This window comes from Jaculus jaculus, chromosome 1, assembly GCF_020740685.1.
Source record: "Jaculus jaculus isolate mJacJac1 chromosome 1, mJacJac1.mat.Y.cur, whole genome shotgun sequence".
In the NCBI taxonomy this organism is placed as follows: domain Eukaryota; kingdom Metazoa; phylum Chordata; class Mammalia; order Rodentia; family Dipodidae; genus Jaculus; species Jaculus jaculus.
In genome coordinates, this window is record NC_059102.1 from 182,604,965 (window position 1) to 182,746,395 (window position 141,431).

The 141,431-nt window shown below is 44.6% G+C and overlaps 6 protein-coding genes and 1 long non-coding RNA gene across 14 annotated transcripts; 5 read left to right on the plus strand and 2 right to left on the minus strand.

The window, feature by feature from the left end:
• Nucleotides 1–12,405: 12,405 nt before the first annotated feature.
• LOC123464128 lies at nt 12,406–79,429 on the minus strand. The gene is made up of 4 exons (XR_006639376.1): nt 79,272–79,429; nt 77,421–77,500; nt 13,738–13,984; nt 12,406–12,462 (listed from the first exon to the last, which is right to left on the minus strand). It is a non-coding gene; the product is annotated as an uncharacterized LOC123464128 (long non-coding RNA).
• Alox12 (arachidonate 12-lipoxygenase, 12S type) lies at nt 62,492–78,099 on the plus strand. The gene is made up of 14 exons (XM_004657173.2): nt 62,492–62,675; nt 63,111–63,312; nt 64,279–64,360; nt 64,452–64,574; nt 64,690–64,793; nt 65,017–65,177; nt 66,305–66,448; nt 67,452–67,661; nt 72,569–72,655; nt 72,884–73,053; nt 73,671–73,792; nt 77,095–77,195; nt 77,318–77,488; nt 77,599–78,099. Exons 1-14 carry the CDS (start codon nt 62,541–62,543, stop codon nt 77,776–77,778), a joined length of 1,992 nt encoding a protein of 663 aa, XP_004657230.2. The 5' UTR covers nt 62,492–62,540; the 3' UTR covers nt 77,779–78,099.
• A 277-nt stretch (nt 79,430–79,706) lies between the features above and the next one.
• Nucleotides 79,707–81,329, plus strand: Rnasek (ribonuclease K). The gene is made up of 3 exons (XM_004657172.2): nt 79,707–79,867; nt 80,430–80,506; nt 81,058–81,329. The coding sequence occupies exons 1-3, from the start codon at nt 79,790–79,792 to the stop codon at nt 81,197–81,199; spliced, it is 297 nt and encodes a 98-aa protein (XP_004657229.1). The 5' UTR covers nt 79,707–79,789; the 3' UTR covers nt 81,200–81,329.
• A 212-nt stretch (nt 81,330–81,541) lies between these two features.
• C1H17orf49 (chromosome 1 C17orf49 homolog) lies at nt 81,542–84,194 on the plus strand. Of its 5 annotated transcripts, none has more exons than XM_004657166.2 (6): nt 81,544–81,657; nt 81,835–81,929; nt 82,432–82,533; nt 83,213–83,403; nt 83,607–83,711; nt 83,945–84,194. In XM_004657166.2, the coding sequence occupies exons 1-6, from the start codon at nt 81,637–81,639 to the stop codon at nt 84,007–84,009; spliced, it is 579 nt and encodes a 192-aa protein (XP_004657223.2). In that variant the 5' UTR covers nt 81,544–81,636; the 3' UTR covers nt 84,010–84,194. The 5 variants fall into 5 exon arrangements, with proteins under 5 accessions (XP_044996972.1, XP_004657223.2, XP_004657224.2 ...); XM_004657167.2 differs by having other exon boundaries at nt 83,949–84,194; XM_045141037.1 differs by lacking the exon at nt 82,432–82,533 and having other exon boundaries at nt 81,542–81,657.
• A 4,584-nt stretch (nt 84,195–88,778) lies between these two features.
• Bcl6b (BCL6B transcription repressor) lies at nt 88,779–93,724 on the plus strand. 2 transcript variants are annotated; one of them, XM_004657080.3, is made up of 10 exons: nt 88,779–88,890; nt 89,404–89,637; nt 90,184–90,374; nt 90,689–90,910; nt 91,019–91,378; nt 91,683–91,807; nt 92,530–92,694; nt 92,783–92,913; nt 93,008–93,145; nt 93,471–93,724. In XM_004657080.3, the coding sequence occupies exons 3-10, from the start codon at nt 90,196–90,198 to the stop codon at nt 93,585–93,587; spliced, it is 1,437 nt and encodes a 478-aa protein (XP_004657137.2). In that variant the 5' UTR covers nt 88,779–88,890; nt 89,404–89,637; nt 90,184–90,195; the 3' UTR covers nt 93,588–93,724. The 2 variants fall into 2 exon arrangements, with proteins under 2 accessions (XP_004657137.2, XP_044997948.1); XM_045142013.1 differs by lacking the exons at nt 88,779–88,890; nt 89,404–89,637 and having other exon boundaries at nt 90,144–90,374.
• A 4,166-nt stretch (nt 93,725–97,890) lies between these two features.
• On the plus strand, nt 97,891–101,484 carry Slc16a13 (solute carrier family 16 member 13). Of its 3 annotated transcripts, none has more exons than XM_004657165.2 (4): nt 97,891–98,117; nt 98,246–98,389; nt 99,049–99,786; nt 100,771–101,484. In XM_004657165.2, the coding sequence occupies exons 1-4, from the start codon at nt 97,919–97,921 to the stop codon at nt 100,971–100,973; spliced, it is 1,284 nt and encodes a 427-aa protein (XP_004657222.1). In that variant the 5' UTR covers nt 97,891–97,918; the 3' UTR covers nt 100,974–101,484. The 3 variants fall into 3 exon arrangements, with proteins under 3 accessions (XP_004657222.1, XP_044998112.1, XP_044998113.1); XM_045142178.1 differs by having other exon boundaries at nt 98,057–98,167; XM_045142177.1 differs by lacking the exon at nt 98,246–98,389.
• Nucleotides 101,485–102,720: 1,236 nt separating this feature from the next.
• On the minus strand, nt 102,721–105,066 carry Slc16a11 (solute carrier family 16 member 11). The gene is made up of 5 exons (XM_004657079.2): nt 104,800–105,066; nt 104,344–104,554; nt 103,958–104,101; nt 103,071–103,838; nt 102,721–102,986 (listed from the first exon to the last, which is right to left on the minus strand). Exons 2-5 carry the CDS (start codon nt 104,543–104,545, stop codon nt 102,766–102,768), a joined length of 1,335 nt encoding a protein of 444 aa, XP_004657136.2. The 5' UTR covers nt 104,546–104,554; nt 104,800–105,066; the 3' UTR covers nt 102,721–102,765.
• Nucleotides 105,067–141,431: the final 36,365 nt, after the last annotated feature.

The window sequence follows — 141,431 nt, forward strand, 5'->3', positions numbered from 1 at the left end:
ATTAAGAGGCTCTGGGAAGACTTGGAGAGGAGGTGGTGGGACCTCCAGGACAACCCACTGTGGATGGGCTTACATGACTTCTTACCCTACCTTCTTCTCCCTCTACTTGGGTCCCTCCTTCTCTTTCTCCTTCTCACTGTCAGGCCTTGTGTAATTAATAAGATTACACAATTTATTCACCAATGGCTAGAGGCAATAAAACTCCATCAGGTCGAAATACGTTATCATAGGCTTGCTACTCAGGAGTCAAGCTCCTCATATGACTGGCTGTCCTCATATGAGCATCCCTCCTCCACCCTCCATCTGACCAATGATGGGTAAGATCTCAGACAGGCTGGGACAACCAAGACAGGTCATGGAGTGGATTCTCAACAAGCTGGATACATGGTACCCAGTGATGGGTAAGATCCCCAGAGGGGGACAACCTAAGACAGGGGCCATGTTTTCCACCGTCCTTACAAAAACACAAGGGAGAGATGTTGGGCCTTGAGAGGCCCGGACATGAGGCCTAGTGGAACTTCCTGAGCCTAGCTAAAGTTTGGCAACCTGTCTCTGGCCAGCTAGGACTCAGCAGGGTGCCAAATTGCCTCTGGCCTGCTACTTCTGCAAAAATGTTAGAGTTTCCATGCATGCTTAGAACCAATCATTTCAAAAGCCATGATATGCTATTGGCCCTTACACCTAGTCCTTTCTTGAGATCCCCACCTTCATTCTCAACATTATATAGGTAGCTGCCTGTAACAATAAAGTGAGTTCTGGCTGTGACAAGACTCCCAACTCAGTATGGTTTTTCTCCGGTGACTAGGAGAGGTTCTGAGCCATCGACACTCATCCTCCTCCTCAACCCCTTGGGAAGAACCAGCAGGCCTGGTCCTTCCTCAGCACTACCTGCCGTGGGAGCCAGGCACCATATATTATGAGAAATACTTTTTTTAAAATAGAGTAGTTTAGGTTGGAAGCCATAAGTTCTTAGAGTTTTCAGTGTCCCATTCCAGGTCCCTCTGGCTTTTAGGATTTCCATTTACAAGTCTGAAGTAATTCTGATGGGTTTTCCTTTATATGTAATGTCTCTCCCTAGCTGCTTTTAGGACTTTCTTTTTGCAATCAATGTTTAGAGTCTTAATGATCACATGTCTTGGAGAATTTTCATTTTGGTCCAGTCTGTTTGGAGTTCTTCTAGCTTCTTGTAACTTGATGGGACTTTCTTTTGAGAAAGTGGGAAAGTTTTCTTTTATAATTTTGTTGAATAAGTTTTCCATACCTTTGGTCTGTATTTCTTCCCCTACTGGTATTCCCATGATCCAAATGTTGGGATGCTTAGGAGTATCCCACAGCTCCCTCATGTTATGTTCACAGAAATTTTTGAACTTATTGAAACTTTTGAACTCTTGAACTGATTCTTCTGTTTTGTCTTCCAGGTCTGAGTTTCTATCCTCCACATGGCTGACTTTATTCTTGAGAGCTTCTATTGAATTTTGGGCTTGTTCAATTTGGTTTGTAGTGTCTACTGCATTTTTATGTATAGTTTCCAATCCTCTGTTGAGTTACCTTTTCATGTCATTTTCTGATTTTCTTAATGCTTCTTGGAGTGCATCCTTTATTATTAATTTTTAATGTCTTCATTGAGCCTAACAGCTGGTTATTGAGGTCCTCTTTTTTTCTCTCTCCTTCAGATCATTCAGCTGTCTTAGAAACCCTTTCTGGTTCTTTTCTAATAGGTATAATCTAGTGAGCATACCACTCATACAATTATTGGTCCTTTGTTGCGTTTGTGTCAATTCTGTTATTTCCTTCACCAGGGTGGCATACTTTGTTTCTTTGTTTTGGAGTTATGATCCTATTGTCTCTTCTATGTTTTGACTAGAGACATCCCTTGTGGGACTAGGCAATCTAGTTGGAATTACTTACATCTGATTTTTCATGCTTATTCTTTTTTTCCCTGTGGTCTTCTTGTCACAATGTTTCAGAAAGCCTAGGGTGTGGGACACTAGCCTACTGGCCAGAGGTGGGGGTGGTAGTGGTGAGGGATGGTAATTGCTCATGGAGTTCAGAAAGGCTAGGGTAGAGACCCTAGCATGGATCCCTGTTTGGGGATGGGAGGGGCAGCAGCAAGTGGGTTGGCAATAGCATGCATGGGGTCAGCAAGGCTGGATGGGAAAGGTGACTGGAACAGCTATTGTGCACGGGGGGGGGGGTCCACAAGGCTGTCTGGAAACAGCAATTGTGCAAGTGGGGTTCAGCAAGGCTGGATGGGAACAGTGACCATGTATGCAGGGGTCCACACGTTTGGGCAGGAATGGTGATTGCCTGTGCTGGGGTCCACAAGGCTGGGCAGGGATGGTAACTGGGATGATAATTGTGCCTGTGGAGCTCTGCCTGATGGTGGGAAAGCCTAGGGCGGATGACCTAGTCTGCTAGCTTTGGTCCACCTGGCCTGCAGTTAGTGAGAAGGGATCTCCTACTGGGACTGCAGCCAGGATGGCTGCTTGAAGGGAATGGGGGAGTAGTGGGCTACCACAGAGTGTGGGAATCAGCAGATTCCCTATTTTGTTTTTCTGTACCCTCCAATTGGAAGCCTACTAAAATCAGCAAACAGCTAAACAAACAAACAAAAATTCTGAACCTTAAGGGTCTTGCCTGTTGTTCCCCATGATGTGAGGTGAGGTTAGGTGGGCCCATCTTGACCAGAAGTCTACTAAGCTTTTGTGCCATCTTTAGCTGTGTTTCATTAATGAGATGTGCTATGTATCTATACTCTTCAAGGTCGGTTTAACTTCCTTTCTAAGTGTTTTATTAATCTAAGTAGAAGCCAAAGCCAACTGGAGTCATGGGAGCAAAAAAAGCCAATATTTTGGCCCCTCCTCCCAGGTCATGAGACCACAGGAGATGATGGGATATTGATAATGTGTTTTACCCTGGCCATATAGTAAGTTGCCTGTCTTCCTGACCAAGGAAGACACATAGACCCTGAAAAAAAAGAAAGGTGTATAATCTACAACAGGAGAGTCACAACAGGCTTACCAAAAGAGGGAATGCCACTTGGTCAGCATGGCCCTAACAGTATACACCAGTACTACAGAAGCCATAGTGCTCCTCCTTGGTCCCTGGAGCCTCCTTGGGAGAATCATTAGTGACCTCTAAAAGTACATCATTGTTAAATTTTGGATACATACTTGGCCTTAAACAGTTGTAGAGGAAAGTGTAACCAATTACAAAAGGGCACATCAAGGCCTAAAACAAGACATAGACAGATAAGTCTGCTTTCTCTCTCATCACAAAATATGCTTTATTTTCTATCCTTGCTACTGTTTAGTTTCTCCATTCTACCTGCCTATACTCAAGATATAAACCCATTTCTTGGATGGGCCCAAGAATATGCACAGGATAATAATCAGACTAAGTGATGGGTTTATGGGCTCCTGCCCACTTCCTACACCTCTGAACTTCTATCGTGGCTATCTCCTCTCCAAGGAGATGACTGGAACCAATTACAAGTATATATTAACCAAGAAAGAACTAGATTTTCTACTTTAATACAGGTTACTACATGGGATGTTTTTCATTGGCCTATCAACTCTACTAGGAATAAACAGGGACACAGAAAAAGCTTTCCAAAATGAGAGACTGACAAGGCCCTACTAAGGTATGCTGGACCTCCCTCCAGTAGTTCTACTTCCATGATAAGGGAGAACAATCATAGATATGAAGATGGCTGCTTCCAAATCTGGGATATGTATATGTGGATGACTCTGTTCAAAGGTCACTTAAGTCAAAGGGATCCCTTATGCTAGGAGTAAAGAACACATACCTGCCCAGAATATCCCAGTAATGTTCGTTACCTAGGATGGGTCTCTTCAGACATATGCCCAAACATCATTACCCTCAAACCATCAAAATAGTTTGCTACTGAATGTGTCATGAGGCCAAAATTATGCTGGGCAGCACCTAACAGCACCCAGTGGCTCTGTGGTGCAATCCTTTGGCCCTGGATACACCAGAACACATTGGAAGATGTACTTTGAGACTTCACTGAATACAAAGGGAACAAGTAAAAACCTTAGAGTGACCAGCCAATATACTAAAAACACTAAACACTAATGGGGTTGGAGAGATTGTTTAGTGGTTAAGTCACTTGTCTGCAGTGCCTTAGGACCCAGGTTCAATTGCCTAGTTCATAAGTCAGATACACAAGCTGGTGCATGTGTCTTTAGTTTGCTTGAAGTGGTTAGAGGCCCTGGTTCATCCATTTCCTCACCTCTCTCCCCCTCTCTGCTTGCAAATAAATAAATAAAAAATATAAAAACAGCAATGGCCAGGTTTGGTGGCACATGCCTTTAATCCCAGCACTCAGGGGAGAGGTAGGAGGATTGATCACAGTGAGTTCAAGGCCACCCTGAGATTACATAGTGAATTCCAGATCAGCCTGGGCTAGAGTGAGATCCTACCTTGAAAAAAGTAAAAAAAAAAAAAAAAGACTAGGAGTGCTTTTCATTAGTATAATCTTTATTGTCAGTTTTTATTCCATCTATTAGTTTAGAAGATGTTGTCTTGGAATCTCCCTTCTCAATTTTGAGGTTCTAATTATGGGAAAGAAAAGTATACAAGTTCACATGGCTTTAGACATCCTCTCAACAATCCAAGGTGGCTCATGTGCCATTATCAAGGTTAAATGTTGTGTGTGTATATATATTCCTGATAATTCAGCTAAGGTGTCATTTGCTTTATAAGAACTAAAAAGACAGATTTAGACCATGTCAGACACTACTGTGCCATTTGGTGAACAGTTCTGGTAGTTCATCCCAGGTTTTTCATGATGGAAAAAGATTATACCCATTAAAATCTTCATAGTTATTTGGCTGATGTTTGGACCATGTATACTCAATTGCTGTTTTAATTTTATCTCTATTTGTTTACAGTCAGCTCACACTCAGATGATTATACAACAGTCTATCTCCATATATTTGGGCCACCATGATCACCCATTAGGAACAGATCACTTGCGACTTCTAACAGGACTACCTATCTTCCCTATTCATGTTAAACTTCCCAGTCTCTGAGATAGGTTTCAATACTTATGTCATTAATATTTACAATCCTTTTTTTATGCCAGGTCAAAGAAATTATGTTCAGAGGGTGATGGGACATCTGACTAACTCCCAGGTTTCTCTCTTTGGCCTTTCAATAGTCCCCCCTCTTGGAGAGACTCTAACCGCCATATTTCTATGATTTCTATGATCCTATTCATATGGAAGTAGTTTAAGACTGAAATAATCACCCTCTTCCCTCTAACAGCAGTCTTCCCAAGAGAGATGGGAGCTGTACTTGGAATCTCCAGACCTGCTTGAATAGGATTTCCACCAGCCTGACCAGGCCTTGCCTCTATCAGCATCAGCAGATCTCTGAGGAAAAAGAGTTCCACACACAAAAAGAAAAGAAATCCAGAAGAAGGTTGAATGTAGAGAGAAATGGATACTCAGTGCCTCCAGAGATCAGAGGAGTCCCCTGAATGGATATCACCCCAAAGTTCCAGTATTGGCTACAGCCCATAGGATCTTGGGTAAATCCCACCCCCAGATTCCAGGCAAAGGCAGTGAAAATTGGGGAGAACCAAAATCTATCCACATGACATAAAAACATAGCTAACTCAATATCATGAGATAAGTCACTTCTTGCTCATCAACAATGAAACCACAGAGGAACTGATAAATTAAATATGAGATCTGCTCTCACAGCAAGCCTGAAAACCTGTGTCAGGGAGATGATACACACTGAGGACACTCAAAACATATCAAAGCATAATTCCATAAGTTGCTGAGAGCTTCATACTAAAGTAGACTTAAAACACACATCCCAAGGCTTGGGGAACATTGTAAAAGAATGGGTGGAAATATAAGAGCCATAAGCTTTGAAGGAGTATCCAGAGGCATTGCCCACTACAATGACTGACTGTTGCTCTCATGATTCATAATGCATGATCCACGGTGAATACCAGTAACCCCACTAAAGGGGGCCCTCAGTGGGGTGCGGATGAGGAGGAGGGAAATGGGATCAACACATGATTGTACATATAACAAGGCTATAAACAGATAAATGATTTTAAAAAGAGAAAAAGAGAAAGTAAAAAAAAGGAAAGGAACAAGGGAAAAGGAAGAGAAGAATGTCATTGTAGTAAATCATGAATAATAGTGCCTCCTCTTTTTGTATTCCTCTCTCCTCAACTATATTACAATTGGTTGATTTAAAAGGTAAGCACAAACCCACTAGATCAAAATAAAATGGTACAAGCATAGATAAGAGATTAGGACTATGTTACAAGCTGGAAGCAGACAAGCAAGGGTTAAGTAGCAAACATATAAGAACATGGCAGATAAGTAGAAAACCCAACCATCAAATCAATTCAGGATGCAAATGTTGCTACATTATAATACAAGAAACAAAATCAATTCAATACAATCCCACCAAAAATTATAAATCCATCAGAGTTGGTCCCCAAAGAGACTGTTTTAGATGAAATCCCTGATAAAGATTTCAAAACTGATTGTATCTATACTCCAAGAACTCAGAGAAGAAATGAAAGGAATCAAAGAAGAAAACAAAGGAATCAAAGAAGAAACAAACTCCTGAAAGAAAACACAGGAAACCAGCTTAATGAAATAAGGTCATTACAAGACATGAGCAAGGAAATAGAAATACTGAAGAAAAAACAGACTGAAATTATAGCTCTGAAGAACACAGACAGTCAAATAAAAAACTGTGGAAAGTCTCATGGGTAGAATGGATGAAGGAGAGAACAGAATATATAAACTAGAAGAAGCCACTAGAAGGTGGCAGACCTAATAGAGTCCAGCAAAGACAAGCTAATAAGAATGTATGAATAGGAATTTCAAGATATTCAGGATATTATGAAAAGATCACACATAAGAATTCAGGGTATAGTAGAAGGAGAAGAATTTCAATCCTGAGGCTTAGTAGCATTTTCAACAAAATCATAGAAGAAAACTTTCCCCGAATTGGGAAAGAAATGTCAATGCAGATACAAGAAGCTCTTACAACACCAAACAGACAAAACCTGGAAAGAACCTGTCCTCTATGTTATAATTAAACTACAAACACACAAACCAAAGAAAATGTATTAGAAGCAGTTAGAGAGAAAAAACAAATCACCAACAAAGGCAAGCCCATCAGGATCACAGCAGATTAGTCAACACTAACTTTAAAAGCCAGAAAGGCTTAGAATGATGTATTCTAAGTTCTGAAAGATAGCAACTGTCAACCAAGATTACTTTATCCTGCAAATCTATCTATCCAAATGATGGAGAAATAAGGACATTCTAGAACAAAACCAGGTTAAAGGAATTTATGACAACTATGCCAGCTTTTTAGAAAATACTTAAAGGAATTCTTCAGGCTGAAAAGAAAGCAAAACACACACAGAAGGAAATAGGAAAAAATAAACCATACTCAAATAGCAGTTATAACAAGCAAGTAAAAGGAAAACAGGAAGTGGGAGAATAAATACATACATTTCAATAATAACTCTTAATATCAATGGCCTCAATGGCCCAACCAAAAGACACAGACTTGCAGACTGGATTAAAAGACAGGATCCTGCTGTTTGTTGCCTCCAGAAAACTCATCTCTCAATAAAAGATAGACATTATCTTAGGGTAAAGGGATGGAAAATGGTCTTTCAAGCAAATGAGCCTAGGAAACAAGCAGGGGTCGCTATCCTAACATCTGACAGGATAGACTTCAAACCAACATTCATGAGGAAAGATAAAGAAGGTCATTTAATACTGATTAAAGGAACACTCCAGTAGGAGGCCATTACAATTCTAAATGTATATGTACCTAACATTGGGGCTCCAAATTTCTTCAAACAAACATTAGACTTAAGGTCACAGATAACATGAAACACAATTGTAGTAGGTAACTTCAATACCTCACTGTCATCAATTGACAGGTCATCCTGGCAAAAAATAAACAGACATCTGGAATAAATGATGTCATGGAACAATGGACCTAACAGATATCTACAGAAAATTCCATAGAAATGCTGCAGGATATACATTCTTTCGCAGCAGTACATGGAACATTCTGTAAAATAGACTACATATTAGGACACAAAGCAAATCTCAACAAATACAGGAAAATTGAAATAATCCCTTGTACTCTATGGGACAATGGGATTAAATTGTAACTCAGCAACAAGAAAAACTACATAGCATACAGAAATTCATGGAGACTAAACAGTAAACTATTGAATGATGAATGGGTCATTGAAGAAATCAAAAAGGAAATCAATAACTTCACATTATCAAATGATGATGAGAATACAACATACCAAAACCTTTGGGACACAAGGAAGGCAGTCCTAAAAGGGAAATTTATAGCTCTAAGTGTCTATATTAAGACATTAGAGCATTTGCAGGTAAATAAGAATATTCATTGTAGAAAAGACAGCCTCTTCAACAAGTAGTGCTGGGGAAACTGGATATCTGTATGTAAAAGAATGAAAATAGATTCTTGTCTTTATCCATGCACAAGAATCAAATCCAAGTGGATAGAGGACCTTAATATCAGACCTGAAACTCTGAAATTGCTAGAGGAAAAGGTAGGTGAAACCCTTCAACATATTGACATAGGTAATGACTTTCTGAATATAACCCCAGAAGCTCAGGAAATAAAACCACTACTCAACCACTGGGACCTCATAAAATTACAAAGCTTTTGTACAGCAAAGGACACATGAATAGAGCAAAGAGACAACCTACATAATGGGAGAAAATTTTTGCCAGCTACATATCTGACAGAGGATTAATATCCAGAATATACAAAGAACTCAAAAAATAGAATAAGAAATCATACAACTTAATTTTAAAAATAGGCTATGTAACTAAATAGAGAGTTCCCAAAAGAAGAAATACAAATGGCATAAAAAAATCTTAAAAAGTGTTCAATGAGCCGGGCGTGGTGGCGCATGCCTTTAATCTCAGCACTCAGGAGGCAGAGGTAGGAGGATTTCCATGAGTTTGAGGCCACCCTGAGACTCCATAGTGAATTCCAGGTCAGCCTGGGCTAGAGTGAGACCCTATCTCAAAAAAACAAACAAAAAAAAAAAAAGAAAAAAAAAAGAAAAGAAAACAAATTATCAACTGCAGCAAAGAAGTAGGAGACATTCAGAGTATCTATACCCAAGCAGATAGTAGTGCTCCAGCAGTGGCAGAACCAGGTCCAAGTGGCCACAGCCATAAGGCTCAGCCTGAGCCACAGGAGGAGCAAGGTGAGAGGATTCTCCACTCACACCAGCTTCCTCACAAACTCAAGAAATGTGAAGGGAGGATGACAGAGACCAACAGAGCATTTCATGAGGAAGAGGATCATAAGGACGAGCGGGATAACCTCAGCAGTCATCCACAGCCTCCCCTCCCCCACTGCCAGCACAAGTGCCAGAAAACACTAAAGATGAAGGGAAGAGACCCCACCTACACAACACCCGGAACAGGTGGTCAGAGTAGCAATCCAGTGATGAAGCAAGCCTACCTGAGTCCACAGAGCATCAAAGAGTGTCCCAAGCAGGATCGTAGCACAATTGAGATGAAAACCATCCCAAATGGTAACTAGGATTACACCAAGTCAGTACCCGCCAAATAAGCCTGGTATATAGGCTTGAATCAGAAATAGTAATAGCACCTTCCATGTCAGGATAAATTATATGTTAAATCTGATGGGTGGTTGGATTTGTCATTCTTTAAAAATACTACATTTTAGGCTTGTCATTTGTTGCTTCCTGATTTATAGTGACTTTGTTTCCTCTTTTGTCATTTGTTAGGGAAGTGTCTTACTTGGAATCCTCAGCAAACCAGAAATCTTAGCCTACTAGTTGACAGAATTAAGGGTGTGGGGCAACACACATTCTAAGGGACTGTGACTTAGAGGATCTTGTTGTCATACTATCTACTCTTGCATAAATACTCTGTGTGATTTTTCATTGAATGTGTCCTTTTTTAAGTTAAATTTTAGAATCTGCCTGTATTTTGTTCCACTCAGCCTACTTGAAGGCTTTCATAGGAAGCAAACCCAGTATCTACGGTCACTTTTGTAGTTACTCTGAGAGTCTTAAGAACAACACCTAGCACCTTAAGGTCCTACCTAGAAGATACATAACATCAGATTGACTGATACATCTAATAATACTGCAGCTAATTAAAAAACCAATTAATCCAAGATACAAAAATTGCTACCTTATAACACAAGAAACATAAAAAGTCAAGATGATATAAATCTGCCAAAAAGTATTAATGCAACAGAAATGACCTCAAGTGAGACTGGTTTAGAGTAAATGCCTGAGGAAGATTTCAAAAGAACAATTATAAACATGTTCAAAGAAATCAAAGAGGAAATCAAAGGAATGAAAGAGGAAATCAAAGTAATCAAAGAAGATATAGGAAACCAATGTAATGAAATAAGGAGATCAGTACAAGACATAAATAAGGAAACAGAAATAATAAATAAAAACAAGTCAGAATTAGTAACAACGAAGAATACAGTCAATGAAATAAAAATCTCTGTAGAAAATCTCACTCGTGGAATAGATGAACGAAAGGACAGAATATCTAAACTAGAAGACCAGGTGGCAGATCTAATACAGTCCAACAAAGAGAAAGACAAACTAGTAGGAAAGTGTGAATGGGAATTTCAAGATATTCAGGACACTATAAAAAGATCAAACATAAGAATTCAGGGCATAGTAGAAGGAGAAGAATTTTACTCCAAAGGCAGAGTAGGCATTTTCAACAACATCATAGAAGAAAACTTCCCCAAAACTGGGAAAGGGATGACAATGCAGATTCAGGAAGCCTTTAGCACACCAAAAAGACAAAATCTGGAAAGAACCTCTCCATGCCATATTATAATCAAACTACCAAACATACAAACCAAAGAAAATATATTGAAAGCAGTCAGAGAGAAAAATGAAATTACATGCAAAGGCAAGCCCATCAGATTACTCAACTCAAACTTTAAAAGCCAGAAGGGCTTGGAGTGATGTATCCCAAGTTCTGAAAGATAACAACTATCAACCAAGGATAATTTATCCTGCAAAGCTATCTATTCAAATAGATGAAGAAATAAGGACATTCATTCCACAATAAAAGCAGGCTAAAGGAATATTTGAAGACCAAACCAGCTCTATGAAAAATACTTGAAAGGGTCCTCCATGCTGAAGAGAAAGAAAAGCACACATATAATGAACCTGGAAAAAACAAACCATGCTCAAATACTAGTTAATACAAGAAAGCAAAGGTAAAACTGGAAGAGCTACAAAACAAGAAAAATGGCAAAGATAAACACATGCCTTTCAATAATAACTCTTAATATCAATGGCCTCAATGCCCCAATCAAAAGACATACGTTTGAAGACTTAGTTAAAAAGCAGGATCCTTCAATTTGTTGCCTCCAAGAAACCCACCTTTCTACAAAGGATGGACAGTATCATGCCCCGGCCAGAGGGGAGTTGAACAAGGACCCAAGGAGAAGTTAACCTGAGTGGGAAAAGACAAACAGACACAAGAAGGAGACCATGCTAGGTATTTGTCAAGGCCTAGAGATTTTATTTTTACATGTAGGTTTATATAGGGTTGTAGGGGGAAGGGGATGTGATTAAGGCAAAGATCAGAGTTACTGGTTAAACCACAATGACTTTGTTTCTTCATCAGCTACTGGCAGGATGGGGGAGTGTTCAGCCTCGTGTATGATCCCATTGTTTCTGGTAGTTGAATATTAGGTGAGGAAGTAGAAACTTAACTTGCTATATGGCGGTTTCTGTTAACATGGACGAGGTTTGGTTCATAGCTCCTAACATCTCCTCCTTTCTTTTATACAAGAAGAGGGGGAGGCCCACTTTGCAGTGGTGGGCATTAACAAACTGGGAGAGTAGGGGCCCAACTTCTCCCATGGGATGTCTTTTTCCCACAATATTTGGCCCTTGGTACCTTTAGGGTAGGGGAGGCAGGGCCTATGTGGCCAGAGAGTGAGGCACAGCCTTAGTGATAACAGTTATGGCACCAACCTCCATGCAAGCCAGGTATACCTCTCAGGGAATCCAGAAGTGGTCAGATAGGGACCTTCCCTTGCAGTGCTTTGCCTCACACCCATGTAGGTGCCCATATCTCACTCATTTCATTGTGAGCAGACATGCATATGTCTGGATCCTCATGCAGCTCCCATAGGAGGGGTAGCTATTTGGCCATGACAGGTAGACCACAGTGATAGCAAAGGTGTAGAGGACAGCAGTATAGTAAATGAGTACAGAATGTATGTAAGTATAGTAAATGAGTACAGAATGTAAGATCAAGGGAGAGTGACAGCTGTAGGTGGTAGGTCTTCAGTGACAACGCCTCAATCCGCCAGCTCCAGTCTGTGATAATGGACCTGTAAAGGCTGCATCTTAATGGCTTTAATCTGTTGACATACAAAAGACATGATTTTATTTATAATAATGGGTCATTACAATCTTTTAAAAAATATATGACAAATTATAAGTTACCTCTTTAGAAGAAGTTTTGTTGTTTTTAATAATCCTCTATGTGGGCTGGAGAGATGGTTTAGTGGTTAAGCGCTTGCCTGTGAAGCCTAAGGACCCCGGTTCGAGGCTCAGTTCCCCAGGTCCCACGTTAGCCAGATGCACAAGGGGGCGCACGCGTCTGGAGTTCGTTTGCAGAGGCTGGAAGCCCTGGCACGCCCATTCTCTCTCTATCCCTCTATCTGTCTTTCTCTCTGTGTCTGTCACTCTCAAATAAATTTAAAAAAAATTAATAAAAAAAATGTTAAAAAAAAATAATCCTCTATGTAAGGTGAACTTGACCTAGAACAAATATCTGGCAAATTCACTCCTGCAAAAGACATTTAACTTTTCCTTTTTAATTTCTATGCTTAGGTCTTTGATGTTTTTTGAAATCATACTCTAGAAGTGAAAGGGGTGTCACCTGCGTCCCTCTCATCTCCTTAGTCACAAACAATCACAAATATGACACGACTAGCAAGCACAATGAGCACACATAAACACATGCACACACACATATAAAAAGAACATATTCTTCTGATAAAATTACAAAATTTGCTTAAAGAACTTGAAGCAATCTCAATTCCATGTGCTTTGAAAATATCTTTTACTATGACAATTAGCTCCTTTTTTACTCTTTGCTACATCTTTTTTCTTAAACCATGTTCCTTGTGTCTTGAGAGAAGTTTTAAGCCCTTCAACAATTGTGCTTACTTAGGGTCTGTCCCATGATAGAAAAGGAAAGAGGAGAAACGGTAAGACTGGAGGGCAACATTCCTGGTCAGAGAACTGGCATGGGGATTCCCCAGTGGGATTGATGAAAGCCTGTCCACAAATTTAAGAATCTGTCAGCCACCCTAAGGGCATTTACTGGCTGTAGCATAACCAGGTTAATTGGTAGGAAGAGAAGCTAGATAGGAGGTCTTTTCCAACACCTGAATGGACTGTTGGGATTTGCACAGGGAGCTAGGGGCCTTCAGCCAATGCCAGAGGGTAGCCCTGTCCAAGAGGCTTCAGTTGCCCTGTCGCTATGTTGCAATTCCAGGCAATGGCGCAAACCAAAAGTTAAAGGAGGAAAAGACGTGCAAAAAGAAATCCCGCGGTTCTTGTGTCTTTCAAATCTGACCAAATAGTCTTTAAATGGTTTGCCTAGAAGTCTGCATCACTTGCCTTACCTTAGCAGATCTGTATCACAGGTGGGTTTTTCTGTGGTGATCACAGAGCAGATCTGTATTACAGGTGTATTGCCTGTAGTGATCTATGCCAACCTTCAATCACCCCTGTTGGGGTGGTGGTCCAATGGCTGGGACGGCAGTCCACTTGAGCAACAACCAGGTCACACTTCATACCTTGAGCCCCACGTTTGGGCGCCACTTGCCACGGCCAGTGGGGAGTTGAACAAGGACCTGAGGAAAAGTTAACCTGAGTGGGAAAAGATAAACAGACACAAGAAGGAGACCATGCTAGGTGTTTGTCAAGGCCTCAAGATTTTATTTTTACATGTAGGTTTATATAGGGTTTTAGGGGGAAGGGGGCATGGTCAGGACAAGGAGTTGTAGGGGGAAGGGGACGTGGTTAGGGCAAAGATCACAGAGTTACTGGTTAAACCACAATGACTTTGTTTCTTCATCAGCTACCGGCAGGATGGGGGAGTGTTCAGCCAGGTGTACGATCCCATTGTTTCTGGTAGTTGAATATTAGGTGAGGAAGTAGAAACTTAACCTGCTATATGGCAGTTTCTGTTAACATGGCTGAGGTTTAATTCATAGCTCCCAACAGTATCATAGGGTGAAAAGTTGGAAAAATGTATTTCAAGAAAATGGGCCTAGAAAGCAAGCAGGTGTTCCTATCCTAGTATCTGACAGGGTAGACTTCAGACTAACATTATTTAGGAAAGATAAGGAAGGTCACTTTACATTAATTAAAGGCATATTCTAACAGGAGGACTTTACAATCCTAAACATATATGCACCTAACATGGGGACTCCAATCTTCATCAAACAAACACTACTAGAACTAAGATAATACCAAACACAGTTGTAGTGGGTGACTTCAACAGCCCACCCTCATCAATTGACAGGTCATCCTGGGAAAAAACTAAACAGAGATGCATCTTGATTAAATGAGGTCATAGAACAAATGTACCTAACAGATATATACAGGAAATTTCATCCAAATGCTGCAGAATACACATTCTTTTCAGCAGCACATGAAACATTCTTTAAAATAGACCATATATTCAGACACAAAACAAATATTAACAAATAAAGGAAAATTGCCAATAATTCCTTACACTGTATCTGATCATATTGAGATCAAACTACAAATCAATAGCAAGAAAAGCTATAGAGCATACACAAAATCAAGGAAACTAAACAATACACTAATAAATGATGAATGGGCCAATGAAGAAATCAAGAAGAAAATCAAAAAATTCATAGAGTCAAATGATAATGAGAACACAACATACCAAAACCTTTGGGACACAATGAAGGCAGTTCTAAGAGGGAAATTTATAGCTTTAAGTGACTATATGAAGAAATTAGATAGGTCACAAGCAAACAAAAATCAAGACAATATAAGTTCATCAAAAAGTATTAATATATCATGAATGACCTACAGTGAGAACAAGTTAGAGGAAATGCCTGAGAAAGATTTCAAAAGAATGATTGTAAATATGTTCAAAGAAGTCAAAGAAGAAATCAAAGGAATGAAAGAGGAAATCAAAGGAATCAAAGAAGATACAGGACACCAATTTAATGAAATAAAGAAGGCAATACAAGACATAAATAAGGAAATAGAAATAATAAAGAAAAACCAGTCAGAATTACTAGCAATAAAAAACACAGTTAATGAAATAAAAAACTCTGTAGAAAGTCTCACCAGTAGAATGGATGAAGGAGAGGACATAATATCTAAGCTAGAAGGCCAGGTGTCAGATCTAATACAGTCCATCAAAGAGAAAGACAAAGTAATAGAAAAGTATGAATGGGAATTTCAAGATATTCGGCACACTATGAAAAGATCAAACATAAGAATTCAGGGTATAGTAGAAGGAGAAGAATTTCACTCCAAAGGCATAGTAGGCATCTTCAACAAAATCACAGAAGAATACTTCCCACAAATTGGGGAAGAGGTGCCAATGCAGATACAGGAATCCCTTAGAACACCAACCAGAAACATCTCCCAACTAAAAAAACATCCAGAAGCCGGGCGTGGTGGCGCACGCCTTTAATCCCAGCACTCGGGAGGCAGAGGTAGGAGGATCGCCGTGAGTTCAAGGCCACGCTGAGACTACAGAGTTTATTCCAGGTCAGCCTGGACCACAGTGAGACCCTACCTCGAAAAACCAAAAAAATAAAATAAAATAAAAAACATCCAGGAAAAAGGAGAAAAAAGCCAGGCATGGTGTTGCATGCATATAATCCCAGCTTTGGAGCAGAGGTGAGAGAATTGCCATGAGTTTAAGTCCAGCCTGAGACTACATAGTGAATTCCAGGTCTTCCAACCAAAAACAAAAGAAAAGAAAAATGTCAAGGCCTAGATGGATTCACTGGTGAATTTTATCAGACCTTCATGGAAAAACTAACACCAGTGCTTCTTAAACTTTTACATAAAATAGGAAAAAAAGGAATCCTACCAAACTCCTTCTATGAAGCCAGGATCATCCTGATATAAAAACCAGGTAAAGATAGAACAAGCTGTTCATGGTGGCACATGCCTTTAATCCCAGCACTGGGGAGGCAGAGGTGGGAGGATCGCTGTGAGTTCAAGGCCACCCTGAGACTATATAGTGAGTTCCATGTCAGCCTGAACTAATATGAGACCCTACCTCAAAAAAAAAAAAAAATGATAGAACAAAAAAAGAAAACTGCAGACAAATCTCCCTCATGAACAGAGATGCAAAAAAAAAAAAAAAAATTAGCAAACAGAATACAAGAGTATATCAGAAAGATCATTCACCTGACCAACTAGCTTTTATCCAAGAGATGCAGAGATGGTTCAACATATGCAAATTGATAAATGTGATACATTATAGAAATGAACTGAAGGACAAAAATCACATGATCATCTCATTAGATGCAGAAAAAGAATTTGATAAAATCCAACATCCCTTCATGATAAAAGTCCTACAGAGATTGGGAATAGAAGGAACATATCTCAACATAATAAATGCCGTTTATGGCAAGCCTACAGGCAACATAATACTAAATGAAGAAAAACATGAATCTTTTCCACTAAAATCAGGAACAAGACAAGGGTGTCTACTGTCCCCACTTTTATTTAATATAGTACTGGAAATCTTAGCCATAGCAAAAAGGCAAGACACACACATAAAAGGATATAAATTGGAAAGGAAGAGATCAAGTTATCATTATTTGCAGATGACATGATTCTATACATAAAGGACCCTAAGGACTCTACAAGCTAACTTAGAGCAGATAAACACCTATAGCCATGTAGCAGGATACAAAATAAATACACATAAATTAGTAGCCTTCCTATATGCTAACAACAAACACACAGAGGATGAAATCAGAGAATTGCTCCCACTCACAATTGCATCAAATAAATAAATAAATAAATAAATAAATAAATAAAGTACCCTGGAATAAACCTAACTAAGGAAGTGAAGGATCTCTACAATGAAAACTTTAAAAAACTCAAGCAAAAAATTGCAGAAGACACCAAGAAATGCAAAAATATCCTTGTTCTTGGATTGAAAGAATCAATATTGTCAAAATGGCAATGTTACCAAAAGCAATATACACATTTAATGCCATCTCCATCAAAGTTCCAATGGCATTCTTCATGGAAAAAGAAAAAACAATCCAAAAATTCATTTGGAAACACAAAAAACTTTGACTATATGAAACAATTTTGAGCAACAAAAATAAGGCTTGTGGTATCACCATACCTGATTTTAACCTATACTACAGAGCCATAGTAACAAAAACAGCATGGTACTAGCACAAACACAGACATGTAGACCAATGGAACACAATAGAGGAACAAGACGTACGTCTAGGTAGATATAGCCACCCTATATTCAACAAAAATGCTAAAAATACTTATTGGAGAAAAGATAGCCTCTTCAGCAAATGGTGCTGGGAAAACTGGATATGTATATGTAGAAGGATGAAAATAGATACTTATCTCTCTCTATGCACAAAAATTATGTCAAAATGGATCAAGCAACTTAATATTAGACCTGAAACACTGAAACTGTTTTAGGAAAAAGTAGGGGAAACTCTTCAACATATTGGTCATGGCAAAGACTTTCTGAATATAACCCCAATTACTCAGGCAATAAAACCACAGATGACCTGCTGGAGCTTCGTAACATTACAAAGCTTTTGTATGGCAAAACACACTGTGAGTAGAGCAAAGAAGCAACCTACAGAATGGGAAAAAATCTTTGTCAGCTATATATATGACAGAGGATTAATATCTAGGATATTCAAAGAATTCAAATAATAGGAAACCAAACAACTTAATTTTAAAATGGGCTAGAAGAAATACAGTTGGCATATAAACATCTAAAACAATGTTCTACATCCCTAGCCATCAGGGAAATGCAGATTAAAACTACACTGAGATTCCATTTCACTCTTATCACATTGGCTACCATCATGAAAACAAATGACTGTAAATACTGGTGAGGATATAGAAAAAGAGGAACCCCTCTTCACTGCTGGTGGGAATGCAATCTGGTCCAGCCATTGTGGAAATCAGTGTGGAGGTTCCTGAGACAGCTAAAAGTAGATCTACCATATGACCCAACTATACCACTCCTAGGCATAAATCCTAAGGACTCATCTCGTTATCTTAGAGATACTTGCTCAAGCATGTTTATTACTGCTCTATTCACAATAGCTAGGAAATGAAACCAGCCTAGACATCCCCCAACTGATGAGTGGATAATGAATATGTGGCACATTTACACAATGGAGTTCTACTCAGTGGTAAAGAAAAATGAAGTCATGAAATTTGCAGGAAAATGATGGATCTGGAAAGGATTATTCTAAGTGAGGTAACCCAGGCTCAGAAAGCCAAACATAGCATGTTCTCTATCATATGTGGATCCTAGCTACAAATGACTGAACTTCCATGTGAGTAGGAAGAAAACTCAGTAGCAGAGGCCAGTAAGTAGAAAGGAGATATAAAGGGAATAGGAAGGGGGGGGGCACTTAATAGGATGGTATTGTATATATGTAAGTAGAACAGATTAATGGGGGTGAAAAGGCCTAAGTGAGGTCAGGGGGAAAGATTTAGTAAAGAAAAGGTAGAGGGAGAGCTAATCAAAATCTAAGAGGATATAAATAATTCATATAGAATACTCCATTTTTGGACAATGGAACACGAAGGAGCCATACATTGTTACTAGAAAATTTTCAATGCCAGGGATGGGATACCTTCCAGTGAGTTGTTGGCTGGGGAGGTCACTGATGCCCCCAAAACATTACAGGCCATTACTTAGGCCCTTGGTTTCCCACCAAGAATAGATGGTAAGAACCTATTGCTGAAGACTCCACATACTTAGGGTGCAAACTCATTGAGAAATCCTACTGGAGCTGAGCTGAAAACCTCCTCCATGTAGACCAGCTGACAGAAAGCTGGATAAAGCCATGCTGCATGCAGTTCAATGGCAGAGAGAAATCACCAGTGAAGATACTCAGCAGTGGACACTGAAAGCCTTATGTTTTGCCAGCCAGGCCAAATGAGCCAATGGGTGCAATAGTGTCACATCTATTATAGGGGAAAGAACTGGCCCTTAATTGGACTGAAAGCCTGCTCCATGGGAGGGAATACATCCCTGACACTGAAAACCTACATTAGGCGTAGTCATGAGGCCTATGGGTGTAATGTCTGCTGCTGTCTGGCTAAATGTATATACAATGCTCACCAAATTGCCCAGTAAGCATTTCTCTTAATGTTCATACCCATATCTTAATGCTACTCTCATTTTTAGTTATAGAAGCTTCTCTTTTCAGATGGCAATCATCTTGGGATGACTCAAAAGGCACCAAGGTGCTGAGAAGTTACAGAGGAGTGCTCAACACTGCAATATCTCTATCATAACTTACAAGACTCAGGGTCCATTGTGGAAGAGGTGGGAGAAATAATGTAAGAGCCAAAGGAAGGGTAGGACTCCTTACAACCTGCCCGTCCAGACACAAAATGGCCTGGATATCCATGACCTCACAGTGCTTGACACTACCTACACAAGACAATCACAATAGGAAGAAAAGATCATGACATCAAAATAAAAGAGAGACTGATTGAGAGGGAAAGGGGACATGATGGAGAGTGGAGTTTCAAAGAAGAAAATGGTGGGAGGAAGTTAATTACCATGGGCCTTATTTACAATCAAGGAAGTTGTCAATTAAATAAATAAATAAATGAAAAGTGAAAAAAATTAGATTTACCATATGAGATAGCTATAGTACTTCTAGTCATGAATCCTAATGACTCTTCTCACTACCTTAGAGATACTTGCATAACCATGTTTATTGCTGCTCTATTCACAACAGCTAGGAGATGGAACCAGCCTAGATGTCCCTCCACAGATGAATGGATAATAAAGATGTGGTGCATTTACACAATGGAGTTCTATTCAGCAGTAAAGAAAAATGAAATTTTCAGGGAAATGGATGGATCTGGAAAGGATTATATTAGGTGAAGTAACACAGGACCAGAAAGCCAAACCTCACATGTTCCCTCTCATATGTGTATCCTAGCTACAAATGTATAGACTTGTGTGTAAGCTGGAACCAAAAATTGGTAGCAGAGGCCAGTAAGCTAGAAAAAGTCTATAAGGGAGGGAGGAGAGAGACGGACTTAAGGGGATGGTATTTTATATAAGTAGAAGAACAGAATACAGGGAGGGGAAAGGTCTAAGCAAGGTTAGGGGAAGAGATTAAGTAAAAGAAGTACCAGGTGTGGGGAGGGTCAATCGAAATTCAAGATATTCTGAATAAGACATATGAAAACTTACTTTTTAAAATAATTTTTTCTATTTATTTTTATTTATTTATTTGAGAGTGACAGAGAGAGAAAGAGGCAGATAGAGAAAGAATGGGTGTTCCAGGGCCTCTAGCCACTGCAAGTGAACTCCAAACACATGCACTACCATGTGCATCTGGCTTACGTGCAACCTGGAGAATCAAACCTGGGTCTGTAGGCTTCACAGGCCAGTGCTTGACCACTAAGCCATCTCTCTAGCCCCTGAAAACCTACTTTTTTGAATAATGGCATATCCAGAAGCCATAAATTGTTACTAGAAAACCTTTAGTGCCAAAAATCAGATACCATCCAGTGACTTGCTGGCCAGGGAGATCCCTGTTGCCTCTAAAACATTACAGACTATTGCTAAGGCTCTTGGTTTCCCTTGAGAAAGATATGTTAAGACTCCATTGCTGAATATAGTCATTGAGAAATCAAACTGGTGATGAGCAGATAATCTCCTCCGTGAAGACCAGCCAACTGAGAGCTGGAAAAAACTGTACTGCATGCAGCCTTATGGGAGACAGAAGTCATCAGTGGTGAAACCAGTGGACACTGGAAGCCCCAAGTTTGGCCAGACAGGCCAAATGACTGAATGTGTGCAATAGTGACATGTCTTCTCTAGGGGAAACCAGCTGCTCTCTAATTGAACTGAAGGCCCACACTATGGGAGGGAATACATGCCTGGTACTGAAAACCTAGTCAAAAGCCTATGGCAGGGAGGTTATGAGTCTTAGGGGTACAAATCCTCCTATTTTCTGGAGAAATACATATATTATTCACACCAAATTGCCCTGAAAGCACTACACTTAGTGTTCATATTCATATATTAATGCTAATCTCACTTCTGGCTAAAGAAGCTTCTCTTTTCAGATGGTGATGACCACTGGGATGACCCAAAAGGCAACACAGTGCTGAGAAGAAGGGATGGAGGAGTGTCCAACACTGAAACTTCTCACACCCTCCAAGGATCAGTGTGCATTGCAGAAAAGGTGGCAGAAAAAATGTAAGAGCCAAAGGAAGGGTACCACTCCTTACATACAACTGTCCAGACAGAAATTGGCCTTGATATCCAAAATCTCACAGTGCCTAGCAATACCTACACAAGACCCTCATAATAGGAGCAAAAGATGATGACATCAAATTAAAAGAGAGCCTAATGGAGAGAGGGAGGGTTATGATTGAGAGCAGGCTTATGAAGGGGATAGTGGGGGAGGGGAGGGAAATATCATGGGTCATTGTAAGTATAGTAGTTGTCAATAATTTTGTTTAAAAAGTAAATACCGAAAAAGCCTAAGGATAAGCTTAACCCCCCAAATAATAAATAGGAAGAGAATGAATGTTTCTTAGGTCTATATGCAGACATAGAGATTCCCAATTTCAGTGGGAAGATATTAGCAGAAATAAGCCTTAATATTTAAAATATCACATATTGTAAGAAATTACAATTTTTCTTCAAGGCAAAAACACTGGGCCAACAGAGCTCAGTGCTCAGGTTTTGGAGAGATTCCCCTGGGCCCATGTCGATGTGATAAAAACCATTCATCCTGATTCTTCACTCTATCTCTGGTGCCAGTCCTGTGTGCCTCAGTTTCCCATAATAGACTGTTACCCATAACTATGAAAGTTTCCACATATGCATTTATTTTCTTAATGTTTATTTTGTTAAATTTTAACTTTAAAAAAAATTTTGGCATTTTATTTTTATTTATTTATTTGAGAGAGAGAAAGAAAGAAGGAGAGAGAGAGAATGGGCATGCCAGGGCCTCCAACCATTGCAAACCAACTCCAAACTCCAGATGCATGTGCCACCTTGGGCATCTGGCTTATGTGGGTCCTGGGGAATTGATCCTCGAACCGGGGTCCTTAGGCTTCACAGGCACGTGCTTAACCACTAAGCCATCTCTCCAGCCCAAATTTTAACTTTTTTTTTTAAAATTAATTAATTTATTTATTTGAGAGCGACAGACACAGAGAGAAAGACAGAGGGAGAGAGAGAGAATGGGCGCGCCAGGGCTTCCAGCCTCTGCAAACGAACTCCAGACACGTGCGCCCCCTTGTGCATCTGGCTAACGTGGGACCTGGGGAACCGAGCCTCGAACTGGGGTCCTTAGGCTTCACAGGCAAGCGCTTAACCGCTAAGCCATCTCTCCAGCCCCCAAATTTTAACTTTTTAAGGACAACTTCCATACATATATGCAATGACCCTGATGATAATCCTGTCCCACTACCCTCTTTTGTTCCCACCTCCTCTGCCCACACTCAGCAAAATTCATTCTTCTTTACAACTTGTCCCTCACCTATTTTTGAAAAAGTATTTTTAAATATTTCATTTATTTATTTGAGAGAGAGAGAGAGAATGGGCACAACACATCCTCTAGTCACTGCAAATAAACTCCGAATGCATGTGCTATCTTGTGCATCTAGCTTTATGTGGGTACTAGGGATTCAAACCTGGGTCCTTTGGCTTTGCAGGCAAGTGCCTTAATTGATAAGCCATATCTCCAGTCCCCTCTCTTCTGTTTTGATGCCATAAATTTTTTTTCCCTCATATTAGGCAGGTTTCATGTAGGTAGCATCAGAAGTCATGAATGTGATGGTTACTTTGTGTCTAGAAGACAGTATTTCAAAACACTACACCCCTTCTCCTTTGGCTCTTACATTCTTTCTGCCATCTCTTCCACAATGGTCTCTGAGCCTTGGAAGATATGCTAGTGATGTCTCAGTTAATGCTGAACATTCAACTGTGACTTCTTGGCATATTGATGAGTTGTAAGTCTCCCCATTAGTCATTGATATCTGAAAAGAGATTCTCTAACCAAAATTGAGAGCAGCATAAATCTATGGGCATAAACACAAATATTTAGTGGGTAATTTGGTGGGCATAATATATCTGCTTATTCAGAGTACTGTAGGAGCTTCCCCAGGACTTATGGCCCCCAGCCATAGGCTTTTGACTAGGCTTTAGAACCAGTCTTGAATTGCCTCCCTGGAGCTAGTTTCAAATCCAGTCACAGCAGTTGGTTTCTTCCATAACATACATGCCACTATTGCACCAGTTGCTACATGTTTCCTGGCTGGCCAACCATGTAGCTTATAGGGTCCACTGCTTGTTAAGACCATTGATGATTTTTCTCCCTGAGCAGGCTGCATAGCACTTTCCACCACTATGACAGCTAGTCAACAGACTTCTAGCAAAATTCTAGTTTGATTTAGTGTCCTGCAGCCTGAGCAAATGGTAACTTCAGCAACCAAGTCTTACCATCTAGTTCTGGTGGGCAACAAACAGCATTGGCAGTAGAATGTATGGTTTTGAGGCAACAGGAGGCTCCCTGACCAACAACTCATTGGAAAGTAACCTACCTCTCCCTCACACTGAAATTCTCCTGTAACAGTATATGGCTTTGGGCATAGCATTGTCCACTCCCAAAGGATACTTCTATCTAAACTCTCTCTTTGTTTAACATATATTCTTATATGTAATTTATTTTATGCATATATATATACATGTATATTGTCTATAATATATGCATATATAAGCTAGTAAAGAAGTAGGTTTCCATATGGCATATTCACAGTATCTTTTTAAAAATTTATTTATCTGAGAGAAAGAGGCAGAGAGAGAGAGAGAGAGAGAGAGAGAGAGAGAGGGAGAGAAGGGGAGAGAAAGAGAGAGAATGGCCACACCAGGGCATCCAGCCACTAAAAATGATGAACTCCAGACACATGCACCCCCTTGTACATCTAGTTTATGTGGGTCCTGGGGAATTGAACCTGGGTCCTTTGTCTTTGCAGGCAAGCACCTTAACCACTAAGCCATTACCTTTCTTCCCACCTCCTCTTCTCCTCTACATCATCCCTGAGCCTACCTTTATGCCCTGCTAACTCCTCCCTCCCTTGTGACCATTTCTAGCTTCCTGGCCTGTTTTACTGACTGTTACTCAATTCACATACAAATGTAAAAATCTGAAGTTAGCCTACTCATATGAGACAAAACATACGGCATATTACTTTCTGAGCCTGGTTTACCTCACTTACTATAACCTTTTCAGATCTATCCATTTTCCTGTGAATTTTATGATTTCATTTTTACAGATGAATAAAACTCATTATGTATGTGTACCACTTCTTCATTATCCATCCATCAGTTGGCAGGCATTTAGGCTAATTCCACTTCCTAGCTATTGAGAGTAGAAGTACAATAAACATAGATTACCAAGTATCTCTTCAGTAAAGTATAGAGTCCTTAGTGAATATGCCAAGGAGCAATATAGCTGGGTCATAGGGTAGACCTATTTTTAGCTGCCTCAGGAACCTCCATACTGATTTCCATAATGGGTGCATCCTACCACCAGTGTAGAGGGAAGGGTTCCTCTTTCCACACATACTTGCCAACCTTTACTGTTATTTGATATTTTTTTTGATTATAGAATTCTAACCAGAATGAGAAGGACTCTCAAAAAAGTTTTGATTTGCATTTACCTGATGACTAAGGATATAGAATGTTTGTAGAAGTTTATTGGCCATTTATCTTTCTTCATTTAAGAACTTTCTACCCAATTCTATAGCACACTTATATTTTTGTTTTGGTTATTTCTTACTATTTAGTTTTTGAGATCTTTGTATATTTTAGATATTAATCTTGTCAGGTACATAGCTGAAAAAGATTTCTGCCCATTCTATATGCTTCCTCTTTGCTCAGCTAACTGTCCTTTGCTATACAAAGGCTTTTTAGTTTCATGAGGTCCCGTTGTTTGATTAGTGGTCTTCTTTCCTGAACAAGTGGAGTCCTATTCAGAAAGTCCTTGCCTGAGCCTATATGTTCCGCCATTTCTCTTATTGTTTCAGAGTCTCAGGTCTATGGTAAGGTCTTTGGTCCATTTGGAGTTGACTCTTGTGAATGGAGAGAGATAAGAATATAGTTTCACTCTTTTCCAGATAGATATCTATTTTGCCCAGCACCATTTATTAAAGAAGCTGTATTTTCTACATTGAGTATTTTTTTCATATTTTCTTTTGTCAAAACTCAGGTGGCTATGACTGGTTTTTTTATTTTTTTTTTTTGGTTTTTCGAGGTAGGGTCTCACTCTGGTCCAGGCTGACCTGGAATTAACTCTGTCATCTCAGGGTGGCCATGAATTCATGGCAATCCTCCTACCTCTGCCTCCTGAGTGCTGTGATTAAAGGCGTGTGCTGGGCTGGAGAGATGGCTTAGCGGTTAAGCGCTCGCCTGTGAAGCCTAAAGATCCCGGTTCGAGGCTCGGTTCCCCAGGTCCCACTTTAGCCAGATGCACAAGGGGGCGCACGCGTCTGGAGTTCGTTTGCAGAGGCTGGAGGCCCTGGCGTGCCCATTCTCTCTCTCTCCCTCAATCTGTCTTTCTCTCTGTGTCTGTCGCTCTCAAATAAATAAAAATTAAAAAAAAAAAAAAAAGGCGTGTGCTGCCACGCTCAGCTTATGTCTTGTTTTATATGTGAATCCTCTATTCTGTTCCATTTGATTTGCAGGTATGTTTTTGTGCCAGCACCATTCTGGTTTTGTTGTTGTGGCTTTGTAATATACCTTAAAATCAGGAATTATGATGCCTCTGGCTTTATTTTTGTTGCACAAGATTGCTTTGGCTATTTTTGTGTGCATGTGTGTTTCCAAATGAATTTCGATTTTTTTTTTATTTCAGTGAAGAATGATATAGGACTTTTATGGGGATTGCATGAAAGCTATAGATTGCTTTTCATAAGATAGACATTTTTACAATAATGTTTCTTCCAATACATGAACATGAGATATCTTTTTTATTTTCTGGTGTCTCCTTCAATCTCTCCCTTGAGTGTTGTAAAGTTTTCATTGTAGCATTGTAGAGGTCTTTCATTTTCCTGCTTAGGTTTATTCCAAGGCATTTTTTGAGCTAATTGTGAATGGGTGTCTACCTGGTTTCATCTTTAGCACTTTTGTTGTTGGTATATAGGAAGACTACTAAAATTTGGTGTTAATTTTATACCCTTCTACTTTGCTGAAAGTATTTATCAGCTAACACTTTTGGTAGAGTCTTTTGTGGCCCCTTATATATAAGAGTCACATTATCTGAAAATGGAGAAAGTGGACACTCACACCTTATTACTGATTTTAGTGGAAATGCTTCAAGTTTTTCCTTATTTAGTATAGTGCTGACTATACATTTGGTTTTTTGTTTGTTTTTTTTGGTTTTTAGTTATTTTTCTTTTTTATTAATTAGTTTTGTATTCAGCAAATACAGTCAGTTTGGTGCCATTATTAGGCTCATCTGTGACTTACACCCTCCCCTTAGCCCCTCCTTGTTGAGGTATATGGGTCATGCATTGTGGCGTTAGCCTTCAGCTATGGGTAGCATAAATGTCTCTGCATATCACGACCCAACATGTGGCTCTGACATACTTTCCGCCCCCTCTTCCACAAAATTTCCCTGAGCCATGTTGGGTTCATTTTTGGTCTGGTTCAGTGAAGAGGTGTTGGGGGCCTCTGGCTCTCTGATTTGGTAGGAGTTGATATTTCTCTGTGTTGATCTCCTTCACCCTTGTGCTGGTATCCGGTTCACCAGGAAAACAGCACCCCTGCTTGTTTTGCCAATTTTTCTTAGTTTCAGCCAGGGCCCTTTTGAAGTATGCTGGGGTGGCTCTCTCCTTAGGATTTACATCTATCTGAAAAAAAGAAGCAGATTCTCCAAGGGAGAGTAAGTTAGCACCAGACAAATGAGATAACTCTTACATTTTTGTAGAGAAGTTAATAGGTGTAGACCCTCCTGTAGCCCACTATTGATGGTAGCTTGATAATGGAGAGCAGGCTTATGTTTGGATATGTTTCTGACTTGTTTCCCAGCTCAGCTATGGGTCTCGTACCAGTGAGGGGATCACTTAGCCAAATCAAGAGCAGTTTGTTCCCCGCCATGGTTGTGTGCCACTTGCACTTGTGTGGGCATCACAACAGGTTATTTTCTGTTAAGTAGGTTAGATGCTTGAAGAGATATTGGTCATTTTCCCCCAGTCACCCATGTAGCACCTTCTGACACTAGACGTGCTAACTGTCTGGGGACTGACTCTCTTCTAGATTCCAGCCATGCATTCCATTTTACGTGTTGACCACATAAGGTGTCTTCAGCAGTTACCACTAACCTTTGGTGGGTCATCAAGTACTGTGAAAGAAATCTGTCTTTCTTTTAGGAAACCTTGATCTCTCTGATCAAAAGCTCATTGTTGATGATAGCCACATGCTGGTACTGGGAGTTACAGGTCAGTGCCCACTAAGAAAAAGATAACTAATATACAAGAATTAGAGAGGAGAGAGGGAGAAAGAGAGGAGAGGGAGGGAGGGAATATGTAGAAGATTAAGGTTAGTCTTCATCATACCCTCTCCAGTGTCTTTGGCTCAGGTGTTCCCTGTAAGAGCCTGGTGAAGGATCAGCCATTTGGTCTGCCTTTTAGGATGTAGAAATTTATGATACCATTGCTGTTTGGTCTAGATTTGTGTTTACCACCCCTCCATTGCCCTCCCTTCCCTCCTAACCCATCCTATTGTCTAGTCCATGAGATGCTTCCTGAGTATGTAAGGCATCTTGGGTAGATTCAGGTTAGGTGCTGTAGATGAGTAAGACTATGTGGCAATTATTTTTATGTGATTGGGTAAGTTCACTCAGAATGATCTGTTCCAGGTTCAACAATTTTTCCTTCAAATTTCATTGTGTCATTTTTTTCTTACCACTGTATAGAATTTCATTGTGTAGATATACTATATCTTTGTTATCCATTCTTCTAGTGATGGACATCTGGGTTGATTCCAGCTCTTAGCTATTACGAATTGAGCTGCTACAAACATGGTTGAGCAAATCTCTCTGGCTTGTGGTTTGAAGGTTTTAGGGTAGATGCCCAGTAAGGAAATAACTGGGTCTGTTGTTATCTCTATAGTCAGCTTTTTCAGGAGTCTCCATATTGCTTTCCAAAGTGGTTGTACCATCCTACATTCCCACCAACAGTGGATGAGTGTTCCTACTTCTCCACATCCTCACCAGCATTTATTTTCATTGGATTTTGATGCTTGCTAACCTTATTGGGATAAGGTGGAACCTCATAGTTGTTTTAATTTGCATTACCCTGATGATTAGGAATGATGAACATTTTCTTAAGTGTGTGTTTGCCATTTGTATTTCTTTCTTTGTGAACTGCCTGTTCAGATCTTTGCCCCATTTAGTGAGTGGGGTGTTTGACTTCTTACTGTTTAGCTTTTTGAGTTCTTTGTAGATTCTAGAGATTAGGCCTCTATCAGGTGGATAACCCACAAATATTTTCTCCCATTCTGTGGGTAATCTATTGACTTTGCTTATTGTATGTTTGCTGTAAAGAAACGCTTCAGCTTCATGTGATCCCATTGGTTGAGTGACTGTTTAAGATCGTGAGTTACTGGGGTTTTGTTCAGGAAGTTTTTTTCCATTCCTATATCATGGAAGGTACTTCCTAAATTTTCTTCCAGTACTGGTCGAGTTTCTGGTCTTATATTGAGGTCTTTGATCCATTTGGACTTGAGTGTAGTACATGGCGAAATGTGTGAATCAAGTTTCAGTTTTCTGCATATGGTTATCCAGTTTATCCAGCACCATTTGGTGAAGATGCTGTCTTTTTTCCAACCTATTGTTCAGGCCTTTGTCAAATATCAAGTAGCTATACTTGCTTGACCCAAAGTCCAGGTCCTCAAGTCTATTCCATTGTTCTATACTCCTGTTTTTATGCCAGCACTATGCTGTTTTTATTACTATGGCTTTGTAATATAGCTTTAGATCAGGTATGGTGATGCCTCCAGAGGTATTTCTTTTGCTGAGAATATGTTTGGATATGTGAGGCCTTCTGCCTTTCCATATGAAATTTGAGATCATTTTTTTCTATCTCTGTGAAGAACACTGTAGGAATTTTAATTGGAATTGCATTAAATCTATATATTGCCTTTGGTAGGATTGCCATCTTCACAATGTTAATTCTGCCTATCCAGGAGCATGGGAGGTCTTTCCATTTTCTCAAGTCTTCCTCAAATTCTTTTTTGAGTTTTATTATATTTTCATTGTATTAGAACTTTCACTTCCTTGGTTAATGTAATTCCAAGGTATTTTATTTTATTTTTATTTTTTGTTGCTATTGAAAATGGGACCATGTCCCTTATTTTTTTCTCTGTATCTTTGTCATTTGCATATAGAAAGGCTTCTGATTTTTGTGCACTGATTTTGTATCCTGCTACTTTGCTATAGGAGTTAATCACCTTCAGGACGTTGGGATGGAGTCTCTCGGGTCTCTTACATATACAATCATGTCATCGGCGAATAGAGCTGACTTAATTTCTTCCTTTCCAAATTGTATCCCTTTTATTTCCTTCTTCTGTCTTATTGCTTGAGCTAGGACTTCCAGTACTATCTTGAAAAGCAGAGGTGAGAGTGGACAACCCTGTCTTGTTCCTGATCTTAATGGGAGTTCCTCCAGTCTCTCTCCATTAAGTATTACTTGGGCCTTAGGATCTTTGTATATTGCCTTTATTATGTTAAGATATGAACCAACCTGCCAATTCTCTCCAATGTTTTGATCATGAAGTGATGTTGTATCTTGTCAAAGGCCTTTTCTGCATCTATCAAAATGATCATGTGGTTTTTGTGTTTAACCTTGTTTGTGTGGTGTATTACATTGGCAGATTTCCATATGTTGAACCACCCTGTGTTCCTGGGATGAATCCCACTTGGTCAAGGTGGATAGTGCTTTTGATGTGTTGTTGGATTTGGTTTGCGAGGATTTTGTTCAGGATCTTTGCATCTAAGTTCATCAGGGAAGTAGGCCAGTAGTTTTCTTTTCTTGTGACATCTCTGCCTGGTTTTGGAATTAGGTTGATACTAGCTTCATAAAAGGAGTTGTGTAGCTTTCCCTGTTCTCCAATTCTGTGGCACAGTTTGAGGAAGACTAGTTTGCATTCTTCCATGAAGGTTTAATAGAATTCAGCTGAGAAGCCATCTGGTCCTGGACTCTTCTTTTTAGGGAGGTTTTTTTATTTTATTTTATTTTACTTTATTTTATTTTTTTCAATCTCCATGAGTGTGATGGGTTCATTGAGGAGATTAATCTGCTCTGAGTTTAGCTTTGATAGATAGTATGTGTCCAGTAATTTATCCATCTCCTCCACATTATCCAGTTTTGTGGAGTAGAGGTTTTTGAAATAAGTCCTGATGATTCTCCCAATTTCACTTAAGTCTGTTGTTATCTCTCCTTTTTCACTTTGAATTTTGTTAATTTGAAGCTTCTCCTTTTTTTGCTTGATCAAATTGGCCAGGGATTTGTCAATCTTGTTTATTTTTTCAAAGAAACAGCTCTTTGTTTTGTCAATTGTCTAAATTGTTTCCTTGGTTTCCAATTCTTTAACTTTTGCTCTGATTTTAATTATTTCTTTCCTTCTGGAGCTCTTTGGGTTGGATATTTCTTGCTTTTCCAGTGCCTTTAGGTGGATGGTTAGGTTATTGATTTGGGATCTCCCTGTCTTTTTAAAGAAGGCATTGAGTAGTATGAATTTTCCCCAGAGGACTGCCTTCATTGTGTCCCATAAGTTTTGGTATGATGTGTTCTCATTGTCATTCAATTCTAGAAATTTTGCAATATTCTTTTTTATTTCATCCACTATCCATTTATTGTTTAAAAGTGTGCTGTTCAGTTTCCAGGTGCCGTTGGGATTCTTGGTGGGTCTTTTGTTGTTGATTTCTAGCAACATAGCATTGTGACCTGATATCATGCAGGGAATTATGTCGATTTTCCTAAATATGTGGAGGCAGTGTTTGTGACCCAGTATATGGTCTAATTTAGAGAATGTTCCATGGGCTGCTGAAAAGAATGTGTAGTCTATGGATTTGGGATGGAAAGTTCTGTAGATGTCCATTTGGTCTAATTGATCTATGGTTTTGTTGAGGTCTCTTACTTCCCTGTTGAGTTTCTGTTCAGATGATCTGTCTATTACTGATAATGGTATATTGAAGTCCCCAATTATGATGGTGTTGGTGGTTATTTCTGTTTTTTTGTTAAGTAGGTTTTGTTTAATGAACTGTGGTGCCCCTGTGTTTGATGCATACAGACTTATGATTGTAATATCCTCTTGATGGATCATTCCCTTAATAAGTAGGAAGTGGCCTTCTTTGTCTTTTTTGATTATTTTTGGTTTGCACTCTATTTTATCTGATATTAATATAGCTATGCCTGCTTGTTTCTTTTGTTTTCCACCCTTTCACCCTGAGGAAGTGTCTGTCTTTAGTGGTGAGGTGGGTTTCCTGAAGACAACAGATTGAGGGGTCTAATTTTTTGATCCATCCTGTTAGCTTGTGTCTCTTGATGGGGGAAGTAAGGCCATTAATATTTAGGGTAATGACTGTGAGATTTGATTTGATCCCTGCCATATTGTGATGGTATATGTGGTTTGGTGTTTTCATGGACTTTGAAGTTTTTTGTGCCTAGTCTGTGTTTGGTTGTTGTGATCTGCTTCTTGTTGGCATTTGAGATTGATTATTTGTTTCTTCCCTGTGGAAAATTTCCTGAAACACTCTCTGTAGGTTTGGTTTTGTGTACATATAATTGTAAAGCTGAGTTTTGTCATGGAAAGTTTTTCTTTCCCCATCTATTATGAGGGATACTTTTTCTGGGTAGAGTAGTTTGGGTTGTAAGCCCTAGGTTCTTAGACTTTGCAGTGTTTCATTCCGGGCCCTTCTAGCTTTCAGGGTTTCCATTGAGAAGTCTGAAGTAATTCTGATGGGGTTACCTTTGAAAGTGGTGTGCTGTTTTTCCCTAGCTGCTTTTAGGATTTTCTCTTTGGTGTCAATGTTTAGAACCTTAATGACAATATGTCTTGGAGAGTTTCTCCTTTGGTCCAGTTTGTTTGGCATTCTGTTGGCTTCTTGTTTTTTGTTTTTTTTTTTTTAATGTTTTGTTTATTTATTTATGAGAGAGAAAGAAACAGACAGAGAGAAAGAGAAAATGGGCACACCAGGGCCTCTAGTCACTACATACAAATTCCAGACACATGTGCCCCCTTGTGCATCTGGCTTATGTGGGTCCTGAGGAATTGAACCCAGGTCCTTAAGCTTCACAGGCTAATGCCGTAACCACTAAGCCATTTCCCCTGTCCTATACATTTGTTTTATATAGCCTTTATTGTGTTGAGAGATGTTCCTTGTATTCCAAGTTTCTTCAATACTTTTACCATGAAGGATGTTGGATTTTGTCAAATGCTTTTTCCACATCCATTGTGTTGATCATGACCTTTTTGTTCTGGAGTCCAATTAATGTGGTGGATTACACCTATTGTTTTGCATATGTTGAGGTGTCCATGGATCTCTGGAATAAAATCCACTCGATCAGGATGAATGTTCATTTTGATGTGTACCTGTATTCTGTTTGCCAGTATTTTGTTGAGAATCTTTGCATCTAAGTTTGTTAGGTAGACTGATCTATTGTATTTTTATTTGTTTGTTTGTTTGTTTGTTTTTGAGGTAGGGTCTTACTCTAGTCTAGGCTGACCTAGAACCCACTATGTCATATCAGGGTGGCCTTGAACTCATGATCCTCCAACCTCTGCCTCCCAAATGCTGGGATTAATGATGTGCACCACCATGCCTGGCCATGGAGTTCTCTTTTATGTTGTATCTTTATCTTGTTTTAGTATGGGGCTTCATAATACTAGTTTCATAAAAGGAGTTTGGTAGTTTTCTTTCATTTTCTATTTTATGGAATATTTTATTTATTTATGTGTGTATGACAGAGAGAGAGAAAGAGAGAAATGGAGACAGGGCATGCCAGGGCCTCCAGCCATTGCAAACAAACTCTAGATGCATGGGCTACCTTGTATATCTGGCTTACACGGGTACTAGGGAAACAAACCTGGTTCCTTAGGTCTTACAGGCAACTACCTTAATTGATAAGTCATCACTTAAGTTCTGGAATTGTTTGAGAGACATTACTGTTAGTTCTTCTGTGAAAGTTCTGGTAGAATTCATGAGTGAATCCATCTGGGTCTGGACATTTTTAACTAGAAGTTTTTTTATATAACTAGTTTGATCTCATTACATGTTGTATTTTTTTTAATTGGTTGATCTCACCTTATTTGACTTTTTTAGGTCATATACATCTAGGAATTCATTCATTTCTTTTATATTTTCTTTTTATATATTTTTATATTTATTTATTTATTTTAGAGAGGGAAAGTGACAAAGAAAGAGAGAGAGAGAGAGAATGGGCATGCCAGGGCTTCCAGCCACTGCACATGAACTCCAGACACATGTACCACCTTGTTCATCTGGCTTACATGGGTCCTGGGGAATTGAACCAAGGTCCTTTAGCTTTGCAAGCAAGCAGCTTAACTGCTAAGCCATCTCTCCAGCCCTCTTTTAGATTTTCTAATTTAGTGAAGTTTTAAAAGTATATTCTTATGATTTTCTGAAGTTCATTGGTAGTTGTTGTAATGTTGCCCTTTTCATCTCTAACATTATTGATTTGGGTCCTGTCTTTTCTTTAGTCTGCTAAGGATTTATTGATTTTGCTTATCCTTTCAATGAACCAATTCTTTGTTACATTGATTCTTTGTATTGTTGGGGTTGTTTCTATTATTGTATATTTTTATTTATTTATTTGACAGAGAAAGAGGAAGGAAGGGATGAATGGGCATACCAGGGTCTCCAGCCACTGCAAATGAACTCCAGATGCATGCACCACCTTATGCACCTGGCTTACATGGGTGCTGGGGAATCAAGCCTGGGTTCTTTGGCTTTGCAGGCAAGTGCCTTAACCGCTAAGCTGTCTCTCCAGCCCTTGTTTCTAATTTTAATTTCTATCCTGATCTTCATTATAATTCTTTCCATCTACTGATTTTTGATTTAGCTTATTCTTCATTTTTCAAGGCCTTAAGGTGTATTATTACATTGTTTGCAGGTGACCTCTCCGATTTCTTAATATAGGCACTTACAGCTATAAATTTCCTTTATAGTACTCCCATCATTGTATCCCCTAGGCTTGGTATGTTGTGTTTTCATTATCATTTGATTCAAGAAAGTTTTTATTTCCATCATGACTTCTTTAATGACCCATTCAATAGAGTATTATTTATTTTCCATGAGTTTGTGAATGTCTATAGTTTTTCTTGTTGTTGATTTGTGGTTTTATCCTGTTAAGATAATATAGAGTACAAGGAATTATTTCAATTTTCCAGTATTGATGTGTTGCTTTGTGATCTACTTTAGAGAAAGTTCTATTTGATGCTTAAAAAATGTGTATTCTGGCTGGGCATAGTGGCACATACCTTTAATCTCAACACTTGACAGGCAGAGGTAGGAGGACTGGTGTAAGTACAAGGCCAGCCTGAGACTACATAGTGAATTTCAGCTAAAGTGAGACACTCAAAAAACCAAAAACAGAAAAAAAAATGTATATTCTGTAGCATTTGGAATTTGGATGGAATGTTTTATAGATGCTTGTTAGCTCCATTTGTTCTATGACTTCATTTAATCCAGATGATTTCTGTTTATTTTTCGACAGAATGACCTGTCAAGTGGTCAGAGTAGGCCATTGAAGTCACATACTACTATTATGCTTGGGGCTATCTGTGATTTTACATCTAGTAGTCTTTGTTGAATGAAATTGGGTGCACTTATGCTCAGTGCATATATGTTTAGGATTTTAATGTAATGTCATCTTTCTGGATTGTTCCCTTAATCAGTATTAAATGACCTTTATCTGTTCTGACTGATAGTTTTGAAGTTTAGCCTATCAGATGTAAGGACAGAAACACCTGCTAGTTTCTTAGGCCCATTTTTTATCCTTTTACCCTAAAGTAATGTCTGTCTCTTATAGAAAGGCAAGTTTCTTGGAGGCAGTAAACAGGAGGATCCTGCCTTTTAATCCATTCTGCTTTTCTGTGTCTTTTGCTTGGGTCATTGAGATCACTGATACTCAGAGTTAATTGAGAGTTGTGTATTAATTCCTGTCATCTTCTTGACTTAGTAACAATTGCTATTTTTCTACTACTCTCCTGCATTAACTATTATTCAAGCATGGTTTATTCTTTCCTGCAGTCTCGTGTACTGTTTTTCTTTCTCTTCAGCCCAATGAATCCCTTCCAGTATTTTCTGTGTCTTGGGGGGTATTCTATGAGTCTTCTTTAGTGTTGGGCTCTCAGCCACCTCTGGTTTTCTGTTTTGAAGAATTTGGTGATTTCTTGGTGTCTGTTGGCATCTCCCTAGAGGAAGTTCTCAAGCTAGCAATGAGAGCAGCATTCATATTTATACTTCCTAAGTAATGTCTCCTGGGCCTTGGCAGATGTGACAGAGATTTCTTATCTTACACTAGGCAGTTGGCTTTTTTTTTATTGTACTGATGGATTTTGGCATTCACCACCATCTGTAAGAAGCAGATTCTCTAGCCAGCAGAGAGTAGCATGGATTAAAGAGTATAAACATATGCATTTAGAAAATGTTTTGATAGGCATGCTGCCCTGAGCTGTGACAGCCAATGTGTTAATGCTTCACCTTTTCACCTTCCCTTTTGCCCCTTCTTAAAACACTCCCCTATGAGCCATTAATAAATCTCATTTCCAAAATCTGCAGAGATTCTTTAAAGGGGTAGGGAAGACCTTAAACTAGGTGTGGTGGTGCACACCCTCGATCCTGTCACTCAGAAGGCTGAAGTAGGAAGATCACTGGCAGTTCAAGTAGGGCCGGGCCTGCAGTGAGCTCCAGGTCAGTGTGGGATAGAGTAAGACATTGCTTTCAAACAATAAGGAACTAAAAATTAAATAAGAACTAAAAATTGGATTAGTGAGAACTAATCTAAAGAACTAAAAATGACAAAAAGCTAACCCTAACACAAATTATTTTAAAATGGCAAAGTAGACTAAATGTAGATCAGCTCTGACAAATCAATACTTTTGCCTTAGGGGGTTAGGCTTTGAATTCTTTCCCTCCCTGGAATTTTCTTTTTCTTTATCAACCTGTCCTGGTATGGAAAATGCAATTAGCACTTCCAGTTCATACTTACATACCCAATTTGGGATATGCATTGCTCCAATGGAAACCAGCCCAGTTACCTTTTGAGGTGCCTTTCTGTCTCCCCTAAGTTCATTTGTGAAGCTGGTTCCCTCTTTGGTGCATTTTGGGTTCATCTCAGCTGGTTTGGTTGCTCATCCCTTCAGATCAGCTGTTCAGAATACTGTGTGGACAAGGAGTGGCTGGGATTCTCTGGTGTGCTGCGGTCTCCAGTAGTGATTGCAAATGGGGAGGGGAGCTGGTGGGATGCTGACTGGAGGTGCTCTGGAGCTGCCCAGATGGTCCATTGTTTTCTCCTTCGGGTTCTCTTGATGTTGCAGGGCTGCTGTGAGTGGGGAGAAGCCATTCCCAGTAGTTGCCTATCCTCTGGCTGACTCCAGCAGAGCTGGGTGAGGAGAAGCACTTCCCAGGGGCTGTCTGCTAGGACCTGATTCTCTCAGACTGCAGCAGCTCTTCCCTGCTTCTCTGCAGGGTCTCACATGGCTCAATGAGTTCCTTGTACACACTTCTATTTAATTTTAAGTTTATTTGTTTATGACATAGAGAGAGAATGGGCATGCCAAGACCTCTAGCCACTGCAAATACTCTCCAGATGCATGTGCCACCATGAACATCTGGCTTACCTGGGTAGTAGGGAATCAAACCTGGGTCCTTAGGCTTCACAGGCAAGTGCCTTAAATGCTAAGCCATCTCTCCAGCCCAACACACTGACACTTTTTGAAGAAGAATGCATTTTGCATTATCTTGCCTCTTTCCCCTCAGATTTCCTTTGGTTGAACGTTTAGTTTTTGTACACGTGTAGACTGAACATCAAGCATGCTTCCCCCATGTACTTTACCCTCCTGTTTTTGCCCCTCCCTCATAGTTCCCTCTTTCCCCTAGACAGTTGCACTTTTCCTCTCATGATAGACAGATGATTTTGTGTAGCTACAGAAAACCTAGGAACCAAAAAGGAAAGAAAACATGATATTTTTCTGAAACTACCTTAATTCACTTCATGATTACCTACAACTGAAAAAACTGAACAATAATCAATGAAAAAAATCAACAAATATATGGGTCCCTGGGTCCTCCCTCTGGGGCCAGCTGTGGTCCCCCAGAAGGCACCCAGGCAACCGGGGTGGTGTGTGAAAGTAAAGACTTTTGGGAGATAGTTTCGGTGAACAGCTCTCGCTTTATTGTCAGGGAAATGGATTTATAAGCAGTTGAAGGCAGGAAGAGAACCCTAAGGTTTAAAGGTTGCTAGCCTATGCCTAATATGGGGACATTCATTCCAACATGTAAAGGGAAGGTATGCAAAGGTGCTGGCTGATACCATATAAGGAGTTTCCTAGGCAGCTGCCCAAGGGCCACAGGGTTATGGGAGAAGCCTAAGTCTTACCTGAATGTCCAGGTATTCTGTGCTTGGAGAGGGAGTGGCCTTACTTCCTGCCAATTTCAGGGTCCAAGATTTTGTCCAGGGGTCCAGGCTTACTGTGAACCCAAAAATGGGGGGAGGATTCTGGCTCACTGTAACCCCAGAGAATGGGAGGAGGAGCTCCCCTGCTGGTCGGGTCCTGAAATATGACCAGCGGCAGTTCAGGCTCCTGCAACCTTTCCATAGCCTGGGGTCTTCATGTCAGACAGCTTAGATTTGCTTTAACCCAGGGCCCTGCCTATGTCTGACATAAACAGGCCATAAAATGGACAAACATTTCTCAAATAATGAAATACCAATAAACTTCACTAGTCATCAGAGAAATACAAATCAAAATGATATTGAGATTCCTTCTTTCCCCAATCAGAATGGCCTTCATTAAGAAACACACAACAGCCGGGCGTGGTGGTGCATGCCCTTAATCCCAGCACCCAGGAGGCAGGATTGCCATGAGTTTGAGGCCACCCTGAGACTCCATAGTGAATTCCAGGTCAGCCTGGGCTAGAGTGAGACCCTACCTCAAAAAACCAAAAGATAAAAGAAAGAAAACACACAACAAATGTTGGCCAAGATGTGGACAAAATGGAACCCTTATACAATCCTGGTGGAAATGTAAACTGGCCCAGCTTCTGTGGAAAGTAATATGGAAAATTCTCAAAAATTTTTTTAAAAGGGGCTAGAGAGATTGCTTACTGGTTATGGAACTTGCCTGTGAAGCCTAAGAACTCATGTTCAAATCTCCAGCTGGTAGCAACTTGGGATGTAGAGCCTTGCTAAAGGAGGTGTGTTGTTTTGGGCAGGCTTTGCGTTGTTATAGCCACCTCCACCTTGCCAGAGCTGAGTTCATTCTTTTACCGCTGCTTTCCACCTGCTGTGGCAAGAAGTGATGTCTAGCCTCTGCTCTAAGACCATCCTTTTTTTCCCCTACCATCATGAAGACGGTAAGCCAAAACAAACCTGTTCCTTTCATCAGCTGCTTTTGGTAGGGTGTTCTGTCCCAGCAATGTGAAGGTAACTAGAACACTACTCTTAGATGTTTATCTAAAGGATTCCAAGCCAACAACTACTTTTTTTTTTTTTTTTTTTGAGGTAGGATCTCATTCTAGCCTAGGCAGACCTGGATTTCACTTTGTAGTCTCAGGTTGGCCTTGAACTTATGGTGATCCTTCTACCTCTGCCTCTCAAGTGCTGGGATTAAAGGCATGTGCAACCATGCCTGGTAAACAACTACTTTTCTTAGTGCCTCGCTCTTATATACAAAGACAAAGTCAAAAATCATCAGGCAGCTAGAGAGAAGAGAGAGGGAACCAGGTGTGATGGTGCACTCCTTTAATCCTAGAACCCAGGAGGCAGAGGGAGGATTGCCATGAATTCAAAGCCAGTCTGGACTACAGAGTGAGTTTCAGTAAGACTTGGCTACTGTGAGACCCTGATTCAAAAACTAAGAAGAAAAGTTGGGCATGGTGGCACACACCTTTAATCCCAGTACTCTAGAGGCAGATGTAGGAGCATAGCCATGAGTTCAAGGACACCCTGATACTACACAGTGAATTCCAGCCTGAGCTAGAGTGAGACCCTGCCTCAAAAAAACCTAAAAAGGGGCTGGAGAGATGGCTTAGCGGTTAAGCGCTTGCCTGTGAAGCCTAAGGACCCCAGTTCGAGGCTCGGTTCCCCAGGTCCCACGTTAGCCAGATGCACAAGGGGGCGCACGCGTCTGGAGTTCGTTTGCAGAGGCTGGAGGCCCTGGCGCGCCCATTCTCTCTCTCTCCCTCTATCTGTCTTTCTCTCTGTGTCTGTCGCTCTCAAATAAATAAATAAATAAATAATTAAAAAAAAAAAACCTAAAAAGAAAGTGAGGGAGACAAAGCAGCACAGCACAGAAACAGATATTTTTGGGGTTTTCTGTTGTTGTTTCTTTGGTTTTTCGAGTTAGGGCTTCACTCTAGCTCAGGCTGACCTGGAATTCACTATGTAGTCTCAGGGTGCCCTTGAACTCATGGTGATCAACCTACCTGTGCCTTCCAAATGCTGGAATTAAAGGCATGTGCCACCATGCCCAGCTGAAACAGATTTTTTAATATTTTATTTATTCATTTATTTGAGAGAGAGGGAAAGAGGCAGGTAGAGAGTGGGAACTCCAGGGCTTCCAGCTACTGCAAAGGAACTCCAGGCACATGTGCTACCTTGTGCATCTGGCTTATGTGAGTACTGGGGAATTGAACCTAGGTCCTTAGGCTTTGTAAGCAAGTGCCTTAACCACTAAGCCATTTCTCCATCCCAGAAAAAGATTATTATTATTTTTTAAAAAAATTTTTTATTTATTTATTTGAGAGCGACAGACACAGAGAGAAAGACAGATAGAGGGAGAGAGAGAGAATGGGTGCGCCAGGGATTCCAGCCTCTGCAAATGAACTCCAGACACGTGCGCCCCCTTGTGCATCTGGCTAACGTGGGACCTGGGGAACTGAGCCTCGAACCGGGGTCCTTAGGCTTCACAGGCAAGCGCTTAACCGCTAAGCCATCTCTCCAGCCCAAAAGATTATTTTTAATATACCTACTGTATTTAGAAATATTAGACAAGACTTAGCAACCTTAAAAGAAGAGTATGATGCCTCTCATAGTAACAAAATACAAAAATATAAAATACAAAAATAGACAGGGAGGTTTCCATAACAGAAAAAAATTAATTCAATAGGAAGAATGGACATTTTCCAAGAAAATAGTGGAAAAGACAGAGACATGAAGATTAAAAGAAATATGATAATATAGGAACTATTAAGCAGGTATTTAAGTTGTTATATATTAAGGTTTCATTGTTGAAAACTTTACTTATACTTTCATTAACAAAAATACTTTCAAATCTCAGAGGGAAGTTCACTTGTTCTATTCTTAGACAGAATTACCGACAAACTGTGAGTCCAAATATGCTAGATCTCAAAAAGGTACTGTGGTGCTTTGAACTAGGTCTCCCCCATAAACTAGCGTTCTGAATGCTAGATCCCCAGCTGATGGCGGTTTTGGAATTGGAGTCACCTGGTGGAGGTGTGTTGTTTGGGGTGGGTTTACGGGTGTTAGAGACAGCTTCCTCTGGCTGGTGCTTGGCACAGTCTCCAGCTGCTATTGGCCTCCTGATGTTGGCCAGAAGGTGATGTCCAGCCTCTGCTGATACCATATTTTCTCCTGCCATCATGGAGCTTCTCCTGGAGTCTGTAAGCCAAAATAAGCCCTTTCCTCCCACAAGCTGTTTTTGGCTGGGTGCTTTGTGCCAGCAATTCAAAACTGACTGCAAAGGGTACTTTTTAAGCAACTTACCTCAGAAAAGTCATAGAGCTGCTTTTTTTTTTTTAAAGCAACACTATCTTTTTTTAAAAAATTTTTATTTATTTTATTTATTTGAGAGCGACAGACACAGAGAGAAAGACAGATAGAGGGAGAGAGAGAGAATGGGCATGCCAGGGCTTCCAGTCTCTGCAAACGAACTCCAGACACGTGCGCCCCCTTGTGCATCTGGCTAACGTGGGACCTGGGGAACTGAGCCTCGAACCGGGGTCCTTAGGCTTCGCAGGCAAGCACTTAACCGCTAAGCCATCTCTCCAGCCCATAGAGCTGCTTTTGCTGCCAATCAAAACCAAGCTGGAGCTGAGCTGAAAGTCACCTCCCTGTTGGCTAGTTGTCATGAAGATGGAAAGAGCTATGCAGCCTGTTGGGGGAGAAAAGTCACCAATCGTGTTAACCAGCAATGGGCCCTGCATGCTTATGGCTGGTCAGCCAGGCCAAATGTACCAACTGATGCAATGGTGACATGTCTGTTATGGGGAAAACCAGTTGCTCTGTGATTGCATTTGAGGCCTATTCCATGGGAGGAAATTCCAACCTGTTACTGAAAACCTAATCAAATTCCTATTGTTGTCTGGCTAAATGCATACTTTATACCCACAAACTGCCCTCTAAATAATTATGATTATGTCCATACATTATTCTACCCTCACTTTTGGTTAGAGAAGCTTCTATTTTCAGAGAGTGGTGACCACTAGGGAGAATCAAAACTCATGAAAGTGCTAAGAAGTGACAGTAGAATGTTCATCACTAAGTGGGACATCTTTATCACACCCTCCAAGGCTCCGGAACCATTTTGGAAGAGGTAGCAGAAAGAATGTAAGAGCCAAAGGAAGGGGAGGAATGCTTGGCAATACTGTCTTCCAGATACAAACTGGCCATGGTATTCATGACCTCACAGTAGCTGACACTATCTACACAAGACCTGCACAGTAGGAGGGGAAAATATAATGACATCAAAATAGAAGAGAGACTAGTTAGAAATAAGGAATGCAGCCAGGCATGGTGGTGCACACCTTTAATCCCAGCACTCGGGAGGCAGAGGTAGGAGGATTGCCGTGAGTTCGAGGCCACCCTGAGACTCCATAGTGAATTCCAGGTCAGCCTGGGCTGGAGTAAGACCCTACCTTGAAAAACAAAACAAAACAAAAAAGAGAAAAAAAAAAAAAGAAATAAGGAATGCATGGAGGAGCGACTTGGGAAGGGGGACGGGGAGGGCAGTGGAAGGGGATTATGATCATGGTGTATTGTCTATATGTGCAGAAGTTGCTAAAGTTTTTTTGAAAAAATAAAAAGCTTGGTGTGGTAGAGCACACCTTTAACCACAATACTCAGGAGGTCAGGTAGGAGGACTGCTGTGAGTTCAAGGCCAGCCAGACTACATAATAAATTCCAGGCCAGCCTGGGCTAGAGCAAGACCCTACCTTGGGAAAAAAAAGAAAGAAAAGTTGTGGAGCAAATGTTTATGGGAAGGTCCAGGTGCAGTGGGTACCCACTGAACAAACATGTAAGCACTACTTCATAGCACATTGTTCTGTGGACTTGGTGGTAAGTCACCATACTCCTCATGAGTCAATGAATTTTGTCATACATTTTGAACAAATTATTTACATAAATAGAAGTATATTTGTTTGAGGGGTCGTTAAGGTACTTGTCTGTGAAGTCAAAGGACCCAGGTTTGAATCTTCACTACCCACATAAAGCCAGATACACAAAGTAGCACATCCATCTGGAGTTCCTTTGCAGTAGCTGGAAGCCCTGGCATGTCTATTCTCTCTCTCTCTCTCTCTCTTTATCTGCATCTCTCTCTCTCTCTCTCTCTCTCTCAAGTAAATAAATTTAAAAGTAAAAAGTAAGTTTGTTCAAAATTCCACACATTCTTGGGGCAGTACTAGGCAAAGTCATAGAGAGTTTTGCAAGATCACTTGGGGATTAAAAGATAAGCAGGGACTTCCAGTTAAGATGGCAGCATAGGAACCATGCAAAAGCCTAGGGGGGAAAAAGCCCCCCCCCAAAAAAAGTCCCAGCAAAATATACACTTTTACTAAAAAGTGAGGTTTATAGGAAATTGAAATGGCAGCAGAGAAGTAGGAGAGATCCAGAGCATCCAGAGCCCACATAGGCCAGCAGAAGCAGCTCCAGCAGTGGAAAACTCAAGAAATGTGAAGGGAAAATGGCAGTGAAAAATGGAGGAGCAGATCACAAGGTAGAAGAACACGTGAACCAGTGAGAGAACTAGAGCCAGCATCAACAGCCTCCCCTCCCCCACCACCAGTGCCCAGCTCCAGCGAACAGACCAGTGATCCAGCGACTCAGCCAGAATACTTGAACCCACAGTGCACCAAAGAGAAGCACAGCATAACTGAGGACAAAATCATCCCAAAAGGTAACTGGGATTACACCAGGTCAGTACCCACCTAATAAACCTGGTATATAGGACTGAACAAGAAGTGCTAAATGCACCTTCCATATCAGGATAAATTATATGTCAAATCTGATGGATGGTCAGATTTGCCATTCTTAAATAAGCTATGTTTTAGGATTGTTATTTATTGCTTCTTGTTTTATAGTGGCTTTGTTTCTTCTTCTGTTATACACTAGGAAAGGGTCTGACCTGGTCACAAGCTGAATTACAACCCTCAACAGACCAGAAATCTTAAGCTCCTTGTCAGGGTTAAGGGAGTGAGTGGGGCACCACAGACCCTGAGGGACAGAGGATCTGATTATCATAATACCCACTCCTGGATAAACATTTGTGCTGTTTTTCATTGAAAGTATACACTGTTTAGTTAAATTTAAGTAACTATCTGTATTTGGTTCCACTAAGCCTACATGAATAGTCTCATAGCAGGCAAATCCAACACCTAGGGACACTTTTGTAGATAGTGTGACAGTCTTGAGAGCCACACCTAGCAACTTAAGCTCCTACCCTGAAGATATATAACATCAGATTGACTGATACATCTAATAATACCCAGCTAACAAGAAAATCCAACCATTAAATAATCCAGGATGCAAAAATATATACATTATAACACAAGAAACACCAAAAATCAAGATAATATAAATCCACCAAAAAGTATTAATGCATTAATGCTAGTGAGAATGAGTTAGAGGAAATGCCTGAGAAAGATTTCAAAAGAATGATTATAAATATGTTCAAAGAATTCAAAGAAGAAATCCAAGGAATAAAAGAGGAAATGAAAGGAATCAAAGATACAGGACACCAATTTAATGAAATAAAGAGGTCAATATAAGACATAGATAAGGAAATAGAAATAATGAAGAAAAACCAGTCAGAATTACTAGCAATAAAGAACATGGTTAATGAAATAAAAAAAACTCTATAGAAAATCTCACCAGTAGAATGGATGGAGAGGACAGAATATCTAAGCTAGAAGACCAGGTGGCAGATCTAAAACAGTCCAACAAAGAGAAAGACAAACCAATAGAAAAGTATGAGTGGGAATTCAAGATATATGGGACACTGAAAAGATCAAACATAAGAATTCAGGGTATAGTAGAAGGAGAAGAATTTCACTCATAAAAGGTATCTTCAACAAAATCATAGAAGAAAACTTCCCCAAAATTGGGAAAGGGGTGCCAATGCAGATGAAGGAAGCCTTTAGAACACGAGCCTGACAAAACCTGGAAAGAACATCTCCTTGCCATATTATAATCAAACTACCAAACACACAAACCAAAGAAAAAATATTGAAAGCTGTTAGAGAGAAAAATCAAGTTACTTACAAAGGCAAACCTATCAGGATTACAGCAGATTACTCAACACAAACTTTAAAAGCCAGAAGGGCATAGAGTATTGTACTCCAAGTTCTGAAAGATAAGAACGGTCAACCAAGGTTACTTTATCCTGCAAAGCTATCCATTCAAATAGACAGAGAAATAAGGACATTCCATGACAAAAGCATGCTAAAGGAGTATTTGAAGATAAAACCAGATCCACAGAAAATACTTGAAAGAATCCTCCATGCTGAAGAGAAAGAAAAGCACACATATAAAGAACCGGGGAAAAACAAACAATACTCAAATACTACTTACCACAAAAGAGCAAAGGTAAAACCAGAAGAACTACAAAAAAATTGCAAAAATAAATACACACCTTTCAATAATATCTCTTAATAACAATGACCTCAAGGCCCCAACCAAAAGACATGGGTTTGTGGACTGAGTTAAAAAGCAAGATACTTCAACTTGTTGCCACCAACAAACACACCTTTCTACAAAGGATGGAAACTATCTTAGGGTAAAATGTTGGAAAACGCTGTTTTAAGCAAATGGACCAAGAAAACGAGCAGTGGTTGCTATCCTAATATCTAACAAGGTAGGCTTCAGTCCAACATGAGTTAAGAAAGATAAGGAAGGTCACTTTATATTGTTTAAAGACACACTCCAACAGGAGGACATTACAATCCTAAACATATATGCACCTAACATGGGGGCTCCCAAATTCATCAAACAAATGCTATTAGAACTAAGGTCACAGATAACACCAAACACAGTGGTGGTGGGTGACTTCAACACCCCACTCTCATCAATTGACAGGTCATCCCAGGAAAAAATAAACAGAGAGGCATCTGGACTAAATGAAGTTATAGAATGAATGGACCTAACAGATATCTACAGGACATTTCATCCAAATGATGCAGAATATACATTCTTTTCAGCAGCACATGGACCATTCTCTAAAATACACCATATATTAGGACACAAAGCAAATCTTAACAAGTACTGGAAAATCGAAATAATTCATTGAATTCTATCTGACCACAATGGAATCAAACTACAAATCAATAGCAAGAAAAGCTGTACAGCATACACAAAATCATGGGAACTAAACAACACACTACTAAATGATGAATGGGTCAATGAAGAAATCAAGAAGGAAATAAAAAGTTTATAGAGTCAAATGATAATGAGAACATAACATACCAAGATCTCTGGGACACAATCAAGGCAGTCCTAAGAGGTAAATTTATAGCATTAAGTGCCTATATTAAGAAATTAGAAAGGTCGCAAGTAAATGAACTAATGCTTCACCTTAAAGCCTTGGAAAAAGAAGAACAAGGCAAACCAAAAATCAGTACATGGGAAGAAATAATAAAGATTGGGGCAGAAATTAATGAAATACAAGCAAAAAAAGTCCAAAGAATCAATGAAAAAAGTGGTGGTTCTTTGACAGGATAAAAAAGATTGACAAACCCTTACCAAATCTGACCAAAAGAAAGAGAGAAGAGACACAAATTAATAAAATTAGAGATGAAAAAGGCAAAATCACAACAGATTCCAGAGAAATACAAAAAATCATAGGTACATACTATAAAAAATTATACTCCACTAACTATGAAAATCTGAAAGAAGCGGATGATTTCCTTGATGTATATGACCTACCTAAATTAAATCAAGATGAGATAAAAACTTAAATAGACTTATAACAAGCATGGAGATCCAAGCAGTTATCAAAAATCTCCCAAATAAAAAAAGTCCAGGTCCAGATGGATTTACTGCTGAATTTTACCAGACCTTCAGGGAAGAACTAACAACGTTTCTTAAGCTTTTCCATAAAATAGAAAAAAAAAAAAAAAAGGAATCCTACCAAACTCCTTGTACAAAGCCAGCATCACCCTGATACCAAAACAAGGCAAAGATAGAACCAAAAAAGAAAATTACAGACCAATCTCCCTCATGAACATAGATGCAAAAATTCTCAACAAAATATTGGCAAACATAATACAAGAATATATCAGAAAGATCCTTCACCCTGACCAAGTAGGCTTCATCCCAGAGATGCAGGGATGGTTCAACATACGCAAATCGATAAATGTAATACGTTATATAAATGGACTGAAGGACAAAAATCATATGATCATCTCATTAGATGCAGAAGAAGCATTTGACAAAGTCCAACACCCCTTCATGATAAAAGTCCTACAGAGACTAGGAATAGAAGGATCATATCTCAATATAATAAAGACTATGACAAGCCTACAACCAACATATTACTAAATGGGGAAAAACTGGAAGCTTTTTCTACTAAAATCAGGAACAAGACCAGGGTGTAAACTGTCTCCATCTTTATTTAATATAGTACTGGAAGTCTTAGCCATAGCAATAAGGCAAGAGATGCACATAAAAGGGGTACAAATTGGAAAGGAAGAGATCAAGTTATCATTATTTGCAGATGACATGATTCTATATATAAAGGACCCTAAAGAATCTACCAGCAAACTGTTAGAGCTGATAAACACCTAGAGCCATGTAGCAGGATCCAAAATAAATACACAGAAATCAGTGGCATTCCAATATGCTAACAACAAACACACAGAGGATGAAATCAGAGAATCACTCCCATTCACAATTGCATCAAAGAAAATAAAGTACCTTGGAATAAACCTAACCAAGGAAGTAAAGGATCTCTACAATGAAAACTATAAAACACTCAAGCGAGAAATTGCAGAAGACACTAGGAGATGGAAAAACATCCCTTGTTCCTGGATCGGAAGAATATTGTGAAATGGCAATCTTTCCAAAACCAATCTTCACATTTAATGTAATCCCCATCAAAATTCCAATGGCATTCTTCACAGAAATAGAAAAAAACAATCCAAAAATTCATTTGCAATCACAAAAAAAAACTCGAATATCTAAAATAATACTGAGCAACAAAAGTAAGTCTGGTGGTATCACCATACCTGATTTTAACCTATACTACAGAGCCACAGTAACAAAAACAGAATGGTACTGGCACAAAAGCAGACATGTAGATCAAGGGAACAGAATAGAGGACCCAAGTACAAGTCCAGGTAGCCATAGCCACCTGATATTTGACAAAAATGCCAAAAATGCTCATTGGAGAAAAGACGGCCTCTTTAGTAAATGGTGCTTGGAAAACTGGATATGTATCTGTAGAAGGATGAAAATAGATTCTTCTCTCTCTCCATGCACAAGAATTAAGTCCAAATGGATTAAAGACCTTAACATCAGACCTGAAACTCTGAAACTGCTAGAGGAAAAATGGAGGGGAAATCCTTCAACATATTGGTCTTGACAAAGAGTTTCTGAATATAACCCCAATTGCTCAGGCAATAAAGCCACAGATTGACTGCTGGGACCTCATGAAATTACAAAGATTTTGTACAGCAAAGGACACTGTGAATAAAGCAAAGAGGCAACCTACAGAATGGGATAAAAATCTTTGCCAGCCTGATGTGTAATCTGATAGAGAATTACTATCTAGGATATACAAAGAACTCAAAAACTTAAATAACAAGAAATCAAACAAGCCCATTAAAAAATGGGCTATGGTACTAAATACAGAGTTCTAAAAAGAAGAAACATGAATGGTTTATAAGCATCTAAAAAAATGTTGTACATCCCTAGTCATCAGGGAAATGCAGATGAAAAATTATGTTGAGATTCCATCTCACTACTGTCAGATTGGCTACCACCATGAAAACAAATGACCATAAATGCTAGCGAGGATGAAGAAAAAGAGGAACCCTCTTCACTGATGGTGGGAATTCAATCTGGTCCAGGCATTGTGGAAATCAGTATGGAGGTTCCTAAGACAGCTTAAAATTGATCTAACATATGACCCAGCTATAGCACTCCTAGGCATATATCTGAAGGACTCATCTCATTTCCTTAGAAGTACATGAACTACCATGTTTATTGCTACTCAATTCACAACAGCTGGGAAATGGAACCAGCCTAGATGTCCCTCAACTGATGAATGGATAATGAAGATATGGCACATTTATACAATGGAGTTCTACTTAGCGGTTTAAAAAAAAAATGAAGTGATGAAATTTGCAGGAAAATGGATGGATCTAGAAAGTATTATATTAAGTGAGGTAACACAGGCCCAGAAAGTCAAGCATCGCATGTTGTCTCTCATATGTGGATCCTAGCTACAGATTTCCGGGCTTCTGTGTGAGAAGGAAAAAACTCAGTAGCAGAGGCCAGTAAGCTGGAAAAGAGATAGAAAGGGAAGAGGAAGGAAGGGAGGGAGTACTTAATAGGATGGTATTGTATATGTGTAAGCAGAACAGATTAATGGGGGTTAAAAGGCCCAAAATGAGGTCTGGGCAAGAGATTGAGTAAAAGAAAGGTGGAGGGACAGCTAATCAAAATCTAAGAGGATATAAATAAAACCCATGTAATCCTACTTTTTTGGACAATGGCACACCCAGGAGCCGTAGATTGTTGCTAGAAAATTTTCAGTGTCAGGGATGGGATATCTTCCAGCAAATTGTTGGCCAGGGAGATCCCTGATACCTCCAAAACATTATAGGCCATTGCCGAGGCCCTTGGTTTCCCACCAGGATTAGATGGCAAGACCCTATTGCTGAAGACTCCACATACTTAGGCTGCAAGGCCACTGAGAAATCCTGCTGGAAGTGAGCTGATAACCTCCTCCAGGTAGACCTGCTGACAGAAAGCTGGAAGAAGCCATTCTACATGCAGTTCAATGGGAGAAAGTGATATCACCAGTGAAGATACTCAACAGTGGACACTGCAAGCCTTATATTAAGCCAGACAGGTCAAATGAGGCAATGGGTGCAATAGTGACACATCTGTTATGGTGGAAACCAAGTGACCTCTAATTGGATTGGAGGCCAATTCCATGGGAGGGAATACATCCCTGATACTGAAAACTTAAAACAGGAGTAGTCATGAGCCCTAGGGGCTAACATCTGCTGATGTCTGGCTAAATGTATATACTATGTTCATCAAACTGCCCAGTAAGCACTTCTCTTAATATTCATACTCTTATATTAATGCTACTCTAACTTTTTGTAGAGAATCTTCTCTTTTCAGATGGCAGTGACTTTGGGATGACTCAGAAGGTATCATGGTACTGGAAAGAAGTGACTGGAGTACTGAGTAATATCTCTATCACACCTTCCAAGGCTCAGGGTCTAATGCAGAAGAGGTGGCAAAAAGAATGTAAGAGCCAAAGGAAGGATAGGATGCCTTAAAACGTGCTCCCTCCAGACATAAAATGGCCTGGATATCCATGACCTATAATGCCTGACACTACCTACACAAGACCATCATAAGAGGAGGAAAAGATCACAACACCAAAATAAAAGAGAGACTGAGATTGGGCAGGGATATGATGGAGAATGGAATTTCAAAGGGGAAAGTGGGGGGGGGGAGGGAGGGTATTATCATGGAATTTTTTTTTACAACCATGGAAGATGTTAATAAAAATTGAGATAAAAAAGATAAGCAGTTTTTCCCATGTAACCCTGGGCTACAGTGAAATGCAAAAACCCCAAAAGAAAATGGACAGATTATAAATAAGCTTGGGGTGGATTTGTTATGATAAGGACAGATAATAACATTGAAGATTCAATGACAGAATGAATAATAAAACTATGAATGAAGCCATAACAGTGTCTAAGGTATCCTTGCCTGTTATAAAAATTTTAATTTATATATATATATATATATATAAATTATTAAATTTTTTTTACTTGCAAGGGGAGAGAGAGAATGTATGGGTACTCCAGGGTCTCTTGCCATTCCAAATGAACTCCAGACACATGTGCTACTTTGTACACCTGGCTTTATGTGGGTACTGGAAAATTGAACCTAGGCCATCAAGCTGTGTAAGCAAGCACCTTTAAGTGCTGGGCCTTCTCTCCAGCCCTATTTTACCTTTCAGATGTGTGACTTTGGCAGAATTTCTTCTTCTTTGGGCTTTTGTGCCTTTGCTTATAAAACTAAAATAATAATATTTATTCAGAAACTTTTAGGAGTAAATTACACATATCAACTTTAATTTTTGAAAACTTTTTTATTGACAATTGTCATACATGTATATATTTTGACCTGCATCCCCTCCCACTACCTTCTCCCACCTTCTTATTCCCTCCCTCTCCCCTCCCCACCTTCCTTCACTGAATCCCTTTTCCAACTAGTCCCTCATCTATTCTTTTTTTTTTTTTTTTTTGGCCCTCTTCCCTCAGCCACGATTGATCAAATGTTGATGGGCTCAGTGCTGTTCAGGCCTTGTGCAGGTAACAGCAGTGCCTGTGAGGTAGGGACTGCAAGGGGTATTTCATGTCTGGACAATAACATTCAGAAGCACTCTCCACTACATATGGCTCTTACATTCTTTCCTCCCTTTCTTTCACAATAGCCACATTAATTTTCTTAGTTTTGTCAACACATACAACTGTAGATGGTTATTCTTTGAGAATAGAGAGAGCAGCTTATGCATTCTTTGTTTGTTTTTTTGAGACAGAGTCTCACATAGCCCAGGCTGGCCTTGAACTTTCTATGTAGATGAGGATGACTTTAGTCTCTCAACCCTCTTCATTCACCAGTCGATTGCTCAGATTACAGGCACATGCCACCACACTTGTGTCCAGTTATGGATTTTAAGAGTCAATCTGAGGCCAGGCATGGTGGCAAACACCTTTAATCCCAGCACTTGGGGCAGAGGCAGGAGGATCATCATGGGTCTGAAGCATGTGGACTACAGGGTGAACATGAGAATGAGAATGAAGACAAGTAGAGGAGGCACTGCATGAAGACGCCAGAGAAGATGGACTTCGTGCGCTGCTAGACTTCACAGTTCACTTATCCTTTAACTTCGGCAAATACTCCAGGCCTGGCATTAATTTATTTCTTTATTTATGAAAGGGGGGCAGACAGAGAAAGAGAATGGGCATGTCAGAACCTCCAGCCATTGCAAACAAACTCCAGACACATGTGCCACTTTGTGCATCTGGCTTACGTGGGTTCTGGGGAATTGAACCTGGGTCCTTCAGCTTTGCAGGCAAGCACCTTAACCAGTAAACAATCTCTCCAGTCCTTCTTTTCTCTTTCTGAAAAGAGCATTTGGGGGTTGGATGTTGGGTTCCTGGAAACTAAAGACTTAATGAGGATGCTAAAGGGAAGACCAGGACAAATCACCCAATCTCTTTATATAAGTGTTGAGTACAGCCAACTCCAAACAGGTAAACAGAGTGGCTTAGAAATCAGGTGTGGTGGCGCATACTTGGAGTTCCAGCACTGGGAGGTGGAGGCAGGAGGATCAGGAATTCAAGGTCATCCTTGGCTACATAGCAAGTTCAAGGCCAGATTGGACTACATGAGACCCTATTTCAAAAAAAAAAAAAAGTTGCTTAGGCAGTCTTACTTTCAAATGCTCTAGTAAATAGTTGATGAAAGACAAACAGTTCACCACATAGTTCCACGTGGGGTAGGTATGTGTATATGTAATCAGCTGCTACCATATATAAGCAATCTTTAATAATATTATCACATTATTACTTGCCAATCTATTTTTTCATCCCTTGAGGTGGGGTATGTGACGACAAGCAGAGCATTTAAAAAACATGATGACAATTTCAAAAGTACTTCTTCCAGGTGTGTGGGGGAATCTCAACTGAAAACTTTTAGTGCCAAGGTGCCAGAGGAGGAAACACTGGCCTGTCCATCAGGGGAAAGAACGTGGAGTTGCCAGCACAAAGAAGGGAAGGGAGAGTGGAGAGTGGAGCCCGCTGGGGAGAGGAGTGACAGCGAGGTGGGGAGAAGCCAGGGCTGGCGACTCTGGCCATGTCACTCCATGACAGTCATAGGTGACATAAATGTCTGGAAATAACACCCAAGCTCCCTGACTATCTGCCATCACAGCCCACGTGTATAGAGCGGGCACTCTTGTGATGTCTGCCCCTCATCTGTCTTATGTACTCCCTTCTGTAAGGTTCATTAAGCTCATAAGAGTGTATAAAAAAAATTAAATGTGAAAAGGAAAGCAGCTTAGGGATGACGCTAGATTGGGATTGTGCCCAGAAGGGCCACCTTAACACCATGGTTGCTTAAGGCAAACGAATAACAAGAATGGAACCTGCTCCACCACTGCTGCACGGGGAGGTAAAAAGGAAGGGGGGCTCTTCTCAGCCTCAGCATCCCTGTTCCTCCTTTGATGCTCTCATGAGACCTGCCTTCGAGTTTTCCTGTGGTAGTAGTCAACAATAGAACCTACTGAGGAAACAGGTAAACTCATGCTTACTAACTTCCTCTAGGGTCTCAACCATGCCCATATGCTTATCACACAATTCCCCAACTGGCCCTCTCCTTTCTTCTCTTCCAGGGCCATATTATTTATTCTCTCTCTCTCTCCCTCCCTCCTTCCCTTCCTTCTCCCTTTTTCTTCTTCTTCCTCCTCTTCTTCTCTGTTTCTCTCTCTCTTTTTCTCTCTCTGAAACAGGGTCTCAAGCAGCCCAGTTGGCCTGGTATTCTTTGGCTCTGGACTCAAGTGATCCTTCTATCTCAGTATCCTAGTTAGCTGGGACTGTAGGCCCAAGGCCATTCCTGGCTTCTCTCTTATTTTCCTCAGAGTCTAGTAAGAAATCCCTCCACTCTCCTTGAATCTCTAAAATGCCATACAGCTTCCTCAGTCCTCAGAAGCCTGCTCCTCACTGACTGCCACACAGTAAAAATACAAGTGATCAGATGGGATTCAAGTCCCCGCACTGAATTTCCTATTTTTCTTGCCTCTACTCTCATTTATTCTCTTTTGTTTCTGATTGCAAAGGAAGAGGTCTCCCCCTGCAAGTTGTGGCCATATTCCTCTACATCTTTTCCATTATTGCTCCCCCCCCCCACCATGGAGCCTTTAAGACATTTCTTCTGCTTAGTCTCTGTCCACACCTCATAAAATTTTAATACCTTAATATCTGGTTACACACCGTGGCTCTTTGGACGGCCACCAGCCACTGAAATATCTAGTATATCTTTGCCTGCTCCTTTGAGAATGCATCACTGAAAGCCAATTGCTCCACACATTCTCAGAAGTTTTGCTCCTCTCATGGGTCCTTCCCTGGTGACTTATACCCAATTCCACCATCCCACGCTTTCCCTCTCTCTTCGGTCTTCTCTTTTCCTCAGCTTTGGTCTCCTCTTTTCCTATTATAACCTTACTGCTCAAAAGGCATGCTATGTTCAGGTCTGCATTCTTCCTCTGTTTCTACTAACCTGTCCTCCATTATGGGAAAACTCCTTCTGTCCCATACAGGCTTTTTCGCCAGCAATCCCTTGTGGAAGACACAAGCAGTGCTTACAAGGAGCGAGAAAACCCGAATGCTGTTTTACCTCAAGGTTATGAACACCTGGAGCTCTTCTCTCAGCTCTACTGAGGCATGACTGACAAAAATTGTTTATTTTAGGGTATATAGATGATGCTTATGTTTACATTGGGGAATGTTTGCTGCAATCAAGCTAGTAACATGTTTATCATCTCATCTGGTTACCTTTTTGTTGTAATGAATTCTTTCATTTAGCAAATGTCAAATATATATTATATGAGCTATAGTTATATGCTGTGCAACACGTCTCCATTCCATATTAATCTTATAACTGAAGTCTTGTACCCTTTGATCCATATTTCCAGTTGTCTCCCAGCTCATTCCCGTAACCACCATTTCACTGTTACTATGAGTTCAATTTTTCTTTAGACGCCAAATGTGAGAACATGCATATTTGTCTTCTATGATTGGCTCATTTAACTTGGTTGTCAAAAATGGTAGGATTGGGGCTGGAGAGATGGCTTAGCAGTTAATACAATTGCCTGTGAAGCCTAAGGACCCAGGTTTGATTCCCCCATATCCACACAAGCCAGATGCATATGGGGGTGCCTGCATCTGAAGTTTGTTTGCAGGGGCTGGAGGCCCTGGTGTGCCCATTCTATCTGCCTGTTCTTCTCTTTCTCTCCCTCTCTCTCTCAAATAAATAAATAAATAAATATTTTTTTAAGGGTAGGGTTTCCTATTTTTCAAGGTTGAATAGTATTCCACTATGTAAACATACCACATTTTCTTTATTATCTTTGTTGTAATTTTAGGTTACTTCCATAGCTTGACTGTTATGAATGATAAGGTAATTAACATGAAAATTTCTGAAGCTTTTAGGTAAATGTCATCTTGGAATCCTGGCAGGCTAAGTTCTTAGTGGAACTAACATAAGACTCCCTAAACTCAAGAACAGCATGGCTAGCTCCAACCAACCATGTAAAAGCTCAGAATATAATTTGACTTTAAATGTCTTCCAAAGGCAGATACACTAAAGGCATAGTTGCAGCCTGAGGCATTAGGAGATGTGTAACCTTTAGAAGTTGAGGCCTACAGTAAGCACTTCTCTTAATATTTATACCCTTATATTAATGCTACTCTCACGTTGTGTAGAGAATCTTCTCTTTTCAGATGGCAGTGACCTTGGGATGACTCAGAAGGTATCATAGTGCTGGAAAGAAGTGACTGGAGTACTGAGTAACATCTCGATCACACTTTTCACAGCTCAGGGTCTAATGTGGAAGAGGTGGCAGAAAGAATGTAAGAGCCAAAGGAAGGGTAGGACTCCTTACAATGTGCTCCCTCCAGACACAAAATGGCCTGCATATCCATGATCTCATAGTGCCTGACACTACCTACACAAGACCATCATAAGAGGAGGAAAAGATCATGACATCAAAATAAAAGAGAGACTGATTGAGATTGGGCAGGGATATGATGGAGAATGGAATTTCAAAGTGGAAAGTGGGGGGGAGGGTATTACCATGGGATATTTTTTATAATCATGGAAAATGTTAATAAAAATTGAGAACAAAGCCGGGCGTGGTGGCGCATGCCTTTAATCCCAGCACTCGGGAGGCAGAGGTAGGAAGGTCGCTGAGAGTTCGAGGCCACCCTGAGACTACATAGTGAATTCCAGGTCAGCCTGAGCCAGAGTGAGACCCTACCTCGAAAAAAAAAAAAAAAATGGGAACAAAAAAAGAAGGTGGGGCCTAAAGGAAGAAAATGAAGTCATAGGGCATGCTCTTACAGGGGATTTTTGGGACCTTAGGCCATTCCTCTTGATTTCCGTCTCACTTCCTGGATGCCAAAGTTGAGCAGATTTATTCCACCACATGCTCCTTACCATGATATCAGCCTCATCACAGGACCAAAAGCAATGGAGCCAACCACCCATGGACAGAAACCTCTAAAAGCAAAACAAACCTCTCTTCCTTCTAAGCTGATTTATCTCACATATTTTGCCACAATGATAGATGGCTGACTAACACACCTCCAGAGTGGTTTTAAATAGCATTAGCAGGGCTGGAGAGATGGCTTAGAAGTTAAGGTGCATGCCTGTGAAGCCTAAGGACCCAGGTTTGATTTCCCAGGACCTATATAACACAGATGCAAAAGGTGGCACATGCATCTGGAGTTTGTTTGCGGTGGATGGAGGTGTGGCCATTGTCTTTTTCTCTCTGTGTCTATCTCTCCCTCTCTCAAATAAATAAATAAATAAAATATTTTTTGAAATAGCATTAACATTCCTTTCTAGCAGTTAAGAAATCCCTGACTTACGCCCTGACTCCAAGAACTACTGTGTTCTCTGGGTGCATTCCTATGTCTCACAAACACAGAAACTTAGATTTGTTCTCTGTTCTTCGTTTGTTGCCTTTTTACCTCTGGTGGTCCTTTATTCTTTGTGCTATTTTTTTTTGGGGGGGGGGCTATAATCCATAGAAATAAAACCATCCTACATAAGGATATAGACACAGACATGTCCTTTTTTAGTATTAATGCCAAAACCTGAATGTCTGATGCAGGCAAGGCTGCAAAGCAGTCATGCAGGAGGACAGTAGGCAGCTCCTAAAGGAATGAGTCACACGTGTAAATATTGAACGTCAGAGACTTGAGAGGTGAACCTCTTAAGAAAACAAAGCTGCAGAAAAAATATACAGATTTTCTTCAAAGTTTTTATTTATTTAGTTGTCTGGGGAGGGATGTGGTAGGTATACCAGGGCCTCTTGACACTGCAAACAAAAGGTAGATGCTTGCACCACTTTTTGCTTCTGGCTTATGTGAGTGGCTTTGGAATTGAACGTGGCCTGCAGGCCTTACAGGCAAGTGCCTTTAGCCGCTGAGAAATCTTCCTAGCCCCACCCCAGTGTTTTTTAACAACCAAAACCAATTATCCCAAAGCCACCTTTCTGGTGTCTTCCCTGAGACTTGAGTGTCCCTTCTTGGGCACCTTTCTGAGGCACCTTTCTGAGGCACAAAAGGGTCTTCCATTTCTTATTCCTCCTTCTCCATCCTTACTCCCCACTCCAACTCTCATCTGGTATGCAGAGTTAATAGAGGGGGAAAAAGGAAAGAGATAGAGCTAATGATGATTTTTGACACTATTCAGCAGTAAGTCCTCTCTGAAAGACTGAGGTGTCAGTAGAGGTCCCCAACATGAAAGACCACTCAGGATCTCAAAAGAGAACCCTCTGTGACCAACTTCAACTTCAAGCCCAAAGGCTCAGAAGACCAAGGATGGACAGAGACCTGGCACACCCCCCCCCAGCACCACAGCCGTGCTTGAGTACTTTATTCAAATTTGCAGCACTCAAAAAGACTGTGGAACCACAAGTCTATATCATTGCTGTGGCCCATGCAAGACGTCCTGAGGCACTAGAAAATTTTGAAGCCATTAGATTTCAAAGGACAAAGTTTCTCCAGCTACACCCCAACATACCAGAAAATGACTACACTCACTAGGGGAGGAGCTGACCTTCTTGCAAATAGGGACCAGTGAATAAATTACTTGTTGGGAAAGTAGATGTCACAATGCATGCCCTAAAATCATATCCTATGATCACACCATTTAAAAGTACATGGTTTGTAATGACACACCATGTGTAAGTGCCTCGAGAAACAAATATGAATTTGTATAGGCCTGTGCCATACATAGCTCTAAACAATAATGTAAAGACAGCGGGAGGCAACATCAAAACTGACTGGAGTTTGAGATATACCATCATAGGAGAAAGATAAAGGATGAAATTGCTGTGTTTAGAAAAAGTGTCAAAAGCCTTCTGAGCTGTGAAATGCAAGGTTCACCCTGCTCTCCCACATCCCCTGGGCATAACTAGTGGAAGAAGCTTTGATCAAGAAGTTAAATTATTCTACAAAGACAAGTAATGGGGATGTGGGAGTTAACTACTGGCACAGACAGCAGGCACTGGAAGCCTGGACAAAGAGAGTTTAGCTTTGAAGTGTGCCCTTGTGCCAGTGTGGGCTGCCCCACTGCACGGAGCCAGACAAAACCAAGGTTCTGGCCTTTCTTGTGGCAAATGTATAAATACAGTGGTACTTGTAATGACAAATAAAAATTTAAGAATAAGATGCTTAATTCTATCTGTTGGAAAATGAGGGAAGTAGCCTTCGAAGTTGTTTTAGGAACCTTGTAAGTTCTTTTCTGTCCTGTGGAAAGTATGAGTCTTTTTTCAAAGCTACAAAAGCCTATTTCTGGCTTTATTATCCTAGAACGTCTTTTTCAAAGACACACACACACACACACACACACACATACACACACAGGGTAGGGGGAGAGTGGCAGGCAATGAGATTACGATTCCACATCAAAACTTCTGTGAGCCAGGCATGGTGACACACACCTTTAATCCCAGCACTTGGGAGGCAGTAGGAGGATCACTGAGAGTTTGAGGCCACCCTAAGATTACATAGTGAATTCCAGGTCAGCTTGGGCTAGAGTGAAACCCTATCTCAAAAAAGGAAAGAGGGGGCTGGAGAGATGGCTTAGCGGTTAAGCACTTGCCTGTGAAGCCTAAGGACCCCAGTTCGAGGTTTGATTCCACAGGTCCCACATTTGCCAGATGCATAGGGGGGTGTACGTGTCTGGAGTAAGTTGGCAGTGGCTGGAGGCCCTGGCGTGCCTTTTCTCTCTCTCTCTCTCTCTCTCTCTCTCTCTCTCTCTCTCTCTCTCTCTGCCTCTTTCTCTCTATGCCTGTCAAATAAAAATAAACAAAAGGAAAACTGTGATCAGATAACAGTCTTAGATGAGCACTTGTTAACTTGCAAATATATCTCCTACCAGAAATAAATGAGAAGTTTGCTTTTTCCTCTAATTATGTCAATTAAATAAACAAAGATTGGTCATTCCAATTACCAGGTGAGGCTAGGATGCACTGTGTATGGCAAAAGGCACTTCAAAGTCCCCTTATCTGAGGATTCATGTTTTATTTATTTATTTGAGTTTTGTTTGTTTGTTGTTGAGACAAGGTCTCACTTAGTAGTCCAGGCTGGCCTAGGGCTCACTGTATAGGCCAGGATGACTTTAAAATTTTGGCAATCCTCCTGCCTCAGCCTTCAAGCTTTGAGATTACAAGTATGATCAGCGCTCCTGGCTTGAGAATTAAGTTGTTATTTACCTTGAGAACAAAGCAATGGGCTGTACCTGTCTGCCTATATAAAGGAGTGAGATTTCTTTATGTCTTCATTTTCTCTGAGCACTTGCCTGTGATTAACATCACATTCTGGCCTATTTGATAGCAAAGGGGTTCTTCCTCTGCTACCTTTGTGAAAAGTTTTTTTGGGGGTTGGGAGGAGATTTTATTTTTAAATATATTTTCCCCAGGCTGGAGGTATAACTTAGTGGTAAAGTACTTGCCTGGCATACACGAGATCCTCCAAAAAAAGAAGAAAGAAAGAAAGAAAGAAAGAAAGAAAGAAAGAAAGAAAGAAAGAAAGAAAGAAAGAAAGAAAGATAGAAAGAAACCTACAGTGAAACTTCAAATGGCTCATTAAATCAGTTGTGGTTATTTTGGCTGCTGGCTAAAAAAACAAATAAATAAAAATTTAAAAAGCTGGGTGTGGTGGTGCACACCTTTAGTCCCAGCACTTGGGAGGCAGAAGTAGGAGGATCTCCGTGAGTTTGAGGCCACCCCGAGACTACATACTTAATTCCAGGTCATCCTGGGCAAAAGTGAGACCCTACCCCAATCAAAGAAAGAAAGAAGTATTCTCCTAATCTATAGCATGTGCTTAAAAATCAAAAAGAGGGGAAAAGAAGTAGGTGGAGGCAGGGTCTTGAGAAATATGCATCCTAGTGGGAAGTGGGACCTTTAGAGAAAGCTGAATGTGGTGAGGAATGGTGGAGGAATTTCTAAGAGTGATGCTGACATTCAATTGCAAGCAATAAGTTATTCCGTGCAGAGCTATATGTCAGACATTGTTCTAAGTGACTGAATATGCTAACTCATTTGGCTTATGTAGCAGCTTGCATTATTTTTGTCAATTGTTTGTTCTCTCACTCCACATGTGACCTCATAACATACTAAAATGGGCAAGAAAGTCATCATAGGGTTGGAGAGATGACTCAGCAGTTAAGGCACTTGCCCACAAAGCCTAACGACCCAGGTTTGAGTTCCTAGTACCCGCAAAAAGCCATATGCATAAAGTGGGGCATGTGTCTGGAATTTGTTTGCAGTGGCTAGAGGCCCTGGCATGCCCATTCTCTCTTCTCTGTCTCTCTTTCTCTCCCCTTTCCTCCCTCTCTCCTTGCAAATAATTTTTTAAAAAGAAAGTCATCATAAAACACCAATGCAGCAATTGGAAGTATGGAGTCACTTTGGAAAGAGATGTGAAAAAAACTCTTCTCAAAGCCAAAAATAATCCTTGGTCTTGTTATTATAAACAATAGGAAATTTACCATTAACTAGAAGAAAGGAGGAGTGTCAAATGACAGATACGCAGTCCTGAGTACAGATGATATAGGTAGAAGTGGGCTGAGGAGACAGGGAATGGTAGCCACTAACAACCAGACACTGCTGGGAGGTTTGGAGGATGGAAGATAGGACTAGACTGACCTCCTTAGGCTTATCCTCACCACCAGCCAGCACACTGAGTCATTTTTGAGGTCTGAGTCCTGGTCTAGCCCAAGCCACAGACACATCCACTGTGAGCCACATACTAATAACGACTTAACTCACAAAAACCTACACAGGAATCTGTGCTGATGACAAAGCCTGAGTCCTGAACCATCTTCCTCCTCCTGTTTACAGAGTCCCTAGCCAGCACTGGTGTAACTGCTGTCCCAAACTAGTCTAACTGTTGTCCTTGCTGTTCTTGTGACCCATGAAGGATCAGGAGATATATTGGGGATAAAATTTAACCTGGAATCTACTGAAGAAGGACTATCCTCATTTGAGAATGACAAAGTTCATAGGAACTGCCAATCTCTGCTAAGTTCTATGTAGTTTTAATTTAGTTTATTTATTTAAGAGAGAGAGAGAGAAAGAGAGAGAGAGAGAGAGCACACATACCAGGGCCTCTTGCCACTGCAAATGAACTCCAGACACATACCTCACTTTGTGCATCTGGCTTACATGGGTCCTAGGAAATCAAACCTGGGTCCTTTGGCTTTGCAGGCAAGCTCCTTAACAGTGAAGCCATCTTTCCAGCCCAACAGTTCTATACTATAATGTTCCCTCTACCTAGACTAGTACTCCTGAGTGACAGACACTTTCTACATCCACTGTGGTGGTTGGAAAGTGAGACAGGCCCTGCTCTGCCTTGAGCCTCCCTCAAGATGCCTGGCCCATGGTATTTGGAATGCTTGGGATCCTAAAGGGAAGATGGCCTTCAGGTGGGTAGGAGAGAGGAAGCTGGTCAGGGAAGGGGCATGAGCAGGGTAGCAAACCTTGAAATTCTGCTTTTTCAGATTCTAGGTAGTCTGGGAACCTCTGGCAATCATATTGAAGGGTAGAGCTCAAGTGGAGATGGGAGGAGGGGCTGGAGGACTTGCTAGGCTACACCAGTCCAGCAGCAGGGCATGCCCCAGACCCCAGTGCAGCCTTCCAGGCCCATCTTCCAGAAGCATTCCCGGAGTCTCAGCCCAGAAAGGCAGAGTTGGTTGAAAAGTTGCACTCAGTCCTCCTCCCCTTCACCCCGCCACACACACTTCCTCCAAGTTTCCCCCACACCTGGAGACTTAAGTGACTTAAATCCTCTTTAGTTTCAACCCAGCAGCTCCTGCCCTCAGGACGCCCCTGGAAGTCAGAGTCCGGGTCTGATCTACAAACGTGCTCTTGGCCTCACCCTGGCCAAGGGTCCCTTCATCTCCCTGCACGCAAGCAGCCACCCAAAGGCACAGCCCTTCCCCACAGCTGGCTCAGCTAGCAGGTTCGGGCTAGCCCGGGGCGGGACGTGGGAGGGCCTGGAAATTGTGAGGGCGGTGCACAGGTCCATATTTTAAAGGCTTGGCACTGGCCCCGAGGCGACAGTGGCCCTGGGCGGTCCCGGAGCGGAGCAGGCCCGGGCTCTCCTGCCTGAGAGAGGGCACCATGGGCCGCTACCGCGTCCGCGTGGCCACCGGGGCCTGGCTCTACTCGGGATCGCACAACCGAGTGGGGCTGTGGCTGGTTGGGACGCGCGGGGAGGCGGCCCTGGAGCTGCAGCTGCGGCCGGCGCGGGGCGAGGTCAGCGGGGACCCCAGCCCCGGGGACCGCCGGCGGGCGCGGGGGGAGGGCGAGGGACGGGAGCCTGGGTCTTGATGCCCTTCCCCGGCCCTGGTCCTGGCAGCCTCCGACTCTTCCGAATCGATCGCCCCCGAGCCGGTGTAAATGCAGCCGGGAAGCTCCTGCAAGCGCGGGCGTGGCGGGAGCTCAGTTCACGGAATTTTATGGATGCCAAGGCTCGTCAGCAGTTCAAATCACTGGGGTCACCGCGCTGCGGGCCCGGGGTCGTCCCACAGAAAGGGTGGGGGCACGTGAGATCTACCAGGCAGGTTGTGCGGAGCAGGAGAAGAGATGCTGTAGCTGGCAGCCAGCATAATCTGACGCGGCTCCTCGCTCCAAACGACTGACCCGACTCGCCGGCCCTGGCTGCTCAGTCTGACTGTCGATCCCCCACAGGAAGAGGAGTTTGACTTCGATGTTCCGGAGGACTTGGGGACGCTGCAGTTCGTGAAGCTGCGCAAACAGCACTCACTGGTGGACGATGCCTGGTTCTGCGACCGCATCACGGTTCAGGGCCCTGGAGCCTGCACAAAGGTGGCCTTCCCCTGCTACCGCTGGGTGCAGGGCGAGGGCATCCTCACGGTGCCGGAGGGTACAGGTGAGCGAGAGAGCTTCTTGGGGAAGTCCCACGGGTGGGGGAGGGGACGCGGGGATAAGCTTGCAGAGCTGCAAGGCAGGAAACAGGAAGAAGTCGTGAATTTCTGTAATGTAAATTAGCTGGAGGGACAAATAGGTGGGCTGGAAATCCTCGCCTTCAGTCTGGAAGGTAGGACGCAGCCATGAAGAAAAACCAAGAAGCAAGGAAAAAGCCAAGTCTCCGTAACTGAGCACAAGTTTAGAGCAGGACCAGTGAGGGGCCCATTCTGTGAGAGGTGACCTATGATCACCATAGAAATAAATGATACGATGCTGGAGAGCTGGTTTCGTTGGAATAAAATGGAAGACATCTTGAAAGATAAGAGGCATCTGGCAGGAATTGGGGATGTATAAGAGCAGCAATATCCCAGGAAATTTTTAATATGCGAAATGAGAGAGAGAGAGAGAGAGACTGACTAAGGACGGAAACACAGAACACAGGAGTTTGGGACATAGGTGAAAGCAGGAACAAATCAATAAATAGAGTGATGGTGTGAAGTCAGATCATGAAAGTATACAGCATAGACCCTTTCGAGGACAGGTGAAGGTGTGGCAGGTGAAGGTTTGGCATCAAATTAGCCAAAGCAATATGTAGCAAGAGACAGGCGTGGACCTATTGGTGACTAAAATGTTCTCGCCTTAATTACAGTGATTTTTGCCAACTTTGGATACTGATGAAATAAAGTCAGGTAGGGAAAGGTGAGAGAAGGCAACAGGAAGAAGTGGCAAACATGAGGTTTTGGACTCCAGGCAAGAGGCAGGCTACTAAGATTGGGAGTGTGAGATGTGTAAGAAGGGGGTGCAGACCAGAGGTAAACGCAACTGAGCAGAGCTGAAAACACGGACTTTGGCTCCAGGAAGGGGGCTGAGGAAAGCAAAAGAGCCCCAGAACAGACCAGATAGATAGCTAACTTTCCTGTCTCCCCAGCCCGGCTGGCTGAAGACAATGCCTTGGATGCCTTCCAGAAGCATCGAGAGAAGGAACTGAAGGAAAGACAACAGACATACTGGTGACCACCCACCTGCAGGCCTCCCAACTGTCCTGTCCTCTCCCTAACTGTCCCCGCACACTCCCCCTAAAGCTTTGTTCCCAACTTCTAGCTGGGCCACCTGGAAGGAAGGTTTGCCTCAGACAATAGCTGCAGACTCTAAGGATGACCTACCGCCAAATATGAGATTCCATGAGGAGAAGAGGCTGGACTTTGAGTGGACACTGAAGGCTGGGTAAAAATGGAGCTGAGGAGCAGGGTGGCTTCAGAGCTGGGAGATCCCAGCATAGTGGTATACGGTGAAGAGCTGAGGGTCAGACAATGGGCTCATGCTTCAATACTTGTTCTAGGGCTCTGGAGATGGTTCTCAAACGTGTTTACACCCTTCTGAGAAGCTGGGACCACTTAGAAGACTTTGATCAGATCTTCTGGGGACAGAAGAGTACCCTGGCTGGTCAGTGGTTCTTCCAGTTTTCCATAATTGTTTGGTAGTACCTTTTCATCACAATTCACGATCTCCCTAACTTCTTGCCAAATTCAAACACATTATGCCTTATGATCTCAGAAAGGCCTCAGGAATGAAGAGGGAGGCTGGGCACAGAATAGGCTGAATCCCTGAGGTAGAACCAGGCTGTGATAAATCTCTTCCACCCCACACCTCATCCTCTACATCACAGAGATGGTTCACCAATCCTGGCAGTCTGATGAGCTTTTTGGCTACCAGTTCCTCAATGGCGCCAACCCCATGCTGTTGAGACGTTCTACCTCTCTGCCCTCCAGGCTGGTGCTGCCCTCGGGGACAGAGGAGCTTGAAGCCCAGTTGGAGAAAGAACTCCAGGTACCCACCCCCTGCCATGTTATCTCTAGACTAGTGTAATGAGAATTGGTGACAATGAGAAAGTAAAAATCAGGGAGAGGAAAGGAGGTGCCCCTTGGTGCAGACTTTTCTGATGCGAAATACCTAAAAATGGCAATGTAGTATTAAAAATTACAAGGAATTCCTAGCATAGATGGGGAATCAGGATAGAACACAGACTGGGTCCAGAGATGTCAGGAGGAACAATGACATTTCTGTTGCTCTCAGTGTTCACAGCAGGGGAAAAGGCAAAGCCTATGCCATGAGGTGGAGAGATTCAGGGAGGTTTCCTGGAAATTTTTAGAGAGCGGAGTTTGGGAAAGCTGAACTGCCCCTCAGGAGCATGAGTTTGGCAGGACGTCTGTGTGTACACATGTACTTTCAAACTGCATTCAATGGCAAAGGTGGCTTTGGGTGGGGTGTGGGGGGGGGGGTTGCTGGAGAGATGGCTTAAGAGTTAAGGTGCTTGGCTGCAAAGCTTAAGCACCCATTCCCCAGGACTCATGTAAGCCAGATGCACAAGGTGGAGCATGTCTCTGGAGTTTGTTTGCAGTGGATAGAGGTCCTGGCACACCTATTCATTCATTCATTTTCTCTCTTTCTCTCTATCTCTATCTCTCTCAAATAAATAAAATGTCCTAAAGAAAAGGTTTTTTTTTTTTTTTTTTAAAGGAAAAGGTAGCTAGGGAAAGCTTTATGGAATATTTTCCAGAGTATATAAGTTTTGTATAGTGAGGAGGGATTTTTGAGGTGTTGGAAGTAAAAGCAGAGGACAGACCATTCGAGGGTGACACTGGCCAACTGGACTCGGAATCAGATTGATCATACCTCTGGCACAAACTGGACTGAGCAGGCCTGGTTCTGGACCTACATCTGCTACATGCATATTCCTTGCACAGGACACTTACCTTCTTCAGGCTGTTTTTTCACTTTAAGTTTAAAGAAATTGGACCAACTGGGTACTCTCATTCTGCCAATTGGATTCTGGAACTGATGTAAGGCAGTGACAAGAAGCTGGAGCCACTATTTTCAAATGTCTTGCCCTTTGCTCCGATTCTCTGTGAGCAGACTCTGAACTCTAAAAATGGATACATTCCTCCTTTCTCCAGAATGGTTCCCTATTTGAGGCCGACTTTATCCTGCTGGATGGAATTCCAGCCAATGTGATCAGAGGAGAGAAGCAGTACCTGGCTGCCCCCCTTGTCATGCTGAAGATGGACTGCAAAGGGAAGCTGCTACCCATGGTCATCCAGGTGAGATGCCTGATACTCTTCTCTGTTCCTTGCACCTCTGCTCCTAAGAACCCAATTTCTTGGCCCAAGGCTCCCAAACTCCATCCTCACTGAGAAATGTACTCCTGTCACTGCTCTCAGCTTAGTTTCCTCCAACTAACCCACATGGAAGCACCTGTTCAGTCATTATGTGGCACTGGAGAGATGGCTCAGGAGTTAAGGCACTGGTTTCCAAAGCCCGATGGCCTGAGTTTGATTCCACAGTACTCACAGATTTGAACAGTGGTGCAGGCTTCTGGAGATTTTTGTAGTGGCAAGAGGTCCTAGTGCACCCATTCTCCTCTTTCCCTCCCTCTCTCAATCCATCCTTGCAAATAAATAAAAAAGTCATAATGGCTGCCAGGTATGGCAGTGTGTACCTGTAGTTCCAGCACTTTGGAGGCAGAAAGAGCATGAGTTCAAGGCCACCTAATGCTACATAAGAAGCTCCAGGCCACCTTAGGCTACACAGTAAGATCTTATCTAAAAAGAAAAGTCAAGTCATGATGGCTTCCTGAGTTCTTAGTATATAGCCAGCAGATCTCAAACAATAGTGTGGTTTTGAATCACAAGATCTTGGGTTCCAGTCCTAGCACCAAATAGAGGGAAAAAATAAATAAATAAAAGTTTGCCCTCAGTGTCCCCTGACTCTGAACACCTGCTGTCTCTAGTATCTGTTCTCTCACTAGTTCCATCGAGCATTGATGAGCACTGTCAATAAACCTACACATATATCTTCTGCTTGACATTCCACCACTGGGGCCCCTGATTTCTCCACATCACTGCTAGGACCTCCTTCCTGGACCCACTGTTCCCTATCTCTCCTGCATTTAATTTGTCCAACATCGCACCACAGTGAAGCAGAGTGATAGCTTTCCCATTCCTTCTACTAGACACTACCACCGAAACCTCTAGATGGCAACAGCATGGAAGCCACACATTTTTCCAGGAGTTCCATAAACCACTCAATTTCTGTTTCTTCCAGATTCAGCCTCCCGATTCCAGATCGCCACCTCCAACGCTGTTCCTGCCTTCAGATCCTCCACTTGCCTGGCTCCTGGCCAAGATATGGGTCCGGAATTCAGATTTCCAACTGCAAGAACTCCAATTTCATTTGTTGAACACTCATCTAGTGGCTGAGGTCATCGCGGTTGCCACCATGAGGTGCCTCTCAGAACTGCACCCTATCTTCAAGGTACAGACTAAGGTGTCCCATGTCCCTCAGACTGCAAAGTATACTGCAACAACATGGTGATTTGTAAATGAAAGGGGGATAAGAGAAGATGGTATCAATACCCTGAAGCTTTAATTTTTATCAAATGAATCATTTAACATTTCTTCAGGGCACATTATAAGAGGAGCCCTTTGAAATTTGCAAACATCCTACAGTCTAGCAGTGGGCTTATAGTGTAGCTGAAATATTGTTAGTAGGGAAAAAAAGACAAAAAAACCTATTTCTATCTTAGCATATTAAATAGTTTGCCAGGAATTCAAGTGAATAAGAAACAACTAGAGGCTGAGGGCTGGAGAGATGGCTTAGCAGTTAAGCGCTTGCCTGTGAAGCCTAAGGACCCCTGTTCGGGGCTCAATTCCCCAGGACCCACCTTAGCCAGATGCACAAGGGGGCGCATGCGTCTGGAGTTCATTAGCAGTGGCTGGAAGCCCTGGTGCACCCATTCTCTCTCTCCCTGTCTGTGTCTCTTTCTCTCTCTGTCACACTCAAATAAATAAAGAAAAATGAACAAAAAAAAATTAAAAAAAGAAAAGAAACAACTAGAGGCTGAGTATGGTGGTGCACACCTTTGATTCCAGTACTTGGGAGGCAGAGGTAGGAGGATCACTGTGAGTTTGAGGCCATCCTGAGACTACACATTGAATTCAGAGTTATCCTGGGCTAGAGCAAGACCCTTCCTCAAAAAACAAACGAACAAAACAGCCAAGCCAACAAAATAAACCAACTAGAGAGCAAGATCTAGCATTGGAGTTTGACATGACAAGAGCCAGCTCTAAAGAGTACAGTACTGGTGGAGAATGTTCAAGCCCAACTGAGGAGCCAGTCGAGTAGGCACAGTGCTCATCAGTGCTTGATGGGAATTGTGAGAGAGAAACAATATCTAACAGAAGGCAAGGAGAGAGCCCAGCAGGCTACTTAGCTCTGCTGGTGACAGGGATTACAAGGAAAAAAATAAATCCAAAGATGAGGTGAAGGGAGGAAACAAAAACTTTATCACACCTAGGTTCAAGATCGGACAGAGAAAAGCTGGAGGACCAGACAAGCTTCTGTAAGACCACAAAGCCCACAGCATGGGTATGAAGCAGTAAGTTGGGGATCTACTGTGAAGCCGAGGGCAGCCAAGACTTAAGATTGTTTTAAAACAGTTCTCAAAGTTGTAATGATACTTCACATACAGAGAACTCAAAAAAAAAAAAAAATGTACAAGCTTATAAAACAATAATGGTCAGAAATAGTAAAGTTAGGTCTGGCTCAATTTCCCAGTATCCACATAAAGCCAGATGCACAAAGTGGTGTTATGCATCCAGAGTTCATTTGCAGTGGCTAGAGGCCCTAGTGCACCCATTCTCTCCCTTTTCCCCTCCTGTCAAATAAATAATTTTTAAAAAGAAATAGTCATGTTAGGCACTAGTTTGGAGACAAAATGAGGTGTTTGGTTTTTAACTACCTGGTGGTTGAAGTGTTGGCAAGGTATGTAAGGAAGTACTCAGTAAAGACAACTGAATTGTTTCAGCGGGGTGCCTCTATCTGGATGCTCGCTCACACCTGGCCAGAATAACTGTACTGGTAACATATAGCTGTTTTGATAACATAGTTTAACTAATAGAATCTTGGATTTTAGCTCAGGATGCCCCTGCATCACCATGCTCTACTCAGTGTGATGGCAAAATCTCTATTTCTCCTTCTGGCTCAGCCCCACCTTATCTCTGCTCACTACAACAACTGTATTCGGTGGCCACCTGCTGCACATGCGAGTGTCTCAAGAACCACCTACCTGTGCTCTGGTTGCCGGGGTCTAAATCCTCACCTTGATATTTATCATCTTCGTGTGTATGATGTGACATACCCATTGCATGTGTGTGAGGCTACTGGAGAATATCAGTTGCTCTCCTTTTTTTTGTTCATTCATGTGTTTTCTTGAGACACAGTCTCTCACTGTACCTGGAGCTACTAAAGATTTTGGTCAGATTGGCTGAGCAGTGAGCCCCAGAACTCTCCAGTCTCCACTCCTCACAAGACTAGGGTAACAGGTGTGTGTGGTCATGTCCAAGTGTTTATATAGGTGCCAGAAAATCAAACTCATGGCAAGCCAGGCATGCTCTTACCTGCTGAGCCATTGCCTCAGCTCCCATATTCATTTGTTTGTTTTTGTTGTTGTTCTGGTTTTCACTATTTAGGCAAGAATGACCTTGAATTTCTGATCCTCTTCCCTCTGTATATTCATAGTGGGATTTATAAAAGAAAATAGTGACATAAAACTATAATGTGACACACATTAAATGCTTAAAAAATAGTTCTTGCAATTATTTTTATTAGGGAGTTTTTTTAGGGGGGAGGGGTTTGAGGTAGGGTTTCACTCTAGCCCAGACTGACCTGGAATGCACTCTGTATTCTCAGGGTGGCCTTGAACTCACAGGATCTCCTTACCTGTGCCTCCTGAGTGCTGGGATTAAAGTCGTGTGCCACCACACCCGGCTTGAGGTTTTTTTTTTGTTGTTTGTTTGTTTTAATCTTCAGGCATCTTATCTCCACATGTGGTCTTTGGGTTTTCTGTGATATCCAGCATCTTTCATAAATTTTCTGAAAATTTTCAGACTGAGAGGGACTTTTATTTCTTTATAAAACAATATTTATTTATTTTCAATGATAAAGAATGGGTACACCAGGGCTCTTGCCTCTCAATACAAACTCCAAATCCATGTGCTGCTTTGTGTATCTGGGTTTACATGGGTACTAGGGAATTGAATCCAGGCCAGCAGGCTTGGCAACCAAGTACCTTTAACTGCTGAGGATCTCCCCAGCCCTGCTTTGATATATTAAAACTAAAGGTATCACTTGGGTCACTCATGTGCCTGGAATTAACAACTCAAATAAATACTAATTGGATGAAATCTACATATTAATTTGGTTAAAAAGAAATAAAAAAGGCTGGAGAGATGGCTTAGTGCTTGCCAATGAAGCCGAAGGACCCATGTTCAACTCTCCAGATCTCACGTAAGCCAGTCGCACAAGGTGACGCCAGCTCAAGGCAGCACATGCACACAAGATGGCACACATGGAGTTTGACTGCAGTGGCTGGAGGCCCAGGGATGCTAATTCTCTCTCTTGATCTCATAAAAAGAAATTTTTAAAAATTAAAAAAGAAGACAAAAAGAAATGTTTGGGGGCTGGAGAGATGGCTTAGCGGTTAAGCGCTTGCCTGTGAAGCCTACGGACCCCGGTTCAAGGCTGGATTCCCCAGGACCCATGTTAGCCAGGTGCACAAGAGGGTGCATGCGTCTGGAGTTTGTTTGTAGTGGCTGGAAGCCCTAGTGTGCCCATTCTCTCTCTCTCTCTCTGCCTCTTTCTCTCACTGTGTGTCACTCTCAAATAAATAAATAAAAATGCCAAGAAAAAAATTAAAAAACAAAAAAAGAAATGTTTGGGAATGAAGTGACCTGTTTTAATAGCCAAAGAAAATGAGAAAAGAGAAAGCCTAACAGACAGGGCTGGGAACAAATTTGATGCCAGCTCTTCTGTCTTTTAAGCAGGGGCTTAAAATAGCTCCTCTAATTATGAATGAAAGAGTCCTCCCAAACCACCCAGTGAAATAACCAAAGAATTGGGTTTTTGTTTTAATTAATTTGAAAGAGGAAAGCATACACACACACACACACACACACACACACACACACACACGAGTGAGAGAGAGAGAGGGTGTGTGAGTATGGGCATGCCAGGATCTCCTGCCACTGTGAACAAACACTAAATGCATGTGCCACTTTGTGCATCTGGCTTTACATGAATACTGGGGAATTGAACCCAGCAGTCAGGCTTTGCAGCTGCTGAGCCATCATCTCTCCAGCGCCCAGGTGTATGGGTTTTTTGTTTATTTATTTTTTTGACAGAGAAAAAGGGGGGCCAGACAGAGAGAGAAAATGGGCACACCAGGGCCTCCAGCCACTGCAAACAAACTCCAGACGCATGTGCCTCCTTGTCCATCTGGCTAATGTGTGTCCTGGGGAATCAAACCTGGGTCCCTTGGCTTTGCAGGCAAATGCCTTAGCCACTAAGCCATCCCTCCAACCTGTTTTTTTTTTTTTTTTTTTTTTGAGGTAGGATGACCTGGAATTCACTATGTAGTTTCAGAATGGTCCTGAAGTCATGGCAATCCTCCTATCTCTGAGTGCTGGGATTTAAGGTGTGCATACAACCACTCCTGGCTTAGGAGAGGTGTTTTTTGTTGTTGTTGTTTTGTTTTTGTTTTTTGAGGTAGGATCTCACTCTAGCCCAGGCTGACCTGGAATTCACTATGTAGTCTCAGGGTGGCCTCAAATTCACAGTGATCCTCCTACCTCTGCCTCGAGTGCTGGGATTAAAGGCCTGCACCACCATGCCCAGATAGGAGTGTGGTTTTGATAAGGAATGTAAAGGCTAATTTAAGCTATGATGATGTGAATCAGAGAAGAATTATATGAGAGTATCAAAAGTAGATTCCCAAGACATCTAAACTCATCAGAAATAAATAAAGAGAATGATAATAGCACTATTAGGGAACTTTCATGTACAAAAACACCAGACATCACCAGGGCACTTTAAGATCCCAGTATTGCCCCCTGTTGACAGATGAGGGGATTTCAGGTTAGATGGTTTTAACTGCCAAGAATCAGAGCAGTAAAGTATGGGTTGAAATCCCAGAGACAGGTGGTTCCACAGCACAATTCAACTTAGAAGAATTTAGAGACCAGTGAATGAGACCAGCCGGACCAGGCAGCAGCAGGGACAAAGCATCAAGAGGACAATAGGACAGTATACTGGGTGCCAGACCCCACAAGGAAGGACCCAAATAAGGACTCCATGAAGCATTCCTCCAATCTCCACCACTCTAGCTCCTGGTCCCTCATATCCGCTATACGTTGGAAATCAACACCCGGAGCCGGACCCAGCTCATCTCAGACGGAGGAATATTTGATCAGGTAAGGAAGGAATGGGGTGAGGAGCCAGCCATCTGGCCACCACATCACTGAGCCTATGAAACCCTCAGGATCCCAGACCAATGTGAATGTCCCCAGCCTTAACCTAGGAGCCCCAAGCCTTTACAAACACGACTTTCAATCTGAACACCCCACCTCTGAACTTTATAGACCATGATTTTCTGGTCCCACTTTCGTCCCTCAAGACCTGTCAACTAACTATTGCACCAGGTAGTGAGCACAGGTGGAGGGGGCCATGTGCAGTTGCTCCGACGAGCCATGACTCAGCTGACCTACCGCTCCCTCTGTCCTCCTGATGACCTGGCTGACCGCGGCCTGCTGGGAATCCCAAGTGCTCTGTATGCTCAGGATGCTTTACGGCTGTGGATAGCCATTGCGCGGTGAGTGAGAGGGAGCTGAGGTGTGGAGTGGAGTTGCAGAGGAAAGGCAGAAATCCTGCTTGATGTAGCCATAGCGTATGGCATCTCCCCAGAGAAAAGACAAGGAATAGTGAGGAGGGAATGGGTGATGTCTATAAACAAAGACTAGGATAGGACACAGACTAAGAGAGCTGTGGGTGCAGAGGCTGGGGAGGAGAATCAGTTTTGTTAGGAACCAACTGTGTGTTCCTACAAGCACTGATCTGTATCTCCTGTCTTTATAGAGTATGCCAAGAGTCTGGGGAGGACCCAGGGTATAGCTCAGTGGCAAAATGTTTGCTTAGCATGTCTACTTTAGGTTTGATCCCCAGTGTTGTAAATAATGAATAAACACATAGGCATATAGGTGGAATAAAATTAAAACAAATGAAAATTCATTTCAACGGGTCAGCTTGAGCTAGAGTGAGACCCTACCTCGAAAAACCAAAAATTAAAAAAATCATCTCAAAAGGCTAGTCTACTAGGATCTGATCCAAGTACAGTGAAAGCCAGCCATGCAGAGGTCACAGGAACAAGGGAGCAAGTGTCAGAGGATGGGGGCTTCTGCTCTCAGAGGCCTCAGCTGCCTTCTCTGGCAGGTACGTGGAGGGAATTGTTCACATCTTCTACCAGAGCGATGATGTTGTGAAGGGGGACCCTGAGCTGCAGGCCTGGTGTCGAGAAATCACGGAGGTGGGGCTGTGCCAGGCCCAGGACCGAGGTAAGATGCATCCCAGAGACGAGCTCATCAGAGGCCCTGCTGGACACCCATCCTCTGGGGACAGAACTCCAGCCCCTCATCGAACCCCTCCCTTGGTGGCTGAAAGCATGTGACTCCCCCATCCACACCTCCTGAGATTTGATTATTCAGGATATCCAGTTTGTCTTCCTCAGAGGCCCTGACTGTCAACTCCTGCCACGGGCCTCAGTTACATCCATTACTTGCCATAGTACAGGGTCCACCCAAGCCAGAACCATAGCCAGTGGGTTCTACTAGGGCTCATGGTCTGCCTTCATGGTTTCCTGTTTTCCTAGCTGAACAGATAAATGTAAAAAATTTCCCACCAAATCCCCAATGACCCACCATGGCTTTTCCTCCCTCTTCCTCTTGCCACACACAGGGTCCAGACATGTTCCAAACTTGCAGTAATATATATACATTGGCTCACATCTGAACTCAGTGGTCTTATCTTTGAAGGGCAGGCATCTTTAGCTAATTCAACCCTCACTCCCCATCTTTCCAACCACTAGCCAGGATGCAGCCACTACCTTTCAGTAACTTCTAATCAATCAGCTCCTTTTTCTCTCCATGGGAGAAATACCCTCTTATAGCTAGTTCTAGCTTTATCCTTCCTTTTCAAAACCCAGGGTCTATTCTGGAATGCCCTGAAGCACTCTTCAGGCCCTGCCCCTCTATACTTGAGACCAACCTCTTGAATCCCATCTGCTGCCTCTGTGAGACAATTACAAGCCATTATAGGAGAGGAGCAGTATGGCCATGCCATACAATGCAGCAAACACCTGTGCCCCGGAGAGTGGGGAGAGTTTCTCCTTGAGATATCAGCAGAGTACATCCTCCACCTTTGTCCTTGGGACATCAATGGTCTAGCACCTCCACCCTTCCAGAACCAATTTTTCCCTAGTGCTTCTCAGTCCTCACTCCACATGTTCCAAAAGACCCCCTCGTCCTTCATGGCCTTCTTCCCAAATGGGATATACACCTGGAAATTTACAATCAACATTAGTAATCTTGGTCAGTTCTGATTGCAGTAACAAAGGATTATAGAGTGGTTGACTTAAACAAAGTTTATTTCTTTTTTTAAAAAATATTTTTATATATTTATTTGAGAGAGAGATAGAGAGAAAGAGGTAGATAAAGAGAAAGAGGTAGACAGAGAGAGAGAGAGTAAGGGCCGGAGAAATGGCTTAGAGGTGAAGGTACTTACCTGCAAAGCTAAAGTACCCAGGTTTGATTCCCCAGGACCCACGCAAGCCAAATGCACAAGGTGGCCCACGTGTTTGAAGTTCTTTTACAGTAGCTAAAGGCCCTGGTGTGCCCATTCTCTCTCTATCTGCCTCTTTTCTCTCTCTCTAATAAATAAAATAAAAAGATTTAAAAAAAGAAAAAGTAAAGTTACAGGTATGCCAGGGCTTCCTGCCACTACAACTGAACTCTAAATGCATGTACCACTTTATGCATCTGGTTTTATGTGGGCACTGGGAATTGAATCCTGGCTGTCATAAATCTTTGCAAGCAAGCATTTTTAACCACCGAACCATCTCTCCAGCCTCAGAAGTTTACTTCTTACAGTTCTGGAGGATGGAAGTCTGAGATCAAGCTGCCAGGATGTGCAGGTTCTAGCAAGGGCACTCTTCCAGGTTGCAGACAGCTGGCTTCTTATAGCCTCATGTGGCAGGAGAACAAGTCAGCTCTCTGGTTTCCTCTCATAAGCATTATTCCTTAGGAGTTCTACCTTCATGACCTAATTGCCTCCCCAAGGCTCCACATGGCCAAGTACCACCACACTGGGGATCAGAATGCAAAATGTGAGTTTGTGGGGAGGGCACACACACAGTCCATAACACACATATTAATTTAACCTCCACTAAGGGCGTCAGCTTCTCCATAAGCTCACTTTTGCCAAGTTTTCCTGACAGACCTTTTAGAAAAAAGTATGCTAAAGTTAAAACCCTCAAAGAATTAGCAGTCAGGAACCTGAGTCCACGGTCAGGCCCTGCTCTCCTTTCCTCTCTTGAAGGAATCCTGATAAACTATCTAATCTCACTGATCTTTGGTTTTCTTATGTGTAAAACAGAGTAAATATATGTATACCAACTTAACTGAGGAGCTACCACATCTACTGTAAAATGACTGGCTTGAGACACATTTTGTGGGAAGTTCCTCCTACCAATCAATATTGAAAATCTGATATCTTTCCTTCTCTCCCTTCTTCCCACTCTCCCTCCCTCCCTCCTTTCCTCTCTCATTTGTTTTGAGGCAAGGGTATCATGAAGTCTAGGCTGGTGTTAAACTATTATGTAGCTGAGGCTGATGGTCTCCTGCTTTAGCTTTTAATCCCAAATACTGGACTAAAGGCATATACAAACTGAGTGTGGTGGTGCATGCCTTTAATCCCAGTATTTAAGAGACCAAGGTAAGAGGATGGGTATGAATTCAAGGCCAGCCCAAGACTATATAGTGAATTCCAGGTCAGCCTGGGCTAGGGTGAGCTCCTACCTCAAATAAACAAACAAACAAACAAACAAACAAAAAGGTATTTGCCACCAAGCTCAGCTTGGGACTTCTCTTATTCCTCCCAATCTTATACCTCAAGAGACTGTAATTCCATGTCTGGACATAGGAATAAATGTTACTAAATTCTTAACAACTTTTTAAATTTAAGGATAACTGATCACCCAGATCTTCTCAACCCCTAATCCTTATATAATAACAATATCTAACCAATTTAAAGTTTATTTATATATTATAGTTCCCAGTTAAGTCTACCATTTGTTGAGCACTGATTATAGACCAAGTGTGTGTGTGTGTGTGTGTGTGTGTATGTATGTATGTATGTATGTATGCATGTGTATATATATATATATATATCCTATCATCTATATAGACAGAGCAAGTGATTATAATCTATGTCTATCTATCTACCTCCCTCTTTCTCACTACATATATTAAATTATATATGAGAAACTCACTGTATATATAGCCCAGATAATGGCATAGGCAGTCCTGAAGTGCACAAGCCTCCTTTCTCTGTTTCCTTACAGCTGGGATTATAGGCATGTGCCACCTGCCCATTTTACAGATGAAAAAAACAAATGGAAGTACAGAGTGATTAAGTAATTGGAATAAAAACAGCCAGGATTAAAACTCATGTCTGATACACATATATCTAAATAATTGAACAAGTACCCACCTATTGTAAAATATGGGACCTATCCAAGCATCAGCCTTCATTTCTTTTCTCTTATGCTATAGCCTCTAAATCCTGTTCCTTTCCTGGCCAGGTTTCCCTATCTTCTTCCAGTCCCAGGCTCAGCTCTGCCATTTCCTTACCATGTGTATCTTCACATGCACTGCCCAGCACGCTGCCATCAACCAGGGCCAGGTATGGACAGCTGAAAGCCCAGGTCCCTGAAAGCAAGTGTCTGGACCTTGGGAAACCCAAGGGAGTGATGGGTATTGACACCCTAAGTGCTAGAGTTCTAGGGTCACAGTTTCTTCCCCCAGCTGGACTGGTATGCATGGGTCCCTAATGCCCCATGCACAATGCGGATGCCCCCACCCACCAACAAGGAGGATGTGACAATGGCCATGGTGATGGGGTCACTACCTGATGTCCAGAAGTCCTGTCTTCAAATGACCATCTCATGGCATCTGGGTCGCCGACAACCAGACATGGTGAGGAGGGGTCTGAGGAGAGGGAAATGAGAGTTGGAAACATTGAGGTTTGGGCCCTGGGAGCTTCTGTCTTCACACTGGAAACTGAATAAACCTTTGTTCTGTCTCAGGTACCTCTAGGGCATCATAAAGAAAAATATTTTTCAGACCCCAAGGTCACAGCTATGCTAAGCCAATTCCAAACAGATCTGGAAAACCTGGAAAATGAGATTTCAGCCCGGAATGAGCAACTTGACTTACCTTATGAATACCTCAAGCCCAGCCGCATAGAAAACAGTATCACGATCTGAGGCCTAAGTTGCCACCTCGTGGAAGAGTTCCTATCACCTTTAGGACTGACCTTTCCACCTTGACTTGATGCCCTCCTAAGGCTCTGCTGAATAAGGCTCTAACTCCTTCCTCAGTTAAGCACTCCACATCAGTATCCTAATAGCCCAGAACGCATTCAATTTTCTTGCTCTAATGAGCCAGGTAATATTTCAGGCTTTGCAGACCACACAGTGATTCAGTTCTCACACTGTAGCATTAATGCCGCCTCAGACATTATGTCTGTAAATGCATGTAACTATGTTCCAATAAAACTTTATCTGTGGGCACAGATATGAACTTCACATGTCACAAATATTCTTCTGGACTATTCTACCATTTAAAATGGGGGAGGGAGTGTTTTGCTGGAGACCTTACACAAGGCTGGGGCCCTAACCTCACTTCCAAAACACCTAAAAGTTATGGCTGAGAGGAGGGAAAAGATAAGTTGGGTGAAATTACAGCTACTTCAGTGAATTTTCTTTTCCCAGGCACCAGACCTCATGCTTGATATCTAACTTGTGAATCTTGATGCTGTTCCCTGAGTTGCCCTTGACTCTCACTTCCTACTAAAACACGAACCCTAAAAGATGGGAATAAGCATGGCATTCCTAGCTCAGAATAAACTTTGAACAAAAATGGCTTCTTTCCCCAACAGTCCCAAACAAAAGAAATAGGAAAGTCTTGATTCAAGGCCACTCTGCCAGCCCCTTTAATACCCAGTGATATTTTTCATAACTTTTTCAGGAACAGTATGCACAAAATAAATGGAAAAAATGCCACAAATTTATTGTAGTCCATCTCAGGGTTTCTTTATTTGGTTCGGGGTCTTGGGTTCAAAATTATCTCCCTGTTATTCAGTGGTCATTGTGCTTATTAGCATGAGTGCAACAAGCTCGGTACAAAATTGTGTTCTTCATTTATCGTCCTGGGTTCAAATCCCAGCATCTGGAAAAGTGCATTTAGCAAGGCCTCTTGCCTTCATATACAGTCTTTCAAATGATGTTACCTACGAGAAACATCTCCAGCGCAACGAACCCTAAACTATTTAAGTTTTTATTTATTTATTACAGAGAGAGGGAGAGAAAGTTGGGTGGGGGGATGAATGAGAATGAGCCCTCCAGGGCCTCTACCCACGGCAAAGGAACTCCAGACACATGCGCCACCCCATGCATCTGGCTTAAGTGGTACCTGGAGAATCGAACTTGAGTCCTTAGGCTTCGCAGGTAAGTTTGCCTTAATAGCTAAGCCATGTTTCTAGCCCTCCCAAACTATTTTTGTTAGGTTTTAAATTTTATTTTTGTGCATGTGTGTGTACGGGTGCACCAAGGCCCCTTGCCCATCCTCAACTGTTTTAAAGCGTTCCCGGCACCGCCGCACGCAGGGCACAGGAGGGGCTCGGGCGTCCGGTCAGGGTCGGGAAGGCTGGCCAGGGAAGCTGCGGACGCGCGCTCCGAGCCATCTCTCCTTCGCTTACCCCCGTCTCCATCATCACCGAGCAGCGCCCGAGACCCAGGCACGCGAGGCAAACATCCCAGGCAGCGGGCCTCGGGTCTCAGGTCCTCTTCCCCGGGTTCCCGAAGCCCCCGCAGGGTTTGACAGCTGCCCCCGCCCGGCCAGCCCCCGCCGGCTCGCAGCTAGTTCCGGGGGCATGTGACGGGCCACGTGACGCGGCAGGCCCTTCCATTCCAACCGGAGGGAGCAGGAGGATCCGGAGCGCTCGCGGGCCCTCGCTCGGGCCGACTCGGGGCCCCGGTAGACGCCGAGAAGGCCTTCAGGCGGAGCTCCTGGGGTTCCCGCGTCGCCGGCCCCGCCGCAGGCCGCGGACGAGCGCGAGGAGCCGGGCCACCTCTCCCAGCGCCCCCGGCGGGGTGGTTCCGGCCCCGGCGCTGCTGGGCGGCGCAGGTCCCCGGCCCAGCTCCCTCGGCCCGGCGGATCCCGGCTGCTTGCGACCTCCTGTTCCCTCCTGAGCCCCGCTGCCCGCACTCCCCGCTCATGGCCTCGCTGCTGTGCTGCGGGCCCAAGCTGGCTGCCTGCGGCATCGTCCTCAGTGCCTGGGGCGTGATCATGTTGGTGAGGGGACATGGCAGAGGGCCGGGGGGCTCCCGGGGTGGAAGGGCTGGGGACTCCGAGCCTTAGAAAGCGGCAGACAGGTTAATGGGCTGGTTGGCTAGCCCGCGGCAGGACGACAGACGGAACTCACTGGGAATTGGGGCGAGAGGGTGCTGGGGCAGGACCCCGGGAAAAGAGCCCAAGGCCGGTGCATTGGCGAGCCCCCCCACAGTAAGAGAATTAAGAGCTAGGGTCCTGGGAGATGCTTGAGCTGAATGGAGGCTGGGGGGGGGAAGGGTATCTAGGGCCTCGTTTCTCCAGGACTCCACCCGCCACCTCTTCCGTCTTGACCCGTGACAGTGACACCTCGGGGAAGGGGAGTCTCGGAGAGTTTGCTTATTACTCTGCTCGCTTTTGCCCAACCAACCATTCGTCGCAATGTCCTTCTTGGAGCCCCGTTCCAGGTGGCTGCTTCCAAATCCAGCCACAACCACCCGGGCTCATTCTGGTCCAGCCCAGGTGCAGGTGCTGGCCGGTATTGGAAGGGGAGGGGTTTGACAACCTGTCCCCCCTTTTCCCCCAGATAATGCTTGGAATATTTTTCAATGTCCATTCTGCCGTGTTAATTGAGGACGTTCCCTTCACGGAGAAAGACTTTGAGTAAGTGGTCGGTTGCGGAGTAAATATGGGAAGTGATGGGTCCTGTGGTCAGAAAGATGGGGGTGAGGTGGGGGGACACTACTGGAGGCTGAGTAAGAGGTCGGGTGCGGAGTCAAGACAGGAAGTGGCGGGGCCTGTGGTCAGAACGATGGGGGGGGTCACTGATGGAGGTCGAGTATTTGGGGCCCAGAGTTAGTGGGGTTGGGAGTGTAGTTCAGTGGCAAACGTGTGCCTGACATGCAAAGCCTTAGTTTCAACCCTCACCCCCCCCCCCCAAGACAAGAACACACAAGAACGACGAAATAGAATGTACTTAGGACCATCTTGGAAATCAGGCTTTCGTGGCCCATCAGTTTAGGTGTGGCCTGTAGGTATTTCACTACTCTGTGCCTTAGTCCATGTTTGCAAAGTACTCTGTAAGCCACCCCATACGCTTGCCGATAAAACCAAGAGAAACAAAAGCGTTTAGAAGGGTGTCTGGTGCACAGTGAATGAATGGCCCGTCGGATGCTCTCCATATCTGATTTCCTTGCCTACTTCCCTCCCTCCAGGAACGGCCCTCAGAAAATATACGACCTTTACGAGCAAGTCAGCTACAACTGTTTCATCGCCGCGGGTCTTTACCTCCTCCTGGGAGGCTTCTCCTTCTGCCAGGTTCGCCTCAATAAACGCAAGGAATACATGGTTCGCTAGAGCTCGCCCCGCTCTCCCTCCCCACCCCTCTCTCTGGCAGTCCCTCCCATTCTGGGGACCGGCTGTCTGTCCGTCTGTGCCGGCGCCCTGCCCTTGGCCGGAAGTACAATAAAGATGCTGGTCTCTTAAACGTCGTGTCGGTGCCTTTCGTGAGGGGCCGGGCCGGGCCGGCGCGAGCCGCAGCTAGGCCTCGAAATGCCGAGTCCCGGACCCTCGTCGGAGGCGGACTGAGGCGTGCCGGAAGTGGGGCGGTGCCTTCCGCCGCTCCTTCCCCGGGAGCGCCCGAGCGACGGCGGGAGAGGCCAGGCCTGAGCCAATCGGCTGCGGGGAAGGCGGGACTTCCTGCGCGGGGGCCAGAGCGGCCGGTGGCCGGGCTCGCCGTGGTCCCAGCTCGCGTGGCGGCGGCGGCGCGTCTCCGTGAGGACGTGCGCGGGGCCATGACGTCAGCGTCCACCAAGGTTCGACCTCCGCCGCGGACTGCGCTCCCTGGCGGCCACGGGAGGGCGGTGGGGCCCCTGCCTGGTTCCGGGCTGCTCCGCGCTCGGCTGGCGGCGGGCGGGAGGGAAGGAGCCCGGGGTGGGGCCAGGGGCTCCTCGGGGCGCCGCCGGCCCCCCGTCATGCTGCTCCGCCCCCAGGTCGGAGAGATCTTCTCCGCGGCCGGCGCCGCCTTCACGAAGCTGGGAGAGCTGACGATGCAGCTGCATCCCGTGGCCGACTCTTCCCCCGCGGGGTACGTGAGTGCAACCTGGGACGTGGACGCCTGGACTCACACACTCGACCCTCGCTCTAGGCCGGGGACATAGGTTGTTCATTCCTCTGCCTGGCGACCGCGCCGGGGCAGAGAAGGTGTGTTCGGGACTGATCGTTGGAGCAGTGAGTGGACAGGTGAAAATACACTTAGGTCCACAATCCGGTCTCATTAAATGATCGTCTCCTGCTGCCAACGGACATGACACCTCAGGCCCTGACCTCCACCACTCATTTCAGGTCACACAGAATTCCCTCAGACTGTTGCTGACCGTTCGGGGGTTCTGTTTGTGAGCCCCCTGGCTTGTTGAGTTGGTTTCAGTGGGTTGTTCACAGCATCTGTTGCATGTTGATGAGGAAGAGAGATGTTCTAGAGTGGCCTGGGTGGGGGGTTAGAGGCAGCTTAGCTGTGGAATGCATAGCCTGTGGGCTAGCTCCACCCCCCACCCCCCGATTTTTGCTATCCCCTTCTCCCCTTCCGACAGTGCCAAGTGGACCGAGACGGAGATAGAGATGCTGAGGGCTGCTGTGAAGCGATTTGGGGACGATCTTAATCACATCAGCTGTGTCATCAAGGAACGGACAGTGTGAGGGAGGGTGGTTGGCAGAGAAACGGGGGGGTGGGCAGATTTCCTCCCCCTTACCCGTCGTTCCATCTTCCTCCGGATGCCCAGCTCATCATCTTCCCTACTTGGTTGCTAGTGTTGTTAGCATTCCCCTGAGGACTGAAAGATTATGGGAGCTGTACACTTTGGTCAGAAGTTCAGAAAAATGCACGGGTAATATAAGAGCTTCAGAGACTTTGATTCAGAAGGTGCCTAGCATGATTGTATTTGCTAATGAGGCATGCCCTGGTTACTTAAACAGCTCTTCTGACACACTTTAGTGTTTCCAGGGATATTGTGATTCTGAACTAGACGCTCATACTCTTAACAAGTTTCAATCTACCTGCTACCTGTATATCACTAAGCCTTAGCTGGTGGCTGTACATATCCATACATCTCTCCCAGAGGAGGATTAGGGGACAGGCTTTTCTGGATACTCAGCTCAGGGAATCTACTCTTCACATCCCATCAGCCCTGAGTGAGTCCTGAGTTTCCAGGAGGGGGAACCCCTCTGCCCATGGATTGGGGCCTTGACCTAGATTTTTATGAAGAGACTCCAAGAATTCCTTCAGAGTGGCCCACTAACCTCTCCCTGCCCCTCCCCTCTTCCCTCGGGCTTTCTGGTGAACTGTTTCCCTAACCTGCTGTCTCTTCTCTTCAGGGCTCAGATAAAGGCCACTGTGAAACGAAAGGTATATGAAGACTCTGGCACCCCCCTTCCAGCTGAATCTCCGAAGAAAGGACCCAAGAAGGTGGCATCTGGTGTCCTGTCGCCTCCTCCAGTCACCCCTCCATCCAGCAGTTCCAGTATCCCTGAGGCTGGGGCTCCTCCCCTAAAGAAACAGAAGGCTGGTGAGGGCTATGGAGTTGCTGCCTAGGGTAGGGGTTGAAGGTGCCACCTGAGGTTCAGTGAAAGAACTGGGCCTGGGTTAAAAGGCAGACCTCTGCCGTTCCCTATGGTGGTCTGGGGATGGGGACATAGAGTGTGAAGCTTTGGAAAGATGGGAGGAGGGGAGACAGACAGGAACCTAGAACGTAGCCTATGCCCCTCCCAGATGTAACCCTCAGTGCTCTGAATGACTCCGATGCCAACAGTGACGTGGTGGATATTGAAGGGCTGGGAGAAACTCCTCCAGCCAAGAAACTCAACTTTGACCAGGGTAGGAGTCCTCCTCCTCCTCCCACACCTGCTGGGGTAGGGGAAGAGGTGCTCACCTGGATGGCTGGGGAGGGTCCCAGCAGAAGTCCCTCCCTTGTGAAAGGGTTTCAGAAGGGAAGGCATTCTCAGCGAAGGGGACTGGGTCAGTAAGTAGAATCGTTTGAGAAGGTGGGAGTTATCTGGGAAACATCCTTGGGTCTTGCCCGTCTTGATCCATTTCACTTCCTGTTCCAGACAGCCTGACCCTGGACTCTGGCCTTCTGTCAACCTCTGCTGAAGCTCCGCTACTCTCCTGCTAAGCCTTCTACGTCTGACCCTCTCGTTGTTCACCCCGAACCTGTGGATCACCTGGCAAGGCCTGCGCGACAGGGTCAGAACGCTGTTGGAGCTGTCCACCTAGCTGTTCCTAATGACCATGTGCCCTCACCCCTGACTTCTACCTGATGGACATTTTTATACAGAAAACAATAAAAATTTACCTCAGCTGGTGCTGTCAGCTGCTATTGCCTCTGCTCTCCACAGCCCTCAAGCGCCCACCCTCCTCCGTAGCTCTCACCACCCTGCCCGGAGCAACACAGCCAATACTGGCAGACTTGCTTCTCAGTGCCAATATTTCTGTGCTGCTAGAGCCAGGGGGGCTGGGTGTGGGCAACAAAGACTGTATTTTGCTCCCTGGCGTCAAAACTTACTCCCAGAGTTGCTGGCAGCCAGTATTCCTAAGACTACCTGGAGGTTTGAAAGGGTCTTTTCCCAGTGATCCGTTCGTATGCTCTTCTGCCCCACCTCACAACTTCACAAGGCCCCAGATGGTTTTTTGGAGTGCTGTTTCTCCAGGGTGGCCCCCCAGAGACGGGCCTCAGCGGTGCTTCCCCTACCCTCGCTCTAACACCACAGTGTGGTTTGGACGTGGCCACAGTGCCGTACAAACCACAGTGTGCTGCTGGGGCGAGAGCAGGACTTGTGTGGGTTAAGAGGAAGGGCGCACAAGAGCCAGTGCTAGGAAGTCCCTCAACCAAGAGTGGGGAAATGGAAAAGGTGTGAAAGGCAAGCATGGACCCCCAAAAGGTAGGAGAACATGAGGGGCAGTAGTTGGGCAGGATCGGGGAGGAGAGGAGCTAGGAGTTGAGCGCAGTGTGATAAACTTGGAACAGTCTTACCCTCTGTAGGCACTCAACTCAGAATTCCTAGGATGGGGACACAGGAAACAGGGAAAGACCAACAAGCAGCATCCCGACTGAGCAAGGGCAGGGGCCCGAGGCTTCCTGTGTCTGCTCCTCCCCTCCCTAGGTCAGAACCCAAGAGAAACGCTTAGGAGAGACTGGGCCAAGGACAGCAGAGTTGAGAGTTGGCAGTCTAGAGGTGATGGGGCCGGAACATGGTTGGGAGAGGGGGGCCGGAAGTCGCCTTGGGCCGTGGGCCTGCCACAAGATGGAGGCCAAAGGCAGGAAATGGAGGCCAGGGCGAAAGGGGAGCAGGAGAGCCCAGGAAAAGGGCCATCTGGACTTGGGGGTCAGATATTCAACCCCCAGTGGTGTTCCCATTTCCCACAGGCCCCCAAGATTCATGCCCCACCCCCACAACAATACCCATCAGCCCATTCACCAGGCCCAAGCAAGCAGGCCCACCCCTGAGAGCCACGTTTAAGCACAAACATGCCTCTCCCCACCCCCCACCTTAGGCCTTCCCTTAGCCCTTTCCAACTGCCCAAGACTTGATTTCTTAAAAAGCACCTCCCAGGAAGCAAAATCTAAGGACCAAAATTCCTTCTGGATATCAAAATAATGCCCTGTAAAACCTAAATGTTATCCTTCCATAGCCCAGCCAATCTTTTACCACCACCCCCATTCCGACACACCCCCCCAAAGTCTTAGCTATCAATCTTCTTGACCCCTCTGAAAGTGCCAGACCCTCTCCAAGATTCCATCCATTCTACATCCATCCCTATCAAGACCTCCTACTCCTCATTGCACTCTCTAGGATCCCCCCAAAACAACTGTTGCCCCCAAATCTCACCACAGCAGAGCTTTTGTGGTGGTGAAAAATCAAACACTATTCTAACAGCTGGAGATATTAGGGGACTCTCTAGTCTCGGGCTCTGGTTTCCACCTAGGGGGCTACAGCTTAGGGGTACAGGAGAAAGTCTCTCCGGTCATCCCCCCAATTCCAAGACTGACAAAGCCCAACCCCACCCTGGCACGCACCTCCAAACCTCCCCCCCAACCGCCACGTCTCTCCTGAAAACAGGGGACACTTTCCTCCCCACTTACCTCAGCTACTCTCCCCTGAGATCCTGGTCCCCTATTTTGAAAGGAGCAAATTTGGGGTGCATCCCTCACATTTGGGGTGCAGGAGAAAGGAGTGGCCCCAGTCGCATCGCTGGCCTCCTTCCTCTCGGCTGGCTCAAGGACTGGGGAGTGCCTTGGGGAGGGGGGACCCCCACAAGAGTGCTCTGGAGGGGGTTCCTCCACTCCCAGTAAAAATTGGGGACACCCCCCCAAACCCGTCCCAGCCCATCCGTCTCCAACTCGGCGGGAGAGGCAGCTGCAAGGCTCCAGTCAGATTCCCCCAACACTACATTCCTCACCCCATCTAGAGGGGTCCTGGGGCCCTCAAAAAATCCCCAAAAAATCTAGGATGTTGGGAAGACAGTCCTGGACTAGCTCTCCAAATTTGGGGTCCTTAGATACCCCCGTTTTTTCAGGAAAATTCTGTCTTTCTCCTGCCTCCCGCCAGCCCTGCTCTGTCCCGATGCCAATTTTGGAAGTCACTCCCTCCTTCCTCCTCCCCGTTTCTCCAGGCCCCCCCGCTCGGGGGCTAGGGTCCAGGACACCTGGCTTCCAGACCGGGGGGCACTCCTCAGAGGGGTAGGGGCCAGAAGGTCAAGCTCATTGCCCCAGTCTTAAGGAAACAGGAAAGCTCGATCCTCCCCTCCCCTCCCCTCCCCCCTGGCTGGTCTCGGTGGTGGTTTAGGGAAGCCTGAAGGATTGGAATCTGCCATTGCTGTTGCACAGGCAGCTTTTTTTTCCCTTGGGTTGGGGGGGTGGGCGGTGGGAGGGAGAGAGGGAGGAGAGCCGAAGAGAGCAGGGACCCAGGCGGGTATATCTGGCCTGGCTTACCCTCTAGCCCCTGCTGCCGTTGGGAACCCCTCCCCCTCAGTTAACCCACGCTCCCAGTCCTCTGTCTGCTTTCTGTTTGGGCCTCTTAGCCTGAAAAACAGGGTGCAAGGAACATCTCCTTGTAACCCCTCACGACCCCTCCCTGGCACAGCTTTCATAGAACTGCCCTGGTCAGGAATGTCCACTTTAACCAAGAGACACCCCATTTCCCTCTGCCTGCCCCAAACAGATGTTTCCTCTCTCTTAAGAAGACAAGGGTTCAGAGACTGAAACCACCTTCCCCCCCTCAGATCTAAGCCATATAACAGTAAAGTCCTCAAGGAAATATCATGCTCTTTTCAGACTTCTCTCTTCAAATCCTGGGCTTATTTGGGGATTCACTAAATAAATAAATAAATAATTATAGAATATGGGGTACATGAGGGCTATGTAAGCAAAAGACATCCCCTCACCAGAAAGGTGATCCAAATTACATGACCGTCCAAATAAGTCTCAATTTTGTGATCCGTATCTCAGCTTCACCAAATGTGGCCAGTGGCAAACACCCCCAAAACAAGGGCACCCCAAGACTTAAAGGTCTTCTCCATGGAGGGCCCTCTTCCTGTATCTCTCCTGGAGAAGTTTCATACCTATGTAGGCAATGCACTGGAATTTCTTTACAAAGTAAATAATTTCCACAGGATTCAAAAATAAAACGTTGCTCTCCCCCCCCCCCCCCCACCGCTGCCAGGTCCCCAATTCAGAAAGCCCTCAAACTCTCAGCTTCCTGTTAGGCTCCAACTCAATTTTAACTCCAATTTAATATTGTGTCCCCAACCTAATCTGAACCTAGAACCCTAGGGAACAGATTGACCTCCCCCACCCCCCAAAAAAAAACCCAGCATCAGTTATCTGGCTGTCTTGATAGACCAAGATGAGGAGAGACAAGTCTCCAAACAGAGAGCACCAGAACCACAGAACTAATGTAGCTCTGAAATCAGTGCCATGTTCCAAGCTTACCATAAGCTCTCCAGTCTAAATTCAGGTTCCACTGACCATACATCATCCTAAAACAGATAGCACCCCGCAGCTGACAAGATATCACTCTATCCTGATATAAGGGGAACCCCAAATGTAGTTGCAAACTGTGCAGACACTAAAGTAACCCTCATATGCCAAAGCCATCTCACCATTTGAATCCTTAATTGTCCCCAACTCCCAGTTGCTCCGCTGTTCTTTTGTATACTTAAATAAAGACTCAGTTGAACTGAAGGACAGGGCCTTGGGCCTGGATATAAAGCTTTGAGGCCATGTTCGGACATTCTTGGTCAACTGAGCCCAAACCCAAAGAGCTCCTCTTTGCAGCTAACCGGCTCTGCTGCTGCTCCTCCAAATGAAACTTACCAGCCCTCCACCCCCTCCCCCATACAAAATATTAAGGGTCCATGTCTAGCTCCTGGACCACAGATTTAAGATTAGGGTTGACAGGCCCCTCCTGTCCCCTTTCCTTCTTATGTCTGTCTGTCCTCTCTGTTTACACTACCCAACCTATAAATTAATGCTCACTAATAATCCAGCTCCATAGACATCCGGGTAACAGTGCCTACTTTAATTAGGAAAGAAAAGCCTGTGCACCCAGGGAGACTCATTTCTTGTCCCAACCACCGACGCCCTCTCTCCCAAAGCCAGTGGGTTCCTTCATAGAGAGCCCATCCTGAGAGAATGACTCCAGCAAAGTACTTTCCTCTACCTAGTCTCTCCTCCCCAGGACAGAGGTGCAAAATTAACCACCGCAAAGGGGAGGCACCCGCAGGTTCCAGCAGCTCCGGGGTCTGAGCACACCCCCAAACGGGGGTGGAGACCGCGGGGCGCAGCGAGGCTGGAGCTCGTCCGCCCCCTCGTGGACTGAGTCAGACATTGCCGCGTTTTGCCTACTTGCGGCGCTGGACCCCAGCGTCCCGCCAGACTCCAAGCGAAGCCGACGGGCGTGTGCTCGAGGTCCTGGGGAGTTGGGACCGGGGGAGAGCGAGCGGACTTTGGGCGGTAATCCGTCTCTCCGGATCCCTACAAGGACTCAGAAGAGGGGTAGGCACCGAGCAGCCGAAACGCCTAGGTCTCCCGAGCGTCTCTCGGTCCCCACCCGGGGCTTTCCCCACCTCCTCGAGGGGAAGCAGCTGGCGGAGCCGTCCGGTCGCTGGACAATGGAAGGAAACGAACTAGAAATCATATCCGCTCTCCCCACCCCGCCCGGTCATAGCTCACCCCCCATCTTTGGTGCACCCTTGCTGGAGGAGCCTGTCGCACCACATCCCCCACTGTCTGCGACCCCACGGGAGCCCACTAGCGATTCCCCAAGCCTGGTGCCTAGCTCGGCACCCCAATTCCTCCCTTCACCCAGTACTTGGGAAGGGGCAGTTTTGCTCTATTCATTTTCTTCCACAATGGGCCACAGGCACTCCCTTACAAAAGCCACCGACGCCCATTATTGCTGTCCCAGGTCCCTCCGACGACACTGGGCCCCATTTTTCCAACCTCCACATCACTAACCTCTTCCCTAGTTCTAATGCCCTCGTCCTCTGATGCTCTTTTTTTTCAAAGCCCCCTGTGGGAGACGACCACCCCACGTTTCGGAGCTCCCGCCTTTGAGACGGAGACCCCGCCCCGGGCTCACCATCTGGAGAGCAAGAGGAAGGAAGAAGTATACCGACCCAGGCGTTCACCCCACCTCCACCCCCGCCCCCGACATCCCGGAGGGATAAAGGAGCCGAGGCCCAGACAGGAGAGAGACCCCGCCCCCTGGAGAAGACAAGCCGCAGCCCCTGCAGGACAGGGGTAAGAACGAGACCCTGGGGCGTCAAAGAGGGTTGGGGGATTCGGTTTGTCGGTGTGTCTGGGATTTGAGTCCCAAGGATTGCGCCAAACTAGAGATGGGGGCTCCATCGGAGCAGCAGAAGTCTGCGGGTTGGGGTGGATCTGGCGGGGTGTGGAGTTCGGATCCTAAGTGATCCCCAGGCAGGGTCAGACACCTGTACCCCAGGAGGGCGTCGAAACCGGGGGAAGGAAGGTGGGCGGTGGAGCTGCTAAGGAGAGAACCGCGGGCTCTGCGCGTGGATTCCGCAGGCTCGCCACCCAGCCAGCGGCGTGAGAACCTTCCAGAGCACCAAGTGCCCCGAGTCTAGCCAAGGAACACCATGGCTGTTTAGGGCGCAGTGAACAAGATGAATTGAGTGGGGTTGCTTGGGCAGGGGTCGGGTTCTGGGGGCGCTGGCTCTAGCGGCACCTCGGGAGGAAAGGGCAAGCAGAGACACAGAGACATCCTCCCCCCACCCCCCTCTTAGAACTGCCTGGGTCCCCTGGCATCCTCTGTGGCTCGCGCAGGTCTGCGTCGCTATGGGTTCCACTGCTGCCCCAGAGCGAGCGCTGGGCTACGTCCGGGAGTTCACGCGCCACTCCTCCGACGTGCTGGGCAATCTCAATGAGCTGCGCCTGCGCGGGATCCTCACTGACGTCACGCTGCTGGTTGGCGGGCAACCCCTGAGAGCTCACAAGGCGGTTCTTATCGCCTGCAGGTGCGAGGGGTTGGGGACCAGATGGTAATGAAGAGAGCTGTAAGGCCATTGAGAATGATTCCAAAGTCCAGGCTCCGGGCCTGGTGGTGCACACCTGTAATCGCAGCACTCCAGAATCGGAGGCAGGAGGATCAAGAATTTGATGCCCACCCTGGCCTACATTGCAAGATCCTGTCTCAGAGAAAGCATGAGCTGAGCATTCCAAAACTGGGGGGGAGGGATGGAGGGGGGAGGCAGAAATTTCTAGAACAGTAGCGTGTCTCCTTTGCCCTCTTGGTGGTGCTGACATGGCGGCCCACCTGTCCTCTCTGCAGTGGCTTCTTCTATTCAGTCTTCCGGGGACGTGCAGGAGTTGGGGTGGATGTGCTCTCTCTGCCTGGGGGCCCCGAAGCCAAAGGCTTCGCTCCTCTCCTCGACTTCATGTACACGTCAAGGCTTCGCCTCTCGCCAGCCACCGCACCAGCTGTCCTGGCAGCTGCCACCTACTTGCAGATGGAACACGTAGTTCAGGCATGCCACCGCTTCATCCAGGCCAGGTGAGGGAACCCTGGCTCAGTGTCCTTCACGGGAGAGGCGGTATCCCAGTTGTTATGGGTACGGGCAAAGATTGGGAAATTGCCCTGATGTCATCACACCTTTCCTAGCTACGAACCTCTAGGCATCTCCCTTCGATCCTTGGAAGCGGAACCGCCAGCCCCTCCACCAGCCCCTCCACCAGGAAGTCCCAGGCGCTCGGAAGGACACCCAGACCCACCTACTGAATCTCGAAGCTGCAGTCAAGGACCCCCAAGTCCAGCCAGCCCAGGCCCCAAGGCCTGCAACTGGAAGAAGTACAAGTTTATTGTGTTAAATTCTCAGGCCTCCCAAGGAGGGAGCCTAGTGGGGGAGAGTTCTGGACAGCCTTGCCCCCAGACCACGCTCCCCAGTGGAGATGAAGCTTCCAGCAGCAGCAGCAGCCTCAGCAGCAGCAGCGAAGACGGACCCATGTCTGGTCCCCAGAGCAGGTATGGAATATGAAACTCCATGAATGTGTAGACGCTGGCCTATGATAGGAAACGGCCGCTGAGTGTGCCATTAAGGGAGGTAGACAGGGTGCTGGCTTCAGAGACACTAGGCCACCTTAGGGAATTGGTCGGAGACCAAGACAACTCAGTGGCTTGGGAGATTGACAGTGGTTGGGCAGTGAATATTGTTATTAGCTCACTTCCAGAGGGCAGTCCTTGGGCTTCAAGATGTCCAGGAAAGAACTCCTTGCACCCTCAAAGCACGTTCTCTGACCTTTTCTCTGGGTCTTACCATCTTGCCTAGACTCTCTCCTACCACTACCACTGGACAATTTAAATGTGGAGCTCCAGCCAGTACCTCCTACCTCCTCACACCCTGGGCTCAAGAGAGCTCTGGATCATCTTCTGAGCGGGTTTGTCCACCACCAGGTAAGAGCCCTTCTCTTCTGGGTTTCCTCTTGTAGCTGCCCTTGGCACCAGTTCTGGACAAAACACGTGTTCCAGTGGTTTCTGAATCTTGTTGCAAATTAGACTAAACTGCAAAACTTTCATGCCATAGATAAAGGATTCTGAAAGTGGAGATCAAGCATCAGTTTTTTTTTTTTTTTTTAAACTCTTTATCTGTTTCCAAAGAGCAATACAGTTTGAGGATTTCTGGCCTAGCCCTAGCCAGCGCTGAGTAATCTGCCAGGGTTTGGCAGGGCCTCTCTTGGCGGGCTGTCGCTCAGAGTGGTACAAGGAAGAGGATAAAGGCATGTGGTTCTGCTGTTACCTCCATGCCCACTGTTCTCTTTGCAGACTGAATCAACTTGTGTTCTTTCTACTTGGTCTAAATGTCCAAGATCCCTCACCACATGAAAGAAAAAAGAGAGAGACAGAGACTTCTTTGCACCTCTAACAAAGGCTTCCATTTACAACCACCTCTATTGAAAACCTAGAGCAAACTACCCTGGAATCCTAACAGATGTACAGTCAAATTTTGCTAACCCTGTGGCCGTAGACAAGTCGAATGAGTTCCCAAAGACTTCACAGTACACTGGGGAGTGGAGGGGGCGCGAGCACTCGCTTCTACTGGGCTGTCCAGGATTCACCAGCACCCAGGAAAGCCTCGGTAAATAACTACAGTTGTCGCTTCTCCTCATCCTTCCCAGGAAGTGAGTTTTTCAGTTGCCAGGACTGTGAGGCGGTAGCTGGGTGCTCATCGGGGCTGGACCCCTTGGTTCCCAGGGACGAGGACAAGCCCTACAAGTGCCAACTCTGCAGGTCTGCGTTCCGCTACAAGGGCAACCTGGCCAGTCACCGCACGGTGCACACAGGTAGGGGGAGGAGAAGGCCTGGACCTTCGCGCGCCCCGGTGCAGTCCTAGGGCAGAAAGCCCTGACCTCGCTTCCTTCCTGCTTGCAGGGGAGAAGCCCTACCACTGCTCCGTCTGCGGGGCGCGCTTCAACCGACCAGCCAACCTGAAAACGCACAGCCGCATCCACTCCGGGGAGAAGCCTTACAAATGCGAGACGTGCGGCTCGCGTTTTGTTCAGGTGCGGGGGGGCATCTCGGGGAGGACCCCAGGGCGGGGTCACGGGAGGGGTTCGGTCCCTCCCCGAGGCTGGCTGACGCTCCTCCCCACCGCAGGTCGCGCATTTGCGCGCGCACGTGCTCATTCACACCGGAGAGAAGCCCTATCCGTGCCCCACCTGCGGAACCCGCTTCCGCCACCTCCAGACCCTCAAGAGCCACGTTCGCATCCACACCGGAGAGAAGCCTTACCACGTGGGTACCCACCCCGGCTGGACCTTAGAATTACCCAGGGGCAGGGCTGTCAGAGGAACCGGCCTCGCTCCCCATCAGGGGTTTGGGACAGAGAGTGGGGTGGACGTCTTTCTGCTTCTCAACCAGGCGCGGCTTTCTTGGAGAGAAAACCGGTGGGGAAACTGGTTAAATAAGACAGGGCCTGTTTCCCTGGTGCCTCTGAAGATTAGTGAGGATGGGATAGCCCGAGGGCCAAATTTGGGCCCAGAGCTGGATAGTTTCCCTCTCCTGCACCCAGAAGGTGTTGGTGGAGTGGGAGGGACCTGACCTGGCTGTCCTCCTGCAGTGCGACCCCTGCGGTTTGCATTTCCGGCACAAGAGTCAACTGCGGCTGCATCTGCGCCAGAAACACGGAGCTGCCACCAACACCAAAGTGCACTACCACATCGTGGGGAGACCGTAGCTGAGCTCCTACCGAGCCCCGCGGCTGCGTGGGCTGGGGAAGCTGCAGGCCTGGACTGGCTTCTCCGTCAGTCTTCGTGTAGGGATATGCAAGGCCACTCTGACATCAGAAACTGCTGCCACCTTTTAATTTTTTATTTTTTTTATTTTTTTGCTGGGAAGAGCAGGAGTGGCAGATCCTAGTTAGACCTGCCTCTGTTTTGCTGGTCAAATCCTCTTCTCTGCTTGTAGCTAGGGCCAGGGGGAAAGTCTTGCTTTCCTTAAAGGAACAGTCCCCTTGTTCACCCTCTCATCTGGCTTATTCTCTGTAAATATAATTTATTGAGGCCCGTGGGTGGCACCAAGGCCTTCATTTTGTCGTGTTTCCCACTGCCCTCCTCCACAAGTGTGATTAGAAGTGACCTGAAACAAAAGGAGGTCACTGCTCTGCTGGCAGAGATCACTAGCACTTGGCTCCCCCCTTTGGCTTCAGTACTTCATATTGTCATTTATCCTAACTTTGTTCTTGGGAATTGGTCTTTCTCTTGTTTGTTTGCTTGTTGGTTTGTCTTTACAGTTCTAACTCTGGAAACTTTATTTGTTCTGGGGCAAGCCCTGGGAACATGTGGGATTGGATCAGGAATCCTCTCTAGTGTTCTGAATGTTGTAGGTTCTCTAGCAGGCTAGAAGTGGGAAAAAAACAAAAACAAAAACAAAACTTCTCTCTGTTTTTCAAGGGTGATAGGAACCCTAATAATGCACTCAAAGTGGAGATAATAGATGCCTCCTGGACGTTGGGAGTGTGGGGGACGGGATCCTATATCATTCTAAGTGGAGGCCTGTAGTCCAGCATTTAAAACCGTGGGGTGAATCTGATCACAAGGTTTTGACTGCACTAGTAGACCCCACCAAAGGGCTGGAGGCTGTTCTCAGTGTTGTTGTTATTTCCATGGAGGAGAGATCTGGAGATCTTTATCAGAGGTTTTACTTTTACAAATCTGCCCATCCTTTCTGTGATGTGGCACTCTTTTCTAGAGAGTCATGTCCCATTCTTTACTGCGTAGGCATCTTTCTTTGAATGTTTTTTGGGGTTCTTTCTAGCTGAGGTGAGCTCTTTCCTTGATGTGTTTTTTGGACAGCTTCTGGCAAGTGTCCAAATTTCAGAAACTTTTTTGCCTCTATAAATGGTAATTTTTTTTTACCCTAGAAAAGTTGGGTCTGTGACCCATTTTTCCCATCACTACATTCCTGTCTGGAACCAGTGAATGTACTAGAACCTTCTACAGCAAGAAAAAAGGAGGCTGAATTCCAATCTGGGGTTGTTGTCGTTTGGAATTGTAAGTGGAATTATTGTCGGGACTACAGATGTAAAAGACTGGTTGACTGATGGGTCAAAGACATTTTCTGTTGGAATAAGCTGGAATGTAGTATTAAGAGGTTGGTTGGTCCAGGAATTTTTGTGCACACCTTTAATCCTAGTACTAGGGAGGCTGAGGTAGAAGGATCACTTGAGTTTGAGCTAACCAGAGGTACAGAGTGAGTTCTAGGTCAGCCTGGGCTAGAGTGAGACCCTGCTTCAAAAAATAAAAGAGGGCTGAAGAGATATCTCAGTGGTTAAAGGCACTTGCTTCCAAAAAAAGATTTGTTGAGCACTGCAGTTTCTAGTATAGGCTATGTAGTTTTAAAGTCAGGAATGGAGTTGCCTCTTAGCTAGATAGGGTGTCTGGAGTGTCAGAGAATACTCTTAAACCTTATTTGTAGTCTGGACTGTAGTTGCCTGGGGGCTGGAATTACAGGACGTGGGTGGAGAAGCACTTCTGAATTTGTGTGGTGGAGCTTCCTCCAGGCCACAGGCCTCACTGCTGCCACTTGGGGAGTGGGGAGTAACTGTTCTCCCTCTTTCCATCTTATTCCTCCATCACTGGCTGCAGACTTGAACAAGAGAGCAGAGGAGAGATGTGAGAAGGAACCATGCCTTCTGCTTGGCTGACTGGATGGGCGGGTGGAAAGTGCTGACATGAGGTGTTAGATCTTGCAAGATCAGATCCTTGGAATAAAGAAGCCTCTCTGTGTCATCTGTGTTGTCCTGGGCTCTTTTCTGCAAGGGGGAGGACGGACGGGGGGGGGGGGGAGGATGAGGCTTTGTAAAATAACAACGTTGATTCTGTGCTCCTTTCAATGTCCCATCCCACTAGACTTCTTGTTCTTGTTCTCCCTCCTTGCCCTCGCCTTCCTGCTCATTGTGCAGGAACCAGTGATTTCATGAACTTTATCCGGAGCCACCTGCATCCTGCTGGTCTGAAGTCACTTCCTGGCTGAGGTGTGGAGGCTGCTCAGAGAATGTAGAAAGCCACTAGTCGCTGCTACTAAGCAGGGGAATGCATCTTTTTTGGGGATACCCTGACCCCAAGGAAAATGAATAGGGCTTGGGTCCCACAAGGACAGCAGGATGGAGGTGACAGTGAGAAAGCCACGGAGTTATGAGCCAACTTCTCCCAGCACTACAGCCTTGGCATTGATCTAGTATCTGGCACATGTGCCTCTTCCTCCTGTGCCCTGTCATCCAGGAGATGCTGACCTGTTCTGGCCCACTGGGCAAAAGTTACTAGTTTTAATGTTACCTTCCATTGGGTTTTAAGTTCCTGGTGTGTGACAAAGATGAATTAGTGTAGTCGACAGTACCTCACAGCACCTCGAACCCTAGGGTTTTGTACAGGTTATGGTGGTTTCTTCAGTCTCAAGTTTTCACTCATTATTTCAGCAGCTGCTGTTTTTCTTTTTCTTTCTTTTTTTTTTTTTTTTTAAACCTGTTACCTGACTGGTTAAAAATTTCCAGCCAGATGTGGAGGCACATGTCTTTAATCCCAGAACTTGGGAGCCAAAGGTAGGTGGATTGCTGTGAGTTCAAGGCCAGTCTGAGACTACAGAGTGAATGCCATGTCAGCCTCGGCTAAAGTGAGATCCTACCTCACAAAAACAAAACAAACAAAAAAACTAGCCTAAAACCTCAACTCTTTAACTACTGATCTTCAACAACGACATTTACTGTTATATTTGGCATATTCCTCATAGCAAATCCTAGGGAATCCTCTTGTCTCTACCTCCCCAGCACTGGGATTTCAGGCATGTGCTTAGCTTTTATGTGGGTGTTGGGAATCTGAATTCAGTTCCTCATTCTTGAGTAACAAGTTTGTCATCCACTAAATGCTCTCTCCAGTTCAATTTTTTTTTTCCACTTTGGGGGCTATAGAGATTGCTCACTGGTTAAGGTGCTTGCCTGCAAAGCCTAAAGACCAGTGTTCAATTCCCCAGTACCCACGTAAAGCCAACAGCACAAAGGGGCACATGCGTCTGGAGTTCATTTGCAGTGGCTGGAGGCCGCCCCCCCCCCACACCTACTTAGAAATTGTTTTTTAAAACAGGGTCTTGCCCACGCCTTTAATCCCAGCACTTGGGAGGCAGAGGTAGGACAATCGCTGTGAGTCTGAGGCCACCCTGAGACTAACATAGTTCCAGGTCAGCCTGGGCTAGAGTGAGACCCTACCTCAAAAGAACAAACAATCCAAACCCCCACACAAAACAAAACAAAACAGGGTCTTGCTAAAGTCCCAGGCCTTAGCCACTAGGCCCTGCTCCCTCTTTCTCTTCCCTTGGCCTCTGGACCTCCCAAGAACCTAGCTAGCAGATTTTTAGGGCTGCACCAGCCGCCTCAGGTGTTCACCAAGTTATCTTACTCTTCTTCCAACCTCTCCCCTTGGCAAAACACCGCCCAGCCATTGCTGGGAATGAATCCTTCATTAAGCAAGCGAGGTGTTTGGCTTGCCACGACCTGTTTATCCAGCCACAACCGTTACCGCCGCGAGAACCAGGCGCACAGCACCCTCGCGGCAGGTCCCCCATCACGTGGGGTCTAGCCAATGCGCCACCCCGGGCCCCTCCTCACGCATGCGCTCCCGAACGTGGCTGGTCCAGAACAAAGCTCCAGGCCCCGCCCAGCCCTTTTCATCCGCCCCCTGCTCGGGAGACCTGCTTCCTCATTGGCAAGTGAGGGACTGGCTTAGCCAGGTGCAGCTATCTCCCAGATAAACCGAGCAATCCCCGCCGAGCTGCCTCCAGGTGCAATGTTGGGTGAACGCTAAGGCGGCCCAGGCCTGGACGCTCGGCCGCCGGCCACAGGACCCACGCCTCCCCTGCGGCGGGTCCCAGCCCGGCCTGGCCCCGCGCCTGCCGCCCCTTGGGGAAGGCGCAGGCGCCTGCCAGTAACTTCCTTTCTAGCAGCCTTTCCTGTGGGTGGGTGGGTGGGTGGGTGAGGAGGGGGGGTGGTGTTAGAGCCCCGCCGGGACTCCTTTCCCCATGGTGCAGAGGGCTGAGCCCCCCGATGGGGGCTGGGGATGGATGGTGGTGCTCTCAGCGTTCTTCCAGTCGGCTCTGGTGTTTGGGGTGCTCCGCTCCTTCGGCGTCTTCTTCGTGGAGTTGGTGGCGGTGTTTGAAGAGCAGGCGGCCCGAGTCTCCTGGATCGCATCCATAGGGATCGCGGTGCAACAATTTGGGAGTGAGTGCTGCCCCTGGATCCGCTGTCCGGTGACCCCTGGAAGAGAGAGGGGGATTCAAGGGACAGGAAGGGAGAAGGGTCGGGAGGACACCCGAGACCTCTTCGCAGAACCCTTTCCACTTCCCCAGGCCCCATAGGCAGTGCCCTGAGCACGAAGTTGGGGCCCAGGCCTGTGGTGATGACGGGGGGCGTCTTGGCTGCTCTGGGGATGCTGCTGGCCTCATTTGCTACCTCCTTGACCCACCTATACCTGAGTATTGGGCTGCTGTCAGGTGAGACCCTCGGCAGGAGCAGGAAAATCTAATGCCTGGACCTCAAGCCCCTGAGCTTTCTCCTTGCTCCTCCTCCTCAGGGAGAAGCTGAAGTAAAGTTTAACCAGCAGATGTGACTTAAAGGGAATCCTTCCAAAGGAATGACTAAGTTGATCGACAGGGTAGGGACATTCAGAAGTCAAAGATGATGAATTCAGAATATTTAAGCCCAAAGCTACTGGGATTGGTGTGTAAAAGGAAGAATTTCTTTAAGATGGTGCTAGGTACTGACTGGAAAAAAAAAAAAAAGATAAGCCAGTGTGCATAGAAAGGCTTTCTTTCCAAGTTACGCAATTTAGGAAAGGAAGATTACACAGCCAGATATGGTAGAGTGAGGTGTGATCCCAGAGTTCTATACCAGTTCCTTTACGAACATTATCTCTAATCCTTCCCAGTCCCGTGAGGTGTATTAACCCCATTTTGCGGATAAGTACTTTGAGACTAAGAGACTAGGGCCACCCACAAGGTCACACAACTCCAAAGTGTCAAGCCAGAATTGTAACCCAGGTCTGCAGGACTGCAGAGCAAGGGCTTGTCTGCTGGCGGGCGGGGTTGGGATTACTGGGTGCCTTGAGCTCCCCTAACATCTACAACCCCCATTTTCCCTCCTCTCTTGACAGGCTCTGGCTGGGCCTTGACCTTCACCCCGACCCTGGCCTGCTTGTCCCGTTACTTCTCTCGCCGTAGATCTCTGGCCACAGGGCTGGCGCTGACAGGCGTGGGTCTCTCCTCCTTTGCATTTGCCCCCCTCTTCCAGTGGCTGCTCAACCACTATGCCTGGAGGGGAGCACTCCTGCTGGTGTCCGCCTTCTCCTTACACCTGGTGGCCTGTGGCGCTCTCCTCCGCCCACTCTCCCTGGCTGAGGACACTGCTGTGGGTGGCCCCGGAGCGCAGCTCATCTCCCTCCTCCGACATGGCCCGTTCCTTCGTTACACTCTTGCCCTCACCCTGATCAACACTGGCTACTTCATTCCTTATGTCCATCTGGTGGCCCATCTGCAGGACCTGGGTTGGGACCCATTGCCTGCTGCCTTCTTGCTCTCGGTGGCTGCCATTTCTGACCTTGTAGGACGTGTGGCCTCTGGGTGGCTGGGAGATGCTGTCCCAGGGCCCGTGGCACGGCTTCTGATGTTCTGGACTACCCTGACTGGGGTGTCACTAGCCCTCTTTCCCATGGCTCGGGCTCCCACAGCCCTGGTGGTTCTTGCTGTGGTCTACGGCTTCACATCAGGGGCTCTGACCCCAGTGGCCTTCTCAGTGCTGCCTGAGCTGGTGGGGACTGGAAGGATTTACTGTGGCCTGGGACTGGTGCAGATGGTAGAGAGCATCGGGGGGCTGCTGGGAGCTCCTTTGTCAGGTAAGGGTGATGGGGTTTGCAGGTGGGCCTGGGTTACCATGTTGCATAGTAGATGGAAGCAGCTATCTCATGATAGTGCATGTGAATATTGCCCTGTGGTATGGTACAGCAAACATGCTGCATAAGAAGTCTTAGCAGCCCCGAAGTGGGCTGAGGAGGCAAAGAACTCGGGGCTGGAAAGGCCTGGATGGGAAGACAAATTCAGCGGATCCCTTTGCTGGCTGGGTTTCCAGAATACCTGGTTGATGTAACACTCCAATGTCTTTCTTTACTTTGGCCCACTGGGCTTCAGTTCAGATGTCTGAACTATCTGGTTAAAGTTCTCCAAGCTCAAGATGTGAGAACCTTCCGACCTTTAACATTTTAACTATTAACTGAAACCGACAGATATATCTGACTTAATCTAGCTCACCAAATCACCACATGGTGGTGTGGAGGCCTTTTCCTTTTTTGGTGTTTTGAGGTCGAGTCACTTTACCCCAGGTGACCTGGAATTCACGGTGGCTTCAAACTCATGGTTGTAGTCCTACCTCTGCTTCCCAAGTGTTGGGATTAAAGGTATACACCACCATGCCTGAGTGAAATGACTTTTTGAGGCCCGGGAAATTCTCATATTCTTCTAATCCTACCTAGAGTTCAACCCTCCCAATATGGTGGATCTTGCTTTACCCTTCCAAGAGGTTTTAGCAATCAGTCCCAGTACACAGATTACCTGCTTGCATTCTTTTTTTCTTTTTAACATTTTTTTAATTTTAAAAATTAATTTACCTTTGGGGGGGGGCAGAGAGAGAGAGAAAGAATGAGCACACCAGGGCCTCTAGCTACTAAAAACGAACTCGAGATGCATGCACCACCTTGTGCATCTGGCTTACGTGGGTCCTGGGGGAATTGAACCTGGGTCCTTTGGCTTTGCAGGCAAACACATTAACTGCTAAGCCATCTCTCCAGCCCACCATGTGTATTCTTTTTCTCTCTTGGATCTAGGCTACCTCCGGGATGTCACAGGCAACTACACAGCTTCTTTTGTGGTGGCTGGGGCCTTCCTTCTTGCAGGAAGTGGAGTTCTCATCACCTTGCCCCGCTTCTTCTCCTGCTTCTCAGCTTCTACCTCCAGGCCCCAGGACCTTGTAAAAGCACCACTGGATAGCAAGGTCCCCCTGCCTATGGAGATGCTTGGGAAAGACTAAATGCTGCTGTGAGGCAGTAAGGATGGAAAGCCAGAGCTTTCCATTGAGGCATCCACAGAAGCACAGTGCCTTAAGAATCCTGATCTCTTCCTCCAGAGCAGACCTGGGACTCCTGTGGTGTATGTGCCAACGCTTTGAGGACTCATTTCCTTTTGCTCTTCCAGCCTTTTCTGAAGGAGCTAGGAGATCTTAACCCACACAGATGTGAATCAACTTTGAAAATCACAGGCCAAGTGTTTTTAATGTTTTACATGTGACCTCTAATGTTGTCTCCTAAGTTTCTCTTCTAAGAGGATGTTTGGGAAACAAGGATATCCTTTTGAGAAAAAAGCAAAAAAAGAAACTGGACAATAATCATAATCTCAAAAAAGACTAGGGCCCATGCGCTTGGGTTGGCTCATAGGATCATGGCTGGGCAGGGGAGTAGAAGTGACCATGAGCTCTGGTGACCCAGGATCTCCCCTCTCACCCACTTACCTCTTCCCCTTCATTCCTGTGATTTAGATTAAAAAAAAAACCTATATAAGGATATCTATATCTGTGGTGGGGGGAGCTAGCTTGGGATCAGGAGCTGAAGCTGAAAAAGCTCACATCTGGTACAAGATTATGTTTTTTTTCTTTAAAAAACTTTTTGGGTTCATTTTTATTTGACAGCAACAGACAGAGAAAGGTAGAGAGAGAGAGAGAGAAAGAATGGACTCGCCAGGGCCTCCAGCCACTGCAAACAAACTCCAGACGCATGTGCCCCCTTGTGCATCTGGCCAACGTGAGTCCTGGGGAATCGAGCCTCAAACCAGGGTTCTTAGGCTTCAGAGGCAAGTACTTAACCGCTAAGCCATCTCTCCAGCCTGCATAAGATTATTTTTTAACTTATTGACGATTTCCATAAACATAGACAAAAATATCAGTCATAATTCCTTCCCACCACCCTCCTTTTCCCAAATCTCCCCTTAACTGAACCCCTTCTTGCCAACCAGTCTCTCTATTTTGATGTCATCATTCCCCCCCACATTATGCAGGTCTTGTATAGGAGGCCTAAGAGTTTTGCATTTTTTTAAAATATATTTTTATTTACTTGAGAGAGAGAGAGAATGGGCATGCCAGGGCCTCCAGCCAGTGCAAATGAACAGCAGATGCATGCGCCCCCTTGTACATCTGGCTTAGGTGGGTCCTGGAGAACTGGGAACCCTTGGCTTTGCAGGCAAACGCCTTAACTGCTAAACCCGGAACAAGGTCTAACTATGTAGCCTAAGCTGCTCTTGAGATCCTCCAGATTCTTCCCAAGTGCTGGTGTGCATGACCATCGCCAGCTGTATTGTATTTCTCAAGCCAACAGAAAGATTGAAGGATAATGAAAAAATCTATGAACTGCTGGGAGTGGTGGCACACACCTTTAATCCCAGTACTCAGGAAGCAAAGGTAGGATGGCGGCTATGAGTTCCAGGTCAGCCTAGGCTAGAACAAGTCCCCACCTCGGGGGGGGGGGGGATGGGGGAAATCTATGAGCTTTAGTTATGTATTCTAGTAAAGAAAACGAAGACGGAATAGATATCACCCATGACCTCTCCAACAAACTGAAACTAACTGGCAGATATTTCCTCAAAGACTTCCTGTTACGGTAAGGACTTGGGCAAAGACAGCATTCTTCTCACACCCCCAAGACAGCTCAGGCCCTGTGGCTTTCAGCCTTTTGAGATATCATTAGAAGTTTTCAGTTTGGGGTTGGCCAATGACGCTTTCAGAGAAATCAAGGTAATTCTTTATTGAGGAAGGACTGCAAACAAGAAAGTGATCAACAAGTGCTATCAGGGCCTCCCGTGGGGAGCAGAGCGAGCTGTGGAACGGGAAGCAGCTCCCCACTCTCCGGAGGAGGAGTCGCAGCTGGAGACGAGGCTGGCCGGCAGGAGGGGAGTGCCCTGGGCAGCCCCAGGTAGATGAAGCTGCCCGAGAGAATGAAGGAGCTGCAGACCAGGAAAGAGGCGCTGAAGTCTCCCGTCTTGTCCCTCAGGAAACCTGAGAGCAAGGGAAAAGGAACTTGAGGGGCCTGGTACCCCACGACCTGGCCTTGGTGAGCGGATCTGCAGGCGCAGCTCTTACCTGACAGGGGAGGGCCCAGGAGGCCCCCGAGGCTCATCAACATCATCACCAACCCCGTGGCCTGCACCACACCTCCGACGCCCACCAGTCCCGGGAGCACGCCGAAGACCAGCGGGGCATAGCTCCCCGCGCTCAGGCCATAAGCCCCAGCGGCAGCCAGCAGAGGAGCCCCCCAGCTGTCCTCGGGCCCCGTGGCAGGCACCATCCCCACGGCCAGCACCCCCAGGCCTGTCAGGGCCCCGAACACAGCCAGCAGCCTGGGCAGGGGCACCCAGCCCTGGTCCGCAAGCCATCCGCAGACCAGTCTGGCGCTCGCATCCCCCACGGCAGCCACCGCCACTACCAACGCCGCCCCGTAGCCCCCCAGGCCCTGGTCTAAGGCGTGAGGGCCCAGGTGCACGTAGGGGACGAAGTACCCGCCCCCAATCAGCGCAGTGCCCAGAGCAAAGACTGCAAAGGCTCGGCGCTTGAAGAGACCTAAGCCGAGGGCAGCTAGGGGGCTGCGGGGTGCGGATGGGGGGTCGCCAGAGAGGACCAGGGGCCTCAGCAGGGCGCCACAGGGAGTAAGGTGGAGGGTGACGGCACCGAGGAGGAGCAGGGCACCCCGCCAGCCAAAATTATCCAGGAGGAACTGCAGGGCGGGCGCCAGCACTAGCGAGGAGGCCCCGTTGCCCGTCAGTGCCAGCCCCACTGCCAACACCCGACGGCGGGAGAAGTAGCGCGAGAGGGTACCGAGGGAAGGGGCGAACACCAGGGCCCAGCCAGAGCCTGCGAATGGACAGGACGGGGTGAGGGCCGGGGATGCTCCGCTCCTCCCATCTTGTCCCCACGACCACCACCCTCGAAAGACACGGGCAGCCCTCCCCCACCCCACTTCACCCCCTTACCAGCGAGGAGGCCCAGGCCGAGGTAGAGGTGCAACAGGCTTCGGGCAAAAGCCGAGAAGACCAAGCCAAGCGAGGTCAGGACGCCCCCAAACATCACCACGGGGCGCGCGCCCCAGCGTGTGCTCAGAGCGCTGCCCACTGGGCCTGGAAGGGGGCGGAGTCAACGGGGACCGGCTCCCGAGCCCCAGACTCGCTCCAACACTTCTCATTGGCTTCCTGGCCTGGTGACTCCGCCCCTCTCGACCACAGGACCCACTCTTCTAAGAACTCGGTTCCACCTGTAGCTCTTTCTCGGTGGTCTGGCCATCCGGGCGCTCTCCCATCACTACATCGCGGGCCTCTCCACCCTGTTCCCGCCTCCCACCTCGGGGGCCCCCCCCCCTCACTGGCTGCCTGCTGCACGGCCAAGGCCAGGGCGCTGACCCACGCAGTGTCCTGGGCGCTTCGTTCAAAGTGGTCGGCGAGGTCGGGGAGGGCCAGGCCCAGGGAACGTAAGAGCCCGTAGGAGAGCCCGTTCACCGCGAAGGCCGCGGCCGCCACCACCCAGCCCCAGCTCCCGTCCGGGGGTCCGGCCGGCCTGGGGGTCATCGCCGTCTGCTGGGGTGGGGAAACGCCCGTGAATGAAGTCTCCACGCGAGGGCCTCGGCCAGCGAGCTGGCGTCCCTGAGATCCGGCCTCGGGCCGCTCGCCCGGGGTGAGCACGTCGCCCCGAGCATGGGTGCGGGCGCAGGGTGCGGGAACCAGGCCTAGGGATAGAAGTCCTGGGTGCGCGTGAGGTCCCGGGGTGGGGGGCAGCCGGGATATTGGGGGGGGCTCCCCCTCCCACGCCCCCTTCCCCTTACCCGGCCTCTCCCGGGCGTTGAGGGTAGGGAAAGGGCGAAGATGAGGGTTCCTCTCCTCTTCCCTGGCGGGCAGGGCTGCGCGGAGAAGCGAGCGGAGATGGAACCCAGCTAGGAGGAACCCAGCTAGGACCGGTTCTCGGTAAACAGAAATCACCACCGGCGCCCGCACCACCTGGGACTCGGGGGTGGGTACCGAGGGCGGGGGCAAGCTGAGACAGCCAATCCGCCCAGCCGCGGGTGAGGCCGCACTCTCGAGTCCCACGGGGATTGAATTCTCCACGCACAGCCCCCGGCTCCCGAGAGGGAGGGAACGGCGAGGAATGACAGCCACGCGGCGCGGCCCGGCCCGCCTCCAGGGCTCGCGCCCACGCACCTTCGCGCCCGCGGTGTGCGTATTTCATTCCCTGCCGAGCTGGGATGCGGCCTCCCAAGTCCTAAGGAAACGCGTAGTTTGGTTTCCGAGACCATTCCAGAGGACCCTACCCTAGCAAAGCGCTGACCTCCAATGACAAGGATAGCATTCCCTCAGGGAGGGAAGGAAGAGGACCCATGATGTGCCCGGCGCTTTTCACAAGCTATTGCTTCATCCATAATGGCCCTATGGCCAAGGTGCCACCCCTGTTTTACAGATGAAGTGACCCGAAGCTCAGAGAGGTTAGGTGATATCCGCCTCCCCCCCCCCCCCACCACCACCAACAACAGCTTTAAAAAAAAGGGAACATTTGAATTTAGGTCTGTTTAACTGTGAGAACACACTAGGAAAACAACAGATCTAGAAGTGACCCAGGATCTGCCACATTTGAGGGAGATGGCCTGGAGGCAGGCTGATGTACACTGCTAAACTGGGGGTGACTGGTGAATAGAAGAAGTCTTTGCAGTATTTTTAAATATTTGCAAGGAGTGAGGGAGAGAATGGGAATGGATATAAATGAATGAATGAATGAATATGGGCCCATTCACTAACCCTAACCCCCAGGGCCTCTTGCCACAGCTACCAACTCCAGATGCATACACTGCTTTGTGCATCTGGCTTTATGTGGATACAGGGGAATTGAACCCTGAGCCATCAAACTTTGCAAACAAGCACTTTTAACCACTGAACCGCCTCTCCAACACTAGGCTAATATTTTAGATGCAAAGTAAAGCTTGATCCCTGGCGTAGATTTCTTGCAAACTATGTCTGGCATTCTTTCAAAAAACAAAAAACACGTTAGCGCTGTGCTACTTAGCAGCTTGAATCATGTGCGTCTCCTTTGGTTTAATTATTAGAACATTATTGAAATTTCGTCAATTTATACACTGGACAGGTTGCAGCACGCATCAGCCCACAGCCACATGATGGCAGTGTTTCCTAAGTGTAGAGAAAGTATCTTCATGTAAGGGAAAGGAAATGTCTTAAAATTTTTATTTTCATTTATTTAGTTATTTGTGATGAGAGAGAATGGATGCTCCAAGGCTTCTAGCCACTGCAAAACTCCAGACCCATGTACCAACATATGCATCTGGCTTACCTGGGGAATGGACCTTGGGCCCTTAGACTTCACAGGCAAATGCCTTAACAGCTAAGCGATCTCTCCAGCCCAGAAAATGGCTTTTAAGTTGTGAAACGGGACTTAAGAAGCAGTATGACCTTCTAGGGCTCCCCACTCCCTATAGTAGGAAGAGTCAGATTTCTCCACTTTGTGTACATAGCCTTTTACAATCATCAAAAGTAGACCTGAGTTACCTTTTCATTCCATCTCCCTCCTCTCTCCTAGTCATTAGCGTCTTACCTACTCCAAGGGCATGTCTAACTTCTCACTTCTAGATTTTGGCATGAAACCATTTGTGGTGGCACACACCTTTAATCCCAGCACTTGGGAAGCTGAGGTAGGAGGCTCGATGTGAGTCTAAGGCTAGCCCTGAGCTACAGAATGAGTTCTAGGTCAGCCAGGACTAGAGTGAGACCTTGGGGGAGGGAGTGGGATATATAGATTTTCGCATTTTCTCTTCCCAATTGTCCTAACACAGAAGATCTTGAAAGCTTAACGTCAGGCCACATAGTGCTTTGCAAAGTGGCCTCACCGGTTTCACCAGCCTGGGGTTCTCTTTTGTGAAAGCAAAGAGGGTGGTGGAGCCAGCAGATTGTCAGTCACCTGGGAGCCAGGGAGCTTTCCTTTTGCGAAGACAAGTGAGGATTCTGCTGTGAACTGAACCAGGGCAAGTGAAAGTAATCATTATCCTTGGCGGAGTTGGCAGGAGGCAGCTAGGATCTCTTGGTCTGGGCTTGTAATGCCCAACACTTTTGTTGGATGCAAAGCCCAGAAGCACATTCCTCTTGGACCTCACATTCTTAGCCAAGTTGCTCTCTATCACTCTTGGAGGTAATTTAGCATCAGAAAGGGAAGAGTGGACCACCAAACAGGACTTATTGGGCCTGACTCTACGATTACCAGCAAGTCACTCAACCTCTCTGCTTATTTCCTCATTTCTAAAATGGGTGTAACAATAGAAGCTATCTGATAAGATTGTTAGAAGGATTAAAGGAGTCATATTTATACATATGTAAATAAAAGACAGAGCCTGGCTGAATGTGATATGTGTCAGTCCCTTGGCTGACATTATAATTTAGGGGAACCTGGCTGGATCTACAGCATCAAGGCCCTTTTCCCAGGTGGTTACTTCAGGGCCTAAATTAATCTAGCAAATTCAGCCTGGCTAGAGTCAGATCTTGCCTCAAATAAACAAGTCAAGAAACTCAATTGTTTTGGTGAATTCAAGGTCAAGGATGAATGTCTGCAAGACAAATGAAAATTGTGGCATGTATCCCTTTTGGATTTTTTTTTTTTTAGTTTGCTTCATATTTTTTTATTAGTTATGTATATAGTGTGTATACAGCTATGATGGTACCATTGTTAGCCTTCTCCCTGTCGTCCCCCCTGCAGATTATGGGTGTTGCATTGGGGAGGTAGCCATCAGTTATGGGGGCAAGGCAATGTCTGTGCATAATGACCCAACTTATGGCTCTAACAGACTTTCAGCCCCCTCTTCTTCTAACTTCCCTGAGCCATGTTGGGTTCATTTTAGGTCTATTTCAGTGATGGGATGTCTTGAGAGTCTCTGTGTCTCTGGATATCTGATTTGGTTGGAGTCGAGTGTTCTCCGTGTCTGTCTCCTTCACCCTTGTGCTGATACCAGGTTCACCGAGAAAGCAGCACTCTTGCTCATTACCCCACTAACTCTATGGCTTCAGCTGGTGCCCTGGTGGGGTGCGATGGGCTGATTCTCTCCTCAGGTTCTGTATACATCTGCAAAAGAGAAGCAAATTCTCCAATGGAGAGTGAGGTCAGTGCAAGATACATGGCTACCCATTATTACTTTAGAGAGAATTTAATAGGTGAAGGCCCTCTTGTAACCCAGTTATTGGTGGGACCCTGATATCAGAGAGCAGACTCATTTTTGGATGTGGTTCTGATTTGTTTTCCCCTTCCAGGTATGGGTTCCATTCCACTGAGTACATCCATTAGCTAAATCAAGAGTAGTTGGTAACCCACCATGGCTGTTGCCACTATTGCACTTGTGTGCCTTTCAGATTTAAAAAAAAAATTAAATTAGTTATTTTCATTAACAACTTCCATGATTGTAAACAATATCCCATGGTAATGCCCTCCCTTCACCCCCACTTTCCTCTTTGAAATTCCATTCTCCATCACATCCCCTCCTCCTCTCAATCAGTCTCTCTTATTTTGATGCCATGATCTTTTCCTCCTATTATGATGGCCTTGTGTAGATAGTGTCAGGCACTGTGAGGTCATGGATATCCAGGCCATTTTGTGTCTGGAGGAGCATGTTGTAAGGAGTCCTACCCTTCCTTTGTCTCTGACATTCTTTCTGCCACCTCTTGTGCAATGGACCCTGAGCCTTGGAAGGTGTGATAGAGATATTGCAGTGCTGAGCACTCCTGTCACTTCTTTCCAGCACCGTGATGCCTTCTGAGTCATCCCAAGGTCACTGCCATCTGAAAAGAGAAGGTTCTCTACCAAAAGTGAGAGTAGCATTAATATATGGGTATGAATGTTAAGAGAAGTGCTTACTGGGCAGTTTGATGAGAATAATATATACATTTAGCCAGACAGCAGCGGATGTTACACCACTAGGTCTCATGACTACTCCTATTGTAGGTTTTCAGTATCAGGGATGTATTCATTGCCATGGAGCAGGGCTCCAATCCAATTAGAGGGCAGTTGGTTTCCACCATGACAGATGTGCCACTGTTGCACCTGTTGGCTCATCTGGCCTGGCTGGCAAAATATAAGGCTTGCAGTGTCCACTGTTGAGTATCTTCACTGGTGATTTCTCTCTCTCCCATTGAACTGCATGCAGAATGGCTTCTTTCAGCTTTCTGTCAAATGGTCTACATGGAGGAGGTTATCAGCTCAGTTCCAGCAGGCTTTCTTAGTGACCTTGCAGCCCAAGTATGTTCAGTATTTAGCGATAGGGTCTTACCATCTATTCCTGGTGGGAATCCAAGGGCCTGGGCAATGGCCTGTAATGTTTGGGGGTATCAGGAACCTCCATGGCCAACAACTCATTGGAAGCTATCCCATCCTTGGCACTGAAAATTTTCTAGTAACAATCTATGGCTCCTGAGTGTTCCATTGTCCAAAAAAGTAGGTTTCCATATGATTTTTTTGTATCCTCTTAGATTTTGATTAGCCCTCCCTCCACCTTTCCTTTAGTCAATCTCTTCCCCTGACCTCACTTGGGCCTTTTCATCCTCATTTATCTATTCTTCTACTTACATATATACAATACCATCCTATTAAGTACCTGTCCCTTCCTTTCTCTTCCCTTTATATCTCTTTTCTAGCTTACTGGCCTCTGCTACTAAGTTTTCTTCCTACTCACACAGAAGCCCAAACATCTGTAGCTAGGATCCACATTGGATTTTTTTAATTATGCATTTTTTATTGACAACTTCCATAATTATAGACAATAAACCATAGTAATTCCCTCCACCATACATTTCCCTTCACATCTCCACTCTCCCTTGTATCCCCTCCCCTTCTTAATAAGTCTCTTTTATTTTTTTGATGCCATCATCTTTTCCTCTTATTATGATGGTCTTGTGTAGGTAGTATCAGGCACTGTGAGGTCATGGATATTGAAATTGTTTGTTTGCTTGAGACAGGATCTAATGTAGCTTAGGCTGGTCTGAATTTCATAGTGGAGGATGACTTTGAACTTCTGAGTCTCCTGCCTCCATCATCAAAGTGCTAGGATTACAGGTGTGTGCCACCATGCCTGGTTTATGTGGTGCTGGAACTCAAACCCAGAGCATCATACATGTGAAGCAAGCACTCTACACCCCCAGCCTCATGAACCCTATTATTACACATACGCATTCTATGGATTCCATTTTTTCGAAAGAACCCTAAGACAGAAAAATAATCTTTGTGGGTTTTCTCTTTTCAAAATATTTTATTTTCATTTACTTGAGAGAGGGAAATAGGCAGGGGGGTATATGCTAGGGCCTACAGCCGCTGCAAACGAACTCCAGATGCATGTGCCCTCTTGTGCATCTGGCTTATGTGGGTCCTGGGGAATTGAAGCTGGGTCCTTTGGATTCACAGGCAAGTGCCTTAAACACTAAGCCATTTCTCCATCCCGTCTTTGTGGTTTTTCTTCTGGCATTTGTTTTGTTACAAAAATATTTTATTTTTATTTATTTATTAGAGAGAGAGACAGAAGGGGCATGCCAGGGCCTCCAGCTACTGCAGAGAAACTCAGATGCATTCAACATTGTGCATCTGGCTTACATGGGTCCTGGGGAATCAAACCTGGTCTTTTGGCTTTGCAGGCAAACACCTTGACTGCTAAGCCATCTCTCTAGCCCTCTTCCAACATTTTTTTTCTTTTTGGTTTTTCCAAGGTACGGTCTCACTCTAGCTCAGGCTGACCTGAACCTCACTATGTAGTCTCAGGGTGGCTTCGAACTCATGGTGATCCTCCTACCTCTGCCTCCTGAGTGCTGGGATTAAAGGTGTGTGCCACCATGCACAGCTTTCTTCCAACAGTTTTGAAAACTTATGAGAGAAATGCTTTGACTCTAAAACCAAAACAGGAGTAAGTTTTATTCTTTTTTTTGTGTGTGTGTGTGTGTAAAGTGGTGGGACACACCTGTGATGCCGACACTCAGGAGTCAGTGGCAGAGGAATCACAAGCTTGGGACTAGTCTGGGCTACAGAAGAAGTTGCAGGCCCCATGTAATTGTGTGGAATCTTGTCCTCCAGGAACGACATGGTCACTGCCATCTTGAAATCAGAACAGCTGTGATTACCTGAAGGAGACCTTCACAGCCTGGCACAATTACTTAACGTAGGTCATGAGGAGGGATAAGTGGTGACTCACCAGGAGTGCCACAGGTCGCACCGGAAGGCCTCACGAGGCTCTACCTCTCTCCAAGAACATACAAGTGGTTACTGTTTGCCACGGAGACTCTTCTTTGGTGTACAGTGACCCATGAGTAGTCCATGTTTCTTAAGTAATTCCTTAGCCATGTTGTGTAAGTCACCCCAGTTAAACTCACTGGTTCTCCAAGCTAGACTTGAGTGGATTCATCTCTTTTGTCTGTCAGTGCCCTCTCCAGGGTGAGTAGACATTTGTTCATGTCTCCCCAAAGTCATAGAACACTTGGCACTCAAACAGCCACATGACAGAACCAAAGGTAGATGTGGGAGGAATGACCGCATTGTTCCTACTATAGGTGGTAAGACATGGGGCTCAAGCTGTCTGAGGACAGAACATGCTTTTCTCTTTAGAGGCAATCCTGATATGGCTGTCCTTCTTAATGTACTATGGAAGGGCATCCTTCCTGCTGTAGTAGTAGCTGCACTGTCCCTGCTACACGTGATAAGGCAGGCAGTGGAGGTAGAGTGTCTATGGAGGAAATCCCAGTGTGACCATCTTCTGTGTCATATAGAGTGGCACATCTCTGATGAATACAATGTGTCCCAAAGTGGCTGACAGAATAGAGAACTTATATCAGTCTCCCAAAGGCGTGTATATGGGTTGAGATTGTAAGTAGGCCATGGCATCAGTTGTATGGCCTTTGCTATGGGTGGTAAGACATGCAACCTGAGGCTCAGCTGAAAGAACTTGACCATGAAAGTGAAGAACTACAATAGCCAGAAAAAGACATGTGGATGTTCCTTTGTACTAGCCCCTGGGTTGGTAGAAAAAGTAGAAAAAAGGATGAAATGGAGGTTTTGGCTTGCTGTTTCTTATGGCTGGGGTAGGGGAAGTAAGGGAAAGGCAGTACAAGAAAGATCTGTGTTAAGTAGCCCTTTCTGGGATCCAAAAATCTTGTAATGCATAGGAAGAATGGGACAGTGAGAAGGGAGAGAATGCAAGGTAGAAGTGACAGAAGATACCCCTCAGGTCCAACCATGAATACAGAGGAGAGGAAAATCCATGAATCAGCAAGCAGGGAGCTTAATGATGGCACATCAGAGCAGGAAACTATGATAATGAACATCCTACATCAGAACTGCTTGAGTTGGGGAAGGCATAAGAAATGAAAGAGTCAGGCTGGGGAGTTGGCTTAGCGGTTAAGGCACTTGCCTATGAAGCCTGTGTTTGACTCTCTTGGTCCCACACAAGCCAGATGCACAAAGTGGGCAAGGTGGCACATGTGCCTAAGGTGGTGCATGCATCTGGAGTTCAATTGCCGTGGCTGGAGACCCTGGCACACCAATTCTCTCTTTCTTGCTCTCTCACATGAAAACAGGCCAATCCGTTGGGCTTGCCCTCCCCCCCCCCCAAATAAAAAAGAAAGAAAGAAATGAAAGAGTCTCTCAGACATTATCTCATGAGGTATAGACCTACAGACACAAGGGTAGGTGAGATACTCTGAAAACTCTGGAAGCAGAGAAACTGAGGAATACAACTACTCATTCCACCTTGAGCAAAGGCCACATAATCTGAGGAAATCTGAAGGAAATCAGCCCCCACTGGGGAAAATTATCAGTTCCTGCTGGCTGAGGTCACCATGAATAGCAGAAACTGGCTGACAACGGAGGAAAGATAGATGTGATGTTTCTGAGGGAATGGGGCATGGGCAAGGCAGTGATTGTGGTGAGTTCTCTGGTTTGGATGAGGCTGTGTTCACAGCAAAGTTGGGAAAGAAGTTAATTCAGTAGGGGTGGGCCAGCTTTAGTGTCTTTGCTGAGCCCTGTGGCAGGATGTTATCTTTGGGGGATAGGAAGAACTCTGGTGGACCTGACTCATAATAGGCTGGTACGTAAATTGGGTTCAGAAGAAGGTAGCACAATCAATAGGGAATAAGAGAAAGCAGACAAAGGGGCCTGCCCAACTCACTCAAAAGCAAATGTGGCAAGGTTTGTGTGGTGTGTGGGTTCCTAGGGAAACTCAATGTTTGTGGCCACTAAAAGTCTCTAAAACTCAAACAACATTTTACTAAAGGGGTGGATGACAGAGAAGTAAAGATAAAAAGAATAGGCTGGCCCCAGAGGTGGCTAATTATCTCTCATAGAATATGTTATATACATTTAGCCTCTTGGGGTAGTTGTTTAGCCAGGGCTGGTCCCTCTGAGCATCCAAGTGTGGCCAGTGAAAAGGTGGCAGCCAGCCCAGAGCTTATCAGACCCCACAAGCCCCAGTCTGGTGCTGGCAAGAGCTTAGCCCCACCAACGCTTGTTCCCATCTTTCATGTCCATCCTTGTGCTTATGACTCATGTTACACTCACCTCACTCAGGTGAAGAGAATCTTGGACAGGATTTCTTCATGATGGTGGCCAGTCTGACAGGAGTGAGATGGAATCTCAATGTAGTTTTAATCTGCAGTTCCCTGATGACTAGTGACATAGAACACTTTTTTAGATGCTTATATGCCATTCGTATTTCTTCCTTTGAGAATGCTCTATTTAGCTCCATAGCCCATTTTTTGATTGGCTTGTTTGATTCCTTATTATTTAACTTTTTGAGTTCTTTGTATAATGGACAGGATTTCTTCAAGTGTGAAATTTCTTTCTTTTTGAGGTAGGTCTCATTATAGCCCAGACTGACCTGGGATTCACTTTCATAGTGAGTACATAGTCAGACTGGCCTTGAACTCACAGCAATCCTCCTACCATTGCCTGCGAAGTGCTGGGAAGGTGTGTGCCCCCATGCCTGGCTGAAATTTCTTTGAATTATCTTGTGTTATGTTGAAAATCTGTGTGGAATTTTACATTTTACTTTATAACAATCTTTGGTGCATGTTTTTGTAGGAAAACAATGTTTTAAGTGACATTGTTTACTGTTTCCTCCTCAAAAAATTGTAATTCTCTGGGCTGGAGAGATGGCTTAGCAGTTAAGCGCTTGCCTGTGAAGCCTAAGGACCCCGGTTCAAGGCTCGGTTCCCCAGGTCCCACGTTAGCCAGATGCACAAGGGGGCGCACGCGTCTGGAGTTCGTTTGCAGAGGCTGGAAGCCCTGGCATGCCCATTCTCTCTCTCTCCCTCTGTCTTTCTCTCTGTGTCTGTCGCTCTCAAATAAATTAAAAAAAAATTGTAATTCTCCAGTGAGATGCACACATTTGTTCCAAGGTTTTGCCTTCCCTGGCACTCTGTCTGTATGGATGCAGGGAGCCACAGACCAGGCAAAGGCTGCCTGAGGGAAGTCACCCCAGATCACACCAGCACCTAATCCACCTGTGGTATTTACACTTGATTTTAGCCAAAGTGATGTGTGTATGATTTTTGTTTGTTATTGAGAAAGAGTCTTGGTAAGTAGCTGACTAAGCCAGGACAAATTTAAATATAAGGCCAGCCTGGGCAACATAGCAAAACGCAGGCTGGGGGAGGGATGGGAGTGTAGCTCAGTGGACTGCTCTCCTAGCATTCACTTGCCGTTTTATTTAAGAATGATCCTATCTTATTTTTAAAAACTCAGGGGGCGAAGGTTGGAGAGATGGTGCAATGGTTAAAAGTGCTTGCTTGCAAAACTTGAGATTCCGAGTTCTATTCCACATTTTCTTTATTAATTTTAATATATTTTATTTATTTATCTATTTGAAAGAGAGAAAGAGGCAGAGTGAGAGAGAGAGGGAGAGAATGGACGCACCAGAGCCTCCAGTCACTGCAAATGAACTCCATATGCATGTGCCCCCTTGTACATCTGGTTAATGTGGGTCCTGGAGAATAGAACTGGTATCCTTTGGCTTTGAAGGCAAATGCCTTAATCGCTAAGCTATCTCTCCAGCCCCCTTTTCCATGTAAAGCCAGATTCACAAAGTAGCATGTGTATCTGGAGTTTAATTTCTGTGGCAAGAGGCTGTGGCACTCCCACACACTCTCTCAAAAATATTTAATAAACAAAATTTAAAAATTAGTCCTGGACGTTAATTCTGACATAGTTAAGGAAAGAAATGATTGTTTCCATGATGCGGGGCAGCTCACAAACTTAACCAAGAACTAACTCTATCCAACTAGGTTTGGCAGGAGCAGGTACTGTCACAAGCCCAAGTAAGTTTAATGACACTATTTGGACACTAGATGTCGCTGTTGACAACCCTCTGTGACCACTGGGCCTAAAACCTGTGCTGTGGCTCAGAAATGTTCTCGCACCGCCTCCCCATATCAAATCCACGGCTGTGGTCTTGACCTCCTCCTCCTTTTCCTTTGTGTTCATCCTTGCTGGAAGGAGCACCGGGAAAACAGGCACCTGATACCTTCACTGTCTGTAGATAGATTTGCTCTGCTTCCCATCAAACTAGGAGCTAGGGCTGGGGCGATGGCTCAGCTGTACAGGCGCTTGCCTGCAAAGCCCAAAGAGTTTGATTCCCCAGTACCCACGGAAAGGCAGATGCACAGAGAGGCACATACACCTGGAGTTCGTTTGCAGCAGCTGGAGCCCCTAGTGCATCCATCCTTTCTTTCCTCCCTCCCCCCACCCTTGCAAATAAATACATAAATAATAATAAAAGTGAGCTAGTGAGCCAAGAAGCAGAGAACATTTCTGAATGGGCCAGATGTGACATCTGTCATTTTCCCTCTGCTGTATGTAACCTGTCAGTTACCACAGAGCTTTCTGGGTCCATTGTCTAGTCCCCCAGCAAATCACTTATTTGAGATCTTAGAAGATAATCCATTAGGTAACATTTTGGGTTGCACTGACTGATGAGCCAACATCTCTATTTAGATGAGTCATGTTAACCAGGACTAGATACCAGTGTGGGAGGAGACAGGGAGTCATATAATAGGTTTTCCTTCAACTGTAGACATCCTGAAGGCTGTATCAAAGTAAGGCTGGCTAGTAAATTGCTTGTCTGGCATACAAGAGGTCCTGGATTTGATTCACAGCACTGCACAGCAAAACAGTCCTTGTGTAACATTCTAATCAATGGGAACAAAAGTACCTGCTTTCTTTATGCAGGCAGAAATACCAGGATGAAGTTGGGTGAAAAATGACTAAAGCCCAGGCAAATCCCAAATCCATAGGATGTTCCATGACCTGGAGGCTATGCATATCCTCTTCTAACACAGGTTAGAGCTTTCCCCTCTCAGCATAATTGTTTCCAAACAAACTTCCTTTCATCTGCCCCGAATCTCCTTTGCTGTTGCCCAATTTCCATGATGCAGCTCACAAACTTAACCAAGAACTCTACCAATTCAGTACCACTTTCTCTGCAAAGCCTTTTCTTGCCTCTGCTGGCTTTTCCAAATCTTGGCAGCATATTTCCCCAAGGATTCCTTCTGTTTATACCATTCAGGAAAGTGCAGCTTTATGTAACTGCAATTCCTTGATTTATGACCAGGAGTCCCTTGAACTGGGGCTGACCATAGTTGAAAACATGCTTGTGACAGAGGCATGGTTTCATCCATAGGGATGTTACACCTGGATAGATCTGGTGCGATGAGATGACGACATGAGCTGAGATGAGGTGAGGTGAGGTGAGTTAAGGTCAGGCTTTGGGCAGCTTCTCAAGTGGATGCCTCCTCCTGACGTGTGGGTAATGAGCTGACTCCTCCCTGGCCTTAGAAACTTGGGAGGTAGGAGTTGGTGCCAAAACCTTAAGAGCAAACAATTTAGGACTGGGGCCAGTGAGTACAAAGAGCACTGAGTCAGTGGGGGGGCTGGAGGGAGGGGCAGGGCAGCTAAGATTCTCTTCTGATCTCCATGATGCATAAAGCCTGGCTGTTGAGTTGGCATTGTTTAAATTATGATTTATTTTGAGGAGAGGTCTCACTATGTTTCCTAAGCTGGCTGCAATCTCCTGTGCTCAAGTGCTCCTTTCATGTCAACCTTGCGAGTACCTGAAACCTACAGTGGGTGCCACCTCTCCTGCTTCTTGCCAGTTCTAAGGTGGCTTGTGGTTTCTGCTTTTATTTCCTTGTTGTCCTGAAGCAGAGCTGATTTATCCTCTGAGAATGCAAGGCTTAGAGTTAATGCTTTCCAAGTGCTCACAGGAATGCTTGAGATGTGAAAATACTTCTATATATACTTTGTATAAAATACAAAAGAAAAATAAACTCTAAGATAATAAATGCTAAGATACATGTCTACAAAGCATAGTATTTGCTCATCAACTTATTAAATTTTATGCTCTTAAATTTTCATTATATTGACAATTTTTCTCACTGCAGGATTTCATCATGCTCCATCATGATTGCTAAGAAATGAGAGTCCAAGGGGGCTGGAGAGATGGATTATTGGTTAAGGCACTTGCTTGAGAAGCCTAAGAATCCAGGTTCAATTCTCCAACACCCATGTAAGTTAGATGCACAAGGGGGCGCATGCATCTGGAGTTTGTTTGCAGTGGCTGTAGGCCTTGACATGCCCATCCCCCTCAAATGAATAAAGAAAAATAATTAAAAAATTAAAATTTAGGTTGTGACTCTTAAAAAAATACCATGAAAGTCCAGCCTACATTCAATGAGCTCCTTACAGATAAATATTATTGTAAATAATAAATATCTTTTCAAAAATCTTGATGGCAGTTTGGTCTGTCTGTGCATGCCTATAATCCTAGCTACTTGAGAGTCTAAAGCAGGAAGATTGCAAGTTTGTGACCTGCCTGGGCTACAGAATGAGTTCAAGTTCAGCTTGAACAACTTACACACTTTCTTTCTTTTTTTTTTAAATTTTTTATTTATTTATTTGAGAGCAACAGACACAGAGAGAAAGACAGGTAGAAGAAGAGAGAGAGAATGGGCGTGCCAGGGCTTCCAGCCTCTGCAAACGAACTCCAGTCGCGTGCGCCCCCTTGTGCATCTGGCTAACGTGGGGTCTGGGGAACCGAGCCTCGAACCGGGGTCCTCAGGCTTCACAGGCAAGCGCTTAACCGCTAAGCCATCTCTCCAGCCCAACTTACACACTTTCTCAACATAAAAAGTGAAAACAGCTCTGGGGATAAAGCTCAGTGGTAGCATGCTTGTTGCCGTGCACAAGGCCCTGGCTTCAATTCTAGTACTATGAAATATTAAGAGTAACAGTGTTCTATTTAGTGTGGAATTCAAGTGTTCTTTAATAAAGAAGTAATACAGTGAAGTAGTAAGAACATGAGTCCTAGAGCAAATGATTTAACCTCTCTGGCAGTGGATTCTCCACCTATGAACAAGATGATGTTATAATAGTCCTCCTTTGAAGAGGAAAGAAAAAAAAGATGGTGATGATTCCTCAGCAGTTGGAAGCACTTGCTTTCAAAGCCTGCCATCCAGGGTTCAATTCCCCAATATTCACATAAAGTCAGATACACATAGTGACACATGCATCTGAAATTCATTTGTAGCAACAAGAGGCCCTTGCATGGGCATTCATATTTTCTCTCTCTCTGCTTACAAATAAATGAAAATATTAAAAAAATAAGCGGATTAGGACAATTCTTAAATTTAATACAAGTACATTCTTCAATAAGTCAAATGTTCTAAGAAGAAAGCCTCTAAATCTATTTAAGTAAAAAGTCAACAGTGGGATAGAGAAATGAATCAGCAGTTAGAGGTGCTGCTTGAAAGCCGATCAGCCTAGGTTCAATTCCCCAGTACCCACATAAAGCCAGACACACAAAATAGCACATGCCTCTGGAATTTGTTTGCAGTGGTTAGAGACCCTGCTGTGCCCATGCCCCTTCTCTCTCTACCTTCAAATAAGTAAATAAAAATATATTCAAAAAAATAAGTAGTATAGTCAGTGCCACTTTTATTATTCAGCAAAGTCTAGAACTTGTAGTGAGTACAAAAATGAATGATCAGGGACTGGAGAGATGGCTTAGTGGTTAAGGCACTTGCCTGAGAAGCCTAAGGACCCATGTTCAACTCTCCAGATCCCATGTAAGCTAGACGCACAAAGGTGAGGCAAATGCAAGGTCGTACATGCCCACTGGGTGACACACTTTCAATTACAGTGGCTGAGGCCCTGGAGCAACAATTCTCTCTCTCTCTTAAAAAAATAAATAAAAAGAATGATCATAATCAGGTAACCCAGGCCCAGAAAGCCAAGTGCCACATGTTCTCTCTCATATGGGGATCCTAGCTACAGATGATTGGGCTTCTGCGTGAGAAGGAAAATACTTGGTAGCAGAGGCCAGTAAATTGAAAAGGAGACATAAAGGGTGGAGAAAGGAAGGGAGGAGGATACTTAATAGGTTGATATTGTATATATGTAATCACAATGTTTGTAATGGGGAGGTAATATGATGGAGAATGGAATTTCAAACGGGAAAGTGTGGGGGTGGGGAGGGAGGGAATTACCATGGGATATATTTTATAATCATGGAAAATGTTAATAAAAATAAAAAAAAATAATAGAATGGATACATAGAAAACACAGAAGCTTCAGAATAAACAATACCAGACTTAATAAGAAAATTTAGCAAGGTGGTGGCTGGATACAAGATATATGAATGTAAAATGGTAGCTACAACTTCCCATGTGAGCAATAGCACAGCAACGTTCTTGAAACCCTCCCAGTACAAAATCATAAAAATAGGTTAAAAAATAGAGAAGAGAGATGGCTTAGCAGTTAAAGGTACTTGCTACCAAAGCCTACCGTTTCTGGTAAAGTCTGCATTTTGGATTTGAGTCCCTAGTGCTCATGTAAAGCCAGATGCACAAAGTGGCCAATGTGTCTGGAGTTGTTTTGCAATGGCATGAGGTCCTGGCATGCCCATGTTCGCTGTCTTTTTTTTTCTCTCTCTCTCTCCTTGCAAAGATATAAATTAATTTTTTTTCAAATTTTTATTAGCATTTTCCATGACTATAAAAAAAATCCCATGTTAATTCCCTCCCCCCACTTTCTCCTTTGATAAATTAAATTTTAGAAAAGAGAGGAAAATTCTTATAAAAGTAACTTAGTCATAAAGAAAATAAGAGAAATTCTAAGAGCTACAACATGAATTTAGAGGGGTAAGCAAAGGGGAACACAGTAATGTATAGTTCCAAGGGAATTAGCATGTGGATGATGAAAGACAGTCTCTGACCCATAGAAGGTGAACAGTCAGATCATAATAGGCAAAAAAAAACCCAAAACAAACAAACAAAAAAAAAACAAGAAGAAAACTCTCATGTCTTGTTTCCAGCTGTAGATAGAGAAGAAAAAACAAAAGATTCTCATAAATATTCACAACTAGCTGACCTCACTCCCAACCTGCCTGTCTGTGTTGCTAAAAGTAGGGACTCATCAACCGACCACACTTCCCAGCCCTGAGCACTGAGTATATTACCCAGGGTAAAAACTGGGCACCCACTCACTGGGGTTGGGGATTAGCCCCATTTGGTAAGACATCAATCCCTCATTTGCCAGGAATAGGTACTTCTAAGCTGACTGCCCTCCACAGACCTGGACACTGAAGAGGCTAGGCCACCCGGTCCAGCCCAGGCCCATGTGAGTGCACACACAAGGCAGAGCCTTCTCAGCTTATATGTCCAGTCCAAATCTGCCGATAGACCACCATCCCATGCCCAACTGCTTCAAGACAGAATAGGTCACTCAACACAGCCTCCACAAGAACCCTGGTGGCTGCATTCTTAGCAAGACCAAAGGACTATCTTGAGATGGGCAAATCTAAATGCATAAAATAAAATAACAAAGAAAATAAGGCAGGATATACCCTCCAAGAATGCCTAGTCCCACAGGGAATGTAGAATCCTAAAATGCAATTATGGTAAGCATATTCAATAAACTTAATTAAGCCATGAACAAATGGCTGAATGAAATGGAAGAGAAACAAGAACAAAAAGAACTTACTAGATGGCTGAATGTAATGGATGACAATCAAACAGAAAAAGAGAACTCAATGCCCAGTGGAGTTAACTTAATGAAGACAGGATCAAATACAGGAGTGAATTCCAAGAGACGATGAGAAAGTCAAATCAAGAATTAAAAATTGGGGCTGGAGTGATGGCTTAATGGTTATGGTGCTTTGCTGTGAAGCTCAAGAACCCAGGTTCAATTTTCGAGGTTCCATGTAAGCCAGCTGCACATGGTGGCACATATGTCTGGAGTGTGTTTTCAGTGGCTAGAGGCCCTGGTGTGCCTATTCTCTCTCTCCCCCTCTCTGTCTCTAATAAGTAAATAAATAAAAATAAATCAGAATTTTTTTAAAAAAGGAATTAAAAATAGAATTCAATAGAGATGGAGATGCTAAGGAAATACCTAATGAAAAAGAAAAATGAAATAAGTCATTTAAAAGGCTCCCCCACCAAGCCTTACCAACAGAACAGATCACGTCAAGGACCTACTATCAAGGGCTTGAAGACAAGACAGGATATAGGTCAGGCAGTCCAAATCAATGACAAATAAACAAGAACAGAACATGAGGGAGCTGTGGTACACCTTAAAAAGACCAAACATGGGCTGGAGAGATGGCTTAGTGGTTAAGCGCTTGCCTGTGAAGTCTAAGGATCCCGGTTCGAGGCTCGGTTCCCCAGACCCCACGTTAGCCAGATGCACAAGGGGGTGCACGCGTCTGGAGTTCATTTGCAGAGGCTGGAAGCCCTGGCACGCCCATTCTCTCTCTCTCCCTCTATCTGTCTTTCTCTCTGTGTCTGTCGCTCTCAAATAAATAAATTAATTAATTAAAAAAAAAAGACCAAACATTTGAATCATGGGCATACAAGAAAGCTAAGAACTATGGGCCAAAGAAGTAGAGAATATCTTTAAAGAAGGAAAATTTCCAAATCTTACAAGAGAGAGGTCCATCCAGAGGCACACAGAACACCAAATAGACAGGACCAGAGAAAAAATTCCCCATGTCTCATTATAGTTAACACACAACACAGAAAAAAGAATGCTAAAAGGTGCAAGAAAAAACAAAAACAAAAAAAAAAAAGGCTTGTCATTTACTAAGGTAAGCCCATCAGAATTATATCTAATTTTTTTAATGGAAACTAAAAGCCAGAAGGTCTTGGGATGGAGTATTTTATGCTTTTTATTTATTTTATTTATTTGAGAGCAACAGAGAGAGGGAAAGAGAGAGAGAGAGAATAGGCGTGCCAGGGTCTCCAGCCACTGCAGATGAACTCCAGACATGTGCTGTACATCTGGCTCATGTAGGTCCTGGGGAATCAAACCTGGGTCCTTTGGCTTTGCAGGCAAACACCTTAACCAATAAGCATCCTTCCAGCCCATTATGAAGTGTTTTAAATTTTGAAAAGGCAACTACTGCCACCCAAATTACTGTACCCAGAAAAATTGTGCTTTATACTCAAAGGTGAAAGAAAAGGTTTCCATGATAGACAGTGTCATGAACCTATGAGCACTAAGCCAACCCACAGAAAATATCAGATGGAATACTCTGCATTGAAGAGAACAAACTGAACATCATGAGTGAGTCATCAAAGATAAGAAAACAACAAAATTAGAGCTATGCTTTAATTTAATTAAATTACATTTATTTATTTATTTCCATGGTAGGGTCTCACTCTAGCCCAGGTTGACCTGGAATTCACTAAATAGTCTCAGGGTGGTCTTGAACTTATGGCAATCCTTCTATCTCTGCCTCTCAAATGCTGGAATTAAAGGTGTGTGCCACCAATCCTGGATTGAACTTTATTTACATAAAAATTAATACATCTGATATGGTTAAGTAAATAGAGAAAATATAAACAAGAGAAAGCGGTTCTCAGAGAACTTTCTACTTGGGAAAGTCCACAGCTATTCCTACTGTTTCAAGTCTAAGACATGAGGCTAGAGCTAGGGCAGTTTCACTATATGGTGGACTAATAAGGCCACCTGTGACATGTGGGTACAAATTGTAGGACACTTCAACTCAGAAGAGTGGGGTGTCCTCAGATTCCAAACTGAAGACCAAAAGGGTGATTCATTGCCTGTTGTACTACACAATACTGATAGAACCAGGTTGCAGATTCAGACAAAGAAGCTGGGCTGATTCTTAGGCAGGAAGAGTCAGATGATGTCCAACTTTAACCCCTCTTTGCCTTTGATGAGACTGATGGGGACAATCTTGCCTTTAAGAAAGAGAGGTCCTGTGTGGTGTGCTTGTGGGGTGGTGAGCATAGCTGCCTCTAAGAAAGAGAGGTCCTGATGATCCAGGAGGAGCCTTGAACAGAGGACAGAGAAAGCAAGAAGGCCGTTGAGAAGTGAAAGGGTTAATATGTCTGGGGTCCCATTGAGCATTTGAGGAGTCATAGAAGTTACTGGGGCATGCTGGCCCTGGAACAGACTTTGACACACAGGAAATATTTTTGAGTTGTAAATAACTTTCCAAACTACAGTCTGATAAGGTCACCTGTTGTATAGGAACCATTGTCCCAGGTTACATAGGAATCATTGCCCCAAACCATGAAAACAGGCTATAATTAAGAGCTAGTCAAGCTAGACCTAAGAGTCATCTCTGGGCAAACAAGTCAGCAAAAGAAATAGCTCTATTGCAAATGCATTTCTTTTCTTTCTTCCCACCTTCTCTGCCCTGCTTGCCCCTTCCCTTTAAATATTCAGCTCAGCTGCATCTGAGAATGGTTGCCACCAAACCCATGGAGGAGGCTCACTGTCCTTTGGTGTTCGCCAGCTCGCTCTCCACTAAAGAACAGCCTGCTGCTGAGGTCGTATACTCTCTTTATATCTACATTGCCCAGTTGGTCTCAGCCCGAACTCTGGCCCAACAATTGGTGCTGAGCATTCCTCTGTCACTTCTTCTCAGCACCATGGTGCCTCCTGAGTCATCCCAAGGTCACTGCCATCCAAAAAGAGAAGGTTCTCTACCAAAAGTAAGAGTAGTATTAATATATGGGTATGAACGTTAAGAGGAGTGCATACTGGGCAGTTCAGTGGTCATAGTATATACTTTTAGCCACACAACAGTAGACGTTATATTCCTAGAGCTCATGACTACCCCTGTTGTAGATTTTCAGTATCAGGAACGTATTCCCTCCCATGGAGTGGGCCTCCAATCCAATTAGAGGACAGTTGGTTTCTCCTATAATAGAAGTGCCACTAATGCACTTGTTGGCTCACTTGGCCTGGCTGGCAAAATATAAGGCTTGCAGTCTCCACTGTTGGGTTATCTTCACTGGTGGTTTCTCTGTCTCCCATTGAACTGCATGCAGCATGGCTTTTTCCAGATTTCTGTCAGCTGGTCTACATGGAGGAGGTTATCAGCTCAGCTACAGCAGGGTTTCTCAGTGACCTTGCAGCCCAAGTAAGTGGATCCTTCAGTGATAGGGTCTTACTGTTAGGAGCCGTGCAGACGCCATTACAAGATGGCGCCGGTTTCCGGCCTCTTCCTGGTCACAGCTGGAGTAAACAAGCACAGTGCACATGTTCCAACCTGCCGTGGGCAGATGCTAATGAGGCATTCAGAAAGTAACCAATCACTGGTGGTTACATATCCACTGTTAGCCAATCATTAGTAAGTAAGCAGTCTTGAACCCTATATAAACAATTGACTTTCCTGGTTCGAGGTCTTCGCATCTAGCAGCTTGGCAGTCCCCAATAAAGTGTGTACAGAAGAATCCTGATTGTGGCGTCTTCCTTGCTGGCGAGGTGGGCGCGACATCTTACCATCTATTCCTGGTGGGAAACCAAGGGCCTCGCCAATGGTCTGTAATGTTTGGGGGCATCAGGGACCTCCCTGGCCAACAACTCATTGGAAGGTATCCCATCCCTGGCACTGAAAATTTTCTAGCAAGGATCTATGGCTCCTGAGTGTTCCATTGTCCAAAAAAGTAGGTTTCCATATGACTTATTTATATCCTCTTAGATTTTGATTACCTCTCCCTGCACCTTTACTCTACTCAATCTCTTCCCCTGACCTCACTTGGGCCTTTTCACCCCCATTAATCTATTCTTCTACTTACACATATACAATACCATCTTATTAAGTACCCCTCTCTCCCTTTATATGCCCTTTATATCTCCTTTCTAGCTTACTGGCCTCTGCTACTGAGTTTTCTTCCTAATACACAGAAGTCCAGTCATTTGCAGCTAGGATCCACATATGAGAGAGAACATGCAATGTTTGGTTTTCTGGGCCTGGGCTACCTCACTTAGTATAATCCTTTCCAGATCCATCCATTTTCCTGCAAATTTCATAACTTCATTTTTATCTACTGCTGAGTAGAACTCCATTGTATAAATGTGCCATATCTTCATTATCCACTCATCAGTTGAGGGACATCTAGGCTGGTTCCATTTCCTAGCTATTGTGAATAGAGCAGCAATAAATATGGTTGACCAAATATCTCTAAATGAGTGAGATGAGTCCTTAGGATATATGCCTAGGAATGGTATATTTGGGTCATATGGTAGATCTATTTTTAGCTGTCTCAGGAACCTCCACATTGATTTCCATAATGGTTGGACAAGATTTCACTCCCACCAACAATGTAGAAGTGTTCCTCTTTTTCCACATCCATGCCAGCATTTATGGTCATTTGTTTTCATGATGGTAGCCAATCTGACAGGAAATGGAATCTCAGTGTAGCTTTAATCTGCATTTCCCTGATGACTAGGGATGTCAAACATTTTTTTAGATGTTTATATGCCATCTGTGTTTCTTCTTTTGTGAACTCTCTATTTAGTTCCATAGCCCATTTGTAATTGGGATATTTGATTTCTTATTACTTAATTTTTGAGTTCTTTGTATATCCTAGATATTAATTCTCTATCAGGTATATAGGTGGCAAAGAATTTTTTCCCATTCTGTAGGTTGCCTCTTTGCTCTATTCACAGTGTCTTTTTCCATACAAAATGCTTGTAATTTCATTAGGTCCCAGCTATTAATCCTTCCCAATCTCCTACCTCCTCGGGGCTCACATCTCCCTCTCCGGGAGACCTCTACCCAGACAACCCCTCCACTCTCACCTGTTGCCTTTCCCTCCCAGTGTCCTCTAATTCCTCTTCTCAAACCGTTTCCCGTGCCCCACCTCTGACAGTCTCCCACCCAGCTACTCCCCAACCCGATCTCTTCCCACCCATACCCTTCAACACCCCTTCCCAAATTGTTCCACATCACGCTCCCCTCACACCCCCTCACTCGTCTACTTCCATTCTGGGCCGTAACCACCTGATAATCTCCTTTCTTCACCCACCCCTACACTTACTCTGGAACACAACACAAAAACACAACAGCATTGCCCCGGTTTCACTGACAAGAGCGGGAGTGGAGGGCCCCATCCAGGCTCACCTTTCTTTTTCCCTTTCTGCCGTGAGCCAGATAGAACAGAGGCTGGGCTTCTTTTCTGAAAATCCCACTAGATACTGGAAAGAATTCCCTCCATCTCACTCAAAACTATCATCTAACTTGGGGAAAACTGATGGAATTGGGAATGGGAGGGTGGCCTGCTGCCATTGTTGTGATTTATTTAATGGTTTTCTCATTCTGAAATCAGTCGGACAAATGGCAGTAGTGTATTCCTGCTCACCTCCATGCAGTAATCATGTACCCCAAGAATAACACACAATAGAATTTTTATTTAACTTGCAAAACATGACCAGTTATGAGTCATTCTGGCATTTCAAAGCCTAAGAATTCTAGAAGCACTACTAAAGGGATGTGTCTTCCTTTCTAGCCAGTAATTCATACACTTTGTTTTTTCAAGGTAATATCTTACTCTGGTCCAGGCTGACCCAGAATTCACTATGTAGTCTCAGGATGGACTCTAACTCATGGCTCTGCCTCCTGAGTGCTGGGACTAAAGGTATGCACCACCTCACCAGCTTCATACACCCCTTTTTTTTTTTTTTTTTTTTTAGATTCTGTTAAACCATATTATTCTTTCTCTCAAACATATTTTTGAGGTAGGGCCCAGGCCAACCTATAATTCATTATATAGTCTCAGGATGGCCTCAAATTTACAATGATCCTCCTGCTTCTGCCTCCCAAGCTAGGATTAAAGGTGTGCACCACCATGCCCAGCTCTGTGTTTTTCATTATCGGTGAGAACTAGGATGTACAAAGCACTTTATCCAGTACCTAACATGAGTTGGCATTGGATCCACTAAGCAGACACTCAGCTCTCTACCTTTCCTAGTGAGAAGGAAATGAAACTCAGGGCCTCGTCCATGGTAAGGAGGGGCTCTACACTGGCTGAAATGTGCCCTTGTACCCGTCTTCTTTCTTCATCACCATAGGAAATGTTTCACAGAAGCTTCAGGAGTCTACCATGTTTCCAAGTATCACTGGTGAGAACTGGGTCACCTGGTGGTGTAGTCAACGCTCTGTTGCTGGGACAAAGCAGCTGATAGGAGGAAAGGACTTTTATTGGTTTACAGTCTTGACAGGAAGCTTCATGAGGGCAGGGGAAAACATGGCGTGAACAGAGGATGCCCATCACCTTCTTGCTATGGCAGGTGGACAACAGCAGCAGCAGGAGAGGGAGCCCAACTAACACTGGCAAGCTAGGGCCTAATAGACCTCAAGGTCTACACCCAGTGACACACCTCTCCCAGCCAGGCCAGACCTCCCAGGCTGCCATCAGCTGGGGACAAAGTGTTCAGAAAATGAGTTTACGGGGAACAGCCGATTCAAACCAGTACCCACGAGTACTCGTATTATTATTATTATTGACAAAAAATTATACACTCTTTATTTTTGCTTTCTGAGATAGGGCTTCACTCTAGTCCAGGCTTACCTGGAATTCACTACGTAGTCTCAGGGTAGCCTCGAACTCATGGTAATCCTGCTACCTCTGCCTCCGGGTGCTGGGATTAAAGGCATGTGCCACCACGCTCAGCCCATAATTATGCCCATAATTATATACTTTAAAACAATAATTCCCTCCCCCTCACTTTCCCCTTCACACACCACTATCCATCATATCCCCTCCCCCTCTCAATTAGTCTTTTATTTTGATGTTATCGTCTTTTCCTCCTATGGTACTGGTCTTGTGTAGGTAATGTCAGGCACTTTGAGGTCATGGAGATCTAGGCCATTTTGGTCTGGCAGAGTGCATTGTAAGAAGTCTTATCCTGCCTTTGGGTTTTACATTCTTCCTGCCACCTCTACAATGGGTGCCAATCCCTCCATTTCCCCAGAGTGAACAGAGGGATGCCCGCAGCCTGTGCTTTACAGTTTTAAACGTGGGACTGAGTCCTAGGACATGCAGAAGAGAGTGTTCCAGCAGGTACCAGCTGCGCTTCAAGACTAAAAAATAGGAACTCATAACTCAACTAACACTGCACCCTTGGGAATCTACACGTCTCCCCCAGTTTTTCAGTGGGTTCTTACACCCACAAGTATTTTTCAGTGGCACAGGCGGTCTGACTGAGGACAGCGCAGGGCGGCCCTGCGAGGAAGACGGCTCCTCTCTAGTGCGGCTGAAGCCCAGCTCACGGCAAAACCTCCCTCTTCCCTCCCTTCTCCCTCCCTCCTTCTTTCCATCCTTCCTTCCTTCCCTCCCTCGCTCTCGTCCTCCCTCCCTCCTTTCTTCCCTCTCATCCTACCTCATTTCTTCCTTCCCTCCCTCCTTTCTTTCCTTCCTTCCCTGCCATACTCCTTCCTCCCTTCCTTCTCCCTCCCTCCCTCCCTCTCTCCTTTCCTCCCTCTCTCCTCCCCTCCCCTGCCCTCCCCTCCCCTCCCCTCCCCTCCCCTCCCCTCCTCTCTCCTCTCCTCCCCTCCCCTCTCCTCTCCTCTCGCCCCGCCCCGCCCCCTCCCCGCCCCCCTCCTCCCCTCCCCTCTCCTCTCCTCTCCTCTTCTTTCCTTTCCTTTGTTTTTTTCATGTTATCTCTCCATTTAGATTCAAGTTTTCCACTAAAGGACCTAAAGGGGGAGCTACAGGAACCCAATAGGATCATGAGGAAAATTTGCTGTGGGAAGCTAAACCATGAACTTGTTTATAGACTCCAGAGCTAACATCGGAGCCAAGGATGTGACAACCAAATCCTAGGCAGCACAAGAAGACATCATCATCTCTCTCTCTCTTTCTCTCTCGATATCATCTATATCTATATATCTATATCATCTATATCTATATCTATCTATATCATCTACATCTATATCTATATCTATATATCCCTGCTCCTGTTTCCTGGGGTGCTCCTCAGTGGGGTTATGAGATTCGCTGTGGGGTCATAAAGGCCTCAGTCAGTTCCCATGGGGTAGTGGAGGGGGCATGCCTGGGAATATTCTTGCCTACTCACATGGAAGGCTTTTGAGGACAGGGCTAATGGTAAATTACTGTTTCTATCTCAGACTGAACACGTGGCGGCGCACAATCAAGGCAGAGAACTCACCAGGCCTAAACAGTACAATGTACCTATCAACAGACACGCAAAAGTAGCCGGCGCTCTTCAGCAGTTGTCTTGGCGAGTAGCTGTATTATTCAACATTCAGATCCAATTCTGCATTGTTCCAGGAAAAATTCCTTGAATTGTGTCTTTAAATATTTTATTTATTTATTTGACAGAGAAAGGGGGGGGGGAGAGAGAGAGAGAGAGAGAGAGAGAGAGAGAGAATGGGCACACCAGGGTCTCCAGCCACTGCAGAGGAACTCCAGATGCAAGCGCCGTAGGTCCTGGAGAGTCGAACCTGGGTCCTTTGGCTTTGTAGGCAAATGCCTTAACTATTAAGCCATCCCTCCAGCCCTTGAATTGTTTCTTTAAATGTATAATTTATTGTATTGTTTTGATTTTCTTTTGCACATATATCTATGTACATACTGCATGTCTAAATAAATAAAATATAAAAAAAAAAGTATAAAGGGGCTGGAGAGAAAGCTTAGCAGTTAAGGTGCTTGCCTGCAAAGCCAAAGGATCCAGGTTGGATTTCCCAGTACCCACATAAGCCAGACGCACTACGTAGCCCATGCATCTGGAGTTCCTTGGCAGTTGCTAGAGGCCCTGGGAACCATTCTCTCTCTCAATCTTCCTCTCTCTCAAATAAATAAATAAAATATAGAATCTACTGCATCTCCTTTGCAACTCTTATATATTCAAACTATATATTTGAATTTCCTTTGCATGTCATATCCATAGCTATGATATGTCTATTCTTTTGTTTGTTTTTATGAGGTAGGGTCTCTCTAGTCCAGGCAGACCTGGAATTCACTGTGTAGTCTCAGAGTGGCCTCGAACTCAAGGTGATCCTCCTACTTCTGCCTCCCGGGTGCTGGGATTAAAGGGGTGCGCCACCACGCCTGGCTTTTTTTTCTTGAAATTTAGTTTATGCACCACCTTTGCTTTCTGTCCCATGATCTCCTTTATGAATTCTTGCATGTTTGCCTTATTATTTTCTTTTTTGAAATATGTTTTATTTATTTGTTTATTTGAGAGAGAGATGGGGGAGGGAGAGAGAGATTGAGAGAATGAGCCCGTGAGGGCTCCAGCCACTGCAAATGAACTGCAGACACATGTGCCCCCTTGTGCATCTGGATTACGTGGGTCCTGGAGAACTGAACCAGGATCCTTCTGCTTTGCAGGCAAATGCCATAACTGGTTGCTAAGCCACCTCTCCAGCCCCTTATTATTTTCTTCATCTGGATGATTGCATAACTAAAAAAAATTCACACTAAAGCATTTAATTACAATTTTCTTTCTTTCTTTTTCTTTTTTGTTTTTCTTTTGTTTTTTTGAGGTAGGGTCTCACTCTATCCCAGGCTGACCTGGAATTTACAGTGTAGCCTCAGGGTAGCTTTGAACTAATGATACTCTTCCTACCTTATGCCTCCTGAGTACTGGGATTAAAGGCATGCCCATCTTTAATCACAATTTTCAACTGCTCCATGGGAATTGCTTTTCTGGTGTATGCATCATCTGCATATTTTGATGCTATTTCTATGTGTTTTTTTTTTCTTTTGTTTCATCTTGTTAGTGCTGCACTAGTACTCTTTTAGTTTTTCCTGGTATTGCAAAATCAAGGTTCTCTTCTCTGCTGTGATAAGCACTGGCTGCTTTCTGTAAATTGAGCTCAACTGTGAGATTCTCTATCTCACTAGGGAGACAGTAAGTGGGATGGTTTCCTTAGGCCTTGTTTCGTGCTGTTCCTGCTACCATTTCATCCCAAAGACATGCCAGAAGATAGCTTCTCAACTCTTAAGAAGTTCTTGTTTAAAGAATAATTTTGTTTATGCAGAAATATTACACAATTGATTTGATAACGTAATTGTGTTCCATCCTAGCAGCCAAATAACCAGAGTCAATTGATTAGATCTGTATTAATGACACCAACAACACAAACCAAATGGTGTATTTAGTGCTTTGGCAGGATTTATTTTAATCTGTGAGAATAACTTCCTACCAAAGCCAGACATAGAAAAGATTTCAAAATAAAAATCCAAAATCCATCAGAGAACTCACCTCTGAGAAAACACAAGCCTTTTTGTATCAGCTTTTAGGATGTCATCGACCTTTGTTGCTATGAGATTCACGTGAAAGGTATTTGAGGTCCAGTAAACTAAGATGAGCCTTAGCTTAAACACAATGTATACATTGTGTGTATGGATAAGTCATAGGTGTGTCTTTCTAAGTCTCAACACTCTCAAGTGTCAACTGGTAGAAATTTCTATGAAAGCCTTTGTCACAATTAATGCCAGTTCTCAAAGCTCTGGAGGAAATACATAATCTTTGGAGGCCATGACTATCTTTGAAGCAATGAAAGGTGAGAGATCCTAATTAGTATCATCTAAACATCTGCCTTGTCTTTATCCCTTGAAATTTTAAACTCAGTTTTTACCACATTTTCCGTAAGATGGAATCTCATTCTATATCAGAAGTGGCAGTTCCTCATTGTCTTTCAGACATGACCTTGCAACTGCATTCATGTGCATGTTGTGACCTGCACAATATTAGGCTCATGAATATTCTTTCATGGTTGATGTAGGAGGGCATGAGGTTGTCCTCCCTCCCTGAGGGATGTTTTGTTTCTTGAGGTAGCATCTCATTTTAGCCCAGGCTGACCTGGAAGTTACTTTGTAGCCCCTGGCTGCCCTCAAACTCACAGCGATCCTCCTTCCTCAGCCTCCCCAGTGCTGGGCTTAAAGGCGTGTGCCACCACACCTATGCCGGGCTCCAGCTAACAAATCTTAAAGAAGTGAAGAAAGGGAAGAAACATGATCAAGGTGGAGATGCTGAAAGGAATGAGTTTTGTGCACTGCTTTACTTAAAGAATTGAATTAAAGGGCTGGAGAGATGGCTTATTGGTTAAGGCGCTTGCCTGAAAATCCAAAGGATTCAGGTTTGATTTCCCAGGACTCACGTAAGCCAGATGCACAAAGTGGTGCATGCATCTGGAGTTCATGTGCAGTAGCTGGAGGCCCTGGTGCACCCATTCTGTGTCTTTCTTTCAAATAAACAAAAGAAAAAAATATTAAAAATAAAGAATGGAACTTCAGTTCCAGCCGTGGAGCATCAAGAATCGGTGGCCGTGGAGGAAGCTGTTCAGATAGCGGGGGAGGCGGAAGCAGATCCTAGAAACAAAACTCTGGACCAAAATCCCCATTCAAAGAACCAGAAGAAAAAAGAGTGGGAGTTATTCTGTCATAATGTCCATGGACAACTGAATTGTGTCACCTTTTTAAAGATTTCTTTTTCTGTTTAAGTTCCCCTTCATATATATATTTTAAATGTTCTTGTGAGGAAAAAAAAGTAAAGTATGTTTACTTTTATTTGATATTAAGAATTGCTTTCAGCAAGCAAATGTTAAATGTGTAAGACATGACTTGGGCTAGTGTTGTAAATTTCCAAGTAAAAGTGTCCTAAAGGCAAAAAAAAAAAAAAAAAAATGTGGTGAAAAAGTTAAGATCTTGGTCTTAGAGCAGGCCTAAACATTGTCACTACTAATGTGCACTAAAATATCATCTTTTATCTTTTTCACTTTCACTAGATGTGTAGTGAAAAATTTGTAAGAGGTAAAATAAAAATATAGCCGGGTGTGGTGGCGCACGCCTTTAATCCCAGCACTGGGGAGGCAGAGGTAGGAGGATCACCTTGAGTTCGAGGTCACCCTGAAACTACGTAGCGAATTCCAGGTCAGCCAGGGCTGGAGTAAGACCCTACCTCAAAAAACCAAAAAAAAAAAAAAAAAAAAGAATCAACAAAAATACATATTTAAAATTTAAAAAAGACTGAGAAGGATTAGTTTTATGAATCATTACATTTTATTCCATCCAGGAACCAAAGGGCGAGGAGTGGGTACATCCACCTTCAAGATCAGCCCTCAGCCATCACAAGCCTCAAATCTAGTTGCAGGTTTCAGGGAGACAGTGATTTCTTCAGTGGATGCTGGAGTCTTCTCTATCAGTGGAGCGGGCTCCCATTTTGTCTGCTCTGACTAGAAGACTTGGATGGAAGCAGCCTGGTACCACACTGAGAAGGAACCTGGAGAGATAGCTTAGTGTTTAAGGCACTTGGCTGCAAAGGCCAAGGACCCATGTTTGACTCTCCAGATCCCCTGTAAGCCTGGCACAAAGGTGAGGCAAGGGCAAGATTGTACATGTCCACTAGGTGGCACAAGCATCTGGAGTTTGATTTCAGTGGCTGAGGCCCTGGCATGCCAATTCTCTCTCTCTCTCTCTCTCTCTCTCTCTCTTTTTACTCTTTTGTTTTTATTTATTTATTTATTTGAGACGTGACAGACAGAGAGAGAAAGAGGCAGGGAGAGAAGGCGGCAGAGAGAGAGAGAGAGAGAGAGAGAGAGAGAGAGAGAGAGAGAGAGAGAGAGAGAGGGGGAATGGGCAAGCTAGGGCCTCCAGCCACTGCAAATGAACTCCAGACACATGTGCCCCCTTGTGCATGTGGCTTATGTGGGACCTTGGGAATGGAGCCTCGAATCGGGGTCCTTAGGCTTCACAGGCAAGTGCTTAACGGCTAAGCCATCTCTCCAGCCCATCTTTCTGTCTATCTCTCTAAAATTAACTAAATAAATAAATTGAGTGACCTTGGGGACCCAACATCAGGGAACATTCACAATCAAGAAGCCTGGATTTAGTCTGCCATAGCCCCAGAGTGAGACACATCCCTGGGAGGAAGCTGTGGAGAACAGGTGGCTGGACTAGCAAGCAGATCTCATCAACCGAATCATCCTGGAGTTTGATATCTCTCAGCCTGAGGCCATCTCTGGAGCCACCCATCTGCCATTCCCTGCTGGAGAGCGCAAGAGCCATGAAACTACAGCAGTCTACTTGATGTCCACAGCTACTCCTCACCAACAGGGGGATTAGAGCTCCAGAGACCTTGAAAGTACCTGTGCAGATCTCAGTGCAGTGCTTGATTTCCACACTTCAATGCACTAACATTAGTCTCCAAGAGGGTGAGGAGCCTGCTCTGTCCACAGACTGCAGAGCTCAGCATGGCCAGCACAGGCACCTGGTATGCACATGAGAGTGAATCTGACCCGGGTAGTCAGGCTTCACAGGTAAGCACCTTAATTGCTAAGCCATCTCTCCAATCCTCTACATGGTTTTTTTTTTTTTTTTTCCTTAATGTTTGCTTTTCTTTTTTCCTTTTGATCCTTGCAATTCTGTCTTGTTTCCTTTTACCACAATTTTAGAGATTTTACCTTATTGTGTTTCAAAAAAAAATTATGTTTTTTTGTTCAGTTTTTAAAAAAGATATTTTAGGGCTGGAGAGGTGGCTTAGTAGTTAAGCGCTTGCCTGTGAAGCTTAAGGACCCCGGTTCGAGGCTCGATTCCCCAGGACTCATGTTATCCAGATGCACAAGGGGGCGCATGCATCTGGAGTTCGTTTGCAGTGGCTGGAAGCCCTGGCATGCCCACCCATTCTCTCTCTCTCTCTTTGCCTCTTTCTCTGCCTATCTCTCTCAAATAAATAAATAGAATAAAACAAAAAAATAACTTAAAAAAAAGATAATTTACTCATGGTGGGGGGGGAGAGAATGGGTTTATCAGGGTCTCTAGACATTGTAAACAAACTCCAGATGCATGTGCCACCTGGTGCCTCTGACTTATGCACATACTGGGGAAATCAAGGGCCCTTAGGTCACAGGCAAATGCCTTAACTGCTGATCCATCTCTCCAGCCTTAACTTTTTTTTTTTTTTTTTTGAGGTAAGGTTTTACTCTAGCCCAGACTGACCTGGAATTCACTATGTAGCCTCAGGGTGGCCTCAAACTCATGGTGATCCTCCTACTTCTGCCTCCCAAGTGCTGGGATTAAAGGTGAGAGTCACCATGCCTGGCTTTAACTTTATATTTTGACAGCCTCCATAGTTATAGACAATAGACCCTGATAATTCCCTCCCCTCATTTCCCCACCTCACAAATCCAGTCTTCATCACATCTACTAAGCCATCTCTCCAGCCCAAATTATGCTGTTCTTTATTCACCTGAATACATTCATTTTGTTCACATTTTTTCCATTATGAAACAATCTTTTCTCTTTTTATTTTTAAATATTTTATTTATTTACTTGAGAGAGAGAGAGAGAGGAAGAGGCAGATAGAAAGAAAGAATGGGCATGACAGGGCCTCTAGCCACTGCAAATGAACTCCAGATGCATGTGCCCCCCTTGTGCATCTGGCTTACATGAATCCTGGGGAATCAAACTGGGGTCCTTAGGCTTAACAGACAAATGGCTTAAGCACTAAGACATTTCCCCAGCCACTCTTTTCTCTTTTTTAGTCCACTTCTTTCTATTTCCTACCCCATGCTAATCCTTTTGTACCTCTACTATACTTGTAAGAGCATTTTGACTTTATCTTGTTTTTTAATACTATTGTAGTGTTTTGCATTTCTCCTACTTAAAAAATTATCTGATTAATTAATTCATTTGAGAGAGAGAGAGAGAGAGAGAGAGAGAGAGAGAGAGAGAAAGGCAGATAGAGAGAAAGAGCATGGGTGCACCAGGGTCTCTAGCCACTGCCAGAAAACTCCAGACACATGCACCACCTCATGTGTTTGGCTTTATGTGGGCACTGCGAATTGAACTTGGGTCCTTTGACTTTGTTCGCAAGCACCGTTTTTGCTAAGCTGTCTCTCCAGCACTCCTGTTTCTTTCTTTCTTTCTTTCTTTCTTTCTTTCTTTCTTTCTTTCTTTCTTTCTTTCTTTCTTTCTTTCTTTCTTTCTTTCTTTGTTTCTTTCTTTCTTTTTGAGGCAAGCCCAGCAGACAGGCCTTTTTAATTTTTTTTTTTATATGCTAGAGAATGAGAGCAAGAGGGAAGAGAAGAGACTTGGCGTGCCACGGTCTCCAGCCACTGCAGTTGCACTCCAGACACTTGTGCCACTTTGTGTGCATGTGAGACCTTGTGTGCTTGTGTCATGTGTGTGTCTGGCTTATGTTGGATCTGGAGTGTCAAACATGGGTCTTGAGGCTTCATAGGCAAGCGTCTTAACCACTAAGCCATCTCTCCAGGCTGCTCCTCTTAGTCTTACCTAATTTTGTCTTTATATTGTGTCATTGTTGAGAATTTTTTTTTACTTTTTAAAAATTCTTTTCTAATCCCTTACTTCTTTTCCCTCTCCCTTCTAGAATATTTTTCTCCACTGCTTTTCTTCTCTTGCCTTTCATGTTTATTTAACCTTACTTCTCCTTTGTTACCCCACACTGCTTCCTTCTTTATCTCATTTGTTCACTATTTCCACATTTCACCCAAATAATTTTCAGCCTCATAATACACTCTATATTAACTTCTAACTTCACACATAATACAATCTACATTAATTTTGTTCTTTTGTGCTTTATGGTCATTGGCAATGTATTAGTGGGCCTTACTCAATTTTTTTTATTTTTTTTATTTTTTGAGATGCGGTCTCACTCTGGCCCAGGCTGACCTGGAATTAACTCTGTAGTCTCAGGGTGGCCTTGAACTCACAGCGATCCTCCTACCTCTGCCTTCCCAGTGCTGGGATTAAAGGCATGCGCCACCATGCCTGGCTAGTTTTAAGTGTACTTTTATATCTTGTACAGTTTGATGTTGTCACTGTTATAGCAGTTTACTTTCTGCTCTCTGAGTGGTACTGAGATATGAACCATCAAGGATAGACTGCTCTTCAACCACTGGAAGAAAAAGTAGGAGGCACACTCCATGATATAGGACAGGGAAAAGACTTTCTGAACAAAACTCCAGTAGCCAAGGAAATTAAACAAGCACTCAACCAATGGCATCAAATGAAGCTAAAAAGATTTTGCACAGACAAACATACCATAAGCAGAGCCAATAGATTACCCACTGAATGGGAGAAAATCTTTGGCAGCTATAATATTGACAGAAGCCTAATTAATCTAGAATCTACAAAAAAAAACCTAAAAAAGCTAAACAATAAAAAAAAATAAAACAACACACTCCATAAGTGGGGCAAAAAACTAAAGAGGGAGTGCTCAGAGAATGAATTACAAATGGCTAACACACACTTAAGAAAATGTTCAACATCCCTAACCATTAAGGAAATGCAAATTAAAAGAACAATGAGATTCCACCTTACCCCAGTAAGGATGGCAAACATTAAAAACTCAAATGAAAACAAATCTTGGTGAGGCTGTGGAGAAATAGGAACCCTCATTCACTATTGGTGGGAATGTGAGCTGGTACAACCACTGTGGAAATCAATTCGAAGACTCCTGAAAAGGATGAATATACAGTTACCAGCAGACCCGGTGATTCCCTTACTGGGCATTTATTCTAAAAGTCCCACATCTCAGTTAAGAGATATTTGCTCAATCATGGTTATAGCTGCTCAATTCATAATAGCTAAAAACTAGAATCAACCCAGGTGCCCATCATTGGATGAATGTATAACCAAGATATATCTACATGATGGAATGCTACTCAGCAGTAAGAAAAGAATGACACATTGACTTTTGTAGAAAAATGGTCAAACATGGGACAGATCATTTTAAGTGAACTCACACAATCACAGAAACACAATCGTCACATGGTCTCACTCATCTGCAGTTTTTAACCTGGATCAGCCCAAGTTCTAACATAACTGAATAGCATCTTGAGGCTTGGGCAATAGGGAGGGCAGGGCTTGGGGGAAGGGAAAGTGTGGATGGAGGGGACACAAAATCTGAACCCAAATTGAACTAGTACCATAGAATCCTATATCCTAGAAATCAGACTCAAAGGTGGAACCCTTAAGCAAACCTTAGAGGGAGCATCTGAATCAAAGGGACCTGGAGAGAGTGTGATGAAACCTAACCTCAAATTTCTCCTGTTTCTCTCTCTTCTCTGGATTTTGCTTATTTATTTTCCCTTGGTGCTGGCCTGTAATTCCCTGTACCAGGATGTGGAATAAATCCACAATGAGCTGTTCATCAGAGAGATGAACTGGATCTCCAAAACAAACAAGACAGACTTCTGTCAGAGCACTTGATTACCTACCAAAGGTTAATGGTAAGACCCTACTGCTGAAGACACCATATGCTGTCAGCATGGACCATGGAGAGACCTGATTGGAATCCAGAGGAGAACCAGTCCTCAGATAATTAGCCCATTTAGTGCTGGAAGGTGCAACATAAGCTACCAGGGGGAAATTGCCAACATCCATCCAAGCAACTCAAAGTCTAAGCAACTCAGAAGCAAACAAACTGACATGATGCTCACACAAGTGCAATAGTGGCACACAACCATGGTGGGTAACCAACTGCTCTTGGACTGGCTAACAGATCTGCTCAGTGGAAAGGTAACCATATCTGGAACTTGTAAACAAGCCAGAATCATATCCAGATAATGTTTCTGCTTTCTATTGTCAAGCTCCCACTAACCTTACACTACAAAATGATCTAAACCCTTATAATTCTTTCTAAATTAATAATGGTTATCCCATTTAACTGATGCTGATTTCACTCTCCATTAGAGAATGTGCTTCTCTTTTTCAGATGGGAACTAGAGTTGAGGAGATAAATGACCTAGTACACTCCACCCTGGGCCCCAGCTGAAAGCACAGAGGAATTAGAGAAGTGAGCAAGAATTCTGCGCTCTCAGTTAAGCTGATATCAGCACAAGGGTGATGGAGAAAGACACTTAGGACACTCAGCACCTACCAAACTAGACATCTTAGCACTTAGATTATTCTAAGTGCCTATCACTGAAGTAGACTTAAAATGTTCCCAGCATGGCTCAGGGAATCTTGTGTAAGAGGGAGTGGAGAGATTGTTAGAGCCACAAGCTGGGACATTTTGCACAGAGACATTGTCTCTCCCCCATAAATGACTGCTGCTCCATAATGCATGACCCACAATGCCCATGGGGTTGACCTGCATCCCCAAAGTGGAAGGCTTCCTCAGAAAAGGGACAGGGAGGTGGGAACAGATGGTACCAACATGTGATATTTACATACAAAATATGTTCATATCTAATAATAAAAAATAAAATATATATTAAAAAAGAATAGACTTCTCAATGGCTGGAGAGATTATTCAGTGGTTAAGGCACTTGCCTACAAAACCTAATGACCAGGGTTTGATTTCTCAGTACCCAAGTAAAGCCAGATGCTCAAGGTGGCATATGTGTCTGTTCATTTGTGGTTATTAGAGGCCCTGCCATACCCATTTTCACTCTCTTGCTCTCAAATTAAAAAAAAAAAAACAACAACAAAAAAAACCAGTAGATTTCTCAAGAAGTAAAAGTGCTGTCAGGTGTGGTAGTGCACCACACCTTTAATCCCAGCACTTGGGAGGCAGAGGTAGGAGGATTACTGTGGATCTGAGACCAACCTGAGACTATTATAGTGAATTCCAGGTCAGTCTGGGCTAGAATGAGATCCTACCTTGAAAAACCAAAAAACAAAACAAAAACAAAAAAGAAGTAAAAGTGTTGAGGAGTGAGATTAGTGTTAAGCACTAAGTGACTATATGACACATCTCTATCACACCCTCCAAGGCTTAGGAACCATGGCAGAAGAGGTGGCAGAAAAAATGTAAGAACCAAAGAAAAGGGAGGAGTGCATATAATGTGTCTTCCTGACACAAAGTGGCTCTGATATTCATGATCTCACAGTGGCTGTAATTACCTACATATGATCTACATAAGGAATTTTATATTAAAAAACAAACAAAGACTTATGGTTAAGGTGGCGATGTAGGAATTACACTAAGGCAACCTGGGGGAGAAAACAAAACAAAACAAAACAAAAAACAACAAAAACCCCAGCAAAATATACTTTTCTACTAAAACGTGAAGGTACATAAGAAATTATCAATTGCAGCAGAGAAGTAGGAGAGATCTAGAGCATCTAGAGACAACAGAAGCATGCAGAAGCAGCTCCAGCAGTAGCAACACCAGGTTTCTCCAGCTGGGACCGCCAGGCTCGGCCTGCGCCACATAAAAAGCTAGATGAGGGGATTTTCCACTCACACTAGCCTCCTTGCAAACTCAAGAAACATGAAGAGGAGGTTGGCAGGGACCAGAAGAGTGGCTTGTGAGGAAGAGGATCATGAAGACCAGCAGGAGAACTCCAGCCACCATCAACAGCCCCCACACCTTCACCAGTACAAGTACCAGCAAGCATGAGAGACCTGGGGAAGGGAACTTCCCTACACAGCACCTGGCACAGGCGATCACAGCAGCAACCCACTGACCCAGCCAGCCTACCTGAGCCCACAGCACAGCAAAGCAGGACCCAAGTGGGTGTGCAGCAAAGCTGAGACCAAAGCTATCCCAAAAGGTAACTGGGATTACACTGGGTCAGTATGCATCAAAAAAGCCTGGTATATATGCTTGCATCAGAAGTGCTAACTGCACCTTCCATGTCAGGGTAAATTATATGTTAAATCTGATGGATGGCTGGGTTTTCCATTCTTAAATAAACTATACTTTGGGCTTGTCATTTATTGCTTCCTGATTTATAGTGCCTTTGTCTCCTCTTTGTCTTCTGTTAGGGCAGTGTCTTACTTGGTTACAAGCTGACCTTGGAACCCTCTACAGGCCAGACATCTCAGCCTCTCAGTTGACAGGATTAAGGGCGTGGGGCAACACACATCCTTAGTGATTTTGACTTTGTTGGAGGATCTGTTTGTCATAACACCTCCTCTTGCATAACTACTCTGTGCTGTTTTTCATCAAATGTTCATATTGTTTAGTTAAATTTTAGAATTTGCCTGCATTTTGTTTCATCCAGCCTACTGGAATACTCTCATAGGAGGCAAACCCAATACCTAGGATCACTTTTGTGGTTACTCTGAGAGTCTTAAGAGCCACACCTAGCATCTTAAACTCCTACCCTGAAGATATATAACATCGGATTGACTGATACATCTAATAATACTGCAGATAATTAGAAAACCCAAGCCTTAAATTAATCCAAG

Excerpts from the sequence above, each read along its gene's own strand:
- Slc16a11 (XM_004657079.2), bottom strand. The coding sequence starts at position 104,545 with ATGACCCCCAGGCCGGCCGGACCCCCGGACGGGAGCTGGGGCTGGGTG. Across the intron at positions 104,102-104,343 it reads GGCCGTGCAGCAGGCAGCCA|GCCCAGTGGGCAGCGCTCTG; the intron begins GTGAGGGGGGGG and ends GCCCCCTTCCAG. Across the intron at positions 102,987-103,070 it reads CCTGGGCCCTCCCCTGTCAG|GTTTCCTGAGGGACAAGACG; the intron begins GTAAGAGCTGCG and ends CCTTGCTCTCAG.
- Alox12 (XM_004657173.2), top strand. The coding sequence starts at position 62,541 with ATGGGCCGCTACCGCGTCCGCGTGGCCACCGGGGCCTGGCTCTACTCG. Across the intron at positions 67,662-72,568 it reads AACTGCACCCTATCTTCAAG|CTCCTGGTCCCTCATATCCG; the intron begins GTACAGACTAAG and ends CCACCACTCTAG. Across the intron at positions 73,793-77,094 it reads GTGCCAGGCCCAGGACCGAG|GTTTCCCTATCTTCTTCCAG; the intron begins GTAAGATGCATC and ends TTTCCTGGCCAG.
- Bcl6b (XM_004657080.3), top strand. The coding sequence starts at position 90,196 with ATGGGTTCCACTGCTGCCCCAGAGCGAGCGCTGGGCTACGTCCGGGAG. Across the intron at positions 92,695-92,782 it reads TCACCGCACGGTGCACACAG|GGGAGAAGCCCTACCACTGC; the intron begins GTAGGGGGAGGA and ends TCCTGCTTGCAG. Across the intron at positions 93,146-93,470 it reads CCGGAGAGAAGCCTTACCAC|TGCGACCCCTGCGGTTTGCA; the intron begins GTGGGTACCCAC and ends GTCCTCCTGCAG.
- Rnasek (XM_004657172.2), top strand. The coding sequence starts at position 79,790 with ATGGCCTCGCTGCTGTGCTGCGGGCCCAAGCTGGCTGCCTGCGGCATC. Across the intron at positions 79,868-80,429 it reads CCTGGGGCGTGATCATGTTG|ATAATGCTTGGAATATTTTT; the intron begins GTGAGGGGACAT and ends CTTTTCCCCCAG. Across the intron at positions 80,507-81,057 it reads TTCACGGAGAAAGACTTTGA|GAACGGCCCTCAGAAAATAT; the intron begins GTAAGTGGTCGG and ends CCCTCCCTCCAG.
- Slc16a13 (XM_004657165.2), top strand. The coding sequence starts at position 97,919 with ATGGTGCAGAGGGCTGAGCCCCCCGATGGGGGCTGGGGATGGATGGTG. Across the intron at positions 98,118-98,245 it reads CGCGGTGCAACAATTTGGGA|GCCCCATAGGCAGTGCCCTG; the intron begins GTGAGTGCTGCC and ends CCACTTCCCCAG. Across the intron at positions 99,787-100,770 it reads GCTGGGAGCTCCTTTGTCAG|GCTACCTCCGGGATGTCACA; the intron begins GTAAGGGTGATG and ends TCTTGGATCTAG.
- C1H17orf49 (XM_004657166.2), top strand. The coding sequence starts at position 81,637 with ATGACGTCAGCGTCCACCAAG. Across the intron at positions 81,930-82,431 it reads GCCGACTCTTCCCCCGCGGG|TGCCAAGTGGACCGAGACGG; the intron begins GTACGTGAGTGC and ends CCCTTCCGACAG. Across the intron at positions 82,534-83,212 it reads GTCATCAAGGAACGGACAGT|GGCTCAGATAAAGGCCACTG; the intron begins GTGAGGGAGGGT and ends TCTTCTCTTCAG.